Source organism: Glandiceps talaboti, chromosome 7 (genome assembly GCF_964340395.1).
Source record: "Glandiceps talaboti chromosome 7, keGlaTala1.1, whole genome shotgun sequence".
NCBI classification, from domain to species: Eukaryota; Metazoa; Hemichordata; class Enteropneusta; family Spengelidae; genus Glandiceps; species Glandiceps talaboti.
The window spans coordinates 18,759,318-18,868,114 of NC_135555.1; the positions used below are offsets into that span (position 1 = coordinate 18,759,318).

General features: G+C 35.8%; 6 protein-coding genes across 7 annotated transcripts; 4 read left to right on the forward strand and 2 right to left on the reverse strand.

Annotated features, from left to right (window-relative positions):
• Window positions 1-233: 233 nt before the first annotated feature.
• On the reverse strand, window positions 234-7,677 carry LOC144438270 (gigaxonin-like). The gene is made up of 7 exons (XM_078127322.1): window positions 7,505-7,677; window positions 5,497-5,705; window positions 4,649-4,845; window positions 3,606-3,892; window positions 2,927-3,036; window positions 1,798-2,388; window positions 234-586 (listed from the first exon to the last, which is right to left on the reverse strand). The coding sequence occupies exons 1-7, from the start codon at window positions 7,675-7,677 to the stop codon at window positions 348-350; spliced, it is 1,806 nt and encodes a 601-aa protein (XP_077983448.1). The 3' UTR covers window positions 234-347.
• Window positions 7,678-7,816: 139 nt separating this feature from the next.
• On the forward strand, window positions 7,817-18,798 carry LOC144437731 (putative aminopeptidase NPEPL1). The gene is made up of 11 exons (XM_078126741.1): window positions 7,817-8,189; window positions 9,940-10,125; window positions 10,461-10,724; window positions 11,832-11,928; window positions 12,391-12,533; window positions 13,268-13,345; window positions 13,519-13,619; window positions 13,952-14,006; window positions 14,779-15,024; window positions 15,680-15,790; window positions 17,047-18,798. The coding sequence occupies exons 1-11, from the start codon at window positions 8,040-8,042 to the stop codon at window positions 17,197-17,199; spliced, it is 1,584 nt and encodes a 527-aa protein (XP_077982867.1). The 5' UTR covers window positions 7,817-8,039; the 3' UTR covers window positions 17,200-18,798.
• A 1,253-nt stretch (window positions 18,799-20,051) lies between these two features.
• On the forward strand, window positions 20,052-40,578 carry LOC144437188 (alanine--glyoxylate aminotransferase 2, mitochondrial-like). Of its 2 annotated transcripts, XM_078126073.1 has the most exons (14): window positions 20,052-20,162; window positions 24,173-24,246; window positions 25,149-25,333; window positions 25,981-26,104; window positions 28,079-28,173; window positions 28,853-29,012; window positions 29,750-29,878; window positions 31,676-31,841; window positions 32,513-32,572; window positions 33,048-33,136; window positions 33,961-34,050; window positions 35,220-35,369; window positions 35,799-35,897; window positions 36,860-40,578. In XM_078126073.1, the coding sequence occupies exons 1-14, from the start codon at window positions 20,102-20,104 to the stop codon at window positions 36,965-36,967; spliced, it is 1,590 nt and encodes a 529-aa protein (XP_077982199.1). In that variant the 5' UTR covers window positions 20,052-20,101; the 3' UTR covers window positions 36,968-40,578. The 2 variants fall into 2 exon arrangements, with proteins under 2 accessions (XP_077982199.1, XP_077982200.1); XM_078126074.1 differs by lacking the exon at window positions 33,961-34,050.
• A 7,829-nt stretch (window positions 40,579-48,407) lies between these two features.
• On the forward strand, window positions 48,408-65,814 carry LOC144437219 (alanine--glyoxylate aminotransferase 2, mitochondrial-like). Its single transcript, XM_078126113.1, has 14 exons — window positions 48,408-48,461; window positions 48,941-49,195; window positions 52,064-52,149; window positions 52,689-52,873; window positions 56,600-56,723; window positions 58,426-58,520; window positions 58,925-59,084; window positions 59,499-59,627; window positions 60,316-60,481; window positions 60,886-60,945; window positions 61,436-61,524; window positions 62,055-62,204; window positions 62,962-63,060; window positions 63,601-65,814. Exons 2-14 carry the CDS (start codon window positions 49,141-49,143, stop codon window positions 63,745-63,747), a joined length of 1,545 nt encoding a protein of 514 aa, XP_077982239.1. The 5' UTR covers window positions 48,408-48,461; window positions 48,941-49,140; the 3' UTR covers window positions 63,748-65,814.
• A 2,521-nt stretch (window positions 65,815-68,335) lies between these two features.
• On the reverse strand, window positions 68,336-76,635 carry LOC144437695 (CD320 antigen-like). The gene is made up of 4 exons (XM_078126700.1): window positions 76,538-76,635; window positions 73,253-73,317; window positions 72,536-72,700; window positions 68,336-69,376 (listed from the first exon to the last, which is right to left on the reverse strand). The coding sequence occupies exons 2-4, from the start codon at window positions 73,305-73,307 to the stop codon at window positions 69,243-69,245; spliced, it is 354 nt and encodes a 117-aa protein (XP_077982826.1). The 5' UTR covers window positions 73,308-73,317; window positions 76,538-76,635; the 3' UTR covers window positions 68,336-69,242.
• Window positions 76,636-94,900: 18,265 nt separating this feature from the next.
• On the forward strand, window positions 94,901-95,479 carry LOC144438048 (uncharacterized). Its single transcript, XM_078127080.1, has one exon. It carries the CDS (start codon window positions 94,901-94,903, stop codon window positions 95,477-95,479), a length of 579 nt encoding a protein of 192 aa, XP_077983206.1.
• The last annotated feature ends 13,318 nt before the right edge of the window (window positions 95,480-108,797 follow it).

Genomic DNA, 108,797 nt, shown 5'->3' on the forward strand with positions numbered 1-108,797 from the left:
TCAAAATAAATATATAGTAATACTAGCTTTGTAAGCATCATGTTGTCATGTGTTCATGTAACTGAGTTTATACATGATCTTTAACTTTATCATTGGCTTTGATTCCATGATCTGTACGGACAACACAGTGTGTGCATCACTTGACACCAGCAATTTCTACCAAAAAAGTTTTCTTAATAGTAATATGTAAATTCTCGAAGGTGTTTTTTTAAAAGCTAAATTTGTAGGTTATGTGAAACTTAAACACACTGTCCACATTTATTGTCAATTTCAGATGATCTTCATTTTGACTGACTTGATTGACTAATTGATTGATTGATTGATTGATTGATTGATTGATTAACTGACTATAATTCTGTGCCAGATTTACTATCCGTCTCCCTTGCCATCCTGTAGTACAGACTTCGGCAGATTCTTAACGTAGTACACACCATATCACGTTGATTGCTTGGGAAGTGTTCCATGACACTATACCATGGTGACAGGTCATCGTCATGGCAACATCGTATACACTGATAATTACCACCAGTATCTAGACATCCTATGACATAGATATACCCATCAATGTGCACTGCACCCATCAAACCTGTAAATAATATAGTAAGTTAGTAAAAATGAAATTTCTACTCACAGAGTCAAAATATTTCTTGGAAGTGAACCTCAAATCCCAAATCTCGCATTATCGGACAACATAGACGAGATGTCATAAAAGGGTTGAGAGCTTGGGAGAAAAACATCGAAAAGTTGGCGAAATGAGGAAACCAATTACAGTACTTCGTCATTAGATGTATACGTAATGATGTAGACTGGCCATTGCAGGACCTAGACTATGGAATTCTATTCCTGATGAACTCAAAGACCTTTCAGAACTTGAACTTTTTAAACGAAGACTTAAAACACACCTCTTTAAAATGTATCATGAATTGTGATTTGGTTATTTGACTCAGTGTACAAAATTTATATTATCTTAGTGGTCATTTACGTTCGTTTTAATATTTGACTTTTTTAAGGCTTTTATAACATGTCTCAGTCTATAATTTTAATGACCATTCACTATCCTTTTAATATTTGACATTTTAAGGGTGTTAACGATATACTTGTTTTTGTAGCATTCACCTTATTTATGTTTTTGTATTTTATGTGCAGCGCTTTTGAATATTTTAAATAGAAAAGGCGCTTTAGAAAATAAATAAACTTAAACTTAAACTTAGACTCCTAAGGAAGCCATATGCCATAAGTATTCATCAAAGAAATCACACCCTAAACCGGATGAAGGCATGGAGATCCCAGCTCTTTCTCTCAAGCTCATTTCACAAATAGCTCATTGTAGTACACCCCTGATGATGCCAAAGAGACGTCGGTGAAAATTTGAGATTTGCTTCCAAGAAACTATTTTGACTCTGTGAGTAGAAATTTTCATTACTATTGTACGAACCCAGAGTCCGTGAACATTCCTTCTCACATTATAAACGTTAGTTTGTGATTCTGATAGACAGGAACTTACACAAAAATAGTTGTTTAAACACATTTCTACTCAACAGAAATTTTAGTATTCTTCATCAATGGTGCTCGTGAAAATTATTTTAATAACTTATTTTTCATTAATGAAACTGAGATTGACAATTCAATATGATCAAGATTGAATGAAACTTGTCATCTTCAGTGCAGAACACACCATCCTTATCCATGTGTAGCATACCCAATGTTCTCCCCAGGACAGATAGAAAGGATGGTGGCTAATTTGCATATTAACATAAATAATAAGGTAATTTGCATAAATTTGGACATTTTACTTACGTGAACTTGTACTCATTGTACACATTCCCCTACTTGGTATTGCCTCATAGTGTCCAGTCCATGCATTCAGTTTACTATTATATATTTCAGTTCCACAGAATTTCATCTGATGTTGTGCGCTTGGACACCGTAAGTTACGTAATCCACCGAATAGAAACAGTTTATTTTGGGTGCCGACAGCTGTGGCACAGAAACGTTGTTCCATAATTGGACAAATTAAACTCCAAGTCTTGGTTACTGTATCAAAACATTCAACAGTATCAAACAACTTATGTTTGAGACAGCCACCAATCACATAGATCTTTTTCTGCATTGTGGCACAGGTGGTCATTTGCCTGGAAATTTGCATAGAAGGCATTTCTTCCCAGGTGTTTTTGTAAATGTCATAGGCCTCCATTGTATGAATTACATCTTCCTCATAACCTCCAACAGCGTAAATGTGGTTGTCAATGGCAACCAAGTTGTGACCATAACGACCATGAATCATTGGTGCAATAAATGACCATGTGTTTGTGTCTGGGTCATACTTTTCTCCAGTGTTCAGAATTTGACCTTCATTGTCAATTCCGCCATTTGCAAAAAGATATCCACCTGATGAAAACAAAATAAAAAAATTACTTATCACATGGCAATTCATCTTTTGCTAAAATTATAAATTTTTTGAATAAAAATAAGGCACCCACACACATGTATATATACTGACACAAACTAGAGGTGGGTTCATCAATCAAAATGTTTTGTCATTATTTGGTCAGGGTGGCCAGTCTTTTGGACTGTGTGCATGCACATGTTGCATGCAAAAAAAACAAAGATGGTGGTACGTTCAAATAGAAAATTGTTGCATTTTGGATAGATTCAGCATTTATTGTAGACAGGATGATTTTCATAACTAAAACATAATATTGCAGTACTGATTTAATCGTGGCTGCCATCTTGGATTTGGCGAGTTACATGAATCTTCTGACTTTGATCATCCTGTGTGGCCCCAAGAAAAACTTGACAATTGTTCATTCATGAAGAAAATATTTCAGAACGTGTTTTGTCTCCCTAAAGTGCCCCTGCAAACCCAATGTATGGTGTCTACAGCAAACAGGGGTCAAAGTTGAGTGAACAGGTGATAATTATTTACCTGCTGATGTCAAACCATGCTGCATTCTGGGAGTTAACATTGATGGTAAGTCAATCCATTGTGGTCGCTGTGGATGTAGACATCGAACTGTAGGTAATACACATGTGTTCCTGTAAACAACAAAATAGAGACATTTATGTAGGTACAACAGATTGATAGTTAGGCAGTATTATAAAATGCCCAAGCCAATAACTATTTGAACAGAAATTATTACATTTCTGTTGTGGTTGTTCTATTGTCAAGATGATCTGCATTTACGCTATTGGTTGTATGGTGTTTGAAACACAAGTTAAAATATACAAAATGTCCATTATTAGCCACACTTGTTTTTATAAAGTATCGTATCGTATCATAAAGTATTATTCCCCCAGATTTGCCTTCATTTAAACATGAAATATTTGCAAGCTAAGGGTTTTGTCACTGCAAGTCAAGCCTTATGGTGAAATGGGTTTTCAAGTCACTTGCATTTTCTGCAATTGAACAAACAAATTAATGCCAATTCAATACAGTTATCTGAGAAAAGGTATATTTTAGATGTAGAATTCAGGATCTATTCTAGATGTATATTGAGAATGAGTCTATTTTGGATCTAGAATTCATGGGCTATGTTACATCTAGAATGGGTCTATTTTAGATCTAGAGTTCACCGTCTAGTTTAGATGTAGAAATTGATACTCACTGGCTATCCTCTCCTCCAGCTACCACAATGACATCATAATAACCCCTTAGAGTAGATTCAATGGATGTACATGGTTTAGTGTGGTACAGTCTCTTCACTAGATCTTTATAGCTTTTATTACTAGCTATCATTTCATCTTTTAGAACAACATGCGTGTAGTAGTCCGAACTTAGATGATGGAAATGTACACATCTCATCAAGTTTTCAAAATGTTGCTTTCTGTTGTCTGTATCATGCTGGATCCAACGTAATGCTGCCTCAAAGATCACCTCCTCTCGTGAGTCAATCTGGTAAAACATCAAATGTAGTCGAGAAAAATCTTGTGAGTCAATCTGGTAAACATCAAATGTAGTTGGGAAAAATCTTGTGATTTCCCTTTTCCAAGCAACAACAACAAAGTGCAATTTAATTAACTGTAGTTGGACTGATTTTAGGATCATGTTGCAAACTTTCCTTTTGAGGCACAATCTGGTAAATATTGAGTCATAGCGAAGGGTTTTGTCATTTGTGAGAATAAGACACCATGAGTTTGCTTCTATATAATAACAAAATTTAATAATGTTGGTTTTTATATAGCACTTTCTAACTTTGTGCGCAAAGCATTTTACAATTATTACCCCTGGCACAGATCTATAGCGGCACAATGACACAACGACAAATTTTCAAAGTTCTTAAAATCACAACAAAAATATGAAAGTTTGTTCCTGGTCCTTTAGAAATAATAAAAGAAACCAGGGCCCATCATATTTTTTTGAGAAAATCAACAATCTTTTACTTCCCATAGATTTAACACAGTGTTCGGTGGCCATATTGGATGGCGGCCATATTGGATGGTGGCCATATTGGATGGTGGCCATATTAGATTCTAAAATGACTTAATTTCTATATCATTTTGACCTTTATTTCAAAATTTTGTACGGTGATCCCTATTTTTTTAAAATTGATTTTAACTGAGAATTGGTTGAAGTTTTCTTGAACAAAGTAACAGCAAAAGTTTAAAGACTTTATTTTCAAGATATATTTCACATTACCTTAATTTTTACATTTCCTACCTGTAGCTTGTCTGAGGATAAAATCTCTTTCATTTTGTCGAAGGGTTGTTGTAGAAATTCTTCATGTAAGGAAACAACCCTAAAACTGTTCTCCATGCACTGTGTTGCTAGGTAACGAATCCTTGGACAGCAATACTGCTCAGTGAAATTGATGATACCTAAACAGTTAGCTGGACTGATGCAGTTTTCTAAGGTTCAAAGAAAAGAAATAACGGGTAAACAATCTTTACACCCAAGCAGGTGTATGTTGACCAAGCTAGACTAGCTGTAACTGGAACATCTTTTTGAAATTATGTTTTGTTTGGTACAAATAACTTACTCATACTATTGTACACCGTGAAAAGTATTGCATCACCTAGTCGCTAAAACATACCTGTACACACAAGAAATCAAATCATATTGATTTTTAGGTCTGTACCCAAAATTAGCGCCCTCAATGGCGATCATGATTTCAACCTCTCTCTTGTTTATGGATAATATCATCCACTGGTTAACATGTACAATGTCTTAATTATTGGTATTTTAACAATTTTCAGTGAACATACTGTGGTTGTCTGATCAGAAAACGATACTCCAGTTAAAACTAGTACAGTTTCACATGACGAAAGATTCAAAAGCAAAGATTTCAACTTGCCACTACACTACGTACCGATAATATTGACCACTAATTAATAGATACAATGTCTTTTTTTATAAGTAATTAATTGACCAATTTTTAGTGAATACATTTTTTGTATATCTTTGGTTACTTAATAATGAAAGAAGTGTCAATGAATAAAATGTCTCCGCTGCAGCTAGTGCAGGATTCAAAGCAAGAAAAACAAGTGAACATAACATACCAAGATATTCAGCACAGAGTTGTTTGAGATCAGACATTAATAAAACATCGGCAGCTTGAAAGATATTCTGAATATTGTCATCATTTAAGGTAATCTCAGAAGTGTAAATATACTCCAAGATTTGATCAAAAGAAGCAACATTCAGCTCTGCAAGGTTGACCTTTAAACTCCTGGTTGACTTGGTAGTGACATCATAATTAAATAATGACCTGTCAATCAAAAACACAGAGTGACATCATAATTAAACAATGACCTGTCAATCAAAAACAGATAGATCAATATTAGACAATGTCACATGCTGTATAGCTATAAACATTAGGCCAAATAAAAAAAAGTTGTTTGGTTCCGGTTACCCGACCCCACCTAGTTTTTCACGCCAACCATATACTTTCTTTTACGAGAAAAAAAGAGAAGAAAATTGCGAAAATTGTGAAGTCTCGCAAGAAAATAGTGGATGCGGAAACTGACATCAACTGAAAAAGACAATATAAAACTGTTCTTCCAATCTGTATTGGCTGTACATCTGATGAGAAGAAACCAATAACATAGAGACCATATGCAAAACAACAGAAAAATTATAACTACCTCAACTAGACACTCACATATGAAAAAAAAATAACTTAAAAAAATCAAAAAAAAAATCTACCTACTCCACCTATTTTAAAATTGAATGTAATCGGAACCACACAATTTTTTTTATGCCTTAACATTATATTATATATTGTACTTATTAAATTACATTTATGTTATAAATGAATTAGATCCATAAAATAAAGTAGGAGGCAAGTGGTTTAACAACTCGGCCACTGACAATCTTAAAATAGAAAACAGTAACATAGCAACCTGTATATAGTCACTAGTATTTAAACAGCTGGCTGAACATAATACATGTACCATTCCAAGACAAGAGCATGATTTTACATCACAAAATAGCAGCATTTGTAGTGTAATAGAAATTGATTTCTCAGTTTTTCTGTGACAGATCTAAAAGACCTACGTCAATGAAGAGGAGCTCAGTTAATCTTTGAAACATTTGGATGAGAAATGTATGGTTGTACTTTAAATACACATGATATATCACAGTCCCGCTATCATGTGATAGAGCATGGGGGGGGGGGGGGGGGAAGACTGATGTGAAAACTGAGGGTTCTCGGCAAAATTCACCCACGAGTTTCAAAATCTCATTTTCTGCTCACATGCTGTACAGGCCGGGTACTGGACAAATGTATGTGAAGCTTAATACATGTCTTTGACTCTACTTTTTACGTCCAATAAAGATGATATCCTACAAATGATTGAACTTATTTTATTCCCAATATTTATCTGTAGCTGTTATCAGTCAATTCTTAATAATTGCTCTAGCACACTTCAAACCCGGTCATGTAAACACTCGTTGAATGTCTAGAGAAGCTAGGGATAGATCACAGGCACTTGTTTCCCGAAATTTGTATCTGAATGTTTCTATCAGAATACAATAAAATGTCGATAATATTGTCGTATTTAGCCAACTATATATATGAAAGAGGTAAAATTACAATTGTTTCTGTGATCGCACAAATTCACTCATCGCGAAATAAGAAACTAGCACTATCACAGAAACAATTAAATTTTTACCCCTTTCATATATATAGTTGGCTAAATACGACAATATTATCGACATTTTTAATTGTATTCTGATAGAAAGGCATTTCACTTGTACTCTTTGACAAACTCTGGGAATAAAATATACTAAACACCACAGATACTCGAATGAATCAATCTGTATGATTGATTTTTTTAATGTATGGTAAAAAAAAGTCTTACTTGAAAAATAAAAAAAATCATACAGATTGATTCGAGTACCTGTGCAAAACACTTTATGTAGCTTGAACATAAAGGTAGTAAAACAAAAAAAAGAGAGAGAAAGAAAACGGAAAAAATATCAAAATGAAAACAGCGGAAATCTTCGCGTATATAATTCCTAACCTCCTTTGATGATGTACATTTCATTGGTGCATACGATTTTTACCTGAAATACGGACTACCAGCTGCCAACATATTCCTTTGGACAGGAATTTCTACCCCATCGATGACCAGGGTAAAATCACACAGGGCTTTATTGTGACGCAGCTCCTGAAGATTTTGCAGTAGTTTCTTCGCATGTTGCGGACATGTATATTTCACCCCTTCAGTTGAGGCCATATCTCTTTATTTGGTCCGCAACAGTACTCACACTGTACTTACAGTCGGTAGAGATTTTAATACAATATCATTATCAATAAGGACTTCCGGGTTCGCTGTATTAGTTCCATAATACATTGCAACTTCCGCTTCACGTTGATCACAGTGCTGAGAGTGAGAGGTCTCGCATCCAGCATCGTAATTCAAAACTACCCGCATAATCGGAAAAACTGACAGAGTCTCTGAACCAGCGACGCTTCACCTCTTACATCAGTAAATTTGTACTTGTCAGCCAGCTAGCGCATTTGCAAAGAAAAGCCGTACAAACTTCGAGTTTGGATTAATCACTTACGCTGATTTTAGTACCAAGCAAGAAGATCAAGATGGCGAATGTTGAGCTGAAATATTCCAGCACAGTTTCCCCGTCAGACCCAAATGACAGACCGGTAGTGATTATCGGACAGTTGCATTACTTAGCTAGTATACCATTCGATGCTGTCAAGCCGAAACTGGAGCCAAGGGTGGATGGAGAGGTGAGCACTAAGTGAAAGTGTGGATCAGTCGTCGCCCCCTCCCCAAGTATTATACCCCCCCCCCCCCCGTCGCAAAATGATAGAACAGTCAGTAGTGAAGGGACAGCACTGATCACCCGAAGGTTGGATGTCTGTCCACCCCCATGGACAGCATAGCTCAATTTGCGATTTTCGCTTCCAACACGCCCACGCCAACTCAATAGGACTTGCTTTGCATTTCACATGTTTCATTGCAGTAAAAACTTAGAAGGAAAATCTGTAAATGTAATGGTGTTTTAAAAATTTGTATGCCCAAATTACGGCAAAATTTAGTGTTTTGTCAGTTTGCACCGAAGCAGTGACAGAGAAACATGGTTGGTACGTGAGATAAAACATTGTTAACCGTCCAATATAAGTTCTTTTACTACACCATACATGTGTATTTGTTCTCTTGGAAATCAAATATGTTCAAACCTAGAGATTGATTTCATCTGAAATTTTATTTATGTCGTCTACAGTTTTCAAATGTATAAAAAGGGGAAGTGAACGTACATATCATATCATATTCATGGAGACGGTTATGAAAAGAACTGATGAAGAGGACATTTCAAAATTTATGGATTAACAAAAACAAGTTATTTAGTGTTTTCACTAAAGCTACAACATTTCTGTACACAGACCTATGCATTCTGCCTTACAATGGCTATAAACCCCACCCCTCCCCTATAAGGTGTAAACATGACACTAAAATGGATGAATATCATCACCTTATCATTGTTTTCACTGACCCCCTGTTTTAACACCCACTCACTACTCATTCACATCTTGCAATACATTTTATGCCTGAAGGAGTCACTGTCACTGAGTCAGGTTTTCTGACATTTTGTAACTGACTGTCAAAAAGATATTGTCCTTAGGAGACATTTTTAGTCCACTGTATGTGTCAAGTATATATCTACTAGCAGTTTTATAGTCATTTCAATTGTCTGTAAAATTGAGGAGTGTAATTACATGATCACTTTTTTATAACGTGAACTTATCATTGTTGTAATCAGGTTATTTTCAAATCATAATTACCAAATTGTTCACGTTCTGAAAACATTTTGAGTTTTAGGAGTTTCGATTTTGAAACCATAGACCCTCCACCCACACCAGCATTGGTGGAGTTTCTATGATGAAACACAACAGTGCAGTAAACAGGCAAGGAATAACCAAATCTCTGGGCATAAATTACACCACTAATTAGAAATGTAAATGAACATTATGAAAAACTTTCCCCTTTTGCCCATAGACAGGCTAAACGACTGTCAGATGGGTTATGGAATTCAAATATAAATCATAATGAGCCCTTATCCTGCTTTGTTAGTAGAGTACTTGACCAATTTGACACTTCTCTGATATGCAGGTCTCACAACACTTGTGGACATTGACCCTCTTTGTATGAAAAATATAGATTCCCAAGATATACGTGTACGATGCTTGTTTTTGGTCCTGTTGAAAGGATTAGAGAAATTTGGTAGTTACATATCCTGTATCACAATCTACCTCTTTCTCATAGGGTTAACAGTAAATGCAGTGTTTGGCGGCCATTTTGAAGTAATACATTGATGGATTTTGAGATTATTTTTTCTCAGTTTAAAAAATATTGCATTGTGACCCTTCATTTTCTTTGAGATTTTAACTGAGAATTAGGTTAGAGTTTTCTTGAGCAAAGTAGCAGAATACTGCGACATGAACTTGACTGAAAGTTCTGGGTTTTTTATCATTGTAGGGTTTCAGAGCTGCAGTGAAGTGTCTACACCCGTCACCCACAGACACCTGTTCACTATGGTTCAACAATGCAACAGTGGCGGCGTTACCATTGAAGGCCAGTCGTCATAACTGTCCATCAAGGGCACACTCCATTACCAAGCTGGTCAGGATATGTCTTACTGGAGTTGGTGATGAATGTGTTCTGGTGAGAGATCATTATTGATCACCCCTGTGTTTGTAATGGTTTGATCTACAATTTGTTGGCTTTATATGATTAGTGGAGCAACGTGTCACTGCATCAAGCACTGATTAACCTTTGAACTGAAAATACCAACAGTGATTTCATTCTTGACCAGAATTCTTCAAATACATCAAAAAAAAAAAGAATTATGAATAATGGTAGCTAGGTAATTAATATTCAGAATTTTAGAAAAGTTTGAAAATGAAGGTGTATATTTTTCTTAAAAGACTGAAATCAAATGAGAATGAAATGAAATGATGCAGTTCTTACGACTAACAACTAGATTTTTTGTGTTACAGCTTGTGTGTGAACGCAGTGATGTGTTTGCCTCAGCTTGTGCGGTGGCACGAGCATTTTCTCTGTTTTCTCGCAAATCTGGCAGTACCAAGTCAAGCAAAGCACGTACAGTGACAGTAGAGTTTGTACTGGTAGGGGCTGGGAAGGACAATCCACTGACAGAGGCTGAAGCACAGGCATTGGAGACTACCGCTAATTCTATACGTCTTACTGCTAGAATAGTTGATACACCGTGTAATGAAATGAACACAGATCACTTCTTACAGGTAATTTATCAATAATTAATCATTATTATTTTGTGAAAGATTTATAGCACAAAGTTGTGAACGTTTTTTTATGCAATTGACAAAATTGCTACAGTTGGTAAAATTGACTGTTTCAAATTTCTTATCATTTTGGAGGGAATTCATCATTAAAATTCAGGAACCCTGCTTCATCTACATACTGCATTTATTGGCCATGACCAAATAAGATCAGACAAAAATTCCACAAAGAAACAAAAAAAAACCCCTGGGGGTGAGGGTTACATATAGGGGTTGACTAGTCATAAATTTTTAACACCGAACCCATGAGGGATGGCCCTCACTGGACTTCTTGGGAGACAATAGAATATAACTTTATTGTCCATTTACGGAAATTTTCCTTTCACTTCACCAAGGCACATTGTAATACATATACACACTAAAATAATTACAGTAACACAAATGCAGTGTTTATATACTTAATTAAGTATAAATCAAGATTATTTTGAGGCAGCTTCTTTTTCTAGTAATCTTCATTTCTCTTGTCTTTGTTGAGGTTGTAAGGCAATGAAATCTAGCTAAATTTTACCAGGGTTCCTCACTAAGTACTAGTAATAATAAGATATGGAAAGATACAGAACTGTTACCAGATTGACCCTTCTGAAGTTCTGTTACCATGGTTCCCAGATTTAGAAGATACTGTAGGGAAAGCCAGATGTCTCTAGTTAATTTCATTAACCATGTACTTTAGAATACTCTCCTTGACTATTTCCTATAGACAGTTAAACTTGGACTGTGAATGTTGAGTTGAGTAGTAATAAATAGTCGCCTATACCAGTAACTTGTCATGGATGATGTAACCATCTGTACCCAGCTGTTCTATACCACATCCGATCTAGGTAATGAAAATAGAACAGGAGACTGGAGTGTCTGCCGTAGGTTAAGTTGACCATGTGGAACAAAGAGACTGGTCTTCCTGATGTTGCATAATATACAGTATTAGGAGCCAAAAAGTAACCAGTAGATAGATATTATGTATGTGTTGTTTTGTCCATGTGGAGATTTGAAAGGAATAGCTGTGGTTTCAAAGAAGTTTGTTAATGATAGAGGCATCTGATTATCTCTTTGCAGGAAGTACAAACTGCTGTAGATAACTTAAACACAGAAGGTCGGAATGTTAAACTTACTGTAATCAGAGGTGAAGACTTGAATGAGAAGGGATTTGGAGGTAAATGTGTTTCATTGTTCCTTGTATCAACTTTGTGTCTTACTTAACTTACCCCCTCAACTTACCCTACTTAAGAAAAAATGTTCAAAACAAAATTTGGAAATTTTTGTGAACGCAAAGGGCCTCTTGGTCTAGCCATAGACGTTGGGGAGAGACATCAAATGTCTAGTTGTTAGACCCTTGGGCTGTTCAGCTTACTTGAAAAAAACCCACCAAAGTTTGCATAGTAGCTAAGGTGCCATAGAGGGCGCTATTCCAACCCACAGACCTGAGGTCTTACTTCAACACTAAGCACACCCCTCTATTACCTTTATCAAGCGTAGTAGACAAAGAATTCAGCAAATTAGAATGATCAACAATTTCCAGTAAATTTTGAGAAAAAATTTTCAAGAGACAAAGAGGGGAAAAGTTAGAGCTATCTGGTACTAGGGTTTTAAAAACTGTGTTTGTTTTTTTCCACAGGTATCTATGGTGTTGGTAAAGCATCTGTCAATCCTCCTGCATTAGCTGTACTTAGTTACACTCCAGAGTCTGCCACTCAGACTATCAGCTGGGTTGGTAAAGGTATTGTGTATGACACTGGTGGACTCAGCATAAAGGGAAAGGTATGTGTACAAGTATTCTGGATAATGGAATTTATCAAATTCAAACATACAGTAGTAAACATAGGGAATACACTGTGTGGGTGCGTAGTTCAAAGGTGGAGTGAAAGGTTCATCGTCATTTGCATTCCTGTTAATCATTAACTAACAACGTTACAAGTTCAAGACTGTACACAACAATCAAGCTAGGTTCAAATTTTGTAAAGAAAGACATACAAGAAAACACAGCCAACCAAATGATTTTGGTTTGTTTTGATGTAATTTGACATTAATCCAAGTAATCGGTGTAACGTTTACAACCAACTGTGTGATATTTACAACAAACTGGGTCACAACTTTTGATTGTCTGCCTTTGGTGACTTTTACACAAAATGTGAATACAGGATATTAATGATAGAATCAGAATTTGTCATAAACTGGACAACTGAGTGATAATGAAAGTAATGAAAGATAAATGAATGAATGAATGAATGAATGAATGAAAGTACTACCTGGTAGTAGATTCATACATACACATTGGAGTTCATTCCGTAGTCTGTGGTTCAGGTAACAGATGTCAATTTCGCCAATGTGTTCTAACCAATCAGAATGATTGTTTTCATGTTATGCCACTTTTCTCGTTCTGATGTACTGTTTAACTAACCTGGTACATAACAATTAACATGTCAATAATTTGAAATTATGGTTCTATGAATGCTAATTACAATTAATCCTTTATTTGATGTGTCATCCAACAGACATCTATGCCTGGCATGAAACGGGACTGTGGGGGCGCTGCTGCCATATTGGGTGCATATATTGCTGCTGTTAAACAGGTTAGAATCTCATGTTATCTGGAAGGATGAATTTATCAGACTTTGTATGTTTGCATTGAATTGTAATAGGAAGAATCATTCAAGAGTGTGTTTTCAAATAGTAGAATTTTGTAGTCACTTGTGTTGGTATTTTATGTGCGTACATAACTTAAATTTATTTCATTTCTTAACAGGGCTTCAAGGAAAACCTTCATGCAGTCCTTTGCCTAGCAGAGAATTCTGTTGGTCCCAATGCCACCAGACCTGATGATGTTCATATAATGTATTCAGGAAGGTGAGGAAAGGAGTTGTGTTGATTGGTCAAGCGACATCATATGACTATCATGTGACCATCATCATCTGGCAGAATTTTTCCACTATTCATGAGGATGATTCCTTTGAAAACTGCAAAGCACAAATTGGAGAAAATCTATGTCCCAAAGTATATTTGCAATTATCAGAAGTATGCAATACAATTTGAAATTTTAGCTATGAGACCGATACCATTGTGTTCGTTGCAGTCTTTATTTTTAAGTGAAAGTACAAATATTGTGTTGTGTATACCATATCCATTATACATGCCATGTTTTACAGATTCTTTGTATTATTTCTGTGATTTACCCATAGATCTGTAGAAATCAATAATACTGATGCAGAAGGCAGACTTGTTCTAGCTGATGGGGTAGGTATATTCAATGTGTATAGCGCCCTCTCGTGACATATGGGGTATATAATGTATATATATTCAATATACCTTGCAGTGACAATGGGATAGGTATTCAGTTTACTTGAATACACCTTGCTTATCTGTAGTACCCTCCTGTGAAAACATTGTGCAAGTATTCAATATACTGTTCCTTGTGTATGTTTAGTGCCTTTCAGTGATGATGTCGGGAAGATATTTAATATACCCATCTTATATATAGTATGGGTAGGTATCCATTATACCTTGTGTATATCTAGCACTGTCTCATGACAATGTGGAATAACATTAGTATACAATGCTTATATATAGCGCCCTCAAGTGGCAATGTATGGTAGTATACTTTCCCCTCAAAGTCAATTTGATGTACCACTGACGATCAGCTATTTCTCTTGACATGCTAAAATTTCCTTTCCATATCCCTTTCCATGTGGTGACTCCCAAGAAAATTCATTTTATTGTTCAAAAATTATGTCTTTTTTTTTGGGTGGGGGGGGGGGGCACATTGATGTGTTATACTGACAGAGTAACTATTGGCATGAAATATTTGAAACAGGCTTTGTATATATTGCACCTACCCTGTTGTCTCATCATGACAAAACTCTGTGTGTGAACAAAAATTGAATATCCATAACGTTTAATACTATAATATTATATAAAATATATTTCAAAGAAAATGAAAGTGGTAAACAGAAGTATAAATAAAAGTAGTATGTATAATATAAAAACGTTAACTTTGTGTTCTTTGCAGGTTTCGTATGCATCTAGAGATTTGAAATCGGATATTATTGTTGACATGGCAACACTGACAGGAGCCCAAGGAATATGCACTGGCAAGCTTCACGGTGCCATTTTAACAAACAATGAGAAATGGGAGACGGCATGTGTCAAAGCTGGTAAAACATCAGGTGATCTGGTCTTCCCGCTCGTCTACTGTCCCGAACTACACTTCCATGAATTTGCAAGTGCTATAGCAGACATGAAGAACTCAGTTGGGGTAGGTGTAAGACTGTGTACATCGGGTGCTTTCATGATATATTGTTAACATTTTGGTTTTGTCTTGTAGTACGAGAAGTGTAGAGATGCGGAGTGATAGACATTGAGGAGAGAAAACAAGTTTTAGGAGAACAGTGTATTAATACCCTACTAATAGCTACATGTTGCTTTCAAATACATCTTGTAGATTTAAGATAACGTCTTCCTGCTTCCTCTTCAACTCTTCTTTCCCAGATTCATCTTCTTGCTTATTCTGTGTGGTTGTCTCTGTCCCTCCACCTGCCTCTGCTTCTCTGTTTCAGTGTGTCTCTGTCTCTGCTTGTCTCCCTCTCTGTCTCTCTAGGTCTGTCTGTCTCTGGCTGCCTGTCTCTGTCTATCTGTCTGTCCCTTTCTCTCTGTCTGTCTCTCTCTCACTCTCTGTCTCTTGCTCTGTCTCTCGCTCTCCGTCTCTGTCTCTTGCTCTGTCTCTCGCTCTCCGTCTCTGTCTCTTGCTCTGTCTGTCTCTGTCTCATGTAATTAAGAAGATTCGTATTTCCAATACAACATTTAGTAGAAGCAAGCTATATTAAATTCGACTCAAGTGTTAGTATTTATATGTGAAACAAAATCATCCTCAAAATTTAAAACTATTCTTTATGTTGTTGAATCTTCTACAGGATCGTGGCAATGCACAGAGTTCCTGTGCTGGACTTTTCATTGGTGCTCATATAGGGTTTGATTTCCCTGGTATCTGGCTACACATAGACATGGCTTCACCATGCCATAGTGTAAGTAACTCTGGATAGTTTGTTTCTACTTCAAACATGGAACTAACGAAGGTGGAAGTAGTATATATGAAGTGACATTCTCATCACACAAACTGGTTGGGAAACACCATAACACTTCAGAATTTGAATAGTTTATAGTATAGAACATGCACACACTTTAAAAGGCCCCCCCCCCCCCCCCCCCAGTGTAATTGGTTGTTCATGTCCATTATTTGCTTTTGTTCAGCTGAGGAATATATGAGTGACCTAAGGGGCCTTGTTAGTGGTAAAATCCTTATGTGATGAGTACTTTTCAGCTGAATGAAAAAAAATTGGTGGAATAATATGTTTATAAAATGTGTAGATATGATTTATGAAGAACTTCAATAATTAATAGCTATAAGGAAAATTTTTGAGTCATATTTTGAACATCGCAGAATGAATGATGTGAACATATTTTGTTGTAATGTATTTTTTGTGTGAATGGGTATTACTTGGCTTGTACATGTATATGTACTATACATCATTTTCATTGATTTTATTGACATCAATACAGTCCAATGTCTGAAAGCACAAACTGACAGTAATGTCAATATAGGTAGATTATATAGTGACAGTTTGTGGTTATAGTCAAAGGTAAACAAAACTGTCCGGTCAGAGTTCCCATTGTAACCCCGTTCTAAGTTTCATTACATTTTGTCATCCCAAAAATAAAGGGAATGTCACAAAAACGTCGCTAACTTCGGTTTAGGGTTGTTAGTTGGTGTGGTTGGGGCAATAAATATGTTGTTTTTTCCACTGTTGAGAGTAATGGGATGGGTTGGTGGATGGGTGGGTGGGTGGGTGGGTGGGTGGGGGGGGGGTTAACAAAAGGAACTCTTTCCAACTGTCCTAATGATATGCAACAAAAATGTCGATGATTGTGTGCACACTGAGTGTAATATGGCTCTCTAAACAAAGTCATAGTTCTTGTTTTCTGTGTTTACTATATATTGCAGATTTGTCCAGTACAGAGTGCAGTGTGTTATAATGCTACTTACTAGACTAGAGTGACTGACTATAGAGTTGTCGTTGCCCGTATTTTGTTTGTGTGATTCGTAGCAAAAAATCGTTGATGTAAAAAAAAAAACATTGTGCAACTTGACTGAAACTCTATAGTCTTGCTGGTTTGGTAGTAAATTCCATGACTTATTCTCTGTGTCCTAATATATTGCTGACCTCACAGGTGACATTTTACACCAAATGTAATACATTTTCATTCTTTTTGTTTACTGTAGGGTGAAAGAGCTACTGGGTATGGAGTTGCTCTGTTGTTGTCCTTATTTGGTCGTGCATCTGAAACCACTCTGTTCCAGTCTGTCTCTCCTCTTGGAAGTACTGAAGATGATGAAATAGTTGAAAACGCATCAAAGAAGAAGAAACTTGTATAAAATTTTGGATTAGGAAGTTTTTGCTTGAAACAAGTGTTTGGAAAATTCCATTGTAGTGTTGTTTAAATCATGCTTTAAAAGCAGCTCTTCTAGTTCATACATTGACATACCCTGTTCACCCCTATTCATTAGAATAGTCTGACCCATCCAATGAAAATATCAGATGGAATCTACTGAATTGCTAAGATTTATAGGGTGAACAGAGTGTCATTGTGAGGGACTTGTCCAACTTTACTTACAATACAGTTCTCTTGGTGTTGAAAACTTAAAAGACATTTTTGGCAACGCTGAAAACACTGGGCACAAAATAAATGTTGTTTCACTGGCCTGTTTTGAAGGCAATGTTGCAGACTGTGATGTTAGAGTTAGGGATGTGAGAGTACAGGGAAAAGTTGTTGAAATTAAGATTTAACACCCAGTGTTTTTTTGAGTAAGCCAATATTTTATCTTTGTCATCTACGCACAAACCGTATTTTCGCAAAATGATATAAAAGAGCATTTGCCACTTTTGTTACAAAAAACCATCTGTTTGAGACTGGTTTAAATTTAATATAACCTCATTTACCCTCTCTATGGCTGAATGAGATATAATCATACTCAACTCTTGTTGTCATGACAACATTTCTGAAGCTGAGCGAATACCATTTGGCATGTATTCTGTATTGCAAGATCAAAATCTTCTTTTATTGCAACTTTACTGTGTGTATACGTATGAAATTTGTATATTGGCCATCAATGACATGCAAATAAAATAACCATTTCCCCTTTGAATTACAAACTATTGCTTCCCCCCCCCCCCATGAACCAGTTGGCCATTTAAACTAAATTTTATGTATCATGTCCAATATTTTCAAAACTACATAAAAAAGCAAATAAAATGGCCTTTTCCCAGTCACTTTAAAGTTGTTACTTTCGCAAACCTGCTGGCCATTAAAACTGAAGTTTAAGTATCATGTCCAATATTTCCAAAAGTACATATTATGAAATGGAGCCCCCTTCACTATTTTCACTAACAATCAGGCCATCAATTTTATGCATTGTGTTCCATATTCCAAATGATAATGAATCTCTATAAATCTCCAATATTGAAACAGACTATAACAACATGATCAGTAATGTATTACCACCTCGAGTGATGTTTCACCTGTTCTAATGAAGGGGCTGCTTTGTGAAATTTAGTCTGCTTCTTCTATTGTGTTATGCTAGGCAGAAATTTACTTTCAGAGATTTAAACTTTGTTGGGTTATCTTGAGATAGGGTAGCCTGGATTACATGTTGACAAAGTCACTGCACCGTGTAGTTGAACTGGACCAAGTTTGTCTCTAGAGGGCGCTGTTTATTGAAAAGCTGGCTGTCAATCAAATTTTTCAAGGCTATAGTTGAAACTGTTGCATCATTTTAGATATCATATGAATTCATGAATCTAATGTTTCTCATTGTACCCTTTGTAAGAATCTTCATACAAAAGCTCTTTCTTGAATATGATTTCCCCAGTTATTTTGACAAGCCATCATAGTGACACGAATCTGACAAGTTGATTTTGTACTGTCATTTCATCACAGCATGTATTGAGTTTTTTGTTGAACTGGGAAACATCATGTGTATGTTGATATTAAAATAAATGTTCAAAGAAAAATAATGGAAACTTATTGTTTTATTTGAAAATTTACATTTTTTTTCTCTTTTTTTTCTGGAAATAACTTGTTTGAGGGTTATAAAGACCATCCAGGCAGGAGTATTTTCATTTAACTTTTTCTAGCAACAGAAGACTGGTTTCCGGTCCTATATCAGCTTCGAAAATTTTTGAAACCCTGGGCGTAGCGAGGAGATTGGACTGGAAACAGTCTGCTGAACTTGTAGTGCTTATGCATGTTGGTGACATCAAAAGTTCGATGTAGGGTTGAAAACTTTTGTCTCAGACACCCACAAAGGCATTTCAACCACAGGGTGCTCAGGCTCATTTAGTTCTGTTTACAAATATAAACAAAACAAAATAAACATACAAGTAAACAAACAAACAAACAAACAAACAAAAACTGACAAATGAGTAGATACATACATGAGTAAACGACAACAAACCAATGAACAACCAAACACTGCCCCCCCCCCCCCAAATGGTCACGGTTATATGTGACCATTTCGGGGGGGGGGGGTTGTTTGGTTGTTCGTTGGTTTGTTGTCGTTTACTCATGTATGTATCTACTCATTTGTCAGTTTTTGTTTGTTTGTTTGTTTACTTGTATGTTTATTTTGTTTTGTTTATATTTGTAAACAGAACTAAATGAGCCTGAGCACCCTGTGTTTCAACTTGCTAAATTTGATTTTTCTTATTCGATATAATTCACTTTCAAAATTATGCTGTATTACCACACTTGCCTCTATCATGAAGGAAAAAGTAATAACTCATTGAACACTTCAAGTTTAGAAAAAAATTTACCAACATTTTCTGCCAGTGTTCAATTTTTCCCATATCTGTCTATCACTTTTTTCTTCAATTTTTCATCTATTTTGTATTCAATATTACTACACCGTTACCCAAGAGAAATATCCGTGGCCGTGAACGAGCCTACAAACATTTTCACGGGTCACCGTGAAACAAGGTCATAACATTGAACTCCTGTGCAAACATGTTTATCCATTTACTGTTTATAGAAATAAATAAAATGACATAAACAAGCTAAGCTTTTTGGCAATCGTTTTGTCGTTTCAAAAAGCAAATTTAAATGCACTGTTGCGAATGCATCATTGGCGATCGAGACTAACAAACTCGAATATTGACATACTCTGCATATTACAAAGCAAAGGCAAAGGTCAAACGTGTCAGGTGATGTGAATGTTTATCGTCGCTGTACACTTCATCAGCAGCACGCGTCAGACTAGTCGGCCATTAAAACTTTGAAGTATGTTGGCAATAGCAAGGAATTCCTGCAAATTGCGATGCAGTAGAGTACTAGCTTATAGTAGTAAGTAATATTTAAAAATTGTCGGTGAGATGTGTGCGACGAAGTAGTTTGTGCGCTTGAACAGTCGACTGTCTCGGACTCGGTGACATGGGAGTGTGTGGGTTTGGGTTTGAACACAAGCCGAAGTTTGAGCATGTCAATTGTCATGGACGGAATGATTGATATACTCGCATTGCAACAATAAGAGGATGCTGTATGATCTAACTGCCTCATAAATGAGGCATGCAACCTTTCTGAATGGATATATTTCCATAATATCACGACTTTGTCCAACTGGGAGAAAGATAGCCAGAGATCGCCACGTATTAAATTCACAGGGTGAATCTGAAAGAATTTAACGTTGGAAGTGAAGTGACTTCCACTTTGACTTTGGTAAACGTCCTGTTTTTATAACTTCATCCTTGTCTAAAAACTCGAGACTTTAGGGGTACAGTAAACGTTGATAAGAAGCCCCCCCCCCGCATCTTGCGGATTGTCATCTCTGAAACTCAAATATGGAGAATAGAATCACTGACGTGCTGTCGTAAACTCAAAATTGAAGGATAGAATCAGTTAGAGGGGAGTTGATTTTACATAATTAATTTAGCAAATATAATTTGTTTTAGCAATTTAGCATCATAGTCAGGCTATCAATTTTAGAATTTAGTAGTGGCATAGGTGCTACACATGTAGACAATGACAATGTACTGACATAAATATTGCACTACAGACTACAGTACAGTGCATTCTATTATCTGTTAGATTTGTTGACAAACTCAATCCAGGGTCCGCGTCCACGAGTACACAGGACAGGGGATGTCTTCCACATACATGTAACATATAGATTGTTTGATTATATCCTCAGTTCCATAACCCAGTTCCACAAAATGGGCTGTGTATAGTAAAATTGTGTTGATCGTTATCACCATTCATATGGTGTTAGGTGTCCCTTGGAGGAATTATACTGTATAATTCCTCCAAGGGTGTCCACAGTGAAACTCATTTACTAAATTGAAGGTGGTTGGATCCGAGGGTTGGATACATTGTGTATGGTGAAGATGTGGTGGATGTTGGGTCATGATGGGGTGGGGATGTGGTGGTCACAGGTAATTGGTGTATTCAAAATACAACCTAGACACTGCAAAAATTCAAAAACTAGTAGTCAAAAGCCTGTACTTTTCAGCCAAAGATTAGGGATCAAATGTCAACAGTGTATTCAGCTAGACAAAGGGAGCCAAAAGTCTCAGAAAAAAATATCATAAATGGCAACTGTGATGATATATTGTCCAAATATATGGGGTCAAAAGTCACAATGTGTGCATTCAAATCAAAGATATGGTCCAATATTTACATAATGAAACATCAATATTCTACAAGGAGGGGGGTCAAAAAACTTTGGTGTATGTCTATATACCCTTACTATTAGTATTATATGTTGGTATCCCCATGGGGTCAACTGTCATAAGTCTGTGTGCAGAACAATATATTAGTAGTCTGGATGCTAACGTGGTTTCTAACTGTGAGTGGAGGTGTAAATAGTAGTGATACTGTATAGGAGCTAGCCTAAGAACACAACAGTAGTACAAACTTTGAAGCTGACAAGTATTAAATTTACTATTGACTTTTGTTCCAAACACAGCTTTGAAAATATTACCTGAAATTTCGACTTCACACTTTAACAGACTTTGTCAACATGTACAATTGTGACCTTATTTTGTTTAATTAAACATGTCCACTACATAATTGTTTCATGGTGACCTTGTGTCAGCTTTTAAGATTGTAGCACAGTGTTACCTGATAAGGGACCAAGCTGTTGCGGTGCTAAGCCAATACCATTTAGCCATAGAAAACAACAACAACAACAACAACAACAACAACAACAAAATGTCCAGATAATCAAATAGCAATTTATATAAAAGTGTTTACTTCAGAGAAATTTTGCATAAATGTGGCTTTTTCTTAAGGATTTAGTTGTGGGTATATGTTTGCTGTCAGTGGACTATGGTCAATGGTAAACAGACATAATTCACAGCAAGATGCAGAATCCAAACAAATAGTGCAAGTATGACAGATGTAGATAGATGTACTATACCAGTTAGTCTAACTCCTGACCACCATGTCGCATTTAACATGAATGTACGCTATGTTTCTTCACATCACACATTATGTAAATGTGTGAAGATACCATAGTGTAAGATAACAGTAGAGTAAAATTGGAACACTTTCATCAGGAACTAGATGTAGACTACTAATACTATAGGGTGTATTGAAACACTTTTGACATCTCTCTGAGTGTTATTGATATGGGATAAATGTATGTCACTGTCAGTATACTAAGTAATAGATAGTCAAGGAGTTTGGGAGGGTTATGTGCCAATAAACGAGGGGCTGTAGCCCCCAAGTTTTGGGCACATAACCCTACTGAACGAGTTGTCTATCTTACTTATACTATGGCGTGATTGGCTCAAATGAGTCTTTTTCAACATTTTGTGTAATTTGTTGCATGCAAATTGAGTGTTGAGCATAATATAGGTCACACCCCTAAGAAAGAGTGGGTTATGGCTCCATATAACCAACCAAAATCAAGGCCTCTGATTGGCCAAGTCGTCTAGCCATAGTATAATAGTTCATAGGTCAGTTTGTAAGTCCACATAACCCATTTCCATGTACTATTTATAGAGTTAGTAATTGAGAACAGACCAGCTGTTAAAATCACTTGGAGTCCTAGACCTTTCTTTATACTGCTGGATTAGAATAATCCAGAACCAACCATACATAGTCCAATGCACTTCACACATTTGAGGTGACATTAGGCCTACAAAAATCATTTTGTTCCAGTTACCTGACTCCACCTAGTTTTTTTTACATATTTGTGAAAGAATAAATGAAATAAAATAGTGAAAATTGTGAAGTCGTGGGAGAAATAGTGGATGCAGAAACTGACATCAAAAAGACAATATGAAACTGTTCTTCCAATCTGTAATGGCTGTACATCTGATTGGAACAAACCAATACCACAGAGACCATGTAAACAACAATGGAAAATATAACTACCTGACCTAGACACTCACACATGAAAAACAAAAATTATATATACCCCACCTATTCTAAAATTGAGCTGAGCGTAATCAGAACCACAATTTTTTTAAGGCCTTATACATGTAGACACTAGTATGCATTCTTTTACTACTTATGTGATATTCAACTGGACTGGAGACAAGAAGTCAAGGAACACTAAAACCAAACCTATTTCATACTTTGTGCTGAAGTTATAATGTAGGGATCCCCAAGGAATTATCAGCATACTGCATTTACATACATGTACATATACACATATATTTGCATACATGCATATTACTTGTTATTTTTATCTCGATCATCACATGTGGTATGTATCTATCATTGCTGTCATTAGTAATAAAATACAAATGCACATTGAGGTTTCTTAAAGGTGTGTAAGGCTGATTAATTAATCACAGTGATATATCATATGGAATAACATTGATTCCAATAACAGTAAGCCTCACCACAAGTAACTGTTAGAGCGCCCTCTTTCTCTACCATTATCTCCCCCCCCCCACACACACCCAGGAGTAGCTGTTCACTCTATTTTCTTTGCCATCACCATATTCCCTAATACTTATGAGCAGCTCTCTCTCCCTCTCCCTCCCCCTCCTTACCCCCCTTCCCCGACATTACCAAATTCACCCTGCATATACCCGCCCTCCCTTCCTGCCTATCATTACCCCATTTCCCTGCACACTTCTTCCCACCCCAAAATTACCCCATTTCCCCCTACACACACACCACAAGTCGCTGCCCACTCTCCCTTTCCTTCCATCATTCTCCCATCCCCCACTTCTTTCTCACTGCAAATCTGCTTTCTGACATGCCTACATTGTACAACCAGGCCACTCGTTGTACATTACATTTTAGTATAAAAAAGATATCATAATTGATCTCTAGTCAATGAATAATCCCTTTTTATTTAATCTGTATTAATTATCTGTATTCTTTGTTGTCCTGTACAGCACTGCCATCGCAGAAGACAGCCAATGATATTCCAGAAATGCCACCATGTGACTTCAAACCAGATCCGTTCACAGTAAGGACTTTCAGCTGTCTAAATAAAATGCTGATATAGTGTTTGTTAAAGGGGGGGGGGGGAGGCCCACTATAACTTATGCAATCCCCTTGCACTAAAGGCTCAGTAAAAACATGTAACAGACTTGACTTCACATCCCTTGAGTAAACCTGAGGACTCAGATTGAAAGCTAGGATTAATCAAAGTATTTTGGTGTGCAGTATAAAGTTTGATTTATTTGTAACAACAATTGTGTTCTCTCAGCTGGTATTCATAACCTAATATAAAATAGTAGTTCTTGGCTGATTGCAATGACTATTTCTTTTAGAGTAAGAGTATCATCAGAATTTCTGAACTTTTGTTTTTGTGCAAACAACAAACAAACAAAGTAGATTTTAGATTTCATCACCATTATTCAACAAAATTAATTGAGCTCTGATTATCTTTATTAACAATGTTATGAATGCTGTATTTACCTGTACGCATTCTTCACATACATGTATATGCACTTGCAAACATGCACGCATGTCGTTTGGGTGGGCATGCACACACATACATTTTTGTACACACACACACACACACAGGCATGCACACAGCATGCACACACAAAGACAGACAGACAGACAGAAAGACAGACACAAACATATACCCATGCAATATACCTATTCCAAACAGACAGCTCAGACACAGATACCCATGCAATATTCCTATTATCCTAAACAGACATACAGACACACACACATATATTAATGCACGCGCACATGCACAGACACGCACACACACACACAAACACACACACACACACACACACACACTCACACACACACACACACACACACACACACACACACACACACACACACAAACAGATACCAATGCAATATTCCTGTAATCCTAAACACTATCAAAACTTTTGTTTTCAGGGTATGGGTTATGATGAAGCTAGGAAAATCAGAAAAGACAACCTTCATTCAAGTCTTGTGACGTACTACAGAAATCCAGTGTACATGACACAGGGTCACATGCAATGGTTGTTTGACAGTACAGGAAAACGATACTTGGACCTTTTTGCTGGTATTGTTACTGTCAGTGTAGGACACTGTCATCCGTAAGTTTAATTTGCTAATCTTCACGACCCAGATATAGCTTTTGCAGACCTAGGTTGTATGGCAGAGGAGGGCTCATAAGCTGTACTGCCCAGGTCTGCAAAACCTATAACCCATAAAGGTTTTATCATATACCCAAAGCAGTCTGCTGTCTAAACCAATTTGACTCACCACTGACACACACAATTTCTAGTGATGCACCAAATTTTGGTGTTCTTGTATCTCTTACTATGTGGTGACTCACAAGAAATGCCAGTTTTTATCATTTTGACTCACAACAACACAATTTGGCTATCATTAGAGGACACACTGACCCTATATAGTGGCACAGAAACATCATCCCAGTGTAATAGAAGAAGGCAATCTGGTCAACCTTGAAAAGATTAAATCAGAAATCTAATCATTGCTTTGTCTGGACCCTGGACGTACCCTGTGCACGTCATCGGATGTTTTTCAATGCAAGAACTGAATGCAAGAATTGCTTAGTTAGAATTATTGAAAAAGAAATATTTGAGTTTTAAATTATGATTAGTGCTGCTTGAGTGCTATTTGAAAAAAAAAAGTTGTATAATAATTTATAACTCTCAGTCGTAGTATTGGTTAGATTACTCTACATGCATCACTTTCTGTTGATGTTTTTCTTGTGAAGGAAAGTGAAGGCAGCTTTGGACAATCAGTTGACCAAACTGTGGCATACAACCAGTATCTATATGTACCCTACAGTTCATGAATATGCTGAGAAATTAGTTTCAAAGCTGCCTGGCAATCTGAAGGTAAGAGTTGTCCGTTCAACAAGTTACTCTTTGATACTAGTGATGTTATAGTCTTTCAGTGCATTCAGCCTTTATACATGTAGTGGTTAGGTGTAAAAAAAAAATTATTTGGTTCCGGTTACCCGACCCCACCTAGTTTTTCACTGCCAACCCAAAAATTCTTTTTATGTATTCGAGAAAAAAAAATCACGAAATTTGTGAAGTCTCGCAAGAAACAGTGGATGCAGAAACTGATATCAACTTTAAAAAGACAATATAGAACTGCTCTTCCAATTTGTTCTGGCTGGAATCTGATGGGAAGAAACCAATAACACAGAGACCATATGGAAAGCAATGGAAAACATAATTTCTTGAACTAGATACATATGAAAAAAAGTTTTAAAAAAAATAAATTAAAAATCTACCTACCCCACCGATACCAAACGTGAATGTCGGCACCACACAATTTTTTTAGACCTTTGAATCTGTAGATTGAAGATTGAGCTTCGCCACTGTCGTTTATTTCTGAATGACTTAAGTCCTCAGGCAAGATTTTAACTATGACTGTGCTTTAGATCAACCCAGCTGTATAATTTGGGACCTGGTAGGATAGAGGTTACTATGTGAATGCTTTAATCCTATGCGCTTACATAGCCTGCAATGGATTATATGCTCCCCAGGGAATGAGGAAGTATAAGGTGCTTTTATGTTGTCATTGATCTGTGCCAGGGGTAATAACTGTGAGTGCCTTGAGCTGTCAGAAGAAAAGGCTCAATAGGGTACTAAGGGCTTACATGAGAGTGCGAGGAGTTGTCTGAAAGCATTAGTGCCATAGAAAGGGATGTAAGGGGTTGTTTAATAGGGTAAGTCTTGCTGATTGGGGGAGGGGGCAAGGGGTTGTTGAATAGGGTAAGTCTTGCTGAGAATGGGGGAGGGGGGCAAGGGGTTGTCATAAGTGTTGCTGAGGTGGGGGGGGGGCAAGCAGTTGTCGAATAGGGTAAATCTTCTAATAGGGCGAGTCTTGCTCAGTAGTGTTGTAATGGGTTGTCTGATAGGATAAGTCTGGCTGAGTAGGGGTGCAAGGAGTTGTCTGGAAGGTGTAGTGTTCATGTAAAGGGGTGTAAGGGGTTGTCTAATAGGGTACCAAGGGCTTATACATAAAGGGGTGCAAAGGGTTGTCTAATAGGGTACCAAGGGTTTACATAAAGGGGTGCAAAGGGTTGTCTAATAGGGTACCAAGGGCTGACATACAGGGGTGCAAAGGCTTGTCTAATAGGGTACCAAGGGTTTATACATAAAGGGGTGTAATGGGTTGTCTAATAGGGTACCAAGGGTTTACATAAAGGGGTGCAAAGGGTTGTCTAATAAGGTACCAAGGGCTGACATACAGGGGTGCGAAGGGTTGTCTAATAGGGTACCAAGGGCTTATACATAAAGGGGTGTAAGGGGTTGTCTAAGGGTACCAAGGGCTTACATAACGGGGTGCAAAGGGTTGTCTAATACTAGGGTACCAAGGGCTTATCCATAAACGGGTGTAATGGGTTGTCTAATAGGGTACCAAGGGCTTATACATAAATGGGTGTAATGGGTAGTCTAATAGGGTACCAAGGGCTGACATACAGGGGTGTAAAGGGTTGTCTAATAGGGTACCAAGGGTTTATACATAAAGGGGTGTAATGGGTTGTCTAATAGGGTACCAAGGGCTGACATACAGGGGTGTAAAGGGTTGTCTAAGGGTACCAAGGGCTTATGTAAAGGGGTGCAAAGGGTTGTCTAATAGGGTACCAAGGCTGACATACAGGGGTGTAAAGGGCTGTCTGAAAGTTTTTAATTCGATGCATGGTAGCTTATGAGATGTTATCCAGAACAAATCAAACTTTAAATATGATGAAATGTAGTCACCATAATGTGCATCATACTATTGAAAGGAATCTGTCAATTATGTTATTCTAGTATACAGTACTACATGTATACCATTCTTCTCTTCCATTCCAGATGGTATATTTTGTAAACAGTGGATCTGAAGCAAATGATTTGGCAATGTTAATGGCAAGACTACACACCGGAGCCTTTGATATTATTTCACTGAGGTATGTACATGTACCTGAGGTGTTGAGTTATCACCTGATTGGGAATAGAGAGCTTTAGGTGCTCATTAGCATACGTATGTGCGTCAGGAGTGTAATCATGTAGGTGTAAAACGATATAATGCGATTGTGATAAAATACACAACACATGAAAGGCTTCATTCAAATCACAAATGCTTAAAATGCTGAACATGCACTGCTCTTGGATAATTGCTATTCTTAAAACATACAGTTCTTGACCTGAATTACCTAAAACGTTTCACAAAAGGAAGTAATTCAGAAAGGCTATGTGCTCAGTGTGATACGTCTGCAATGATTTGTTTATATTTTGCCAGACAAACAGGCATAATACAGTGACTCAGTAGAGTTTATCAGGGGTTTTACAGTTACATGTAGACTGTCCTTTTAATGTTCAGGTGGCTGCTGTGGAATGTGTACATTGCCTGCGAATCACATGACTATGACGCTATGCATATACAACATATGTAATTACTTGCAGCTGAACCTCGGTAATAAATTGTCATTGATGTTGTAATAATTGACAGACAAACTGAAAATGATCATGAACTTGGCCGACATGTGCTCACTTCTAAAATGTTTGAAATAATGATGTTTAGTAAACTAGCTATTAGTGTATACTTTGTCACTATTAAAACTCATTTAATTTCTCTTCCTACCATAGAAATGCATATCATGGTATGAGCCCATACACCTTTGGTTTAACTGCCCTGGGTAATTGGACCTACAATATGGCTAGTGGATTTGGAATCAAAAACTCAGTGAATGCTGATGTTTTCCGTGGTCCATGGGGTGGTTCCCAGTGTAGGGATTCACCAGTACAGGTAAGCCTATGATTTCTATGGTTCATTGGATATTTCCCAATGCAGGGGTTCATCATGTCTGGAATACATCAAATCTTATTTTCTTTTCTACTATAGGGCAATACCAAAATGTTCCATATTATAAGGCAGCACTATAGGGATCTTATTGTTATTGTGCAGGGCAACTCTGTAGGGATGGTATAGTCCAAGAGGGAACCCTATTGGGTCGAAATCACAGTCATGTAGGGCAACACTATAGGGCTGCTATTGCTGTCCTCTTTCACATTAATGGCCATATAACAGTTTTTCAGAAAACACTCAATTGCTGTCTTGTAGGAGAATCCTGTAAGGTCCATACATTTATTACAGTATAGGGGTATTTAACACTTGCAAGTTGGCAAGCCTATATGCTATTTCATTACTGTTGTCGAGTAATTCTCGGAACCTGCAATAACATCTGACCTCTTGGTAGATGGTCAAAAGAGAACAAGGTCAACTTATTCGCATGTTTAGCGCATGGAGCGGAAGTCTATGTGTCGACCAAGAAATTGAAATGTTCGTTATCATTATTTCATTATTTCAAAGAAATGTTCGTTACTATCACAAAGCACCTTAGGTGGTACAATTGTTTTTCAGGTACTGAGAATTCACAAACTGTTGTTAGAATCACTTCACCATAGATCATGAAATCATTACGTACAATCGTGACCCTAGTGTCTATGGCACAATGTAAGAATGTGTTGTTTTTCAATTCATAGACCATTAGGAAGTGTGACTGTGCAGCAGGCCAATGTCACGCCAAGGATATGTATGTGGAACAGTTGAAGGACCTTCTTAGATATACCTGTCCAAAGAAAGTAGCTGGCTTTTTTGCTGAACCCGTTCAGGTAAGATAGTGTACAGAGAGTTAACAAGTATGGGATCTTAAAATTGAGAACTCGAATGCTGTTACAGTTTCATTTATGCTGAAAACTTGTATTTTACAGCACCATCCACGACACGTTGTCAAGACAACCTGTGATATTTAAAAGTGCATCTTTTTGTGTTAGCGTATGCCCTCATTTCTTGTCAACTTGTAAACACTTCTTTGAAAAAGTATACTTCTAGTATGGAATAAGTATTTTGTTAAGTATACTTTTTACTGGTCCATTTTGTTAAGGGTATGTCTATTAGTCTATGTGCACATGGCCACTTCATAACGTGTCTTCTGTGTTTACAACATGTTATGTTTTTATACCTGTATACATGATAAATCAAATCAAATTGATTTTGGGGTTGGCACCCAAAAGTCTGTGCCCACAACACCGAACAACACCGATCAATTCTGTATATTATGGATAATATCAACCCCTGATTAACATGTTCAATGTTTCATTATTGGTATTTTAACAATTTTCAGTGAATAGATTGTGGATGTCTAATTGAAAAATGATACTGCAGTTTAATACACCAGTACAGTTTTAAACATGGTCATGGTGACAGATTCAAAACCAAACTTTCACTCAAGATTGAATCTTGCTACTACTATTTAATACCTACAGATAATATTGTCCACTAATTAACAGATACAATGTTTTTTTTATAATTAATTGACCAAATTTTCAGTGAAAATATCTTTGGTTATTTGATGAAAAAAATATCCCGGTTGCAGCTAGTGCATGTTTAAAGGGGAATACCTGTCCAGAAAATAAATTTACTTTCAATTTTCATACTTTGGTTTCTGGATAGTCATTTCACGATTTTTACATCACATAAATTTTGCACAAGTGCCAAGAAACACCAAATTGAAACAAACCATTTTTCCCCTTGATTGGTCTTTCAGTGGTAGACTGTTGCATCATGGGTCTTAGCAGACATACATGCATATGTATCAGATGAACAAAATATTATGATTTATGAGTGCTTATGAATATGCATTATTCAACTAATGAATATTCATGTTTGCTAAGCTCCATGAGGTAATTTTGTATCCTCCACTGAAAGAACAACAGAGTTGAAAAAGAGTTTCATGAGTTTGTAATAAAAATTGCACTCAGTCCAACTACAGAAGAGATGCACCAATTAGGAGACATGGACTTGAAGTAAAATAGATAAGGTTTGATAAAAGCACAAGTCTGGTTGCCTACAGTTGAAATACTTATAATTACCAACGTTTTGACAACACACGGAAGGTCTTCTTCAAGGTCTAAACAATAACATAAATGGATTCAGAGTGATTGCACTAAATAAAATGATAAAAAAGCTAAAAAAAAGTACTACAATACAAGTGGAAAATGCAGTACAAGGTGTAAGTGAAAAATCATAGTGGACTTCACTAAAATTGTAGAGGAAAGAAAATGAGATAGAATGACAACCTGTGATCAAAAAGCTTTCATTTCAAGAAATGTATAGAATTGAGTTAACATGATGCAGAATAAAACTAAAAAGAGTTTCAATTTGGTGTTTGTTGTTGTCATGAAATGACTCCTAAAAACCCAAAGTTTATGAAAATCCCTTTATTTCTTGAGAGCGATGTTCCCCTTTAAAAACACTTTTTGTTTTAACCCATTTTGCTTTCTCCATTGTATTGCCCTGATTAATGTCTTTGGAATATATATGTTGAAAATTAGTACAATAGTAATTTTTTCCTTGTTCTTCACTGCTTATACATGTAGTTCATTATATTCCCATGTGTTGTATTCTAGGGCGTTGGTGGCGCTGTACAGTTTCCTAAAGGTTTTCTCAAAGAGGCTTATGAAGCAGTGAGAGAGAAAGGAGGTGTATGCATTGCTGATGAAGTCCAGACTGGCTTTGGTAGAATGGGAAGTCATTACTGGGGATTTCAAACACACGATGTTATGCCAGATATTGGTAAGTAGTGATTTTACTGCCAATTTGAAATACATGGTGTTATATTGCCAGATATTGGTAAATGCAGATTTTACTGTGTACTTCATAGCATGATATATTGCTTCGTACTTTGTCACATGCCCTCAATATACACATACCATTTTGTCATTGTTCCTATTCAGAACAATCGGGGAAACTTGTTGGGCAGATGACGCCTATACTGCCCTCAGGCTACATACAGGAAAAAGCAGTACATGTTCTGCATCAAAATTTTGCCACATGCTTTCATACTGTAAACCTGGCAATTTTTATTTAAGTCTTATTTTCACTTATTCCATTGGAAAACAAAAACACAAAATGAATTAGTGACTAAAATGCCTTCTTGTACATGAACACAGATTCAATGTACGAGTCTGGTAATTAGTAAAAAGTAGTCTTTTAGATCTAGTTGAAGACTCTAAAATCACAAAAATTTTCTAGTAGCGAAAATATCTAGGTTTACAGTTAGTATGTTAATGATCTAAGTAGATAAAAATCATTTATTAGAATCAATATACATTCCCTATTATATGCATATTTTACTTGCCATGTAATGAATATATATTGCAGCCCGACATGTTTTCACTTTTGGACCAGGAAGTTGTTTGCCTTCTCTGAAGTGTTTTCATTATTTCATTTTATTCCCATTACAGTGACTATGGCTAAAGGAATGGGTAATGGCTTCCCAATGGCTGCTGTCATTACAACACCAGGTACTGTAACAGTTTCAGAAATCAGTAGCAAATACTTTAAAAAAAAAAAAAAATTTGTTGTTAACATTGTAGTACGAGCCTGAGAAAAAAAATCTGTAACTTTTTCTTGTATTTTGATCAAGGAAATTCCAACCGACACCAATAATTCAATCCCACTTTCTTAGGTTTGTGTTACGTAATCAGTAGAGCCATTAGAAGTACATACGGTCATTCTTTTGTTTTGGATCAACCTTTTCTGTAGCTGTGCCAGACAACTGATTTTCCCGCCTAAATATTAATCTTAATCTGACATCGGCCTATAAAATCAAGAAAAAATATAGAAGGGTCAACATACAATATGTTTCAATAGAGAACAAAATGATATAAAAATTTATTCAAAATGGCCACTGAAGACTGAACTATATGGATGAATGACTGATTGATGGCTAGGGCACATTCAATAATTTTTTTATCTGTTTTCCACCATTTTATGTAGAAATTGCTAAAAGTATGTCTGGAGTCTTACATTTCAACACATTTGGAGGTAATCCCATGTCTAGTGCTGTTGGTAGTTCAGTTCTTGATGTAAGTATTAGTCTTTATGACTCAAAAATATAACTATAGCCCATTTCATGTTAGTGTTCACTGGCTCTGTTTGATACAACCATGCTGAAACCAATAAGAAACTGTACATGTACATATCACACTTTAAGATAGCAATATTGAATGAATACAGTTTTGTGCGACATTTTGTCTAATGAACTAGCCTTCCACTATGCAGACATCAAATGCAGAGATCAAAACACTGGTGCCCATGTGTTTGTGCATCTAGTTGCAGTACGTGTAAATGGTTTATTGTATTTTAGATAAAACGTAGCAAGAAATTGTAAGCTTGCTATCTTAACATACAATTTGCAGTTTCTTTTGGTGTCTGCATAGTTGAACCAAACAGCCAGTGAACACTACCATGAAATCAGCCGTAACAGGAAAAGGTTTATGATACCACAGAGAAACTTGAGGGCATACAGTTGTGTAGTAGGCCATATACATGTACCATTTATTTGAAAGACAAAAGATTTGTATAGTCTGGCCACTAGGGGTACTGTTTGGAAGCAAGTTGTGACAATGAGTGAAGTTTTCCTTTCCCAGTGTTAAATGATAAAAGTCAATAAACTTCTCAGCCAAATGAAATAGCTTGTCATCCTCCATGTTAACCTATAAAATACGTAGTGTCACTCCACCCTCACCAGCCTGCTCTGTGGAAAGTGTTGATCGATGTGTGAGGGCGCCCTGTCACAGCATACCTTACAGACTACCAGTACTTTCATTTCTGGTCAGTGTCAATCTTAGTGAAGTCAAGGAAGTTCTTTCTCCCACATTTTGTTCTTTACTTTATGTACTTTTATGAGATTGGTGTCTGTGGTGAAGATTTCAAGTTCACTCAGGGGCATGAGGCAACAATTCTGGTGAAACCCGAAAATGATAATGATGTGATACAGGTGACAAAGGCCCAAGTTAGCTATGAGTCTCATTTACATACTTATTTCTTTATTCAAAGTATATTTTAATAAACTCATTATACACACATATTTGTTATTTTGGGTATGAGGCCAGAAATGATTTGTACGTATGTATTTGTACACTTTCTGGAAACATTTTTAATAATCGCAGAAAAAGTTTATATAAATAGGGAAGACTCTAAAATAGAATAAAGGAAAAGAAAGTATAAGGATAGATTTAGTCTGTAAATGCTTTAATGGAACATGATTGATCATGGTGCAAAATCGACGCTTAGTTCTCTCGCGACAGCTGACGCGCTGTTTGCCATGCTCGAGCTCCGAACGCATTCCTTGCTTAAACTTGTAATACAGAGGGGTAGGACACGACATCGAATAAACCAATCAGGACGCTTGAAATCGAACATGTGATCCATGAATTTTCGCTAGAAGCTCAAAACCACCTGCTGCCCTCTTGTGGTGAGATATATATTTCGCATGTTGCAGTACATTGTGGCGTTTGCAGGACAGTAAAACAGATTGCTGAAACAGCATATTATATGAACTGAAGCTCCGAAACGGTGCGTCTTTTGCGAGGGATATAAACAAAAACAAAATTGATAATATCTTGGTTTAATCAATATTTGGTGCCGTAGAGATGCGGTAGGCTCGAACACACAGTCGATCCCGGTCTATATTATTTTCATAAAATTACTTAAAAATAATCATTAAACATTAGTCGTCATATCTGTGTCTCTTCAAAATATACCTTTGAATGAAAGAGAAAACGTAACAAGATCATTTGACTGCGTAAACAAATACTCGTAAGTTTGCCCGAAACAGAAAGCGTCCGTGAACGAGGGCGATGTGGTTTCAATCTTACGACGAAAAAGAACACCAGAGTGTCCTACCCCTCCTTTTTTAGCAAATGAGCAAATTGAGCAAATTGAGCAAATGTTGAGCCAAAAGTAGTGGATGGCAACTTTTTTACAAGAGTTCTGCATAGGAGCTTGTGCTAATTACTGAATAATACATACATGTCATTGGATGGGAAAATTTAGAAACATTCTTTTCAGCTTTCCATTGGCTCATAATGAATGGATTTGTAGTCACATGGTAATTTCTGACCAATCAGTGTGCTTGAAATGATGTCATTTGAATATCTTACACAGGTACTAGAGGAAGACAAATGCCAGGAGACCTGTGTTGATGTAGGAACATATATGCTAACTGAGCTGGCTAAAGTCCGAGATGAATTCCAAATTGTTGGTGATGTCAGAGGAAAGGGTCTTATGATTGGTGTAGAACTTGTGACTGATAAGGTAGGATTAATGTGATTTTCTAACTGATAAGGTATTATCTACTGTATAGTTTAAATACTCTCGTTGTTGAACTTAGATCAAGTCTTCTCATTGGTTAAGTTCAACTTTTATGGTTTTGATAGACCAGGTATTCTCATTGGTTGAACTTCTAACATTTATGGTTTTGATAGACTAAATCTTCTCATTGGATGAACTGCTATAGTTTAAATTGATCAAGTCTTCTCATTGGTGGAACTTCTAACTTTTATAGTTTGGATATATCAAGTCTTCTCTTCTCACTTTTTTTGCAAAAACAGTAAGCCTTATCATTTTTTTTATAGAGAATATGAAACAAACCAAAGAATGACAAAAGTTTGGTTTTGTGCAACCACTTATAGGATAAGAAGGAAAATTTTTCTTTATATTGTATCTCATTTATAAATTTATCAGGAGACACGGAATCCACTTCCGGCAGATCAAGTAGGAGATGTTTGGGAAGACATGAAGGATATGGGTGTGTTGGTTGGGAAAGGCGGATTGTATGGAACGGTAAGTCCTGATTTATTGAGTTTAACACAACATTTTATTACACCTCACATGGTACAGATGCTGTCATTGGCTACAACTTGGTCATGTGACATTCTAAAAAAAAGTGTCACCCTATGACATCATAGGGAATATCTGCATGTACATTTTACACTTAATATATTGTCATTCACAAGTGTAACATCACATTTATCGAATAAATAGCATGCAGAATTCTTAGAGCATTTTTGTTTGACTTGAACAATACTGGTAAATACACTAGGTTGGCCAATATTTTCAAAATGTTGTCAACTACAAATTTGGTACACTTCAAATGAAATGAAAAGATATTCAGTGGCAATAATCGACTCAACTCTGACAACCCAGCTTGACTCGGCTTTCATTCGGTGTAATAAAATACATAACACATGATAGACAAGGGCAGTATCTTGATTTATTACCTGCCCTCAGACTAGTAATCACCTTTGGCTGGGGTAACATCAACACTACATTCATGAACACTATCCGTTGGGTAGGCAATAAATTGCAATATTGCCCTTTCTATGATGGGATATTATTTAGATTACATGTTGAGTGGTCATGAGGGCAATATCATTAATATCATCATCTTTCCTCAAGCAACTGTGGGTCACCCCCAAAAAGTTTATTTCTCGCTTCCATTGGAAACTTTTTGAGTTTATCCACAGGCATATGAGGTAGTCTGGTGTATGGTATTGCCCAAGTATGATCAGTCAATATGTGTTATGTAACACACTGACTCCATTACTATGAACGTTCTATCAAAGATATGCATATCATGTGGCAAGCATATTAATATCCTGACAAATTAGTTGCTAGGGCACAGAGTATAAACAATGTCAGAAGTATGAGTAGATTGATTCAGGCTCTAAATATTAATTAGACTTCTCACAAAAGCTACGTTTTCACCACTTCTCCAATTATAAACCTGTTATGTTTTCATGTAGGCACTTCGTATCAAGCCCCCAATGTGTATAACAAAAGCAGACGCTGACTTTGGTGTTGCAGTCCTGCGTAGAGCTGTACAGAACCACAAAGAGAAGTATGGTCTGTAGAGAGACAAGGCATCAACTAGTAAACACAGACAGTATGAGGTCATGGTTACTGCAGAGACTTATAGAGACACTCTAGTTTTATCCAATTTTATGTTGTAAAAAACAGTTTTAGTATTTCAAGAACAGATCAGTATATACTCTCTGTTAATCCTCTTTCGGCTAAAAGGGTAGAGTTTTTTCATTGCTAGCTTGTATCGTAGTTGCTTGTCGTCAGGTCCCCGACACACAATTTATTAGTTGGCTGTAATGGGAACGTCAGTTTTTACCACATTTGTTTGACTGACGCCCAACTACTTCAGTATAACTGAAGGATGTCGACAGCTTTCCCTACTGAAAGCAGTGAATGATATTCTTACATGGAAAGCAACCTGCCAAAGTGTCTCGGTGTGGTCAAAATCAATGTACTAGGGAAAAAAAACAGAGTGATATTGCACTTATTTTGTGCACTACCACTCACTACTAGATAAACAACAGAGAAAGTTGATAGACAGTATCTGGGATAAGTAACAGTCAGTAGTTGTACGATATTAGTTTGTTATTTAGTTCCTCAGATAGTCTGATGAGAACAAATCAGGATTTCTTCCACTATCCCATGTACAGCAATATTAAATTCAAATGCAGTTGATTTTTATGCAAGCATTCTTCAGGCTAAAAGCTTCAAAATAGAATTTCTTTTAAAAGTAAGTGTAAGTTTATCTTTCTAGGCTAACCCAACCCAGTGTTTCTGTTAGGGTATAGTAAGCAGGTAAAATCTATCTGAGTTTCCCTGTCATTTTATCGGATTGCTCACCAAAATCATTCCATCTGTCTATTATCAGGGTTCCCCAACCTTAGCAAAAACACTGCCAACCACCACATGATAAGTCACATTGTAATTTCTGCAACCTCAAATAACTTTAGATGAACCACTGTTTGGACGATAGTTCCTCCAGTAATGTGATATTGACCAATGCTTGATTGTCAGTGTGTAGCACCTTGAATACATGGTATGCTTATCGCCATGGTTACAGCAGTGTAAATTGTCAGTGGTCTTTGTAGATGGCGACAGTACATATACACATTCTGTTTTAAAACCTTATGTGATCATGAAAGTAACTTTCCTCCAAAATATAATGGATTTATAGTTTTTTTGTCCAGAGATGAGGAAAATGTAATCTTTGCAATATTAATCATGTATTATCCAGTCTTTTAGAGTGGAATTTTAGTTTACTGTGTATGTATCTCAAATTTATGATGGTTGCCATAGCATAGATAAGATACAGGGTATGTAAGTCCTCTAAAATGTAGGCATACAGAGAAATGAAATCATGTGATCATGTTGCAATTTTTATCTGTGCAGTAGTAACGAATCAATGGGAAGAAACAGATCTAGGTGTACTGATCATGGTGACAAGATACAAAAAAAATTGGTTTTTAAAAAAAAATATTTTAAGACATTTGATTATATTTTATGACTGCACTGTCCCTTTGAAAATACAACCTATGTTAATTACCACATTGCTAATAGTAATACTTCTGTTTATGTGAAAGCATTCCTGTTTATTCTACCATTCACTCTATCTATGTCTATTTCAAAACACTTTAGGTCTGTCCATATCTTGATTAGAATTTGTCTTTGGTGAAATGTGCACAATGTAGTGTTCACCTCACTCAAAGTTGATCACATTGTAATGAACGTAATACAGTGTTGACTAAAGATGTGATTGACATAGAAAAGCATAGCTTATGTCACACTATATATACACAATATAGTGTTCACTGGACCTCATTTACAAAACTTGTCTAATTCCATGACTTGGAATGCTTTGTCACGAACAGTTGTATCTGTCATAATGATTTTTAAACAAACAGAACAAATTTTTCCATTTTTACAGTTTTACACTGTAGCTTTTCAGATAATTGGTGATATTCAGTAAATTATAGCAAAGAGAAATATTTAGATTATAATATATGATATATACATCCATTCACATGGATGATCACAGACCATAAATTATGATTAATATATGAGAACTTATGGAATCCATCAAGTGTGAAAGCTACAAAGTTTGATCCAAAGAACTAAAGAAGTGATTTAATTAAGCACATGATCTGCTTGAGTTTTCCAAATTTAGATTAAAGGGAGGCACAAGCTGAGTTTAAAGGGGCACAGGCTGAGTTTAGACAGTTTTTACTTTGGTTAGTAATACAAAATACTTTACATAAAACTAATCAAGTATAGTGTTCATGTAGCTGTGACGTGTCACTTTTTACCAACCATCCAACTCATGCGTTGTTCATGTAATGACAGGGATTTCCTCAGATTTGTTGATAGGTACCAACAGTTATATCATCAAATCTTTCATATATTATATCTAAATACCAGGATTGAGTGTGCTTTGATAAGTATAATACAATATGTAACACTTCATAGGCAACAAAAATTGCGTCCAAAAAACCGCCTAAACTCAGCCTGTAGCTCTTTGAATTTTTTTGAATAATTGTTGCTGCATAATTAAAAAGTACTTGCGGTATTCTACTTCCTGGCGCATACTTGCTCATCAGAACTCAAACTGGGCATTAAGATGTAACTTATAAACGATCTGATGATATAATTTATTATAGCCTTATTAAAAATGTTGAGGAAATCCCTACTGTGCAGTCAACTGTTCTAACAATGACAGAAGGCAATAAGTTTAATGCCACAGAAGACATGTGGTGACATTAACATTATACTGGTATAGTTTAATCAAGGTTTGTATAAGTATTTTCACTGGAGTAAACAACTACTAAACTCAGCTTGCGCCACTTTAAGGTTACTTTATAGACAGGACCTGAACATAGTCGTGGTTATACTTAGGGGACAGATAAAAAAAGGGAGACATACACACAAACAAAACATTACATTATATACTATATTAAATTGAAAAGTACAGTAGCAATAGTTAGATTGTATTAAATGCTTAAGTGCTTCCAGTCGTAGTATGAACAAATAAAGTACTGCAACATATTGATATATTACTGAACTTGCCTAGTAAGATGCAGACATTCGTGGCACGCTATCAGCCAGTTAAGAAGCCTTAGTAGGGCTGAACAACACAATGTATCTTACAATCTATGAACTGAACTTGCCCTGATTGTATTGACATAGATTTAGCTACAGTACTCACAACATTGCCTCAAAGTTGAATAACAGTTTACTTTGATAATAATGCTGCCAAATGGTCGTCGTGCAATTGCTGTAAATGAATACCGTCCATTGGATGACATCATCACCTCTAGAGATACAGAGTGATGTAAGACGCATCAAACCTTTGTTATAAAGGGGCGACAAATTTGACATTTGTTATGATTGACATTGTCAGTAATAACGTGCACAATTGCATCCCATCTTTGATCTGACCTTAGAGACACAAACCTACTTAACTGTAACATGATAAACAATGTATTCTATGATTATGAGGCTCATGATAAATAATTTGATATAAAGTCACACACATTTAGTAGACTTAATAGATAATATGTGTATAAGTACATTGTAATAATATTCAATGTATTGTAGTGATATACCCTACTCTCTTATATGCTCAAGGTGGGGTTTCTGACTGATTTTTGCAATAAAATGTTATTAGACCACAGTCCCTCTCCCTCTGTGATAGAGGGGATGTGATTAGACAAATTGTGATGTCCTTGATATTGAGTTGGTGTGGATGATACTGTGACAGAACCCCATGATACGTGAGTGTAAGTGTGGCATACTCAGGGTATTTACATGAGTGCGTGCTGTGCTGTCTGGGCCCATACTTTCATGAGCATAGTGAGTGAAAGTGCAGCATCAAACACGGCAGGCATGAGTGCAAATACCCCTGATTACCCACACTGGAACACATGTTTCACAGAGTTATTTTATTATTACATATGTTTTTATCTGAAATGGTAATTTCCATAAAAATCGTAAAACACAATTCGTGTGTAGTGAACGATTGCGTCATCATTTGCATGGAGGTATGCAATCATGTTTTCGGTATTGTATTGCATTGCAGTGAAAAAAAACCCAGTAGTATACGCACACCAGTGCAAGTAATCACTGGTACATATGTAATAATGTAAGCATTTATACAGGTACTAGAAAAACAAACATTTATTCTACCACACTTAGGAATGGGGGTGGTCTCAGGTCTGTGTGATACTATAATTCTATGAAACTGTCATGATATAATGCATGTAGATTGGATGGCTGAGGGATGAGTAGGTAGGTAAGTAGATAGGTACTTGCGGAAATGATATCTATTTTTTTTTTTAAATTTCTGGTCTGTCATTACACATGCGAGTGTGCAAACACACACACACTCATATACATACATACGCACATGCATACATACATACATACAGACAGACACAGTTACACATACATACATAGACACATACGTATGTACATACATACATACATACACACACGTATACGTACGTACATACATACATACATACACACATACACACACATACATACACACATATATACACACATACATACACACACATACATACATACGTATACATACATAAATACATACATACATACATACACACATGCATACATACATACATACATACATACATACATACATACATACATACACAGACAATTCAGCCTACTACTTAATTGACCTCTGTTTTGTTGTGCTAAAAATGACCTGACTGTGACATACATGCATTTGAAAGTCATCCAAATAAAATAACTGGTATCAGTTGTTTTCTAAAGCCTTTATACACATGCTACAATAAACTGTGAACGCCTACAACCACAGTGAAGTCACTGAAGTAAACATTTAGTTATTAGGCTGGCATTCGTCCAATCATGAAACAAATGCATACATTAGCTTCGAAAACCAGCAGGTATGACATCACCCAGTTTCAGCGATGTCACGCTATATTATGATTTGGCATTTGTCCACGTCAGTCAATACAACAATCACGTGACGGGATATTGCGAAATCAATTAAAAAAATACATGATTGATAATATAATAATTATTACATTATATTTATTATTATATCAATATTGTTATTATTAATAAGTTGAACATTCGTGAAATATAAGAAAGGGATCCTATAGGCCTACATCAAGATGAAGAGGAAATATGAGGGAGCTAGGTATATCGAGGTAATTATAGTGACGTAGTGTGAACATGATCAACCCGAGATATCTTCAGGGCTAGTGATACCAGTTACATGCAAATGCACATCCTGACAACAATAATTTTGATACCAATATGACCCATGGCACCTAGTTGGGTTTTGATTTCCACTCGATCGAGTCGCAAAGCTCATTGACTAAGCCTTATATAGTATGCCTGTGATGATTAAAACTCTCCGAATAAATCACAACTGAAAAGGAACTTATTTCCTTCTCTGCCTACGAAATATTCATCATTGTTGAAAGTTGATTCGGATAATTTATACTATCATTTACTTATGTACAAAATGAAAGTTCACATAAGTGGAAAGCGCAATGGAATATATATGCATAACAAATAGCAGTATTATTTTTGCATTACATGTAATATGTTACGTGACCTGTATCTCAACTTTGGTATTTTCACTTTCTCTCTGTAAGAGGAAAGCCGTACCCGTCGTCATGACATCGACCGTTGTTTCATATTCGCTTTAACCGGCACATATATCAATGGAAACAGATAGTCCAGAGAATATTTTGGCAATGGCTTTTAATTTCTCAAATACACTCCACTAACAGAATATTGAACAGGATTCGACAGCCGGGCCTACAAATTATAAACATTTAGAATTCTCTTGGGGCCAACTTGGAGCTGTCTATCACAGCAAATCGAGCGATAGGTGAAAATTATTGTTTGTGCTATCCTGAGAGTGTCTAAATTTGGGGTTTGTCCACTCTCTTACTGACCTAAATATGAGACCCCACCCCACCTCTACCCTTAATACTAACTTATTTCCTTCCAACCAACCAGTAAATGGTCGTGAAAACCATTGTGAAGGTTTTTACTATTGATAACACATGGCATCACCCCCATTCACAGAATTACCGCATTTCAAGGTCACAAGAAGTTGTTTACGTCAAACTGGACACAGGTTAATAAACTTTCTGTTTGTTCCGCGTTGCTAGCTTGGTAATTTGCATATTATAATAGCGCTTTCGACCGGTTAGCTATGGTTTAAGATAATCACGTTTGGGTGACATGTGTAGTGTTTCACATGAAAAGCTCGGTTGATTGTATTCAGAAAATCTGGTGCGTTAAAAAGGTTTGTTTTGCTCAGATTATTAGTACTGTACAAACAACAAACATGTAAACATTCCTGTCAGTTATGCTATGGCATACAGTATTTGCACCGCCAAACGTTACTATTGGCGTAGTGTGACGAGTTTATACATACCCGATATACAATACAAGGACACACCCCAATAATTAAGCACAAACATTACTGTAAAAGCATAGTCAAAGTTCTCGCGAAGAGATGAGTACTAATCCGGAAATTGATACACCTGACGCAATTGTATAAAAGCGAATGTTCGAAGAGTGTATGTATCATCGATCAACTTCAGATCACCCAACGTTGATGGATTTTTTTTTTCAAATCATCGTCCTTCTACCTCCATGACCAAATTTATCAAACTTACCAGCCATTTAATTTGGCGTGTTTTTTTTTTTAAAAACACACCAAAAAACCAAACTATTAAAACGGTAACTATGAAATAACAATTACTATTGGAAATCTGCAGGAAAACAGTCACTGAAAGACGCTGTAAAATGAAAACCAGTTGAACTGCAACGTAACCTGATGACAAAACGACAGAAGGCCATATTTCCAACAGCAGAAACTTACTAATTTTACCGTGACGAATAAAATGGTGAACGGTGACGAGGCATATCATTTTCTGGTATTGAGTCAACAAACAAAATAGATTCTAGCTACAAGTTACAACGAAATAAGAACATGCACACAAACATCCTCATATCATTTGTAAATTGATCAATAAATTTACTAAGTAAAGAAAAGCTCTACACTGCCTTGTAAAGTGTATATTATATAAAAGTGAAGGTCGAAGACACAGTACTACTGTCATCAAGGGACGAATAAAGATCAGAAAATAAGTTTGTTGTGGCCTTGTGATGTGAGCGGGGATTACGTTGTACAGTAGTCTACATGCCAACGTGGTCTCTAAAACCACTGGATGGAGGTGTAAATCGGAATGATTCCGTACTATGAATGATCATCTAGGGACTAAACTAGTTGTGCAGAGAACCACGAACAGAATCTGTTCATAGGCCGCACTTTATTTACATGCAATAGAGTATACCGTACGTACGTACGTAACCTAAACCCCAACGCGTTGACAAGTTTTGTATTTTAGTTAGTGATAGCCTTAAGGTTATAGACCACGATAAAGCTAGAAAAAATTACAAAATTAACTTTTTGGGGGGAAATGACTACCAACCATTTGAGCTATCATTGTATGCAACCCAAATAAATGTAGCACTTCTCAATCTTGAGATATGGGAAGGAATAAAAACCAAAACAAATGCACATGGCTTTACAACCATTTGCACACTTTATTATAATATAACGGAAAGTGTCAAGTACTAGGCAGCTCATTAGCATACATTTGACGAAATGTGTCAAGTACTTGGCTACTCATTTACATAAACTTGCTGATACAGTACAGTCTCAGACCAGTAAAAGAATTGCTATGGTCATGGGGTCTGGGGTACAGTGTACCACAAGTATGAATAACAAGAGGACGTCCTTCCAGTGTCAAAAAAGAGTTGCCCAATAATGTAATGAGCGAGCTAAAAAAATGAATAAAGAGAATGAATTAGAGTTGCTGTCTCTCTCTCTCTCTCTCTCTCTCTCTCTCTCTCTCTCTCTCTCTCTCTCTCTCTCTCTCTCTCTCTCTCTCTTACTCAGTCTTTTCAATATATTGCTTATAACCGATTGTCTACTCAAAACTATTTAAATGGTGAAAACATTTCTCAATTTTAATGAAATTTTACTGTGCATAAAGGAATGTATTACAATAGGTGTCAAAATGCAAGTGAAAGTCAGCTTTGTTACAGTTTAGCACAGATGGTCTTTGCGAAGTCTTCCAAAACCCAAAGGCATCCTACAACAAAGAATGGTGGAAAGGTGTAAATAGTACCACATCATCACAATTTTAAACAAAAAAGGGAAAAAAGTATTTATCAGCTGATTTATCAGCAACGCATCGATCCTCTAGGGAATCCATTTTCGCTATCTAGGCGAAGTAATGATTCATAGCCTAGGTTTACAAAACATACTCGCCCTTGTGGTACAGTAGTGGTGATTATGTTTCAGCGAGTGAAGTCAAAACCCACGATTTGGAAGTTATCTTTTCGTGAACCACATGCATAGCTATTTTGTAATAAAAAAATCAACTCACCACTCGTATCTCTCCCGTTATCTAGTAATCTATCTGTTAGACCTCGGATGTTCTTCCGTTACAATTACGACACACGACCTAACATCGCTATCAAGGATGTTCGGGCAAGCCCTCACTGCAAACTTCGTTCGCTTATATGTTATAGTAACTTATACGAAAGAAAGCCCGAACGTCTAGCAGCAAGACTAGTTATCTAGTACAGGTCAACAGATCGTTTCCATGTAAACATATACCGTTCCGTGTTGTTCATCGACACTACTTCACTTAGGTGACACTAAATAAAATGTCACAGAAACGAACAACGTGGTACATTATCATTCCCAGTTATTGAATTTTTGGGTACATGTCCTAAAAAATCTACGATATTCAATGTACAGATTTTCCATCGGTATACGCGGTACGTCAGTATCGAACGCTAAGTCCGCCCCCCCCCTTCCCTTCGTAGCACGTAGTACGTGTCATCACGCTACAGTCTTCGACCTTCCAAATGCGAAGTCGTCGTATACGCGTAGTAGAGCGAAGCTGTCGGATAACTATCCCTCTTGAAAACTATGTACTCGCTTATTTCATTTTCTTTTGATTGAGTTCATTACCAACCACAAATTGACACGAGGTGGTTTCGTCTTCTTTCTAAACACGGCCCGTGCTCACTGAAGCCCTCGCGTGGTGCCGTGTCATCTCCGACTATTTTTGCTTTTGTAAAAAAAAATTAACATGCCGAAGAGCTAGAGACATGAGAGAGCTATATTGCTAGACATGTCTAACAGTTTTCGTTTTGCATTGACGTTGAAGCGATGTGTTGAATCATAGACCCTCCACCCATGGTTGAATGTACTGTGTATGCTGTATCCAGATGAACCGGCGCTGGTAGACACAACAAATTCAACAATGGCAACATATCAAATTACAACAATAGTGGTGCGTCTTTTGACGTTGATTTCGACACAGATACATGTTATGTATCAAAATAAAAACAATCGACTCTGAGTAAGATGCTTCAAAGCAAAACATAGTACATCTACAATCGCGACCGGACTATACATTGTTACTCCAAGAAAATACCATCATACTAAAGATGTTTTATGAAGCTAACTAGATTCTTTATTAGTTAAAACACCACTTTCAAAGCATTTGGTATATTTTCCGTCGTTTCATGTTGAACGGGAACCCAGGGAACATTTACTCTCTCACCGGAAACCACTACGTTTATTTTACATAAAACCTGAGACCGCTAAAAGTTAAACGTAGCTTGACACTCTGCTTTCCATAAAAGGAAGTAGGCTCCGCCCTCAATTTGTTCGCAAACATATGCAAATGAGGAAGTTAATTTTTAACCCGAATAGCCAAAATCGCATGTCGAATAGTGGGCGTTGGCTACCTTTGAACTGACAGATTTCATATTTTTTGGCCAATAGAATGGTCATAACATGGAAAAAAACAAATTTTCGAAGGTGATAAAGGATGTGACACTTACAACTTTTCTGTAAGGAATGTGTTAAACGTTTTTTGTTTGTTTCAACTCAAACACATGTTTTTGTCATTTTCTCAAGTTTACATTTTGTAAAGAATTGCGTTACTTTGTGGAAATTAGCAACCTCAAAGAGTACCCGACAATAACAAACACAGTAGGATCTTATTCACCACGTCAGTGGCTCCAAAACCGTGTCTCAGATTTTTGATTGCGTCTTTTGTTCGAAAGTAAGACGGATTTAGATGAGACATACATGGTTTATTTGGACACTATTTATTATTATTTATATATCTTCGTTACAAAAACAGATAGGAAAAATCTGAGACACGGTTTTGTAGCCACTGATGTGGTGATAAACACTGTGCGTCGTTTTCTATTGTTGGTCGAAATTTGAAGGAGCTAATTTTTGTTGAACCAAACATGCAAATTATCACGTATGTAGAGGTCACGTGATCTGAAGTACATAAAACCAAATTTTACTAATTTCATTGTAAAGAGTGGATCAAGAGCTTTCAGAAAATGTATAGTTATGGATGTGTATAATCATTACTTTCTTAACTGCAAACCAATATCAGCAAGGGACATTGAACGTGGTCTATAACCTTAATAAACTATCAAAGGTGAAAAAGAAAATCCGTCGACAGGAGGAGAACCAACTCTGTAGAGAAAGTTTAAGTTTAATGTCTAGAATCGTGAAATTGTTTTTCTCTATATCTTTAGCCGTTCGCACTTTCAAAATTTCTCATCAACAAATGCTTGCCTGTTGTTCGGAGAAGGAGTGTGTTACCATGTCGATTTTAAACTTTTCATTAAGAAAGCGAAACGAACCCCTCTCCAACAAAGTTTAATTTTTATAAAACCGACGGTACGTTTTCAGTTACTTGCGCCACAACTTGAGTATTCAGTCGTCGTCATCATCATAATCACCATCATGCGGTATGAGTTGTGACAGACAAACTCGATATACACAGTCCTACGTTCATATATGTACAGTGGATTGCCATCGATGAAGGCTGCATGCGCGTCATCGACTGTCTTATTTCACGACACCGCACCGTCTGTTTCGCCAGGAGCTGCTGCAATAATTGTAGCGTTTTGCTACGATTTTGAGGGTTTTTTCGTCTGTTTTGGCGACCTTTTAAGTGTTGGTGTTTAACCCGCACCTAACGGTTAAACACCAAAAGTTGAAAAGTCCCCAAAAAAGACGACAAAACCCTCAAAATCGCAGCAAAACGCTACAATTATTGCAGCCAGGCCTAGGCTAAACAGTGCCCTAGTGCAGTGTAAGCGATAATTAAGAATGAAAAAGTCTACTTGGCAGGAAGAAGAAAAATGGGGTGGAGTGGGCTTGGTTGCGGGACTTAAAAATTTTGAGTCACGGTATGCGAACGAGTAGGCTACAGGAGTGAACATACTAATTACTATTACAGTAAAAGCTAGCAATGGACGGTAAAAAGCTCTGGTAAAAAGCATATTAAAATGAAACTAGTTTTCCTCCCTCAAGTTTCAAAATTTCCCGGAGTTAGGGGGTCCAAATTGGTATGCGATGTGAAAAGTTCAGAAATGTCGCTGTGAGATCTGAGAGCGAGCTACACATTCGGTGTAACTGTAAGTACCTGCCCGATTATTTATCTTATTTTAAGGTTTCGGATAGATTACTCACGCGCACTGAGTTAACAAACCTACTGTCGTCCTCCCTGGTGTAGTCTTTGAGTCGTAAAATGGAAATCGTGATGGCGGGAAGCTTGAATTACATGTATATACAGTATAAACAGTATATCCCGATCCCGGCGATATGACTCGAGTACGAGTGCATAACGTGTGTTTTGATTGTACGGTGAAAACATAGCAAAAGACGCGCGATGGCGGTTGTTCGGTATGTTTTCGTGTTGCCGGTGTTTGTTGTTACCTATTACTGTACATACATTACATGTAAACCGGCTTCGTTGAAACCGGTTCCGGATGAGATTTTGCACACACACATGTGAATCTGCAGCCGGTTCCACTAAATATTCATGACGTCATGTATGATCTGTGTGCTCATTGGTTATTCTTTTCTATTTCTATGTGCGGTTTACGATGAGAAGATGGAGAGCGTATGCCAAATTGTGACCAGCCAGATCCAGTTTTCACCAGCAACTCCTAGATATCAGCAATATTCAAATATATGTTTTGTACCGGGTATAAAGCCGGTGAACTCTCAAAAAACGGAAATAGTTCAGTACCGTTGTGAACAGAGTGAGACTGCATTCAGAGCTCAAGATATTGTGTGCATCACTTTTGCAAAATGTTGAGTCGACTTGTCCCCAAAGTTGTGAAGTCTGCAGCAAAGAGCCAGAGTGGTAAGTGTTGCATTCAAAATTGTTATATATTTTTTGATAAATGCAAATTGGTTGTGATTATTTTATACATATCAAATTTAGCAGGTAAATTGAAAGAAAATTTTAACAGATGCAAAAATATCTAAACATATTAACGTAAAATTTGTGTGGTGCAAAGGCATGGGTAACATTTTCTAGAAATTGCTTTATTTGTTGCTTGCATTGTGTCGGCTACATACTTTTCCCGCTATAACTGAAAACAAACCAGAGTTGTAAATATTGGTAGGTGTGGCTATAAAGTTCACAGGCAGCTGTCAATCAAAAACATGCCACACCATGTCACATGATATGTAGTTGTTTTTCAACAAATTTTTCCCAAATTATTTGAGAAAGAAGAATATTTTGTGTCATACGATTTGTGGAATATTTCTTAGTCACCAGTGCTTGGTGTATTTCAGATTTTTTTTGGAAGGTGATAATTTGTGGATTTGTTTTTGAAAAATGTTAGGGCAAGTCAGGTGTACACCTAAATATTTGAATAAAAATTCTTGTCACTTTTTATACTGAAGAATAACGAACAGTGTTTCAAATGACAACATTTTGAGTGGCCTATTACATTGTAAAGATATTTCAGTTCAAGATTTTTCAAAAATATTATTTGCATAATTTATGCAAATAAAGAACTGGCTTTATTCCAGCATGATGATATATACACTTCTGACTTCAAAGGTGAATGAGCAGTAAATAGTATTAGCATATCATTATGCAAATTAAGATCCAGAATTTTCCAGTTGGGAGTGAATTTTATTAGAATAGAATGAACTAAAAAAAAATGTTTTTGTTTGCACAGTGTGTTAGTTCTTACATATTTACATGGGTTAAAATTAGTCCTTTCTTTCTGACCGTTTCATATTTTTACAGCCTATTAGTATTAGCTCAAAATAAGAGTAATATCTCTCTGGTAAAATGAAAATGAAAATCTGTGTATCACCGTCACTTTGAAGGCAGATTTATATCACATTCCAACATGTATAATGGTATATAGAATTACCATCAATGTTACATTTATTGAACGTTACCTCACTTCATGTAAGAGAGCTTCAACTTCAGCAAGGGATGTGTTGATGTTTATCAACAAAGTTGTACTGATGACCTTGGCCAATGTGAGCATAACATGACTGTCACATGACTGTCACCTGACTTACAAATAGAAGTTGTTTCCTGTTTAACTGGTTGAGGGCGCACTACTCAGTTCTCAGTATTGGGTGTGTTGGTGTTTATCAACAAAGTTGTCCAAACTTGGCAATGTGACAATAACAAGACTTGACCATAGTGGGAAATTATTTCATGTTTGACTGGTTGATGGTGCATTTCCTACAGTTGTAATAATGTATAGTGGCAACATCATAGGGGTGTTTAGGTGTTTTGTCAGCAAAAAAATTTGTTGTACTAGAATAACACTACTAACTGTCATTGTGACATAACTTAAAACTGGATTTTTTTTCTTGTTTGGTTGATAACATGGTTGAGGGGCAGTAATCATATGGTAAGATAGTCTGTATTATAGGGGTGTTTTGGTATTTATCAACAAAATCGTCACTGTAACATGACTGTCACCTGACTGACAAATGGAATTTATTTTCTGTTTGACTTGGTGAAGGGTGCAGTTATATTCACAGTTTTCTGTAAAGTGTTGACATCAAGGGATGATGTTTATCAACAAAGTTGTTCTGAACTTGGCAATGTGACAATAACATGACTGACAAAGGGAAATCATTTCATGTTTGACTGGTTGAGGGCGCACTACTTAGTCCCTGTGATGTGTCAACATCATGATCATGTGATGTTTATCAACAAAGTTCTACTGACCTTGGCAATGTCACAATAACATGACTCACACAGAAGGAAATTGTTTCATGTTTGATTGGTTGAGGGCGCACTATTCATTTCTTTGGAAAGTGTCAACATCAATGATCTAGGGATGTTGTGATGTTTATCAACAGATTTGTACTGACCTTGGCATGTCACAGTAATTGAATAACATGATGTCACATGACTGCTAAAGGGCATTTTTTTCACATTGGCCTAGTTGAAGGTACAATACCTGCCATTCTTACAACAGTAACAGATACAGGTGCAGAACTTCATAGAAAAGTGGACAATGTTTAAAACTACCTGCATACTAAAACAACAAACATTCAATTTTCTCTACTGTTACACCAAACAGTTTTATTTTGGAGAGAAAAGAAGAACTTTTGTATTCTATGTTCATTAATAGACACCCTCTTTTTTTTCTTTTTTTTCAAGACTGATGATGTTCATTATTTCTCAATGGCATTTTTTTTATGATTGAGTTTTTATAAAAGAGTTTCTTTCTTTACATGTTTGCTTTATCTGTACAAATTTCATCTTTCTTGAAAGTACCTTCTTTACTTTTAATCTACTTTCCTGAATCAACTTTTTTGAAAATGGTAGTTCAGCAGTAAGCACAAACAAGTATCAGTGTTTTGCTAAGGCAAGGTTTGAGAGCCATGGTAACAGAGAGGGAAAATATGGTATGACTCCTATGGTTTGTCAAACTCAATAACTTAAGTTTTGTTGGCAACCTTGTAAAAAAATGAAACAGTACTTTAACACTAGAAGAGATTTCACATACTGCCAATAGCAAAGAATACTGCATTGTTTTATTTCTGAACATTATTTTCAACCAATTTCTCACAACTGCATATACAAAAGCATTTATGAAACCTGACTAAAACCTCAAGCCTTGTTCACTTGCTGCCACTAGAGGGCGTAGTAGCAGATTGGGACTAATGTGTAGGCTGCAACAGATCATCATATCTTTATGCCTAGTTATCACAACAATTTTTATCTGATTATATCTGACAGTTCTGGCAGCTGTTAGTCCTAAAATAGAAGAATTCGCAGATGAACCCGTAATGCCGCCATGTAACTTCCAACCTCAAGAATACAAGGTATTTTAACTTTTACTTGTTTTATTTAACTTCTGTTGTAGTTTCTAATATTCTCAAAAAATATCTGCAAATAGGTCACATTGTAATAGTATACAGCTTGATTCAAACCTCATTAGTATTCATTTATGCTAATTATATGAATAAGTGCACTTGTATGCTAATTAGATGAATTGTATTCAAATTTTATGATAATGAGTTGTAATAATGTTATTGGTTTAGATATGATAGCCAATCACCACCACTGGTCTTTTTGTTTGTTATGTGATTGTTAGTCACTTTTGATTGTTTTTCGATTTTAGGTCATATGATAGCCAATCACCACTGTAGGTCATTTGATGGTCAATCATGGAAAAGATCTTTTTATGGGTGGCCATGTGATGACAAATCACAATAGATGGTCTTTTTATAAGGTCAAGTGATAGCCAATCATCTTAGAGTATGTATAGATGTTAGGTCACATGATAGGAATACTCTGTCTTGTGGTGGCCAATTGCTGTAGAGTAGAGGGTAATATAATAAGTCATGTGATCATTTTACAGGGTTTGTCCTATGAAGAGACAATGAAAGTACGCAGTGAGAGACTGACACCATCTCTGCTAACATACTATCAAAATAAACTAATGATTGTGGAGGGTCAAATGCAGTGGTTGTTTGATGAGAAGGGCAAAAGATATTTAGATCTGTTTGCTGGAATCAACACAGTCAGCGTAGGACACTGTCATCCGTAAGTATATAGATATCAAATCATATAGCCACATAGTTTTCACTCTTTTTGTATGGTTTATAGCTACCAGTCTGAATGGACCCCTTCAAAACCAATATCAATAATGTATACATGATTTGACAACCATTCTTAGTATCATCAAAATGAGCTAAAAGTTTATCAAGTTATAAGACAATTATTATGGAGATCTAGAAAGTGAAATACAGTCTGTTGATAAATTTTCAAATATTGGTGTTGAAGGTTTAACTGTTTCAAACTGGTAGTTATCAATCACCAAAGTTGCTATATTGGGGTGAAAGGTCAAAGGTTAGCTACATGTATGTGCCATTCAAGTTCCTTATTTCTAATAGTATGAATAGTAATAGCTAGTAGTATGAATATTTAGCTGAATTGAGTTTCTAACTAATCAAACAGATAAAAGATAAACTTGTAGGCAGTGTAAGACAAATAAGTTTAAATTTTAGGTGCATATAACTTGATTTAGCTAACTTAAGCAGCAAGTTGTATTGAAAATATGAAAGAAATAACATGCAATATGTGTAGGACTTAAGGAGAGGCATTTAGTGAACATCTGCAGGTAGAGTTTAAAAACTCCCAATGGTAAAGTTAGTAGACTTTTGTAAATATGAGGACGTCCTGAATCTATCATGACTTAAAGTGGCCATATGGATGAGGATTAGGTATTTATTTTGGATTTTTAATTTATGAAACAATTTTATCATGGCTTCCTACAATGTGGAACAACATTGACAAAGTCTGTGTTTGTAACTCAATACATTGCAAAAAGCTAAAGAATGTAATATAAAGGTTTGTTATTGTACAATATAGTACATAAGAACAAACATTTTACACATTTATTAATCTTTTGCAATTTATTGAGTTACAAACAAGGGCTTGACATATGTTGTTCCTCATTGATTTTTCAAGTATGAAGCCATGATAAGATTGTTTTATAAACTAAAAAATCCTAAAATAAATATCGAATTCTCATCCATATGGCCACTTTAAGAAACATAGTGGAAGGATGCATCCTGGTGATAACTTGAGATAATACACCCTAGATTAAAACCCTTCATTTTAGCGGCACCATTTTCAAGCCAGGAGCAGAGATAAGCATATTTTTTCAAATACACATTCTAGGCATCGACCGTCTAGAGGTCAGTGTACATGAATACCTGATATGCTACCATAAATAGAATCAATGGATGTGACATCATTCTTTCCTCAAAATGCTGAGAGCAGCCAAATTCATACATGTAGTCAATTTGAATTTAAATATGATTCTTAAAAAGCATGATTTAATTGCAGTAGGTTGTAAATATAATTAAAATGATAATTGATAATGAATGACAAGAATAGGACTTGGATGGCACAAACATGTATGTCCACTATTTCCCAAGGGTTGGTCTCTTGTTTACTCCTAAAGGTTAGACCTATTACAGGTTAATAATATATTAAGTTATGTCCTCAGAAGGTTTTGATTGAAAACATATAATTTTATTTTAGATAATCTATAATGAATATAAAGAAATAAAAAAGTGGTCGTAATAAAGACAGTCAACATAACAATGACTGCAGATTTTCATTAAAAATTTTATATAAATTTTTTTATTCATTGAGCTTTTGGCATCAGTAAGGCAGTCCACACAGGTGACAAACACCTATAAACATGGACCCAAAACAAATATACAACAGAAATAAAAGACATGGAAAACAACAGTTATACAAATTCACAGAAAAAAACCTGTGAAAGATGCCAATATTCCCATTAAACGACACTTAGCACAATGACAGATTAAGACTCGGAACAAGTATTTCAAAATCAAACTTATGCACAAGTTGTTAGTAATGGTGCACAATCTTAGTATTAAAATTTTGCTTTTATGATCAGCTAAAATTTTAAATGGCAATTTGTTTAGTCTGTAAGATGAAGACATTGTTTGCAATTAGAAGTTGGCTTATTTTTTTTAACATTTTTCATTTTGAATTTAAAAAGCTAGGGAGTTTTTATTTAAAGACAGTTAATCCTGTGAACTGAAGTCTTAAAGATTTAATTTTATTTGGAATATTTTAATAAATCAATCATTTCGAAGATGACATGTGAAAGTTGAGATTTTCATTTCATTTTACTCTAGTAAGTCACTATATATTCAGTGAAATTCTTAGAACAACTATTTTCTATGTTTGGCAAATAATAACACAAAATATGAAATAAGTTCATGATAAAAGTACTTAATTAAAAAAATATTAAAATGTAACATGTGCTTATACTGATAATGAAACAATAATTCTCGTTACCTGGGATAGAATTTTACCATCTAGGTGCATCATAAATATAACAATTTATTGGTCGACCCATTGACTTCCGCTCCACACGCTACACATGCTTTGCTATAGATGCGCATGAGAATAAGTCGACCGTCTTTCTATTTTGACTAAAGCATTGAGTAAAATACTATTACAGGTACTGAGAATTAAAGTTAGAACCCAATGGGATGGTAGATAGTTATAGTGGACACTTAAGTTTTGTGTTTTTGTCATTGAAAAATGAATACCAAGAATTAACTAATGTGTTATATGCGATAAACAACCCCCCTCCCCCTAAAAAAGGAGGGGATGGGGGTGGATGGGAGAGATATAGATGTATATGATTGGAAATGGAAAGTCTTGTCAAAAGTTAATGACAAGCTAGTAAACTGTTCACAAGTATCCTGTAATCTTAGTCGTAGAGATTTGTTTGGGTAAGGTGTGCATAATCAGATACCACCGTTGGTTGTGCTGTTGACACAATTGCTGTGTGTTGGATTCATTCATTCGTGTAATCTAGTATTCCATTGTTAGTTTCATATATACTATGGTAATGTCTTGGTATTCTTTTCTAAATGGCATTTTTTTGTCTGTCATGTTATATACAGAGTTGGTTCACCTTTTGAATTATAATGTTCTAAAGATGGCAACCTTCTGGAAAAATTGATAAGTTGCCAATATCCTAAAATGTCAATGTTTTGGTAAGGTGTGGTAGCCCTGGTAACAAAGAGGAAGATCGAAAACGGTTGTGTTTTTGGTAAAGTTTGGGAACCACATTATACAGGATGAGGGAATCTTGTAAAAACTGCAGAGATTTTCAAACTTTGTTACTTCTTTACCGTTGGGAAAACTAGTAAATTATCAGGGAAAGTCGGGTAGATTTTTACCTATGTACCACCCTTAACAAAAACACTTAATAGTAATTAAGTTTTGTTTTTTATCTTTGTGAAATAAACAAAAACAAATATTGTATTTGACTTCATAAATGTATTTGTACTTGACATTTTGTAAACTACAAAACTAAAACTAACTCTGGTCAAAAGAAAAAAGGGTGATAGGACTAAGTTGGATATTGAGAATTGAGTACTGATGATTTGACAAAATGAGAGAGTAATTTTGTGTCAAATATTACGGTATTTGATGAAAACTCATCAAGATTATTGTATTTACTTTTTAAAGAACTATCAAAAGTTGACAAATTCTTTATATATCAGTGTCAGACATAAACCTTATATCATGTAGTGTATATATGCTTTCCCGATGTTGCTGGTTTGTACATTGTTGTGTGTGTGTGTTTGTGTGTGTGTGTTTGTTTGTTGGTTAGTGTGACAGATGTTGTTAGTGTGGTTGTAGTGCATGAGTATGAGAGAAACCACTAACTGTGTTTTCGTCGATATCGATATTCTATCCCCCTGACAGGAGAGTGGTAGCAGCTTTAGAAAGTCAAATGAAGACACTGTGGCATACTAGCAATGTCTATGTACACCCAAAGATCCACGAATATGTCACCAAATTAACTGATAAGCTACCAGGCGATTTGAAGGTAGTGGACAGTACTGGAGCATTGTCTCTTCCAATGCTGTTCGCTCCATTTCTATATGTTTAACTGTTATTGTCAAAATTCATAGTGCTTCTGTCAAGTTTCAAAGTCTGTGACCACCTTTTTTTCCTTGTTTGATTTGGAAGCTTTGAGACAAGGATAAAGTTTTGATAATGTTTCATGTAGTCAGGCAAAAGCAGTGATTCTTTTGAGTTGGTCAATTTGTTTTTTATTTGAGAATTGCACTCTTCATAAAGGTCAAAGTTTGACAAAGAGTTGCACTTCATGGGATTGGAAGAAAAAATTCATAAATTCTTTTTCATGTTGAAAATTTATCACAATCTAAAACTCAATGGAAGCCTATGAATTTTTCCCCTTTTTCAATCGTATTTGTTGAATATTGGACAGTTGCATCGTGACAAATAGCAGTAGAATCTGGTTGGCTGTGTAGTAAACTGGTTTAGACTGGTTGTGACTGGAATTTTCCTGTTCCCGGTGCAGTACAGCAGCAACCGTTATTATTTTTCTCACTCACAGCTATAGGGCAGTGGGTGCAGATTGCAGAGAATGTCCGAAATCTTTAATATTCACAGGTTTTTGTAGCAGTCCTGTTATAGTTAGTTACAACCACGTCTCACCAAGTCAATATTCTTTGACTCTACCTGACGTCTAATCATGAATTTCATTAAAATGTGGAAAAAAATTATCATTATTTTTTTAGAAAATTAAATTTTCATTCATAACAGATATGGATATCAGAGACGCACTGCCAAAATGAAAACAACTCATAGCTGCATTATGCATTTTGTGATGAACACCTGCAATATTTTGTATCTCTGCTAAGTTTGCATGTTTCTTGAGTTTATCATATACTGTTGATATTTGTGAAATTCTTTAATCCAGTAAAATTTCATTACCAAAATTATTTGCGTCAAGTGAGAAGTGAGACTTGGTTGTAACAGATGATGTACATAGAAACACCAGATATTTTGTGATTTCCTGTCAGATTGGCCACTCTTCCACCATCAGTTGCCTCTTCTTATCCCATCAAAATACAGTATATTCCAAAGCAAGTCTGTATTTTCAATGTAATTGTTTGGTTTAGTTATTTTTAAAACATTCCTGCAATCAAACATAGATTGGAGTATTTTATATATAGTTACAAAAAGCAAGGCAATATTTTCAATGAACCTTGATATCAGAATGACAAATGTTAAATCAAAGTTTTATCTCCACAACAATAACAAATTGTACTGAAAGTTGCACTATTTCATCTAGAACATGTAATTCTGATTGAATCTTGGCAAGGTCAGGCCACATGACAGACTAAAAATCACAAATGATCTGTTGTATCAGCTAGGTACTTTTCTAGATATCCAGACTGTATCACTATGGCAACCAGTAGCACATCGATTGTTTTCTCTGTGTTGGAAACCTGAAGAAGTACAATTTGCAGCAGTTTGTGAAGTTCATTTTATTTTCAGAAAGCAGTTTGGAGCTGTAGTGGTGACCCTTCCATTCTGTCTGTAAAAAAAACCAAAACGATGGAATCCATTTACAGGATTTGTGTGGATTGCTTTTCTATCTGGACGTCGCACAGATAGGGATGAAAGGGTTCCATGTTTTCATGTTATAGTGTATATATATAACATCAAACCCGTCCAAAGAACGTGAAGAGTCTGACATTTCTCTGTAAAACTTACAGGTAGCATACCTCGTCAACAGTGGATCAGAAGCCAATGATTTAGCCATGATGATGGCAAGACTTTACACTGGACACTTTGACATCATTTCACTGAGGTACGTGACTTACTCAATTTGTCTGCCACTGATAATATTACTGTAATTGACCAATTCATTATGTTGAAATGCAATGTTGTGAATGAAGAATTTCTGATGGAATAGTTTGTTTACTTGCCTCCAAACATGGCAGTCAGTGTTTCAACCAGTCTGTAGTAAAGGGGGTATCAGGTACCTTGATCCTCAGCTGAAGTTTTCACCTGCAGGAAATATGTAATGCTTTGACTGTCAAGTAACGTAAGTTATTTTCTCTCCTGCACTTGTAACACAACAATTTGACCCTGTCGAATGTTGCAAGTCCTTTCAGTAAGAGGGGTATCAGGTGCAACACAGCAGTTTGACCATCATGCAGTGCAAGTATGCATACACACCGATAACATTGCTTGTCGATGTTTTGATCTTAGGAATGCCTATCATGGAGGCAGTCCATACCAACAAGGCCTGACTGCAATGGATTCATGGGCTTATACATTTGCCAGAGGATTTGGAATTCATAACAGTATGAATGCTGACGTGTACCGTGGACCATTTGGTGGGTCGAACTGTCGAGACTCCTCAGTTCAGGTAAACTATCACAAAGAACATTAATTAATTGAGGTATTCAGATACATTTTAGACAGAGTTGTGCACCTTAGCTCAAAATATCTATTTCTAAAGACTTTTGTGGACAAAATATTATTCTGACCGTTAGGGGCGCTATACTGGTTATTACCCAGGAACACAACAAACATCTACCTTATTCATTGTTACTACGGTACTTGACTGTACTCAAGAATTTGAAAAAATTCTGAAGCATGAAGTCATTGTCATTAGATTCAGAAGGTATTCCACCTGTTCGTTTTTTATATTTTAAAATTTTTAACGAACCATTATTGCCCATAAAAAGAGAGATCATGCTTTGGAGCAATCAGAGTGGTATTTGATAAAGAACCCCCCTAAGTATATTGTTTGATGTTAGATATTTTCTTAATTTAACAGACTAGTCGACAGTGTGACTGTACAGGAGGTCAGTGCCAAGCACGTAAGCTGTATGCAGACCAAGTGGATGATGTACTTAAACATTCATGTGCTAAGAAAATTGCTGGTGTATTCATTGAACCTATCCAGGTATGTATAGTTGTTATGCCAATATCTTACTAATTTGGTATAGTGTAGTGTATACATAGGAGATTCCAAAATATAACAAATAATGTTGAGTGTTGCATACTTACCTTGAGTCCGTGTTCACTATTAAAAGAAAGTCTTGGGGCAGGATAGTATGGAACAATTACGCTTTATTACAATGTTGTCTCTCAGATACAAATTGTATTATTTTGTGATCCTTGCTATGTTGGTTGTCCACATATATAGCCCATCGGCTATAAACAAGAAAAAAATGACCACCTTATCTAAATTGCAATTTATATGATACTCTCAAACCTTGGCAATCTGACTCCAATGAAAATCCTAATTACAGAAAAAAACATATATTTTCCACCCTATTAACGTCCACTGGGATTGTGATGAAAATATTACAGCACCTTAATTTTTAATAAGTATTTGTGTAATCACAAAGAGTTCAACCTTTTCAATGTTGGGCATCTGATCCTCATATGCAAATATCCATAATAGGCAGTAGCATATAACATTAGGAATATTGCCATTGAAGCCATTTAGTCATATTTCTTGCTTCTGTGGTTTTGGCTCAAAATCAGAATCACTTTTTTTCATTCCATGAATATCTCTCGCAGATAAAACCATAAAGTCAAATTATTTTCCGTAGCCTCACAAAAGTTAAATGAATTCTTGTTCACAGGGTGCTGGTGGTGTAGTCCAGTTCCCTAAAGGCTTTGTCAAAGATGCCTATGACGCTGCAAGATCAAAAGGTGGTGTGTGTATAACTGATGAAGTCCAGACTGGCTTTGGTAGACTGGGAAGTCATTACTGGGGATTTGAAACACACGGTGTTATGCCAGATATTGGTAAATACATATTTTACTGTGTACTATATCCGTAAAGGTTGAAATAGGTAACATTGCATGGTGTACAGATAATTGGGGGGAGAGGGCTTGGTAACAATACTGTATGTTACTAATGAGATAGCAGATGATACACTCATACATAAAAGGCCTTAAGCAAAAAACTCAATGGTAGCGGCTTAGTGAAGGATAGTGGAATGGCGATATGTTCCATAACACAGTGCCAACAAATAAATTGTCAGGCTAACTTAGGTAATCTTTGAGCATGAAAACTGCAGTTATCAGAATCTCATCTATCAGCTGTGAACTAAGATTTAATAAGGTTGTTTCTGAGTTGTTGTTTTTTGGACCATAGCAAAAATCTGCATAATGTTAACTGAAAAGTTATTTTATTTTAATTCATCTAGTAACAATGGCAAAGGGTATTGGTAATGGATTCCCAATGGCTGCCGTGGTTACAACACCAGGTGAGGAAATCACATGATTCACTTAGCCTCGAAGCAAATTTACCAAATTGAAATTAATCCAAGAAACTACCTAACATCGACAATCAACTGATCATACCGCCATCTAGTGGTCAGCTGTAACTATGGGATTTATCATTCTGATGAGGATCATTAACCAAGATCAAAACCTCAATGCTAAAAACCTTTGAACTGCTTGTGTGTTATAATCTTTGCAAATCATTTGATCTACCAAGCTGATGAAAATATTTGGGCAAAAGGAATCCAACTTTATATATTTGTAATGATCTGAAAATACAAATAATAGCGCATATGATATTCTACATTCATACATTAAATAGGCAGTTGCAAAGAGGGGATGTTAAGTACTCTCAATACTGATCCAAATTTTGCAGCCATATTAGTATATCACTTGTTATTTTCTCCTTCATGCCATATATCTATTTTATGCTCAGACATACTTTTAACAGTGGTTTTGTGTTTGTATTTACAGAGATCGCTAAATGTCTGACTGAAGCCATGCATGTCAACACCTTTGGTGGCAATGCCTTAGCCTGCACCGTAGGATCAGCTGTCATTGATGTATGTAATATGATGTTATCTATTGTATTCATCAGGTTAACAAATGATATTCGAGGAGTAATTTTAAATGTTCTCATTCATTTTCACCCCCCCCCCCCCAATGAAATGAACAAATTCCACTATTTTAAAGTGTAAAAATAGACCATACATGTATAGACCCTATTCCTTTCTTACTTGGTAAATCTACCAAACAACTGAAACAGACTCATCATTATTCTTACGAATTCAACATTATTTAAGTGTAACTTGTTTACACCCTGTTGGCACACAGCCACCACCATGTCAATGTAAGAAATGTTCAACTTGACAAGTTTGACTGTGATACACCCACACCAGGTGTCAACCAACATGCTGAATTTGGCAGATTTGCATGAACTTAAACTTCACTTAAGCAAACCCTTTGTCTTCAGCATGATGATGTTCAGCAGATAATTACCAAGTGAACACTAAACCTCATGAACATCTACGAAATTCAGTGTGCCAGTCAGAGCCTGGAATATATGTATTAATAATACGTTTCCAATCACCAGGTGATCGACGATGAAAAATTACAAGAAAATGCTGCTACTGTGGGTACATACTTCCTTGATGAATTGAGAAAAGTTAGAGATGAGTTTGAGATTGTTGGCGATGTCAGAGGAAAAGGTTTAATGCTGGGTATTGAACTTGTTACTAATAAGGTGAGGTCACAATTACAATATCATTATCTCTACCCCATCAATAACCTATTTTGGATGTCCAAGTCTCTGGAGATTGGAAGTACAATTTAATTTTCATGAAAAGATGCCATGGAACTCTTTAACATCAACAAGCTCATGATTACTCAGCCATTTTGTAGTTTGCTGAAAGAAACATTGATTCTGAAATGGATTGTCAACCTAATTAGGTGAAAGGTCATGATATTTTTCAGAGCTGATCTTGTGGACTCATGATGGCTGTATGGCTAGGGTGGTCAGCTTGCAAATTTGAGCTTCCCCACTGCTGTTTGTTTCTGAATGGCTAAAGTCCTTGAGTAAGATTCGAACCACGATTATACCCCCATCAATTCAGCTGTATAATTGGGGACCTGGTAGGATAGAGGTTGCAATATGAATGCTTTAATCATATGTGCTTATAGAGGCTGCAATGGATTGTATGCTCCCCAGGGAATAGAAGAAGTATGAAGGTCCTGTTAGGCTGTTATAGGTCCATGCCAGGGGTAATAATTGTAAAGTGCCTTGAGCATAGTGTGGGAAAACATTATATAAAAACTAACATTACAATTTATTATTATCTTCTATTCTATACAATGGTATAGCTCATAGTTTTCTAAGTTACCAAATAGATATAATTTTTGTCAAACATGTTGCAGTGTTCATGTATTCACATAATTTTGATTTCCATGGCCTCTTCATTCACATGATGTTTTGTATAAATGTACAATATCCATATTTTCAGGAATGCCGCACTCCCTTACCAGCTGCCGATGTGGCTGATATTTTTGAGGATACCAAAGATATGGGAATTCTAATTGGTAAAGCTGGAATTCATGGAAATGTAAGGATGACAAATTTATGAAATAAGAAGGAACAAGTAAAATTTAGAGTTCTTGAAATTAATATATATATATATATATATATTGGAGGGGAGGGGGGGGGGAGAGATATACTCGAAGGATCGAAGGATTATATATATGAAAGATTGTTACTAGAGATAGCATTTACTTGCATAACTTGTTAGAGAAACCTCATAGCTATGAGCTTGTTGTTAAACGGATTCAACCAAAGTCAAGGTGAACGCAGTCTAATCTCGTATGGTAGACAGGCAGATACTTATTATATGTACTTTTTGAAATATTTGCTGATACTACCGGTAGCAAATAAGTCTTAATGAAGACCAACAAACTATACTGATATGTGAGTGTGATACATTCTTTCAAGCCAGACTACATAATTCTGCTGATGCAACAAAATCATGCAGATATTTTTTTTGAAAGTGGTGGTAAAGATCGGCCTGTGGTTTACAGTGATGGAGTGATATGGATCTCTACATTGCTTGTCTGTGTGATAATACTAACAATATTCTCATTTTATACAGGTCCTTCGAATCAAACCACCTATGTGTATCACCGAAGCTGATGCTGAATTTGGTGTTGCAATACTAAGAAATGCATTGACCAATCACACAAGAAGGAAAGCAAAACGACGCATTGTCACCAAACAGAATATCGATATGTATGAGTGAAAACAACGTTGTTATGACAACTATAAAGACAATCCTGTGTTCTGAAAGTTCTCCTGGTTTAATTCATCTTAAAGATGTTGACAACATATTTAGCACTGCTCAGTAGAGGATACTCAAGAATTTGCTGGTTCTTACGGAAAAGATTTAACACCAACACCTTTGAAAATCATGATATTTGGTTTTTAGGTTGCTGTACAGACTTGTGCAGTAAATTGAAATTTTGCCATCTTCATTCAAAATGGATGCCAAATGCTGTGTAGATACTTTAAAAAAAAAGAAAAAAAGGAAATGTTTACTATATTTCCTTCTCTGACTGGTCAACACCCTGAGCACATTTATTCCTTGTTATACAGAAAGCTTGCTTTGAACATTATTTTGCTAAAGTTTTACACAATATTTTGCAAAATGATTAAAATTTCAAGTTATCAGATGTTTTTGATGAAGTAGTTACATTTCCTAGAAAGCTTTAGTAAAAGTATGATCAGGCCAAAATGAAAAAAAATTGTGTGTTTCCAATAACCCAACCGACCGTTGTTTAATTAAGCCATCAACCCTAAACTCTTTTTAAACATTTAAAACAAAATGATAAGAAATTCTCTTCTTGACCTTCATGTACAGCTGTTTTCTTTCCCTAGTGTAGTCTAACAGACGTTTCGTTTTGTTTTGGATCAAAGCAATATTTTTTCGAAAATAAAAACACTTAAAAAGATAAAGTAAAATAAAATCGTAACCTACTTAGCCTACTTTCCGAGGCCATGTTACATGCCAAGATTCCCCAGCACAAACGCTGTAGGTTGGAAATAATTTCCATGTGAAAAGATACCTTACTTGAGGTGTGAACTGAGTGTCAATCGGTTATTGCCATGAAAATATCACTGTTTGCTCTTGAGTTAAAACCCCAAGGTTTTAATCCCATAAACATTGTGATCTTTTGTTCCACTTGATTGGTAGTTTATTTACTCTCTGGGTAGTCATAAAGCCATTAATTCGGTAACGCAGAATTTTTTCCACGTTTAGGGGATTAGCTTAGATACATGGTTTGTGTTGGCCAATCCCCACATGATTGGAAACACACAATATTTTTCTTAGCCTTACTGATGTACATTGTAATTTTTATACAAGTATATTTGTCTGTTTTTATTTACGGGCTTAGCTCTTTGTATCTGCAGCTGATGCTTTTAGGACATTTCCTATAAAGAATAATTTTTGAACAATTGTAAAATATTGTTGCAGACAGTGCAGTGAACAAAAACTTCAGAATTAGTATTTTAGAGTTTTCAAAGAGTGGACAAAAACTTATGAATTTCAGAATTACTGTTTGAGAGTTTTCAGACAAACAAAAGTGGACAAAAACTTCTGAATTTGAGATTGACAATTTTACAGTTTTCAAAAGTGGACAAAAACTTCAGAATTAGAATTTTAGAGTTTTCAAAAAGTGGACAAACCTTCACTATTTAACAGTTTCCAAACTGGACAAAAATGAAAAAATTGACAAAACTCACTATGTCAAGTTACAGTTTTCAAACACTGGACAAAAACTTTAGTTTGACAGATTCCAAACTGGACAAAAAGTAACAAATGTTGCAAAACTCAAAATTTCAGAATTACTGTTACAGTTTTTAAATAGTGGACAGAAACTTTGGAATTTCAGAATTACTATTGTACAGTTTCTAAACAGTGGACTAAAACTTCAATATTTCTGAATTACTATTTGAAATTTATCAACCCGTGGACAAAATCTTCCGAGTGACTATTTTAGAGTTTTCAAACAGTGGAAAAAAAACTTAAACATTTTGGAATTACTCTTTTGCAGTTTCCAAACATTGAAGGAAGACTTCAAATTACTATTCTGGAATTTTTTAACAAAAGGTGGACAAAATCTTCAAAATTCTTACTCTTTTTATGGACTCAACAAGCTATACAATTCCAGAAAGAGCTCTGGTGCTTGTTTGGTGGTTTTTTATATTGAACTAGTACACTATACCTGCTCTCAGCCCAGAGTGAAGGTCGAGGTGTCAAAGTTCAAAGGGCAATATTAGCATAATTGAAAGACATTCACAACGGTAATGGACATTAGTTATACAATTTCCTTACATTGTATGGTGTTTGTGTAACATTTATTTTTAGATATTAATCGAAATAAATAAATTTTATTATACTATTAATTGACTTCTACTCTTCTTTGAAATTTATGTAATGAGAACCATACAATTTATATTAATTTAGATTGGCCTCAAACCTGTTATCATCGAGTATTCTTGTTGTCATAGGAACATTGTTAGAGGTGTGGTAATTCATATCATGACGTCATAACCTCAAGTGACAGTGTGATTCACACAAACATGTTTGATAGGACTGGATTAGTGTATCCATGGTGTCACGTAGTGGCCATTCGTCATTCAGACTACACTACAGTCTATCTGGTTAATAATACCACATTTATGGTTTGTTCAACATGCAGACATGTGGCTAACTGATTTGTTTTAATATAGCAGAACTTGGAAACTTCATTTATGGAAAACAATAGTGCCAATGGCATTCAATGACGTCATAAGGAGAAATTAGTTAACAAGCTTAAGGTCATAGGTCACCCTCAATGTCCCTTGTTGATATTGGTTTGTAATGATTATACACATCTATAACTATATACTTTCTGAAAGCTCTTGATTCACTCTTTTCAATGACATTGGTAACATTTATACGCGATAATTTGCATTTTTGGTTCAACAAAAATTAGCTCCTTCAAATGACGACCAACAATAGAAAACAATGCACGTCAGTGGCTATAAAACTGTGTTTTAGATTCCCGATTGAGAAAGTAAGACGGATCTAAATGAGACATACCGTACCCGGTTTATTTGGATAGTGTTTCTTCGTAACATAAACAGATAGGAAAAAATTGAGACACCATAATATTTACTGACCGTAATGTGTCCCTCTTTATGTACACTGACTCATTCATACTGACAGACTACTAACTGTTATATTTGTAAAGAAACTTGTTGATACTATATTACTATAAATGAGTCCTTGATAACTCTCCGTGTTATCATTAGATTTGTAGTCTCACCGCATGGTGGCGCTAAGCCTGTAGGTGTCAGGACAGCGCGTAATGGTTGACCATCATGTTTGGTGATTGATCGTCTACAGGTAGTTCCAAATTGAATTTCCGCAGTGCGCTCACAAACACCAAGAATATAATCATTTTGGCTAACTGCTTGCCAAGACATGACCTTGGACCTGGGGGAGGGAGGGAGAGAGAGAGAGAGAGAGAGAGAGAGAGAGAGAGAGAGAGAGAGAGAGAGAGAGAGAGAGAGACGCGCGCACACACACACACACACACACACACACACACACACTACCTTATATTTCAACGATTAAAAACATTTTCTGTAGAAACTTTTCAGGGTGATTTTAATCCAGAGAACTATTTTAGCTAGCCTATACGGTGGCAAAGGTTTCGATCGTATTGAATATAAATTGTGTTAATGTTATCGGCCTATTTTAACGTTAATGTGAATGACCACTTTTATTCCCCGTGATCCGTGATCCATACCCCACCCCAACCAAGGGGGTGATAAACATATATGAGACATATGATAAACCTGCACGAGCAACAATCGGGATTTTGTTTTCATAAAGTAACCATACATTCACTAAAAATCTGTAAATTACTTATAAAAGACATGGAATATTATCCGTAAGTGGTGTAGTGACAAGTTTAAATCTTGAGCAAATTTGAATCTGTCGCGCACCTTGAATTGTTGAAACAGTACTAATAGTAACTGGAGTATCATTTTTTGATCAGACAACGACAATATACTGGTAGTATTCAGTGAAAATGTTTAAACTTCCCGTAATTAGACATTGTAGTGGTCGATATTATTCATAACTCGTCAGGGTACAGAAACAGGTTGAAATCATTGTGGAGTCATGATGGGTAAATGGTTAGCGTGACCGGCTTGGAATCTACAGGTTGCAGGTTTGAGCCCCGTCGCTGCCTGCTATTTGTTTCTGAGTGGCTAAAGTCCTTGGGCAAGATTTGAACCACGATTGTGCCTCAGTCAACCCAGCTGTATAACTGGGGACCTGGTAGAATGTAGGTTGCAATGTGAAGGCTTTAATCCTATGCGCTTAAATGGCTGCAATGGATTGTATGCATCCAAAGAGTTGAGGAAGACTAAAGGGTCGCTGTGCCGTTCTGATCCGAGCCAGGGGTAATAATTGTAAAGCGCTTTGAGCACGGAGTGGAAAAGCGCTATATAAGAACCCAACATTATTATTATTATTAAATCATAAGCACCGTTGAGGGCGCTAATTTTGTGGACGTGGACCCAAAAGTCATTTTTATTTGATTAATCGCGTACAAAGCTAAAATATGGTTTACCCGCAAGCGCATGTGATTCTGCAATAATTTTCAGGGGATACGATATTACGATAAAGTTATTGTACATAACATTTTCAACAAATATCCATGGGCCGGTTGCAGCGTTTAGTGTGTGAATTGAACGCCGTTCAAAGCTACAGCTAAGGATGAAAGGCTAGGAGAAGGAACAACAACGAATACACAAAAGAGTTTTTTTCACATGTATTTATTGATTTAGAACTGATTTAGGAAATCGAAATCGAAAGAAAGTTACAATATGCTTCCCATAACATGTGTTATATTGTGTGATTGAACGTATTACAACGAGTAACACTGAAGTAAAGCTCTTTCTCTACGTACTACACCCATTTATAACATTCATATTACAACTGGTAACACTGAAGTAAAGCTCTTTCTCTACGTACTACACCCATTTATAGCATTCATATTACAACTGGTAACACTGAAGTAAAGCACTTTCTCTACGTACTACACCCATTTATAACATTCATATTACAACTGGTAACACTGAAGTAAAGCACTTTCTCTACGTACTGCACTCGTTTTATAACATTCATATTACAACTGGTAACACTGAAGTAAAACACTTTCTCTATGTACTACACTCATTTATAACATTCATATTACAACTGGTAACACTGAAGTAAAGCACTTTCTCTACGTACTACACTCATTTATAACATTCATATCAAATCAAGTGGAAAAGTATACTTTTTTTCAATTGGTTTATTAAAACGTCCAGCATGTGCTCTTTCTAATATCTTCAATTAACAAATGAAACAGTATACTTTTACACTTGATATGTGTATGCTATAACGATTGTGGTACATACAGCGCTAGCTCTTTACGTTGGTGTTATGGGTTGTATAAACTAACATGATGGTGCTGCTTAACGTCCATTTATTATGGTTTTTCTATAATATCGATTTTTAATATTGTTTGGCGTGTATTATCACTGAACAAGCCGTAAACACTACTCATTAATTATGATACTCTACCAAAGAGAACAATATAACGTTAACAACTATTGGAAGTAATGTAGTCCGTTATAAATTAATATCATACCAACACCATGGCAACAAATAATTGGAGAATAGGGAGTTAATGTTTAGCAACTGGTTTCGTCACTTCTATCAAGGCAATCGTCACTTCCGTTGCATTCTTGATCACTATCTATGCACATTCCGTCTACACACTGAAAGTAAGGAAGACCTTTACCTATGTAATCATTCTGGCAGTTCTCTGTGAAAGAAAAATAAATGGAATAAGTTTTAAGAATACATAATCAATTTGATCGTTTTATGAAGCTTGTTGTTACCATAACTGTATTATACTGTATATATCATTACCATATACTAGTATTTGATATATGCATAATCTTGTAGCCTGTTTACTGCGTTGTCGAGATACTAGTATATCATTAGCTGGTCATACCTCCTAACCCTCGGATTCTCCGATTGTGTTGAAAACAATTTTCAAACGATTCACGTAGCCACACCCCCAAAAAGTCGTTATCATTGCTATCCAGCACCCGTAGGATTAAATGTACATTAAATATGTGTAAATAATATGTAAATTACCACATCACGTAGGATAACGTATGTGTATTTAAATACTAATTCATTTGAATAATAACAGTCTGATCAGTTGCCATGGTTGGAGGGACTACACGATGTCATCGACCAGGCTACTCGTTTGGCGAAACTTAAAATTCTTTACTGTCAGTTTTTGACAACGCAATCATTACAAGCGGCATTAAGGGACCGGTCAGTTTCTCCAGCCTGGGGGGGGGGGGGGGGGGGTGGGGGGTCGGTGGATTTGTCCATCGAGCCGACAAAAACTCACTGACCCCCTATCTGTAAAACCGAAAACAGGCTGACCCCCTATCACTTAATTCTAAAACACGATGACATCCCTTATATATATCATATTCACTTGACAGGCAATGTTTGATCATGACTCAGTGTGGACTGCTTGCCCATCTTGATAATACATTAGAAGATCCCGGGACAGCACCATCATACAATTATTGACTACACAGGGTAAATGTATTCCAAAAGAGTTTAATAGCATCTTGACAGTGAAAGGTAGGGGGGAAGAGCTTGAGGCTGAGATATGTCCATCTCTTGTGGAGGGTCCTAGGGGGTCTCCCCCTAGAAGCTCTGGAGTTTTTTGTATTCTGAAAAGTCAATTTTGAGACTATTCAGACACTTTTAGACTATAATTTCCAAGCTTTACAAGACAGCACCAACATGTAAAAAACAACTACATAGGGTTGAAATATTTTTTGAATAAAGTTTTAATAGCATCTTGACAGTAAGAGGTAAGGGGAAGAGCTAGAGACTGGGATATGCCCATCTCTTGTGAGGGGTCCTAGGGAGTCTCCCCCTTGAAGCTCTGGAGTTTTTTTTTACTCTTAAAGCCAATTTTAGGCTATGCAGATCCTTTCAAGCAATAACCTCCAAGCTTTACAGGACAAAAACATCAAGAATCAGAAACTATTCTTTATAACTTACATTGGATTGAAATATGTTCTTAAAAAGTTAAATGGCATCATTATAGTAAAGGTCAGCACATCTAATGGTAGTATCATTGGTAGGGGAGATCTGGAGTTTTAAGGCAATTTTAGACTATCTTGGCAAACATTTCACATCTTTAAAAGACACTATCTTTGAAAATTGTGTGGATGGGGGAGGGGTCATTGTGTTTTCGATTATGATGGGAGAAAAAAAATCCTTTTCTACAATGGTATATAACCTTGTCTGAATTGTGGTCATGGAAATATTTGTTCTTGTTCCTGTTTCTTACATCAATTCTTTAATATTACTTCACGTAAGAGTTCTCAAACATAACTATATATATACATATACATGTATTACCTAGCTACCACACTAGTTACAGAGCATGTCATGTAAATGCTTGGCTGTTTCACAATCAACGCTTCACTTATATTGCACTTTGGGGCAAACGTGAACTTGAAGGTTTCGTAGTGGTAATCTTCATAAATAGTTTATAAATGAAGATGTAAAGTTTCAATAGTTATCAAGTTTATCAAATGTTGAAACCTCTGCCAACCAAATATTTGATAAATAACTTTTAAAACGCTCTATAAATAGAATGATATAGAAAGACATTTGTGTCACCAATTTCTTGTGTTTCCCAAACATTTTGTAGGCTACAAATGTCTGAGGTCCATGTGTGTCTTGTTCTTACAGCCAACTCCTCTATTTTAAACAATATATAGTAACATGTTTTGGTAATCTATAGTTTGGCATGGTGATTAAATTAGTCCAGTACTTAATACAATGGTTTGCTGTTTGTAGATGAAGAGGATATCTACCATATTCGCCAAGAGTGATACAGTTTGGGGAACTATTTGAGACCCCAAGGAAAAAAACTACATGATAGTGTACTCTTTCTAATAAAATGTAAGATTGGAACCCTCAAATTACGGAGCCGTATGTCCGAATAGCCATCACCATGGAGTTGTTTCACTTGACCATTTCAACTGATAAAATAAACTCCTTAGATAGTTGTAATAGGATACGACATCTATCTACTTTTATGTGGAGTCATGAATGGTCTAAATGGTTAGCGTGACCGGCTTGGAATCTACAGGTTGCAGGTTCGAGCCCCGTCGCTGTCTGCTGTTTGTTTCCGAGTGGCTAAAGTCCTTTGGCAAGATTTGAACCACGATTTTGAACCTCAGTCAACCTAGCTGTATAATTGGGGACCTGGTAGGATGTAGGTTGCAATGTGAATGATTTATTCCTATGCGCTTAAATGGATTGTTATGCTCCCAGGTAAAAGACTAAAGGGCCGTTGTGCCGTTCTGATCTGAGCCAGGGGTAATAATTGTAAAGCGCTTTGAGCACGGCATTGGAAAGCGCTATATAAGAACCCAACATTATCATTATTATATTTCTTTTCCACCTTTATTTTGGGAAATGACACCTCCCTTCCTACACACTACAACTTTCATCTTACTTAAATTAGCTCACATCTGCCACTTATCACAATAATTACTTAGCCTGTTTAATTACCAATCTCTGTAGACCTACAGCCCTATCGATCAGCTAATGGCGTGCAGTTAACAAGTCAATAATCTAACAGACGAGGGTATACCGGTAGTAGTAACTTGCGGGCACACCAATTATTACATGCCTAGGAGTTTGGAATTTACAAAAATAGACTAAGTCTTCAACATTCTATAGTTGACCACGTCGACGTCGCTGGGTAAAGTAAACTAAGGTTTGAACGGTATATTTTATTCCATAAATTTAACAACGCTCACAGTAGCATGAGACACATTCACATACATAGCCAAAAACAATTCGAAAAATTTAAATTTCGAGTATTTTGATGGGGAATTAATGGCTGGAATGTGTACGAAGCACTTACCTGCTTGTTGAGAACTACTGCAATGACTTCCATCCTGGTTTTCGTCGTATCCATCAGCACAGTCAAGAACTCCATCGCAAACATATTTTTGAAGCACACATTTAGGGGAACCGGTTGGACAGTTGAAGATTATACTGCTCGGTAATGTATCACATTGGTCATCAGCTGAGGAAATCAGATGTAATGGAACGTTATTTCTGGATAAACGACTGCTATGATGTTTACATAAATATGGTGTAGAAACTTTGATAAAAACAATCCTCTAAGATGTAAAGTCCCTTAATTAAACGTTATCAAAAGCATCGAAGTTCAACGAGAAGGTTCCTATTTTATGTTTCTCAACTTTAGGGCTGTCGGTTGGTTGGTCAGGCGGGTGGTTAAAAGCACATGGCACAACAAACATGTTATTGATTGATCGATCGATCGGTTGATTGACTGATTGATTTGATTTGATTGATTGATTGATTGATTGATTTGTTGGTTGGTTGGTTGGTTGGTTTTGATTAACGCAAAGAGTAAATCAATCAACCACATGTGTGCTGTCCCCTGTGGTTAAAAAGTAAGGAAATAATTGTCTTCAGTCACCTACCACTGTCACAACAAATAATGATGTACATGTACAGCTATGTGATCTCTTAGTCTTTGTTAATTATGTAGGCCTAATTAATTTGAATTGAATTTGGTACTTAGTAAAAGTCAGGTCATTCAACGACTTACGTATTGCAGACACAGTGATGACAACCAAAACAAGTACAGCGAGTTGACGAATCATGGTTGTGGACCTAGTAAACAAAATAAATGAAAAAAATGGTATTGATATTTAAAATAATCGCCATATTGAAATGTAAATTAAGACCGTAGGCTTTCTTCTAAAACCAAATGATCAAGGACGATACATACAATGGGACATATGGAGTTGACATTCAAATCATTGCTACCTTAAGGTTGAGAACGGGTGGTTTTACTGCGCATGACAACAATATTCCTAATGTTCCTCAAGTAGGCCCCGTTGTAACACCGTTGATGGGGATGAAACTTGGAAAGTTTTGTAAAAAAAGAGAGTAAACAACAACAACAACGGCAACAACAACAACGGCAACAACAACAACAACAACAACAACAACAACAACATAAACGAGTTCAACGTACAAGTATTTTTTGCCTGAATAATCTCACTGATATAAGGTGTGATCTTACAGTGTCAACGTCTATTTCTATCTACCATCCAACCCCGATGTGGATGACACCAAGTTCAAAACAAAATATCTAAGCTGAGGGCCATCGTAGAACTTAAAGTTCTTACTGAGCAGTTGGAAAAAATGTAGAGATTGTTAGACTCTCACAAACTGTACAATGTATATCAGACACCAAGTTTAGACTCAGTCCTATAATGGTCTGTGGTTTAGTCTTACACTTTGCATATCAAAAAGACGCGTCGTAACTATATATCTGCTATCTTTTCACAATACAATTGAAAAAAAAAATCCTGCGAATTTCTCAAAAGTGCATCTTTTTTAAGTTAGCAGAACATTTTTGCAATTTCTTTTTCAGAACATACATTTCTCTGTTGTGACGAAAGTGTAGATAAGAAAATGAGGGTAGAATTTATACTATATATCTATCTTAATGTTAGGTCTATCGCATTACATGCAGGACATGGTACCTATATTTTCCCCGAGATATAAACATATGGTTGGTTATACTAATTGTTTAGATTGTAAAATACGTCGGTGGTGGCGTTCTTATCACCCCTTCCCAGTTTGTGGAAAGGGAAGTATAGAGCGCCCACAACGGCTGATCTTTTAGTCTAATTTTGCAATATAAAATGCATTGCGGACACATTTCGACACCCCTCCCTTCCCCAACCTGCGAAATTGCGTGTGTTATACTACACTCCAGACCCATTCACCCCTTCTCGTCAAAGTAATGACACATCTGTCAACGGGCATGGCTACAGCTGTCTCATGTGTCAGATGTTAGTGACGTTTAACCCTCCATAACACTATTTTGTTGTTCTTTCTGACAGCTGGGGATTAAGTAAGGGTGTGGTCGCTCAGAATAGACAGAATTTAACAAAAATAGTTTGATAATATTTAATACTTTTATTGCAAATAAAAACCCTGGGACAGCTGTGTATATATGATACAGCATTTACGAATATTCTATGAACAATTTTAGATCGGTTAATGTTGTCACAATAAATGGAACATTGGTATAAATTGAATGAATAATTAAGGGAAAATGATGTGTGGATATTTGTAGCTAATTGGAATTTCAATTTGATATGTACGTGTACACCTTGTACATGGTTTTATTCCAGATTTCATTTCATTGATTACTTCCCGCCGAAACCAATTTTGACGACCGTGAAAGTCATTGAATGTCACGATTTGAATGATGAGTGGACAAGGCATACACATGCTACAAAATGACTATTTATGGTCTAACATTCTAATCTCTTAGGTGTGGTGGCAAGAATATACGTAAATCATATTCATAATTTCCAAGTTATGAAAAATGAATAACACTTTTTTTTTAATTTAAGTTTGTCGAGACCTCTAATGACTACCTCCAGGTCTTAACATGTCGACCTTTGGGCTTTGGACACATTCGGTAGGTCTCTGGTCCTTGAGAGACTGATCAAATCGAACATTTTATGTTCCACGTTCAAGCCCATGCAGTTCGGTAAACGAAAAACCCGTTCTACCGTCCGTCTGTGGTATGGCATTCAATAACACAATTCAAACTCTATAAATATTGCTAGCACCGTACTGGAGTATGGGAATAGAACAGCCTGGCTTTCTTTCACATATTTAGCATCTACAACCGTTATTACTGGAGTAATAGGCAGGTATTCAAGTTTGATTAATTGATTTTATACATACAACTGATCGGTTATACTACATGTACAATAACCTAAAACCAACTTAATTATAAAAAAAACATAATCATAAAAATAAAATAAAAAGTATAATGGTTTCATAATCACAGTGAAAATATCAATATTCTGAATCAATTTCATCGACGCATTTCCTCAACAACGAAAAATAAAAAAATAAAAATAAAAATAAAATTCTACCCAGTTTCCTGAAGTCATATGCATGTTATCGGAAACAAACAACTTAGATGCTATTACTTCTGAAATCATTGGTTGAAAACAAGAGTTTTCGTAATACGTCGACACAACGACAAGATACTCCCTGGTCACAATACGTTTGTCATAGTTTGATGACGTGTACAAGACAATTATCTGTGTTAAGTAAACGAACACAATATGCAGACTATACAGTATAAATTCAATTTGCATTTTTGAAAGACTCCATTCTCTGGAATGGGATTTTAAAAAAATGATCAAAGAAACTTTGGCAAGATAGTTAACACGGAAATGGAAGCAAATTCCTACCATTTTACCTTTTTGGAAAGTACACAATGATAGGCAGGGTCGACGGTCTAACAATGGTCTGTCGGGTTTACTGGAAACACACCATTTTTTTTATTTGGCCTAATATGTTTTGCTTTTTGTTTTCTGGATGAGAATAACTTTTCCTGAACATTTGATATAAAATTTTCTCTCACATGTCAGCATGTGTCGATCGTTGCTAACGAAATGTGACTTAAATGCCTGCATGTACATACATTTTCTTACCTAATGATAATCAAATGGTTGCAAGCACATTTGAAAACAAATTAATAGTTAATAATGTTGCCAAACACATAGGTGTAATCACAGACGCGGTTGTCTTGGGTGTAATAAAGTTTGTCATTTGTCTCGTACTCAAATAATAAAACATACAGAATATGATAGAAATGAAACGACGATCGAAAGCTATTTTGGCAATTTAAAATAATGTAAGTCGGCTGGTAATAGAACATGCAAGATTGAATGGGATGGGAATGACAAACAAACAATCTTGAAAATTCGTTTTGAACTGCTACAGTAACTGTGCACATCTAACTTAATATCTTATTGCAAATGAATTATAGCATAGTATCACAACTTACCTATATAGTATGTGATATAACGGTGACGATTCTCAGACGGCGATTGTCACTTGCTTCAATATATGATAGCATCCAGTTCTTTATGCTCTATTTATACATTCTAGGCAATGCAACGAAGGCTGTTCCATTAATTGGTCTGTTACAACGAACCTAAAGAAACACCATCGTCGTTGAATAGAGTTTATTTATAAGTAAAGAATGTACCCGCATTAAAGAACCTTTGTTTTCCATTTTTGCTTCCATACATCGTTTCCACTGTAAAAGAAATCCTCTTAATGTGGTAAAATAGAACAAAAACAAAGGTAAACACATTTATAATATGTATTGGACGTATTACTATAAGTTCCAAATAGTTTGTTTCATCAACATACCCCATACAGTATAAGATTACTATCAATTCAATGGATTCACTTCTGTTGGTAAACATTTTGGAACACTGAATACTATTTGTACTGGTGGCAGGAAAGACTATCATACAATGTTTAATGTATCACATTACTAATGCCAGTAGTAAATATTTATAAAACGTATAGGCCTTTCTGTACCGATATTTTGGTATATGTGGGCTAGGTTTGAGGGATGTCATTTGCAAAATGTGTTATTTTTAAGAGATATCAAAAGTAACATCCATGTTGCATCTGTTCAGATACTAATTTTACTTTCACAAAATGCATGGTGTGCTGTTAAGGATCGGTCATCTATCATCATCATCATCACCACCACCACCACCACCACCACCACCACCACCACCATCATCATCATCATCACCACCACCACCACCACCACCACCACCACCATCATCATCACCTCTTCTACTTCCTAAATCGAACACTATCAAAATCAAGTTAACATCATTAAATTAATTATGAAAATAAATTCAATAACTGCATTTTTTGTCCTTTACCATCACTACCTCTATGTTCTACTTGTCATAATGAGGACACAGAGTGACTTTGCCGATAACTAATTCTATTTCCGTCAATTATTCTCACAAATTTAAACTGTAGATGTATTATTATCATTATTATTAATGAAAATGGAGGTACTGTACATATATTGCATGAGACGTGTCGTAACATACCAGACTCATTATTTTGAATGTACTGCCCGTCATGGTATACAAATGTAGTTTATTTGGGTAGTCATGCATAACGATACGCGTATATCATATACTGTACAGACAATGCTTGTGTTGTCATCTATACAACAAATACATGTACGTTGTATGCCATGTTGAGGCCAAAACAGGGTGTAGTGCACTGTATCCTACATGACGTTATACTTTATATTCGTAACTATGCTCTACACTAGGTTTCAAATACTAAATATAATGTCATCAATGTAGAATACTAGTACAATTATTTCAAACAAAGTTTTTTAAAGTCAATTGATAAACAATGATGACTTCTGTGATGGCAAACCACAATGTGTTTGATACTGTGGTCAATATTTTGGGAATCTGTTTGTACAGACTGATTTATGATAGGGGAGCTGAGGTTATTGTCACAGTCGGATTTATAGCTAGACTGAATAAGGGTAGTAGTAGGGATGGTGATAGTGGTGGTGATGGTAAGGGTAGTAGTAGCGATGGTGATAGTGGTGGTTATGGTAAGGGTATTAGTAGGGATGGTGGTAGTGGTGGTGATGGTAAGGGTATTAGTAGGGATGGTGGTAGTGGTGGTGATAGTAAGGGTAGTAGTAGGGATGGTGGTAGTGGTGGTGATGGTAAGGGTAGTAGTAGGGGTAGTAGTAGTAGTAGAGATGGTGATTGTGGTGGCGAGGGTAAGGGTAGTGGCAATTGAATAGTATTAGCGATGGGTTAGGATTTTGGTTTTGATAATGGTCGAGTAGTGATAATGACAGAGGTGATGGTGGTGGTATTGATGGTGGTAAGGGTGTTGGTTACCGGAGCAATGTTAGCATTGGTAATATGAATAGTAGTACAAATGTAACTGGTAGGCCAACATGAATGCTGGTAGGCTGAAATGAAATAAATCAAAAACTTGTTGATAGTTGTTTATAAATTACGAATCTAAACTTTGATCAAATTCATGCCTCTACACCTAGTATATGTCATCCAGAGATACCAGGTTGGCTTGAATACCCTTACTTCATTGGTCCAAATAAGTTAAATGTGAAAAGTTAACGTTTCAAAATTAACCAAAAGTCGGTGTAGGATGGTTGGTCACTGTACTGAAGAAATACTGCGGTTCTTGAATGTTAGTGCTATTAATAAACAAAAGCAATCATGTCAGTATTTCAGTATCTGCATTATTAAGCAACCTGTAGACATTATATGAATGAAAACAGTAGAGCACTATATTAGGCTCTTTGTGACCTCTGACCTTAGTGTTTTAGCGTCAACTTTGCCTACCCTGACATTTTCAAGGTGATGCTATTTTCACAATCGTTCAATATAGACAGCGAGGAAAAACAATGACTAATTTAAATATTATTTGGCAATAATATGGGACAGTGGACCTACTGTGTAATACAATTTGCATTCAAGCTAGGGTGTTCGGTTAGGATTAGATTTGTACGCCATAGCATATTATGCTTAATTGTAACATCTAAACTGGACACTCTCCTACATGTCCTTCATTTTATTTTGAACATAACTTGTTTATGTCTTTATTTCATTTTCATTTTAGCAGATGGCAAAAGTATCCAAGTAATTATGTAAGAAGATTTAAAACTTAAAGATCCTAAAATACCTGCTGAATGTATTAGACTAGTATTGTCAATAATTGATGACTTAGATAGTTTGTTTTCATTAATTTTGATTACTAACTGGATTTGGTCTTAAGTGAAACTATGTACAGGATGTACAAATAGAAAATAGAAGTATTTTCCATTTTAGTAGCAAAAACTAACATTATTCTTGAAATGTAACGCTTCCTGTCTTTAACAGATATACTAACTGTATCGCCTTCTGTATTTATCAGTTATACTGACTACAATACATCCTATATTTAACAGTTATACAGACTATAACACCTCCTGTATTTAACAGTTATACTGACTATAACGAAATATGTCTTGCAAATATATACCGTTATATCATTATTTTCACTTGAATAATTGATGTTTTCGTACCAAAAGGATTTGTCATGTGTGGGTGGTACCCTTCATTAATGAACTGTGTTACCAAGCAACATTTTGACAAGAATGTACATGATCTAAACATGTATCAAACCTTTGACAACAATTACAGAAATATATAACCGTGTATTTCCAAATGTTAACTAACGAATAATTGACATGATTTGACACGTTTAATAGAGAGCTACCTTGAAATATACAGGGCAAAGCAACAACTTTTTAGAATAGGTCAGTCATTGGTTAATGCTAATAAAGTCATGACTTGTTTTCAGCACCTTTCTGAAATATACGAAATTGATATATGAAACAGGGCAACGCGTTTTATAGCATAGCTTAAAATCTCAAGAACACAATTGTTGGAGGAAAGTGAAGATCTGAATTACTATTTTTGTATAATTATACGATCGCATTCCTTGTCTGATTGTCAGCGTTCTATCAAGCCTTGATGTTCAACAAACAAAGTAATTAGTACAAATAATTCAAAGCAACTCTGGCGTATTTTAATAACCCTACTGACTACAACTGTAGATGTGCAGTACTACACGTGTTTTATTCTATGCTGTAATCAATACAATGATATCATAATTATACTCGGAGAACTGAAGTATTTACAGGTGGGGGAGGGCTAGAGGAATAATAGGGTTCAGACTTTACAAATCGGTTCTCGGGATAGGCTATGCTTTACAAGAGTACTTTTATAGAGGGTCACATTTTACCTTGACTTACTGTGTTATCCAAGTTTGCTCTATTTTGTGATTTGCTCATCCCATCACTTCCACCATTGTAAGGTAATCATGGTAATATCAGAAATTATCAGTTTCATCGCTGCTGAATAAATTGTTAGTTGTGTTGTGTTGTGTTGTGTTGTGTTGTGAGGAGAGTGGAGTGGGTCTCACATGAGGAAAGGGAAAGAGTGTAGTAAGATACAGGGAATAATGCTAGAAAGATGTTGACCTGGGCCCAGATAATATCGGTGGTATACCAGAGACCTTTTGAGATTCTAGCCTTCAACTCAGTCAATATATTGAATTGAATTGAATTGAATATTGAATATTGAATTGAATATTGAATTGAATTGAATTGAATTGAATTGAATTGTTTATTTATATAAACAATAGTCAATATAATTAGATCGAGACAATTTCTGCCGTATACTCAAATATATTGGTAATATCTGAACGATGGCTATTCATCTCAACACATGTTTTGACGTAATTCATTGAATTTATCTCTGAAATATGATGGTTGTGCATATCCGAATTTACACACAACATAAAAAAACTATTATGCGAGAGAATGTAGAGGTCACATTGTGTGTATGATGGATTGTGGTAGCATATATATACAAGCTTTTGGCTATATATAAGTCAAGTTTTTTTTTCTGAACCCTGTTTTTGTGGATGAAGATATACAAATAGATTCCAGTTAAGATAAATGACAGAATGAGATTGTTTTCTCTAGTGACTCATACATTCATAGCAGTGCCTGTATCTTTCGATGGCCTAAATGAGTTATAGCGAAATGGCGTGTACATGTAATCGCATGTATTGTTGAAATACCAGGACGGTGAGTCACCACATGCTACATATAATTGTTGTAATCATTTCTCTCAACTTTCGTTCGGTGTTGAACAACTTACAACAAGCATTCCATCAATAATCTCTATATTTGGTCACCATGCCCTTTATCAGGATATGCTTAAACTCACACCAGCGTGTGTATCTTTCACTAAAGCTGATTGAAGTATATAATCATAACTTAGGGTAATACTAGCATAAAAGGTATAAAGTAGTATGCTCTCGTATATTTTGGTGTAATATTATAATTGTTCAGGTGTCAACAAACCCAAGAAACATATATAAATTTATATAAAAAAGGTTAAACAATAAATAAAAACCTCTATATTACTTGTCATGTGTAAGTCTGCTAAAGGCATAGGCCTGACAAAAACAATTGAACAAAATAAACTGGAAATCGAATTCTTTGTATCTTGAATTAAGTTCGGTTATTTATCAGACAAATTTGCAATTATTAGCCGTGAATTATTTTGTGTCATTTGGTAATGAATTATAGCAGTAAGTAAAACAAATAATTGAATTCCGTTGGAATAATGGAAACAATGTGACCCCATATTTAATGTCGTGTACATTGACAGCAGTGCCTGTATATTTCTATGGTACAGATATGAATATAGAACACCATTAGACGAAAAGTGTAGACCATTGTCGTATGACAGTGTGTCACTGGTTCTGATCGTGATGTGTACGTGCTGTTACCATGTCAATCGTTTCAAAGTTGTAACTTTATATGAGTGACGTACTTCAACACTTTAAGATAAACGTATCTCATCATCACTCATTTAAGATGTCAACATATTTTCATCTTGTAGGTGGCTGTGGTAGAGTATGACTATGATATCGATGGCTGTGGTAGAGTATGACTATGATATCGATGGCTGTGGTAGAGTATGACTGTGATATCGATGGCTGTGGTAGAGAATGACTATGATATCGATGGCTGTGGTAGAGTATGACTATGATATCGATGGCTGTGGTAGAGTATGACTATGATATCGAACAAATTTAATAAATATTATTAAAATATTCTCATACTTGACAGTTTCGCTGACAACAAGTTGCAAGTGCTGTTGTATACGTCGACATGATAAGGGAATGTAAATTTCATGTACTAGTATTCATTTGGTTTAGTCCAATAGTCAACAATGTTATATTGGGTTAGTAGGTGTAATAGTTGACAATGATATGTTGAATTACGAGGTACAATATTCAAAGAAACACGTTAGTTTGGATACTAGGCAATGTTAGATTTGGTTAGTATTATACAAAATGTAACAAAATTTAGGAAAGCAAGAGCTTGCATTGACCATATTTATGTTATTACATCCATTGTTAGAAACAGGAAAATGCAAGGCCTTTCTACTTTTGCAGCATTTGTTGATATGAAAAAAGCGTTTGATTGGGTAAATAGGGACATGCTTTTCTTCAAGTTACTTAAAAATGGTATATCTGGTAGATTTTACAGTGCTGTTAAAAGTTTGTATTGTCTTGTATAAATATTAATGGAGTTCCCTCCCCTTGGTTCCCAACAAGTTCTGGTGTTCGACAATGAGATGTCCTCTCCGCCACACTCTTTGCTATGAATTTAAATGATTTTGCTACAGAGGTTAAGGATTTCCACCTTGGTATTCCAGTAGGTGATCAAGAAGTTGGCATCCTTTTGTACGCAGACGACATTGTTATCCCTGCTGAAAATGAGGATAACTTACAAAGTGTTGTCCAGTATTTGGAAATTTGGTGTAAAACTGGCGTATGGTGATTAACAACAATAAAACACAGGCTGTGCATTTCAGACATCAGAATTTAGAACGATCAAGTTTTCGTTTTAATTATGCTGGGCAAAGAATACAGACAGTGTCATAATACAAATATTTTGGAGTTGTTTTAGATGAGCTTTTGAATTATGAAGTAACAGCCAACATTTTGTGTAATGCTGCTGGGAGAGCCTTAGGTGGAGTTATTTCTAAAATTGGTAAATATAAGGATTTTCATTATAATACATTTAATACTTTGTATAATTCCTGTGTGTTGCCGATTGTGGACTATTGTGCAGGAATATGGGATTTGGTCACTTTAAAAACTGTGATGATGTACAGTATAGAGCCATTAGATATTTCATGGGAGTACACAGATTTATATGGTACATGTATTTGTGTCTTATAAGCCCAGTGGGCTGGATGTGGCAACTCTTTAATTTATATGGTACATGTATTTGTGTCTTATAAGCCCAGTGGGCTGGATGTGGCAACTCTTTAATTTGTATGGTACATTTATTTGTATTGAATGAAAAGTTCAATTGGTAAGCCCACATAGGACACGTAAATAAATAAAATAAACAAACAAACAAACAAACAAACAAACAAACAAACAAACTAACAAATTCACATTCGTACAGCTATTTAAACATGAAGTGACCTTTTTATGACATTTAGTTTGACAAAAAGTGAATATGACCCAGCTACGCCTTTATGATTATTTAACGTAATACATGTATTGTACCAAATACGAAAAAAAGACTCGACTAATTAATCAATCCATCATACCAACGCATGACAACGGACAATCTTTGATGAATTCACCGCATACAACAATACAAGACAATTGGTATTTTTCATCTTTTCATCGAGGTTTTTTTTTGGGCTATGGATGAATTCGTTTAACGCTAAATCATTTTTTGTTCATTGAGCATTTAATAATAGTACAGGTAGTAGTTTGTAAGGGTACTACATATCCCGTCTTTTCATCTTTTGTGTCAATCCGCCCATTTGTCCTTGAAAGAAAATGTCACTCTGTAATTGATATCTTGATGTTATCTAGCTATACCACTACATTCCTCTTAAATATGAAAATAACAGCATTGTCCATCAAACTGAACTCAGTGTGCGTGTGAGTGTGTTTTCAAAAATACAATGGTATATCCTGCTGGTCAGTACATTGTGTAAAGTGTGCGGTCGTGTTTTTAAATTGATAACACTAAGTACTACTCAATAAACACATTTCAATTCGATGCCTGTAGAGTGAAATTTGTATAACTTTGCAATAGCATTTAATTGAAGACACACGGCAACAGATTCTCTGACTTCTGCCGGTCTGCAATGATAATAATAAATGATTATATAGCGCATTCCCTTTCTGTGCCCAAAGCGCTTTATAATTATTAACCATGGCACGGATCTATAGTGACACAACAGATATTTATACTTCAAGTCCTGGAGAGCATATAATCCATTGTAGCCGGCTTGATCGAGCGCTAGGATTAATATATTCACACCTCTATCCTACCAGGTTCGTGAGTGTTCAGCTGGGTTGTCAGAGGCACGATCATGGTTCAATTCTTTCTCACGGACTTTAGCCAGTTAAAAACAAACGGCAGAGACAGGACTTGAAGCATGCTGTCCACTCTAACCATTCGAATATCATGTCAAGTTAACAGTCCGTTCGGTCGTTTGTTTAGCTGTCTAAAAAACAAAAGACACATGAATGGAAACGATGGAAATAGAGGTAAATAAAGCATTCAGTCGCTTTCACCACATCGGATTTTAATCAGATTGGTCTTTTATCTACGTCGACAAATAACATGCTCCAAAGGAGGTCGTCGTAAGTTGGACTGGATACAGAGTTCACTAGATAGGTATTCTACATGGTAACACTACGATATTCGTATTTTGTGATACCAGTAAACACACACACATCAGTTTGTTTCAGTTATGTTTGAGATAATTTATATAATATGTTGTCATCCGAACCAATATGGTAAAAGTTAACCAGGCAGACTCTCTCTCTCTCTCTTTCCCTCCCTCTTTCTTTCTTCCTCCCTCCCTCCCTCCTTCCCTTCTCTCTCTCCCCCTCTCTCTCTCTCTCCTCTCTCTCTCTCTCTCTCTCTCTCTCTCTCTCTCTCTCTCTCTCTCTCTCTCTCTCTCTCTCTCTCTCTCTCTCTCTCTCTCTCTCTCTCTCTCTCGGTGTGGGGTTGGCAAGGAAATTCTTTTCCGTGAGAAGGGATGAGTAATGAATGTGCTGTCTGAAAAGGGCCTTGAAATATTTTGCTCTTTATTGGTGGCTCTTTGCACCTCTGCAGCGCGCTCGTGTGTGTAATTTTGTGTACATGTGTGTGGGAGGGCGGTAACATACAATTTTACATATATCTGTGTAACGTTTTCCAACATCTTTAGAGAATGCTGGGGACTGCAAAAAAGATTTGACCGAAATATTTTCCCCTCGGGCCCCATCCCCGTAAATTCTACTCGATCCCTATGTTACGTAACAATCTTCCTTGTGTGTTCAGAATCACATTATTTCCCCCTCCACAGTCTATGATCAAACTTTTAAAACTAGTTGACGTAATCACACGGGTGTATTTTTATCTGCAATGTTAATGCTGAAACAAAATATAAGCAAATAACTCATTTGATTGCAAAATACAGAAACCATCAGTATAATGACGTCATGCTGGATAAATCAATAACTTTAGCTGATAAGTATATGCAATAATTATATTATCACTAAATCTATCAATCCAAAGACAGAATTCAAACCTGCTTTCGTAAGTAAATATCTTGTATTGTGAATGTTATTGTAATGCTCATCTGATAAATGATGCTTGAAGATCGTAGATCTTCGCAATACGTAATAAGCTTCTTGACACATAAAAAAATCACTCGCGTACAATGTGTAATTTGCTGATAACGAAATAGATGAGGAAATGAGATAGGTGTTGGAACTGTAAGGCCGATACTAAAAGTATCGGCCTTACATAGTATTACTATGAAGTGTAATGATTAGAATACAAAAGTTGATAGTGGATTACGCCTTCACAGGCCAATACTGATAGAATGCGAGTATGATTTGCCTCAGACGAAACAATAGTAAATCTGGTTATATTTTCTATCCAAGCTTATCCTAATTTAGTTATCAGACTCTGATACATATTTGGTGGAAACTTTGATTTACAGGAAGATACCACGTTTGCGTTTTTGTCATTATAAATCTTTAACCCCGGACCCGCCAAAATATGTAGCTATTCCCGTTAGCATCCACATTAAGTTGCCACAGGATTCAAAGGTAACTATTTCATAATCGATCTTTTATGGCTTCTTGCAAGTATCCACATTTAGGTCATTGGCACACTTTTTAGAGTACCTCATTCGCCCCCCCCCCCCCCCCGTGTTAGATCTCGTATCTCTATAAGATAACCATATTGGAATCACAATATTGCAAATTTATGTAGCCATGATTGTTGTGATCACGTGTTCAAGTGTAGTCAAATTTCCCTAGCTGCAAATTACTTTACTTTACTAATAAAATCTATATTTACCGCGAGTATTGCAAAATGACATCAACGTTTTTGACCCCAATATCACCAAAAACGGACTATCTTGCTGTCATCAACAAATCCGAATACCTTTACGGAAAAACAGTTTCCCTGGTGTAAGCAATAATAATATTACTCATTGAGAACGCACAATGTCCAAAAGTCGCACTTGCGCAAAGCATCATGGGAAAGACTTTGGCATACCTCACTTTTAAGGAATATAGCCGTAACAAACTAATCCTATCTTTTTTTCCATTCAATCTTGAAAACTATTCTTGGTAATCGAATGTAATCGATGAGTACAAAATATGCCATAGGTCAAATTGTGTAAATAACTTACTACTAGTACTACCCATACAGCGTCAACACGTACCTGAAACAATTTGTATCTACAGTCTGCTTACTGGAAGTTTGATTTGATTGTACTGAAACAATATGATGTAACGTTATAACTTATACAGTGCCATTCAAGCTATTGTTATTGTATTGGTAATTCACTACAAATTTATACAATTGTATAATTACTTATGTAGTTTGAGTCATTCACCTAGTCCTATCACTTGTATACAATTGCCATGATTTTGTTGATTTTGTCAAAATTGTTTTTTGTTAAGGTCATTACAACTAGTCATTGATATTCGTTAAACCTCTGTATTAAACTTATTATTAATAATAGTAATAAGTAAGTATCAGTATTTTAAGATATATTGTGACATTAGTTACTCTTTTCTTCATTGCTATTAGGAGAAAAAAGATTTAAGAATATAAAGAGTCATTACAAGATGTATGGTGTTGTCCCAAGAAATCATGGTCTGAAAGGCAAGAGACCAGTTAATGCATATTCATTTGAGGTAAGTCATTAGTTAGTATTGCTGAGTTTATCTATATATAACACTTGTTGCTAGGTAAAGCCATCACATTTCTAATATTAAAGTATACTTTATAAGTTTTGTCATCATGTAAAAATAACCATCTCCCTTGGTTGTTTTGATGTGTCACTTTGTTCACGTTGAGAGGGAAATTTCAGTAAACCTGAAATTGTATTTTATAACATGACATAACGTATATGTAAAGCTCAATCTGATACAATCATTTGGCTGTTGCAAAACTATATATATATATATATATATATATATATATATATATATATATATATATATATATATATATATATATATATATATATATATATATATATATATATATATATATATCTCAAAAAATATAACTAATGTGTCAACATAGGGGTGCATAACATTTTTAGATTGTTGTTTTCCTCTCAGGCAAAATATAACAATGTTTTGACTTTTCCCGTACCTTTATGGAAAGAACACAAGGGGGTGTGTGCAAACTGTTATTTGGAAAATACAGTATTTAGTTTCAAAGTATTGGTTTGGTAAAATTGTAGGTAAAATCTATGTGTCGAAACAATATATTTAAAAGCATTAACTTCAAAAGGTGACCATGTACTATATGCACCGTACCATTGGTGAGTGTGTCATTGTTTTTTATCCTGTTCTTTAATTCTCACTCTGAAATACTAATATATTGTATTTATTCTTCTGAGTATTCCAGGTAATACAAGATGTAGTTCAGTTTTTAATCCGATATGGCGAAGAAAATGGTTTACCAATGCCGGCAGCACCACGTGGAAGGGATGGGAGGGCCCCTGTATACTTACCTTCAAGCGAGTCTAAGATGGATGTGTACAACAAGTATTTTGAAGTGTGTAGAGACTGTGAACCTATTAGAGAATGTGTTGGTGAGACTTTATTCAGGAACATTTGGCAATCATGTGTCCCCCATATACAGAAGATGGAACCATGTACTGATGTATGCGCGAAGTGTGAACAATATAGAAATAGTATTAGGTTTGCTGTTACTGAAGATGATAAATTAGGAGCAAGTTTAGCATTTTCTGAGCATATTTTGAAGGCCCAGAAAGAGAGAGAATTTTTGAATATTTGTATAAAAAATGCACAAGATGAGTTAAGTGATGGTTTTGTCACCTGTAAGTCCATGTTCACAAGATTTATTTTCTGTCCACTACACTTTTGATTTTGCCCAGAGTTTTATGTTACCTCATCAATCTAGACAAGTCAGTCAGCTTTATTTTTTGAATCCACTATGTGTTAATTGTTTTGGAATATGTAATGATGGTTTGAAATCACAGATGAATTATTTATTTGATGAGTCCCAAACAATAGGAATAGATAATGGCAAATGTCATGGAGCCAATAATGTAGTAAGTATGTTAGATGACTATTTTGATCACCATGGTTTAGGAGAAAGGGTTTGTCACTGTCATGCTGATAACTGTGGGGGTCAGAATAAGAATAAAACTGTTGTTCATTATTTCTGTTATCGCACTAGTATAGGTTTGCATGATGAAATTAATTACCATTTTCTAGAGCCAGGCCATACTAAGTGTATATGTGATGCATGTTTTTGGAAAGATACGCCAACTTTATCGTAGAAGTGATGTAGATACAGTCAGTCAGTTGATGTAGTCAGTACAAGTGCTAAGATTAATAGTGTTAAGTGTTATATGTGTCAGGGCACAGTACCAACTTTTCAGTGGTATGAATGGGATAGGTTTCTAAATAGATATATGACACCACTGAAGGGGATTAGACAGTACCATCACTTCAGCTTTACAAAGGAAGATCCTGGTTATGTGTATGTCAGGAAGACAGTGACAGACAGTGAGGAGAGGATCTGTCTTGTCAGGAGAGGCATTACATGGCCACCATCTCCAGATTGTAAACCTGAAGTGATGGCAGCAGGTAGGTTGAGTCTAGCTAGACTGAGAGAGTTGCTAAAGCAAATAGTTCCATATGTAAGAGAGCCATACAGACAGGTATTCTGCCCCGAGGAGTAAAATGATATAGTCAAAAACAGTGTCAAAAAGGAAGTATAACTTGAGTCCATATGATTTATCAGTACAGTATTGGAAGCAAGGGACAAGAAAATTATGTCAGTATGTCTTTCTTACATTACAATTTGCATAAGGTATGTTCTCAAAGTGTCACATTTCATTAAAAAAAACTACTTTCAATCCAAAGATCACATTTGATATAATTTGTAGACAGATGGTCCAATGCAAGACATTCACATATATTGTTATATCAGGTCATCATAGTTTAAGGTACATGTGGTTCTCATGTTCGGAAGTATACTCTGTATTACAATCATAGCATTTATAAACATTCAATATATATTGTCACTTTCAATCCATATAGCCATTTAGTTCATTTATATTACAATATAAGTGAGGAATGATATTAGTAGGATATCAAATTTTGATGTTCAATATTTATATGAAAGGGTTACTTTTATTGTCATCATTTAACCTTTCGCCCTCCACCTATTCTCATATGTTGACTGTAATACACAAATATATAGCCATAAGATGAATTTCACATTTCAATTGTAGATTTATTTTGTTTGAGACAGTTTATGAAATTTAAGATTCCTTGTACATGTACATATGAATTTTTTTTAAACTTATGATACAATGTACATGTACACCCGAAAGTAATGTTTAGAATGTATTAATAAGGTTTCCTTTACATGTTTGAACTCAGGTGCGGTGTATATGGTTGCCATGGCAACAATTTAATTGCCATGGAGACATATAAGAGTGTTGTGATTTAATGTATTTTTTCAAGTGTATACATTTTGCAGTTTTCTTTAGTAATTATTCAATAAACTAATTGTTTGGTATTCCTATGTGTGCTAGTGAATCTCCCCCCATAAAATAATGGAATGATCCAAAAACAAAAAACAATAATTATCAGCCCACATACTTCTCATTGTAAATAAAATTATCCATAAGAATGATTCCAACTTGTAACATTATCATCAGTTGACACTCCAATACATTCACTATACAGTGCTTACACAAAGCAATGTCCAAAAGCTTTTGTCAAAATACAAAGGTCAGAGGTCACATCTTTGGATGGGCCAAAATGGTAGTTTTAGGCCGTTTTCAGCAGAATCCTTTCATACTCTGAAAATTAGCCATATAAACTATCTAAAAATGCAAAAAAGTCAAAATCGAAAATTTTCGACATAAGGGCCCTTTCTGCCTGCGACGGCCCATATATATATATATATATATATATATATATATATATATATATATATATATATATATATATATATATATATATATATATATATATATATATATATATATATATATATATATATATATATATATATATGAACAAGACAATGAGGGCAGTTTGTTTTTTTAATTGGAAGCAAATAAATTGTTTGCTATGAATTTTGGTGTATATTTTATGAATATGTGATTACATTACCTAGAAATACGTAAATATAGAATTACAATGAGAAAGAAAGACACATACAAGCTGCTCAGGGAAAGAAGGTATGATATCGAAATTTCATAAAATGCATGAATAAAACACTTTTTGATATCAAATGAAAAAAAAATAGGTGGTGTAGGAAAATTAGCTACTGGCTTTGTCTTCTAAACACATTTGAAACAAAAAATCACGTGAATTTTCCAAAAGTGCTTCGACTTTCAGTTATCCCAACATTTCACCTAATTTGGGGACCCCAATTTTTATTGCATGTATATCTAGTACATATATTTAGTTTTTTATGATAACAGTATAGATAAGAAAATGAGTGTAGATCTTATACTATTTAACTAACTTAAGCATAAGTTTGGAGAACTATTTGATTTTTGGTCGCAGAATTTGATAGTTTCGTTAATACTTCAGCGCAGAAAACTAAAGTAGGTAAATCATCAGATTCATAAATTATGGGCCAAACGTAAGTATTTCGACATTTGCACATATCGTTTTTATCTTGGCTTATTCATATTGTGACCCTAAAAAGATTCGTTAAGAATGCGAGAAAAAAACACCAAGAAAATGTCAAAAAATGGAAGCATTCTACATCCGTTTGTCTGCGTCTTTTAAGTTTTAGCACGGCGTTAGAATCACGCGCGCGCGTATATCATGTGACCATGCAGCAACGCGAATAGTCGACTTTCCGGTTCTCCCAGCATGCAAAGCAGTATTTATAGTCAGAACGAGGCGGGGGGATACCTCCGCGATAATCGTCTGCCAGGCATAGCATTTGTATGGGAATTAGCAGACGTCGGTAGACTCCAATGTGTATTTTACAGATATGGGTAAAAAGGACAACTGTTGTGTTCCCTTTTGTTTTCGACAACGTTGGCGTGATGGGGGGAAATATTACAAGTTTCCAGTAGGGCCAAAATCACGTCGAAATGCGTGGATTGTAGCTGTACGATCTCATCGTAAAAACCGGCGGTCGTGGCAACCAAGTGTCCATCAAAAAGTATGTGCCGTACATTTCGTGAACAACATGAAGAGTGATGATCCTAAGTCGTCTTCATACATTCCAACTATTTTTCCTTGGCATAAGAATAAAGGCATCCAGAAAGAAGGGACTGGTCAAGTTGTAAACAAGGTTAGTTTAACTTTGAGACATTATACTACATTACAGAAGTTATAAGAATATAAGTGTGATCTTGATCAGAACGTCGTTTTATCAGTGGTGTACAAAGAAAACTGGCTTTGAAGGTTTCGAAAAAGTCTACTTCTTATCATTATCAAACTAGGTACACACGACTCTCTTATCAGTTTGTTTATGTCTGTGTTAGTCATGTTGTAACATAAAATTCAAGAGTAAGCTTATTGTCTGGTCCTAAAATAAACTTTCAGGTATAACTTATATGTTCAGTTTTGGGCAAAAAATCGCCAACAAACTTGACAATACAACGAAAAGAATAAACACGACATTCAAGTTAGCACTGAATAATTACAACATATGTGGTCATGGAGTTTGTATTTTAGCAACTCGTGTTCTTGTGTGTACGGTGCTGACAAGTTGGGAGAATTTTTCGAAATCTTTGAACGGAAAAACTTCATTGTGGACTCTAAACGACAGAAATTATGAGTATTTCAGGATAACCAGGTCAATGTCACATAGAAAGCCATCAATCATCTTTCTACATGGAGTAGCGCTAGTTGCTAGTGCTAGATTGACATCAAATATGATTTTCTAACTGTTAGTGTTACACTGTAGTGTAGTATACATGTAGTGTAGTGTCGGTCGTGTCGTGTAGAGTAGTGGTGAAGTGTAATGTCTTGTATAGTGTAGTGTAGTGTAGTGCAGTGTAGTATCGTGTCGTGTCATGCCGTGTCATGTCATGTAGAGTGTTTTTCCATAAAGTACAACTTCTGCATGTACAAGTTTGTTTTCTTGTGTTGTTTGAAATACACTCATTTTATATGTATAACCAAAACCAGTTATACATGTATTTCTTTGGTTTTCTTTTGTTGATTTCATTCATTCAATATTTGCTTCATTTACAATTAATGAAAAAAAATGTTTTTATGTCATTTTTGGATGAATGATCATCGGTGTTCATGTTACTTTGTAATATGTTTTACATTTTATTTTGTCACCCTTGAATAAATTAAATAATTATATCATTTGACATTTCAGGAAAACATGAACAAGGAGTTTGATCATAATACAACACAGGACATTAATCATGAGGTGGAAGATGAATGTACAGTAGATCAGGTAGGGAGCTATTTATTTATTTATTGCATTGTATAGATTTCCACTAATTAGAATTACTACTTTGCCAGATAATGTGCTGCAAGGAAGTAATGTAACTTAATGTTTACATATTTGTGCTACCACTGTTTTGTTTATATGTGTGTATATATGTGTTGTATTAAGGTTGTCTTTGACGTATTTTGTGTATAAATGTTGTGATAAACCACAGTGCTACAAAGTGTACATTTAACATCATTTCTAACTTTGACAAAACTTTGTATGTATTTCAGTGTAAGACATCTAGTGGTGACATAAACTGTAACTCTTTCACTGGGACAGAGACTAACAGTAAACAGGTAATGATTATTTCCTTATCAGGTTATTCAGTATGGTTGTTCCTTATCAAATATTAGAGCATTGAACATTAACAGATTATTAATAAACTAAGTTGTATAGTTATTTTATGATATGGATTTCATGGTATTCTTATGTTATTCTAATTTTTCAGTCAGGTGTTGATGTAAGTGAAAATGTAAATGTATGTTCTACAAAACTGATTGAGTGTGAGTTAGGTTCCAAAACACAGCCACAACCAGAACCACAGTCTAATAGTGCAGAGGTAAGTCATATTGACATTTGGAAATCTAATTGATTATAATTTATCAAAATCATTCTATATGATTGAAAATAATTCATTCATGTGAGCAGATACAAAAACAGAAAGTTCAGTTTGAGTTGTAACATTGTTCTTGTCATTGGGTTTTCACCAGATAATGTAAAGCCATAAACAAGTAAGAAATCATGTTTGTGTTGTTTGCAGTTACAAAATGGAATCACTATATTGTGAGGTTCACTTTGTTTTTAACTGAAAGTTATAAGTCGATTTCCGTTTCCAAGATGCATTGTGCGAGAGGACGTCGCTTATACTGTTACATTTAGCCTTGTTTTGTCTTTGTTACATTTGAAATAACGTTTTCATCAGGAAATAATGGAAAGACATTTTATCCTCTTTGATTATAAGTTATTTTATAGAACAAAGACTAAACATATCATCAATGCCAGAGAGGTATTTTACGAGTGTACACAGGGTACGGTCAGATGACAACCATCCCCGGGCCCCTGCGTAGCGCATGCAAACCCCTCAGCACGTACACAATACATTGTATTGTATGGAGAGATGTGCAGTGCATCTTGGAACTGGCAACAGGTCTATTGACTCATTTGACTTGCAATGAACTTACACCAAGTTTCTTTCCTTTCCCTTAGCAGTTATCAGTCATTTCTACTGACCATGACTACCTCAGGACAACTGCTGATGATTTGTCATTCAAATTGGAAGAAAACATCAAAATCCAGGATCCTGAGTACTATGCTTATCTTAAGTTCCTAGAAACTCAAAATCATCTCCTAAGGGAGGTTAATGAATTGTACTTTAGTAGACTTTTAACAATTTCTACCATTAAGGATGATAACATACAAATGAAATTTTGGACTGGCTTTCCAAATTATGCTATATTTTGTGCTATATTTGAATATCTAGAGTCAAAGGCAGTTAATTTACAGTATTGGCGGGGTGGGAAAGATAAACACACTCATTTCCACAAAATCCGTGATTCAAACAAACCTGGTCCAGACAGAAAGATATCTCTGCAAGATGAATTCTTTATTGTGATGGTTAGATTGAGGGTTGGGTTGTTTACACGAGATTTGGCAAAAAGGGTTGGGGTGTCTGAATCAACAATATCACGTATTTTTGTCACATGGGTTAATTTTTTAGCTGTTGAATTATCCACCATATGTACCATGCCATCTATTGAAGAAGCTAACCAAGGAAGATGTCATGCATTTGACAAATTTCCAGACACAAGAGTGGTTGTAGACTGCACAGAGTTATTTTCAGAGACACCATCATCATTAGCAGCAAAGAGGCAAACATGGAGTGAATACAAACATCATGATACATTCAAATTTTTAGTAGGGATTGGGCCAAATGGTGCAGTGACATATGTTTCTAGAATGTGGGGTGGGCGAGCCTCGGATAAATGCATAGTTGGTAACAGTAACTTTAAAGATTATTTAGATAAAGGTGACGATGTAATGGCAGACAAGGGTTTCACTGTTTCTGCTGAATTAACTGCCATTGGTGTTTCACTAAATGTTCCAGCATTCAAAGGTAGTGATAGGACTCAGTTATCAGCAAGGGAAGTTGAACAGTCTCGTAGAATATCAGAAGCTCGCATTCATATAGAGAGGGCTATAGGACGTATAAAAGCATTTCATATATTTGACAGTGACATGAAGCTTACAATGAATGGTTTAGCAGAGCAAATCTTCACAGTTTGTGCTTTCCTAGTGAATTTTCAATCTCCATTCTTAAAATAGCATTGCAGTAGATGTTGAGAACGTTACCAATGGTAACAAGTCTTCACAAAGAAATGATGTGTAAAGAATGTGATGATCATGGTGTCTTTCTATTGCCATAATACAGGGGATTAATTGTCTGATATGGCATGCTACAATATTGACATATTTGGGTAGTTTTCTGTCTCACTGAAATTGATACCGTCTGACATCAAAACTGCATGCTTGCAATGAATCCCCTGTAGTTGGCCAAAGAAAATGTTGTGACAAGTATATTTAGGTGCAGCCAATGGGCAGAGTTGTGGTTTTCATTAACTATGTTGTTTCAGACCAAAAATGATGTTTTTAATAGAACTCCCCCCCCCCAAAAAAAAAAAAAAAAAAAAAAAATTGTGGGTGTTTAGCTGTTCTTATGTGCCCTCCCCCTGATGAAAGATATATACCACTACCCAACCAATATTGAGAATGACTTACACACTCCCACCACTGAAATGTTTGTACTCTCCACTATACCAACAATTCATTTTTATGTACACAATGTTTTCCCCTCCCACTGTATCAAAATCATGACTTCCCTGCCTTTATTCTTCCTTGTTTGCACCTCTCGAGCTCTCCTGCTACTGATTGAAAAAATTGCCCACACACTGAAAAATTACACAAGAACAAATTTGTTGACTGCACCTGTATATTACCATTTGTGACTGCATTCATGGTATCACTCACCAATGTACTTTCTCACAGCTCAATCCATGTAAAAATTTCATTTTTAATATTTGATATTTATTATTTTATTTATATTGTATGGATTTGTACATGTAAAAATACTGTGAAGAGAATAATATATTGCATACCATAAATTATATTTATTGATATATTACAAATTAATTTTGTGTTCCCACTAAATAAAGTGACAGGAAAATATTTACAAATGTGAAATAAGACTGTTGTGGAACAGGCTTTATATGAGATTATTATTGCTAAGAATAAGTGTCATTTACTTTGTAATACTGACAGCAATATTTTCATTACCAATAGGTACAGGAAGACCAATACATTTTGGTACATGGTAACATTAAAATAAATAAACTGTGTACATGTATACATACTGTGTATTTCTTTTATACTAGCTTAGTTACTCTACTTTACATATAGGCCAGAAAAAATAACAAAGCTGTTCAACGAGCAACGTAGCCCATCCCATTGGGTAGGTACCAGGTAGGTCGATTAAAAAAAAAAGACAATCTTGGACAAAGAAGTTAAAACAAGCCATACATAATGATGACAAAACATTTCAAGTTGAGTTTGTATAGAACTTATATACAGTTATTTCACTCTTGCATGCATCATCAGAGCCAAGTAAACCACTATATAACAAAGATTACACATAATTTGGAATTGACTCAAATGCACATTATTGTCACATGTATCATTCAGAAAATATAAAGAAATCCCCTTAATTTTGAAAAGAAAGTGTGCATTTTACTGACATGCGAAGCCCGTATTATATTGCCCATCACTAATGAAAAAAAAATGAAAAAATTGAAATGCCAAAAATATGGGAAGGTTGCGCCTGTTGAACAGCTTTCAAGTTTTTCTGGCCTTAGATCAGTGTAGACACCTTACAATATCCAGGTCTACTTATATATATACCTAACATCGTGAGGATACAACTTGACATGCCTTTGCACACGTCCAGTGAATAGTTCTGGGACAATACCTTCCAGGAAAAATGTCTCAGACTTTTTACATAATGTATCATACAAGCCTTGGTTAAATTCAATTCTCTCCACATATACATAATACCCTTGTTCACCACATTCAGGGTCTAGAATTATAAATACACAGAAGTCACACCACAACCTGTTCATTATTCCCATCTGACCTAACATTTGATAATAATAATGATGCTTTTTGTTAAACTTTGGATTTTCATTTTCATCAAGAAAAAGATAAAACTGACTGTTCTTGGTTCTTATGAGTTCCTTTACTGACAATCCATTATTTTCAGGGCATTTGATTTCAACTAAACCTTTAGTGATATCAACACTGGGATCATCTACATCGCCATCAATGCTACAACCTTGATGAGGTCTAACAATGTCAATCACAAACCCTTTTTGACAAACTTTCAACCCAACATGGCCATTCCTATTCATGTATTTTACATATGAATCCCTAGCTGTGTCTTCAAGACCTAAACCTCGCCTGCACTGTGCTGGCATTGGTTTCCTATCATATTGCATTATTTCCCTTACAAGGCAGTCTGGTGGTGTTGAATACTGTCGCTTACATATTTTACCAAAGTGTGATGAAGAAATCCTACCAACCCGATAAGCATACCAGTGTTTATTTTGTGACTGTCCCCTTGTATTTTTTTCTACTTTATCAATATCAGCTGCTGTGATTCCCATACTATTTTTAAATGTAACAAATTTATATTTCATATCATCACTATGGAGATTACACTCATCACTGATATTTTCATCTCTTTCACATGACAACAATATTGTACTTGGACTTTTATTTTGGCTGGTATTTGTGAGAGCATGGGTCTGATTTGTTGGTTGATCCATGTCTATAATGTCATTTGTATCTTCAATTGTTATCTCTGCCCCCAAAGTGTCATCAAATGTAAGATCAACAATGAAATTGTCTTGAGATGTCTGTATCTGATTAACTTGAGACAAAATTGTACACATTTCCTGAGTGACAGATTGTGGCCTATATCTATGTAAAGCAAGGCTATTGCAGGCTGGCACTTTGACATCATTGTTTAGGAGTCTGTTTCTCAGATGTAATAGTTTATAGTAGTCCACCTTCTGCTGGCATGGAGACCTCCCATCATGACCACTAGCTTCTCCTCCCCAGTCTCTTTTCTCTTTACCATGCTCTGGTTTATAAATTGGTATCTCTGACATGGGTTTAGGAGTAACTCTGGAATCTATCATGTGAAACAAAAAGTTACTGTTAGTGTTAGTGTTAGCAGACTGAATCATAATGGATATCTATAATTGTTATCAGGGTCTCTGCATTATTGGTTTCTTCTCATCAGATGTACAACCATTACAGATTAGAAGTTATATTTTATCATTTTAAATTGCTGTAAGTTTCTGCATTTACTGTTTCTTGCGAGACTTTACAAATTTCGATTTCATTCATTTTGTCTCGAATATGTAAAAAAAAAAATGTTTAGGGTCAGCGTGAAAAACTAGGTGGGGTCAAGTAACTGGAACAAAACAATTACTTTTCTTAGGCCTAATAAAATTCACTCAAAATGAAAAATAATATGTTACCCTAAAACAAAAGACTCATTCCCAAGGAATAGAACTGGCGTGGATAAAAATATCAACACTCATTCCCAAGAAATAAATTGGTATTGATGACAATATCAAACAAACATTAAAAATTTATTGAGTCAGAAAATATGAAATATATTAATAAATTGTTATTATTTAAAAAATTGTCTGATATGGCATGCTACAATATTGACATATTTGGGTAGTTTTCTGTTTTAAAACTAACCTCTTTTGGCAATCCACTTGCAAAGAACCTCTGTACAAGCAGGTCCCTCTACCAAATTTCGATAACCTTGTGCTACAAAATCTTCAAGGGCAAACAGTACTGCTGCAAAGTGACTGCAAGCTTCACCTAGACTGCAAAGCCAAAAGAATTTGAAAAAAAAATAAAATCAGTTTTAAACACTTTCATATATAAAAAAATTCACATGTTTGTATATGCCCATGTAGAGTCTAGCGCCAATGAAATAGTATATTGTTATCATGTATAATAGAAAACTAACATTGATTTACATGCATGTTGCTTGCAAAAAGGTCGAAAAAACAAACATTTGCAACATATTAACACTTGTTATTATATAAATATAAATCCTTTAATACAAATTACTGAGTCTTTTCATACTCTGAGAGAAAATCCCCTGAGAAAATATTCAACACAAATGTAAGGAAAGGACTTCCCCCACTTCCTACAACCGTAACTGTGGGTGATGCATGTACTTCCTAATATGCTACAACATTTTGACTTTGAAAATTACTTACCCAGCAACACATTGACATGAACCACCGACAGGTTCCCCTGCTTTGGTTAAAACGACGTACGTTTTGTATGTTACACCACTTCTTTGCGAGGCATTAACACTTGCTTTGACTATACAGAAAGTTTGACTATATTTGACATTGATTTCAATACTGTGTACGTGACCGGCATCCCACAATTTATACGCCTTCAATGCCTTGTAAGCACGCATAGCCTCCCTGTCAAATGTTCTGTCATTCGATGAGATTAGATAGAACTTGACGTTCTCCAATGTCATTTCTGGAATTCTTCTGATATCAGTCGTCCAACCTGTCCGTATGTGGTCGAACTTTGGAAGACTACGGTATTCTTTGACAACAGCTTCGCTCAGTCTGGCAATCCCATGTAAACACTCTCTCTTGATGATAGGGTTTTCAAAATCTGTGCCGCTGGTCGAAAATCCGAAAGCAGTACACAGCCTTCCAATTAAATCATATTTCGTCCCCGAAAAATCAATTTCTTTCACTTTACATAAATCACGAAGTGCTTTCAACTTCAATACTTTTAAATCTTTGAAGGTGGAAGGAAGTTTCAACTTTGCCGCAGACGACATTTCAATGCCCGCCATTGTAACAACTTGTATTGTTTACATTCCGTCGCCTATGACGTTCACGATCGATACGGGATCCCCCTGACCTCCGCGCAACCCTAGTTCGCAATGCATTGTGGGAGAACCGGCATAAGGTCTATTCGCGAAGAGAACGTACGTTTGGTTTATAGATGTGTGCATGGGCATCATGGCACAATAAAGCTAAGATTGTGAATATATAAAATAACAAAATGAAAATAGAATTTAAAAACGAAACAAAAAACCCAGTCTTTTCCTATTGTAGAGGTAGATTTCTGATGTAATGCATGTGATGTGTGAGTTCGAGAAATATATCGTGTCAAAATGAACGTTGGTGGCTCACTTCTGTAGCGAGTGTCGGATGATACATTGTTGCAATTGGTTGCTAAGGGCGAGGACGCGCTCGCTCATGTCACCTTCTCCGCACACTATAACATAGACAGGGTTTTTTGCAATACAAATTTACACATTTCAACGTTTACACATTCATCGACACTGTCTTACAAGTAAATATTCTACAACCAGAATGTCCATATTTTAACGATAACCCATGAAAATATAAAGGAAAAACTACGCCGATTTTCTGGATACGTGCGTTACCGATTACCGTAACATGGTACTCGCAGAGAGCCCGCGTGTTGCTGTTTCGTCGCAAAGCAGGCATTACCGTAATGTGTGTTTCGATCGATCTCGACTAGATGGTGTACGTCCTTGACCTTGTTGCGATCGGCTTTGTTTATCTTCAAGTTGTGGGTAAGGCCATGGAAGTATAACCCACGATAATACATATGTGTTTGTTTTGACATGCCTTCATTGCTTCATCATTGGCAATATATTACAATGGTCACCGACTCACCATGTGTGATTACATATGAGCAGTTCACTTACAAGGTAATGTTTACAGTGATTTTTTTACCTACTGTATCTTGTTTCCAGAGTTTGATTACGTCTTGCCGACGCCTAACATGCTGTGGTAGTTGCAGTAAATTAGTTTTGAAAATGTTGCTTTCAGTCTAGTCATTGCTTAGTTATTTTGTAATCCAGCATATTTGTTTATGGTCAAGTTTTCCCGAATAATACTTTATAAACAGCTATAGACTAGTTAGTACTGTTTATTTTTATTTTTTATTTTTTTTTATAAAATGCTATTTTCAGTCAATGTTAATTTTACACAAACGTTTATGACCCCCCCCAAAAAAAAATAAAATAAATAATAATAATAATAATAATAATAATAAATAAATAAAAACAAATCACATTTGGTGTAAAAATATCTAAGAATAAATCTAGGTTTTCTTGCACCTAGAAAGTCTGAAGTACTAGTGTGAGTGTCAATTAAGCAACATAATCATAATTTAATCATAAATTGACAGTTTGATTTGCTGTATTTTATTTCATCGAAATAGATTGCTCCAAAATAACCAACTTCTGAGACAATGTCTTGCTGCATCATCCATTAAATCCCCATTTCAGCATTCTTGAGGAAACTAAATTTGTCCTGTACTCTTCCTATAATGGAAAGTGTGTTTGCTAAGGGTTTGGAACCCTGGTAACAAGAAGTAGCAAATCTGGTGAAACTGGCACAGTTTCCCATATACTATTTACAAGGATTTCTGCCTTCAACGCCTGTAAAAATCGTTCAGTTTGACTCTACCGTGCAACGCAGGTTTTCCCGGGGTACTCCGCTTTCCTTCTACATAATTAATACTGAACCTATGAGGGATGGCCCTCACAGAACATCTTGGGAGATAAGTGTTTATATACTTAAAGACATATCCAGTATCAATAAAAAATATTTCTTTTTTATTTATAACGATTGACTGAGGCGATGTATTCGGTATCTATTTCTACATTATCGAATAAACTATGCAATTAAGATTTTCTCACCCATTTTACCATCTTGTTTTGGTTTAACGCGATTTTTACCACCATTTCAAGTTCTTCGTCACTAGTATGAAAATTCTTTCCAAGCTAAATATATTTGTCGTAACTGACGCATTCACCATTGTAAGGTTATTGGTTCAATTGCGTCGGAATTCTCGTCACATGCGCACCAACGAAAGTGTTCATCGAAAAAAACCCTCCACTATCTTTTATTATTGTTTTTCAGGAAAACTGTCGTTGAAACAATCAATCTTACACCTCGTCAAGTAAACTGTAGTAATGAAGAATGCAGGAGTGTTTTTGATGACGGACAGATAGTCATCGAAAGGAAGACTTCTCCTCTCTCTCAGTGTGAATTAACGATGGACATGTCATCCAAGACTGTGCTGCCTAATGCAGTGAGTGGAGAAGATTATGAACGTGACGTCACTAATGCAATAACCAGTAACCAAGGTATGACTAGTAATCACGTAATGGACTTGGAGTCCTGCATGTCAGAATTGTTAAAGAATTTAAAGATACCAGTCGATGGTGATGACAAAGATAGTACTCATCTTAAAGTAACTAATCTGGACCAATCTAAGTCGAAAATTCTGTTTATGAAGGTTGTGGAGGGTCAAAGGTCTAACGACCTTGTACTTCATGCTGTGATGGATAGCCCTCTAAAGAAAGTTGATAAACCCAGGAATGATCACTGTATGCCAGAAAGTCAGAACTCAAAAGTCGATAAATGTATTAATGAAACTGACGGTAAAGATAAAGATAATAATATTATCAGTGATACGGTTAGTGATAGTAGTAGTTACCATGGTGATAATGTGGATACCATAGCGACTAACAATGATGACAGCATCATTGAAGTTGACCATTTAAAACATGCTGAAGTAAAAAGTTTCGAAGATACAGATTCTTTTATCACAGTCACAGAATTGTCTACATCTATCCAATCTGTACAAGGCATTCAGGGATGTTGTAAATGTGAATCCATTGACAGTATCGTACACTCATCAGTTAGTGTCTCGATTGCCGAAAGCATTCAAGGGAGTCCATGTGAATCAATTGACAGTATCGCAAACTCAGTTAGTGTCTCGACTGTAGAAGGTATTCGAGGGACTCCATGTGAATCCATTGACAGTACTGTAAACTCAGTTAGTGTCTCGACTGCCGAAGGTATTCAAAGGAGTCCTTGTGGATCCATTGACAGTATCGGAAACGCAGTTAGTGTCTCGACTACCGAAAGCATTCAAGGGAGTGCACATGCTTGTGGATCCATTGCAGGTATCGGAAACGCAAAGGAGATTAAAATAGACGTGTATATGGTTGAGATTTCCAGAGACTCAGTGAGTGTGAAGTCTGTAACAGTTCGGAATGACTCCACTACAGTTTTTTCTGAAGTGAACACCACGGCCAGTCTATGGTCTTCAGAAATTACTGTAAACACTGCCATCGCCAAATCCTTCAGTGAAGCCGACAAGATGGTCCTAAACACACTTAAACGAAAGTCTAAAATCCCGGTGTATGCACAGAAATTGCAACTGACCAAACATCATTCCAAGACTATTTGTGAGAAGAAAATCTGCAAGCCTGCTAAGAAGTTTAAATCTACAATTGTTCCATCTTTATCTAGACCAAACAGTGTGTACTCGAGAAAGGCAAAACACGTCACGGTGGCAACTGAATTATCCAAAGTTCAAAGTGTACATGGAGACGTAAAGAAGAAAAACGATGTTGAAGTGTCTGTGGGCAGTACACGCCATCATAAAGAGGAGAACGGTAGAAGTGAACACGTAAGAAGAAGACGTCCCAGCAAAATCCCCGTCAGTCAGAATGATCATATGAAATTGCACGAGACTTTACACGATTTGCAAGAAAAGGTGGATAGGCTAATGAAATCTGTGAACGTGACAAGGAAGTGGTGGAACCCACTCGTGAAGAAAACTTCACGTGTCTATCCATGAGGAGGAAATTACATTGGAAAAGTGTGTAATAAGACACACCCATCTATCAATCATAAACCCACTGATATCAAGAATCAAAGAGAACATGATGAGACATCCCATAAGATGTTGACCATCAACACCAAACCAAAACAAAAACTGGTTAAGTTTAACCTCAATGTATGTATGTATGGCAGGATTAGATGTATCAAGGCAAAGAATTGTCTCTGTCGTCAAAAAAACACTTGTACAGAGAAACGCAAGATCAGAAATAGTCCAGTGCAACAATTCCAGGATGACCCTATCATTATAGGAAGAAATGTTACGATGCAAAGATTTCTGAAAGACATCTTTACGTGTGATTTGCCACCTCCATACGACATAAAGAATATGAATGTACAGGGCACACCCAGTGGTATCCCAGAAATTTACTACGATGATTCGTTGTCGGAAGTTGATGAAGAAGACCTTGTAAACCATTCGATATCGAGAGCGCATAAAATGCAAATCAGAAATAGTATTATAGGCTTAACGATTTATGATATGTTAGATGACACGAGTAAGTAATATAGTATATGCTGTTTGTCATTTCATCTTGTGGAACTCTAAGTCCATAACGTGCATGTGATGGGATACCAATGGTGGAATTTGTAGTGAGAAATAATATTATGGTTGGTGTAGTTGCAACTTTCCGAAAAGCAATGTGTACAACCAAGAAGTGGAGAGTTGACAGAGAGAAAGACGTCTTTAACCGTTCAGAGTACAAATAAGAATGTGAACATGTTAATTGTTGTATGTATTTTGTGATGCAATCTCAATGCTGATGATCGTGGAAAGAGGAGCAAGCTGACAAGATAGTGAATATGTAACTCAATGAAATTAAGGGTGAACCCCTTTTGTATCGGAATGGTGTGAAGAAATGTCTGAGTTGGTATTTGAAGAGGCGCAATTGAAGGGAATATATTACTTACATTTATAATAAAACAGATTATTTTAAAAAAAACCCGGCCATTGACTTAAATTTCTTCTGATCTTTGCCCAAACATTCTCATCCCATCCATTCCAAAATAACAGTGTCGCTGTGAATGGTATTGGGACGGTTACTCCTCACATACATTCACACTTGATATTTGGTCATACCAAAACGAACTGCAAGTACTATTCCACAATGAAGCTGTCTGTTCATAAGGTTAATTTTCTGTTCTGTAAAAAGAATTTTTTTTCACAGAAATTTTAAAGTTTTGGTTTCAAATTAATATTTCTATTTTGAAGCAAAACAATGTCTTGTGCTGTGAAAACTTGTAAAAATCAATTACTTATTCCACACATTTATTGTTTCTGTGTCTCCTATTGGCCACCGTAGAGTTGACATTAGGGTTAGTTAGTTGCTGAAATCATTTTTCAGACCTTTAGATCTATAGAACTCGTCATACCTGCTCACACTTACCCTTTCTCATACCTCTCACATTTCTTGAGAATCTTTCCTAAAGCTGATAGCCTTAAGTCTATAATTTTTATGAGCTAACTCCCGTCCCCATGAATGAATAAATGAATAGTAAACATAAGACCATGTGTATTTTTTTTAATAATTGTCTAAATATTAGACTATCTAGTCGTCTGTGGTTATTTCTGATTTGCTGATGAGGTGATCATAGGAATCATTCCTTTGAGTAGTCCATAATTCAGAATCTAGCCAAGCCTCGTATTAAAAACAAAAGTATCAAAACAAAACCGACATAGAAAAAAGGGTTGTGATAGGAAGAAAGTTCATAATACAAATCCTACAGAAAACAAAACAAAACAAGCACATTCATAAGTGATATACACGGATGGATAGGGGCATGTAGTATTTCTTAGATTGTTATTTTCCTTGCCTACAGTCTCATAATTATAGCATTTTGAGTTCAGCTTATTGAAGCCCTTATTTGGTGGCCTGAGACTTTTTGCCCTACTAATTGGGGGGGGGGGGGTAGAATCCCACATCCCCAATGGGCTGAGATGGAATATCTCACACACGAGTTGGGGCATTTTTTGTCTCATACGAGCAGCGTGCTTTTCTCATGTCCCCTTTTTATGGTAGGAAAACAAGTTAAAACCATGTTATTACTGTGGGTATGTTTTGTGTAACTCTGCAAACAACATAGTTCCTTTAACTCACCTTCATAACAACTAATTCCAGAGATCAAGCTTCATTGACCTGTACTTGTAGTAAATGTGTAAACTAAATTTGCAAACATTAGTTAATTTGTTGCAATATTAATACACAGAGTGTGAAGCTCAAGGCACATGACACGATGGCCATTGTTCACTTTCAAACATCATGACCATAGAATATTGTCAATGCATGACTGCTTAGGATGTACATGCACATAAAATATGAAGTTCTTATTCCATTTTCGAGGTCATCGGGGTATAAAGCAGCAAAATGGCTCTGACGACTTGTAATCATTGACATTTCTCCGGTTGCACTACTACGTAGGAGTCACGGGCACCGGTCGCGGTACCCACGACGCGATGGCTCGATCATTACCACATTGAGTCTGTTGTGTGCTGGTTTGAGCGCGAGTTTTTCACCTGAAGCGTTGTCTCTATGGGTGAACAATCGATTGTTCCGAGGGGTTTAAATTCTCTGATCATAACAAAAATATGAGAATCCTACCTAAATGTGTTGCCAATATTTATCATCTTCGGCGCGGCGTAAATTATAAATTTCACTTTGTTATCGTCTGCGGGAATGTATACATAGTTCCGATTCCACATTACACGTTATTCTATTCGCCAATCAATACCTACGCCCGCTGACTACGGAAACGTGACAGCCAATCAGTAATAGGTTTATAAAACAAAATTTAACTCGCGCATTGATACAGAGTGTGAGATCGATTTGAAAGTATAAGATGTTAACCAGAGACGAGCACAAAAACCGCTATATAAGAACCCAACATTATTATCATAAAAGAAGTTACGACAAGCACTGGAATGGCAGCTTTACAACTCACAAAATATAAGGCAACAACTGTACACAGGTTTGTCGGATTGATGGGCGGACGTTTTGAGGACGGAGAAGTTGTTGTAAGAATGGGTGAAAGCGACGAGATGTCGAAATCCCGTGACAAATTAAAGCCCTTTTATATATATATATATATATATATATATATATATATATATATATATATATATATATATATATATATATATATATATATATATATATATATATATATATATACATAAAAATGAAAGAAGACGAGTCTGATATTACATAGTGGAATTACACTACGGACCGTTTCACCCGAAGGATCGTCAGGTGTAATAGTGTGGTTTAATAGTATTCGTTAGCTATACATCCTGCATTATGTACATAACTTGTGTGTGTTCACTGATGGCTGTGTGTACACAAAAAGATTTTTATGTATGATAGCTCTCCAAGGTGATCGAGCACTCTACTTGGCGAAAGAAGAATGAAATTATATGTATATATATATATATATATATATATATATATATATATATATATATATATATATATATATATATATATATATATATATATATATATATGTAAACGTCGTTCTATAATTCCTGTCAAACTGTCCTCATACAAGTTGCATTATGTCTTTCTTCACAAATTGCAATTCCACTGTAGGTATTCCATCACACCCGCACACGTTATGGACTTAGAGTTCTACAAGATGGAATGGCAGACAGCATATATTCTTTTACTCACTCGTACTCATGTCATCTAACATGTCATAAATGGTTAAGCCTATTATACTGTTTCTGATTCGCCTTTAAATTATGCGCTCTCGATATTGAATGGTTTACCAGGTCTTCTTCGTCAACTTCCGACAACGAATCATCATAGTAAATTTCAGGGATACCACTGGGTGTTCCCTGTACATTCATATTTTTGATGTCGTATGGAGGTGGCAAATCACATGTAAAGAGGTCATTCAGAAATTTTTGGATCAGAACATTTGCCGTTTCTGTAATGATAGGGTCCTTCACTGGACTATTTCTGGTTTTGGGTTTCTCTGTACAGGTGTTTTTTTTACGACAGAGACAATTCTTTGCCTTGATACATCTAATTCGGCCATACATACATACATTGGGGTTAAACTTAACCAGTTTTTGTATTGGTTTGTTATTCATAATCAACATCTTCCGGGATATCTCATCATCTTCTCTTTGATTCTTTATATCAGTGGGTTTATGATTGACAGATGGGCGTGTCTTATTGAAAACTTTTCCAGTGGAATTTCCCCCTCTTGGATGAACACGTGAAGTTTTCTTCACGAGTGGCTTCCACCACTTCTTTGTCACGTTGATAGATGTCATTAGTTTGTCAACCTTTTCTTGCAAATCGTGTAAAGTATTGTGCAATTCAATATGATCATTCTGACTGATGGGGATTTTGCTGGGACGTCTTCTTCTTACGTGTTCAGTTTTATCGTTCTCCTCTTTATGATGGTGTGTACTACCAACAGACACTTCAACATCGTTTTTCTTCTTTACGTCTCCATGTATGCTTTGACGTGCACTCCCTTGAATGCTTTCGGCAGTCGAGACTCTAAGTGAGTATACATTACTTTCAATGGATTCACAAAAGACACAAGGACTCGCTTGAATACCATCTACAGTTGAGACACTGACTGAGTTTACGAAACTCTCAAGCGATCCACAAGAACTTACTTGAATACCATCTACAGTTGAGACACTGACTGAGTTTACGAAACTCTCAAGCGATCCACAAGGACTTCCTTGAATACCATCTACAGTTGAGACACTGACTGAGTTTACGAAACTCTCAAGCGATCCACAAGGACTTCCTTGAATACCATCTACAGTTGAGACACTG

What these genes read in the sequence shown, in the direction of transcription:
- LOC144438270 (XM_078127322.1), bottom strand. Translation starts at nt 7,677, where the DNA reads ATGGCCTCAACTGAAGGGGTGAAATATACATGTCCGCAACATGCGAAG. An exon ending in GCTGGTAGTCCGTATTTCAG is followed by an intron (nt 5,706 to 7,504) that starts GTAAAAATCGTA and finishes TTTGATTGACAG; the next exon opens with GTCATTATTTAATTATGATG. An exon ending in ACAAGCTACAGGTAGGAAAT is followed by an intron (nt 3,893 to 4,648) that starts GTAAAAATTAAG and finishes ATGTTTTACCAG; the next exon opens with ATTGACTCACGAGAGGAGGT.
- LOC144437188 (XM_078126073.1), top strand. Translation starts at nt 20,102, where the DNA reads ATGTTGGCAATAGCAAGGAATTCCTGCAAATTGCGATGCAGTAGAGTA. An exon ending in TCAAACCAGATCCGTTCACA is followed by an intron (nt 24,247 to 25,148) that starts GTAAGGACTTTC and finishes TTTTGTTTTCAG; the next exon opens with GGTATGGGTTATGATGAAGC. An exon ending in TTTTTGCTGAACCCGTTCAG is followed by an intron (nt 29,879 to 31,675) that starts GTAAGATAGTGT and finishes GTTGTATTCTAG; the next exon opens with GGCGTTGGTGGCGCTGTACA.
- LOC144437731 (XM_078126741.1), top strand. Translation starts at nt 8,040, where the DNA reads ATGGCGAATGTTGAGCTGAAATATTCCAGCACAGTTTCCCCGTCAGAC. An exon ending in AGCCAAGGGTGGATGGAGAG is followed by an intron (nt 8,190 to 9,939) that starts GTGAGCACTAAG and finishes TTATCATTGTAG; the next exon opens with GGTTTCAGAGCTGCAGTGAA. An exon ending in ACATGAAGAACTCAGTTGGG is followed by an intron (nt 15,025 to 15,679) that starts GTAGGTGTAAGA and finishes AATCTTCTACAG; the next exon opens with GATCGTGGCAATGCACAGAG.
- LOC144437695 (XM_078126700.1), bottom strand. Translation starts at nt 73,307, where the DNA reads ATGATTCGTCAACTCGCTGTACTTGTTTTGGTTGTCATCACTGTGTCT. An exon ending in CATCACTGTGTCTGCAATAC is followed by an intron (nt 72,701 to 73,252) that starts GTAAGTCGTTGA and finishes TGATTTCCTCAG; the next exon opens with CTGATGACCAATGTGATACA. An exon ending in CAGTAGTTCTCAACAAGCAG is followed by an intron (nt 69,377 to 72,535) that starts GTAAGTGCTTCG and finishes TTTCTTTCACAG; the next exon opens with AGAACTGCCAGAATGATTAC.
- LOC144437219 (XM_078126113.1), top strand. Translation starts at nt 49,141, where the DNA reads ATGTTGAGTCGACTTGTCCCCAAAGTTGTGAAGTCTGCAGCAAAGAGC. An exon ending in TTTGACATCATTTCACTGAG is followed by an intron (nt 58,521 to 58,924) that starts GTACGTGACTTA and finishes TTTTGATCTTAG; the next exon opens with GAATGCCTATCATGGAGGCA. An exon ending in TGCCGTGGTTACAACACCAG is followed by an intron (nt 60,946 to 61,435) that starts GTGAGGAAATCA and finishes TTGTATTTACAG; the next exon opens with AGATCGCTAAATGTCTGACT.
- LOC144438048 (XM_078127080.1), top strand. Translation starts at nt 94,901, where the DNA reads ATGCCATCTATTGAAGAAGCTAACCAAGGAAGATGTCATGCATTTGAC.